The 108,249-nt window shown below is 33.5% G+C and overlaps 4 protein-coding genes and 1 pseudogene across 5 annotated transcripts; 1 reads left to right on the top strand and 4 right to left on the bottom strand.

The window, feature by feature from the left end:
• Positions 1-1,047: 1,047 nt before the first annotated feature.
• Positions 1,048-4,428, bottom strand: LOC130968179 (porphobilinogen deaminase, chloroplastic). 2 transcript variants are annotated; one of them, XM_057893330.1, is made up of 5 exons: positions 4,213-4,420; positions 3,327-3,737; positions 1,921-2,127; positions 1,549-1,726; positions 1,048-1,414 (listed from the first exon to the last, which is right to left on the bottom strand). In XM_057893330.1, exons 2-5 carry the CDS (start codon positions 3,687-3,689, stop codon positions 1,302-1,304), a joined length of 861 nt encoding a protein of 286 aa, XP_057749313.1. In that variant the 5' UTR covers positions 3,690-3,737; positions 4,213-4,420; the 3' UTR covers positions 1,048-1,301. The 2 variants fall into 2 exon arrangements, with proteins under 2 accessions (XP_057749313.1, XP_057749312.1); XM_057893329.1 differs by having other exon boundaries at positions 1,049-1,414; positions 3,327-3,732; positions 4,213-4,428.
• Positions 4,429-34,510: 30,082 nt separating this feature from the next.
• On the top strand, positions 34,511-39,866 carry LOC130967420 (zinc finger CCCH domain-containing protein 55-like). Its single transcript, XM_057892269.1, has 9 exons — positions 34,511-35,849; positions 36,219-36,404; positions 37,686-37,865; positions 37,945-38,042; positions 38,188-38,439; positions 38,519-38,669; positions 38,755-38,949; positions 39,039-39,083; positions 39,247-39,866. The coding sequence occupies exons 1-7, from the start codon at positions 34,903-34,905 to the stop codon at positions 38,930-38,932; spliced, it is 1,992 nt and encodes a 663-aa protein (XP_057748252.1). The 5' UTR covers positions 34,511-34,902; the 3' UTR covers positions 38,933-38,949; positions 39,039-39,083; positions 39,247-39,866.
• Positions 39,867-51,332: 11,466 nt separating this feature from the next.
• Positions 51,333-52,771, bottom strand: LOC130965445 (glucan endo-1,3-beta-glucosidase-like). Its single transcript, XM_057890206.1, has 2 exons — positions 52,717-52,771; positions 51,333-52,288 (listed from the first exon to the last, which is right to left on the bottom strand). The coding sequence occupies exons 1-2, from the start codon at positions 52,769-52,771 to the stop codon at positions 51,333-51,335; spliced, it is 1,011 nt and encodes a 336-aa protein (XP_057746189.1).
• Positions 52,772-73,475: 20,704 nt separating this feature from the next.
• On the bottom strand, positions 73,476-75,078 carry LOC130965444 (glucan endo-1,3-beta-glucosidase-like; annotated as a pseudogene).
• A 7,547-nt stretch (positions 75,079-82,625) lies between these two features.
• Positions 82,626-84,246, bottom strand: LOC130965443 (glucan endo-1,3-beta-glucosidase-like). The gene is made up of 2 exons (XM_057890205.1): positions 84,192-84,246; positions 82,626-83,569 (listed from the first exon to the last, which is right to left on the bottom strand). Exons 1-2 carry the CDS (start codon positions 84,244-84,246, stop codon positions 82,626-82,628), a joined length of 999 nt encoding a protein of 332 aa, XP_057746188.1.
• Between the last annotated feature and the right edge of the window lie 24,003 nt (positions 84,247-108,249).

Raw genomic sequence — 108,249 nt, 5'->3', positions numbered from 1 at the left:
AAGTGTCACTTCCAAATTTTACATATAAAGGGTTGTTTGGACGACTTTTTCAGAAAATATTTTTTTAATAAAAGTATTTATTTGAATAAAATAAGATAAAAGTATTTATTATATAAAAAATATTTTTTTTAAAAAAAAGATATAAAATGTAATTTTTTAAAAAAATATTTTTTTATATTTTTAATACTTTTATTTTTATTATTAAAAATTTGTCAAATATACTAAAAAATAAAAAATATCTTTTTTATAATAATTTTTTTTTAAAGATTTTTTACAAAAATAAAAGTCATTTTATGTTTGAAAATCTCAGATGAAAGAATCTTTTTATTTATTAATTATATTTAGATAAAATAAGATAAAAAATATTTTTTGTTTATTTATTATGTGAAAAATATCTTTTTTTGAAAATTTTTTTTAAAAAAGTATAAATTGTAACTTCTCAAAAAAAATATTTTTTAATTTTTCAAGTGTTTTTATTTTTATTATTAAAAATTTATCAAATATACTAAAAGATAAAAATATATTTTTATTAAAAAATATTTTTTTATCAATTTAATAACACCCTAATAAATATTTAATGACATCCAAACAAGCAAAAAACCTCAAAATTTGTTAAGTCGAAAATTTAATCAAATTTGTTAAATTAAATATTCTCGGTCTCGGCTATTAACTTGAATTTTTATCATATTTTAATGTGTATTTAATTACTTTGATCTTATAAATGCGAGTGAAAATTATTTTGGTTTTGACAACTTAAATAAATAAAAAGTTGATTTTTTTTTTAAGGATTAGACATTGATATTAGTAAAGACATTTGTTAATCGTATATCATTTTTTCCTTTATTTAATATAATAATTAAGATGTTTAAGAATATCTACAAAAATATCATTTCTCATCAACTTTTATTTATCTTGGAATAGAAATTAAAAAAATGATCATGTCATTCTTATCTTTTATAATGTTATTTTTCACATGATTTTATTATATTATATTTTGTATAAATTTATAGCAAAAAAAAATAATATTATCAAGATAAAAATGACAATATGAATTATTGTAATATTTGATATTCTTGCTTCCACACAATCCTCATTACAAAATTTGGCTTTTTCCAATCTCGTGAAAATACACGAGACACAAGTCACAACACGACCCTCGTTAGAGGCTCACTTCTCAAATCTTTACAACTAAACGGGTCAAATAAATAACCTTAAACCTTGGATGAAGCCACCTTAGAGAAAAGGCTGGCCAATGCAACCTATCTTACCTACACACCCTATAACCCTGTTAATATAGATACCTAACTACTGAAAAAGCCAGGTCCAGCTCTAGAAAGAAGCTCCTCCCCAGCATCCTTACCCATCTTCATCATATCTTCAACAGCATATGCACCAATCCTTGATGTTTCAAGCACTGCCAAAAAAACAGAAGAAAAGATTCAGAATTATGAGCAACCTTCATGAATGGTAATTGGCATTTGACAACTTTCCAAGGTTATAGTAACTAGATGAAGTCAAATTATGTAAATCTTATAGTGATGTTCATACCACGGGTTCCATCTGGTGAAGCAACTAGTCCTCTAAACAAGCAATTTCCATCTTCGTTTCTGCAAGCATAACCTGCTATAGGAGTGCGGCAAGATCCATCTAGAGTCTCAAGGAAGGCTCTTTCACATGAAACTGCTAGCCTTGTTTCTTCATGATTCAGCGAAGCAAGGTATTCGGCCTACATCAGCCAGAAAATTGAAAATATAGGGAGACTTAAAATTAGTAAATCTGCAATTGCATCAAGTACAAAACTTCCATGATCTTACGGCTTAATGTTTCTTGATAGATGATAACATGTATTTATAAAAGAACAAGACATTTTTTGACAAGTTTGATGAGTGGACAGAGCATTCGATATAATGAAACACTCACCATTTTGTCATCGTCACTTCTACAGGCTATTCCGATTGCGCCTTGGGCAACTGCTGGAAGCATGTCATCAATTGATAGGGTTGAAGTCACATTTTCTGTCATATTTAATCGTTTGAGTCCAGCAACTGCCAATAGTGTAGCTTGGACAACACCCTCACTGAGTTTTCTCAGCCTTGTTTGGACATTGCCGCGGAAGTTATCCTGAACCTGAGACAAAAAATTACATGTAAATTAGAAACAAGAAGAATCAATCAGTGGTCTAGAGAACTGACAACAAATGAACCAACAAATAAAAACAATTATATGATATGAAACAGAAAAAGGAATGCCATAAACACCACGGCATCCATACATGTGGAAGACATAGGAAATTGCCAGATACTTAAGAAGAGACAATGAATGCCCATTGAGACTCTCAACCATGACATCGTACACTACTAAACCAGTAGCCATTTAAGGTTAAAAACCAATATATGCTTAGTTGAAACATTATGATTCCGTTACATGTTTCGATCAGAAAATTGATGCCGTCCATATAAGAAAATAACTACAGTATGTTCCAACAGTCCCCAATTTTATATTCGTCCCATAGCACAGTGTTTGGGACAGAAAAGCAAAAGGGGACAAAGAGGCTGGCCATGCATCATTAGAAAAGGAGTTAGTTACACAATATGGACAGCTGGCGTGTGATCCGCAAATTGTGGGGCCAAAGAGAAGTGCAACGGAGAGAGCTACTAATAGGAGACTGGAAGGCTACGTTAGCTAGCAGATTCTGGTACATACCTTTTCCCTGACATTCTTCTTCTCTGAGATTCTCATTCCTTTCTCTCATTTCCTTTTCTCATTCTTCTCTATTTTCATAATTCTCCAGGTATATGTGCTGGCAGCAGAGTACTTGAAGCCTCATTCTTCCTCTACCTTGCATAGCTTCCTTCTTTTGCTGTTTCCTTGTTTAATTGCTTTGTTCACTATATTGCTTAGTCTATACTTGTAATTGAGACTGATTTTGGTTCATTTACGTGAAATACACATCACACTTCTCTCTCTTAATTTCCCTTGATAGTTTCACCCTTACACACAGTATGATTTTTAAGCTCGATATCATCTAAACCCCAGATTCATTGCAGTTCAACAAAATCTACCCTTTGGCTATAATCAAAATATCAATTCTTATAAAAAAAATTGAATGCCTCCTATATATGCTTCTCAGTTTAATGCCACCACATCACAAGAAAACAGCAGTGATGATGAATTGGTGATACTAATGCCCAGTCTCTCTCTAAGGAAATGCATGAGAAATCATAATTTTCTGGTTAGAATTATGAGAAAATAAAAGAATGCCCACCCGTGCAGGGGGACGCCAATGCCAATGAGAAATACTTGAGGATATGATCATGACGACTTACACTAAGAGATGGATACCTATGGAGTATCTGCGACTTTCGTCTGAGTGAAGCAGTACCAACAACACTTCCAGCAGGTAGATCGGCTAGTGAACTTGCACTCAATGATATAAATGCATCTCTTACATCCTCACGTGGAAGGTTGCAAGGCAAAATTGTTTTATCAGGTAAATAAGTAGGAACATCTTTCATTGAGTGGACAGCAATGTCAATGTCGCCGCTTATCAGTGCCTCATCTATTTCTTTGGTAAACAGGCCCTTCCCACCTATGTCTGCAAGCGGTTGTGATAGTATTTTGTCACCAGTTGTCTTAATTACTACAATCTGAATGGCTCCTTCTTCCGCTAGCTCCGGATGTGATGACATGAGTTTGTCTCTGGTCTCATATGCCTGAGCTAGAGCCAGTGGACTGCTCTAAACATAACATAATTATAAACAAAACCCAAATAAACATAAATTCAAGAACATTTGTAAAAGCATAGTCATTTAGCAAGCCTATGATCCTAATCAGATAAAGAGTACACACAAGTATTTCATAACAAAAGAAAAAGCATGGTGAGACAGATTTACCTTCAAGCCTGAAATTCCCCAAAAGTCTAAACTTGAAAGCATAAAGTCAACTTAATTAAAAGCTACAATGTCCACTATCTCATTTTTTACTTTCTATTAATTTTCTTTCAATGGATGGTGGTGTTGAGTGAAGTGTGGTTTCCGTAGAATCAAAAAGGAAAAAAGAAGCGCAGAATGTAAAGACTTGGTTAAAGCATGAAAGCAGCACAGGGACATTATGGTATCCTTTGTGACATAATCACAAACACCTAATGCTCAATGAGTCTTCATAATGATAACAGATATATAGCAATAGTTGGAAGGAGATCGAAGTGCGTACCTTCCTCTGGTTCCAATTCTGAGGAGTGCGAGGTTGGAGGTGGTCTGGTGAGTGTGTTGGTCAATGGCTACAGAGGCCCTAACGCGAAGCATGGCGGTGCGGCGGCATTTAGAGGTTTTGAGACATGGAAGCGCCAACGCTGATGATGAAAGAAGTGTCTCCATGTCACACAGAGAGAGAGAGAGAGAGAGTGAAGTGATGCAGTGCATGAAAGCAATGATATGATATGAAAGCAGATAGAAAAAAAAGTTATTGGTGCTTAGAAGTAGCTGGTCCCACATTTCATCCCAATTGGATATCATCTTAGCTCTTCTTTCTCTCACTATTGTGATTTCTGAAAAATTAGAAATGCCACTAAATTTGTAAATAGTCCCTAACATTCATCATTTTTATTATTTTAGTTTATTAAATTTAGTTTTAGATATCATATTAATTTTTAGATTTTTTTAGAATTAAACTTATGAATAAAATACTGAATTAGTTCTAAATTATCACTTTAGATACAAAATTAAATGACGTTATTTAGTTTTGGCATTTAAATAAAGTAAAACGAAAAATAAAAAAAAATTATATAATGTACAAATTATTTTGTCTTCTCTTATAGTTTTATTGTCTAACACAGTAAAATTATGTTATTTTTATCTTGTTTAAGTATCAAAATAAATAAATATCATTTTACCTTATATCTAGCGTGACAAATTAAAACTAACTCGACATTGTATCTGATAATTCAACACTAAAAAGATTTAGGCTAAATTTTGGAGATTGTTATAATGAATTTAAAAGACTAAAATAATAAAGATTGTAAATCTCATCAGCTACTATAAGAATTTAATTTAAAAATATTAAATTATCAAAGTCTGCTTTTTTTCCTATATTTAAATTAATATTAGTTAAATTTCTATTTTTATTACTAACATTTTTTTTAGCAATTTTTATAATTTTCCGTCGTATATTTTTTAATTAGGAATAAAAGAATTATGTGAAAAAAAATGTTAAGTGATAAAACATTATATTTATAATAGTAATTGAGGAATAAATAAGAAAAATTATTTTCCTCTCATATCATGGAGGAGTTTGTATTTTATTTTTTAATTCTTATAAAATAGATATAAATTTTACTATTTTTATTATGTTTCTTAAATCGCATGGCAGTGGTTGGCTTAAGAGCAAATCCAGGTTAATAAAAGCTTCAATCGCAGAGAGCTAGAGACTCCAAAACATTTCCATTTATTTTCAAACCATTTTCAGTCGCTACGATTTGTTTTTTTTTTTTTTTTTTAAGAACAAGTTAATCAATTTGTCCTATTGGAATTTAAGTGCATTTCAATTAAAAAAAAAAAGTAGTAATGCGTTACTGCCATTTACTTGTATATAAATTGGAAAGACACCAAAAAAAAATAAATATAGAAATTGGGATATATAGATGAATAATATGCAATAAGAATATAACAACTAATTAACTGTTATCATTTCATAAAAATGATTTACCTCCAATACTTAAAGTTTATTTAAAAAATTTTAAAATTTATTTTTTTAAGTTTTTAACTTATAAAAAGTAATAATATTAATATTTAATGTAATTTTTAAAAATTGTAACTTTTTAAAAAGTTATTTAAGTACTTATGAACAAATTTAAAAAAAATGACTTTTTTATAATGAAAAATTTTTTATTATATTTTTTAAAATAAATACTTTTAAAATTAAAAAATATCAAATAATTTATTTATAAATTATTTTTAATATAAATATTTATTATTTAAATTATTTTTTTAATTAATTAAATTATTTACCAAAACTGAACCTTAGTCTTTATAACCTATACAACGTTTTTGTCACACAATGAGTATTCAATATTTATTGTCCATTTATTTATCATATCGCTGTTCAATTTTTCGATCAAGCTAACTCTCTTCAAGTTCCTGAATCAATTGGACAAAACATGAATTACCTAACTCACCTTACAACTCTTACAACCCACACAGAAAAAAAAAAAAAAAAAAAAACCCCCACGGACCAGCCCCCACAACACTACGATTTGGGCTGATTTTATCATTTCATTAACAAATAATTAACATGCTTAATCCGCTGCTACAATCTTCTGTAAACGCTGGCCCACTCTGCAGGGAACAGTAAGACTGACGCAGACATAACATGCTTCCTAGACACGTGTCGCTGGTAAGAAGTGGCAAATTTGGTGTCACCAAAGTAGAACTTTCCTTAAATTTAATAAAATCAGGGGTAAATTACCTACATAAATTAATGGCATCAAAATATTACCTGTACCACCTAAAATAAAAATTAAATGCGCATCACTCAAAGCATATTTGTATGTAAATTAAATTAGGGAAATTCAAATTACAATTTTTAACACTAATTTGAATTAGAATGATTAGATTTATTAAAGTGATATTGAGATTGGCATAAATTGAATTAGGTAAATTCGATTTATATATATATGAGGTAAATTGAATTAGGTGAATTAAATTTTATTAGCATATGGTTTTACAAACTTATAGTAATTCGAATTAGTCTTTATTGAATTAGTCAATAGTTTTTGTGCTCAATAAATCGAATGAGGTAGTTTCGATTTATCCTATACTAAATCTAACCAACCTAATTTGATTTATATGTGACCCTGGGCTCTATATAAATTTAATTGGCCTATTTAGATTTATATGTGCATTGTCTATATAATTTGAATTTACCTCATTCGAATTACATTTCACTACCCATACCCCACAAATCCAGAGAAAACGACGCAACCTATCATCATAGAAGACGACCCGAATCGAATCTACCGTTTGGATGGAGTCGCACATAGGGGTGAGAAACGAATCTAAATTTGCCGGGCCGACCCGCGTAACCCGTCAAACAAGGCGGGTCGAGCTGAAAAATTGGGACCGTCAAAGAGCAAAATTTCGCCTAAGCCGCACCGCTTAAATCGCAGGCCTTGGCGGGGCGGGGAGGGTTTTCCGCCGGAATTAGTATTTTTTGGCAAGGAGGTATTTTTGTAATTTTTTGGCCAAAATATAACTTCTCCCAACCCAACTTACAAGAGTATGAAGATAAAAATTGAGTGATTTGGATTATGTTTATATTACTTTGGAGACAATATTTATAATTATGTTTTAGATGAAAACTTGGTTTATAATTATGTTTATTAGATATTTATAATTACAAAGAGTTTAATGTTTGTGAATATAAAAAATATAATTTTTTTATGTATTTAAAAATTATAAATTTATTTATATGGTTGTGAAATTATATATATTATATAATGGTGAATTTAGTTTAAATCAGCGTATTTTTTCTACTTAAATCCCTTGAAAATTTTAAGACTGATTTATTTTTGATAATTTAAAAAGTTAAAGTCTCTTAAAAATTGTGCATATTTCTTTGGCTAGTTGCTAATGAAACTCTTTTGACAAATGAGATTTGAGCTTACGGCAGACACATGATCTAAGAGAATACTTGTTCGATTTGTGGTTCTTCTTCAGAGTCTTTACTCCACGTCCTTTGTAGCTGTAGAGTCACAAATATACGTGAAAGAGCATGGATACTTCATTGAGTTTCAGTACGTTCTTTAATCAATTTTTTTTTTGTTAAAGAACTTATCATCTCAATCACATTACCAAGGTATTTTTTGGCCCTTGTTGTTTACCTGTACCCTATGCTTTTTGTGGTATCGTCGTAATAAGCCTATTTTTGAGAGGAACAATGCAGTAGATAAAGATAAGATTCATAATTTGGTAGTGCAATTAGCAAAAGAGTATAACTCAACACATGACTACATGAGGAGATAGCTCGAATAAGAAAAAGAATTTAGTATTTTGCTGAAAAAAATTCTGTTGGATCTCCTAAACCCTCCTTTCATTAAAATAAATTCCGATGGCTCTATTACAAAGAAAGATCAGGCGTTTTGCGATGGTATATTAAGAGATCATGAAAATAAGTTCTTGGCTTGTTACAATTAGAGTTGGATATACGAATCATGATCCGTAGGTCAACTCTTTTAATTCGCAATTCGCACCACTTGAATCAGCATTTTTTTTATTCGCATTTTTAATAGTTTTTTAATCTGCACCATTTAATTCATTAGGTAAACAGGTTGGACCCGTGGTTTAATGGACCAACTCATTAGTCTACTTTAAGTGTATATAATATTAATAAAAATATATTTATATGGACTAAAAGCTAACAACTCATTTAAAATTTATTTTTTCCACCTCAATATTTATTCTTTAATTTTTTAGTAGACCTAAAATTGACATAAATATCAATTGATTGTTGTGTAGAATTTGTGCCTTTTTCTATTTTCTTGTCAGGTTTTAGTCCTAACTCATAAATTGGATAATAGCAATGCAAAAAAAAAAAAGAGACAAAAAAATTTTGTTGGCCCGCAAATTCGCAGACCAACGCAGTGCAGATACATACCTCTCTTAAAACAGCCCATACATATTACGAGTTAGTTCGACTCGGTCTGTTAATATATAATCCATTGTGGTTTGGGCTAAATGGACCGAGTTGGTCCGTACACTCACCTCTAATTACAGTGCGAATCTAAGTAGCTGTACAGTGACTCTAGCATAGTTCTGAAATATTTTGTTGGGTTTGAACTTGATCCTAAATCTTAAATATATGAATATTTTGTATGGAAGTGAATTCTAAAGTAACAATAAATTTCTGTCTTTAGAAATCATCAAATTGCACTCTATAAGAAATTTAGTGTTATCTATTAGAAAACGTTGTAATAGACTAAATAATTGAAATATCCGTCATTTCAAAAAACGAATATTTATACAAATAGATTGATATTAACATAAATTTCATTTGAGATGTTTTTTTTTGTGTGTATTTTTTTTATGTTTTCATGTAAGTTTTATTGGAATGATATTTTTTAAAATAATTTTTGTCTGAACTTTATGTTCGGTTGTCTATAAAATAAACATGGAGGTTATATATGAATATGCTAAAATTTAATAAAAAGCAAAAAATAAAGGTTTTCACCTCTATAAATTAAAAGATTGGTGCAATAGGATAGGTAGGTCTTTGTAAAATTTTGTAATAATATACAGGTCCTTAAGGAAGATAAAGGCTAAGTAACATCCTTGAAAAAATGCTAAGTAGATTACTGAATAATTAAAATACTAGACTAGACTTATAGGTTATAGGATAATTGAAATGTTGGATATGATTTATCATTTTGTCGGACCTAAAAATTTACCATTGCAATTGTTTAGCGATTTATCTAATATTTTTTTCCTTCAAGAAACTAGGCGAGTCAAACTAAACTACAAACTAACAAAATAAGTACTTTGTAATGTTGTTAATTTGATTCGGTGACATTATACGTATATGTCTAGAAAAAAATATGTGCATGTTTTTTTTTTTTTTCTGTTCGACACATAAATTTTTGTTAAAGAGTACAAAAATTTATTAGTAATTTTTATACATAATATAAATTTATTGATATAATATAAAATTATTTTTATATAATATAAAAATTTGTATACAAATTTTATTGTGAACGTATTTTTGTTAATTGTCTGAATCAATATTTTAGACATATAATCTTTAAAAAATTTATGTTTTATACATTAAAATTTTTGTGTTATATAACTGATGGTATTGATTGAACTTGAGAAGGGAGGTTGAATCAAGTTTGCACTAATTTAGCTTTTCAAATTCTGTTTTCGCAGAAATATAAATTGCAGGAGATTTTTTCGTTTTGTCTCATGTGCAGAACAGAAAAAGAGAAGGGAAGAAGAGAAAAAAATCAGCATGTATCCTAGTTCGGATTCTTAGTGCAATGAATCCTACGTCCAGTCTCCACCACAACTATGGTAATTACATTCACCAATACTATTGAATTACTCCCTAATTCAACTAGCATCTACCTTTAAGTTTTCTTCACCAAAGCTTAGCAACCCAAAGTGCTGTCCCAACTTGGAAGGGAAATCTAGATAGATTCAAACTCACCAAGTGCTAACCCAACTTGGCAAGGAAAACTAATCCTAGTTCAACAACTCAATTACACATGAATTCAGTGGCTCTTTTTGCATCACTTTTTCCTTTTCTCTCTTGGCTTTTACAACTCACATGTTTAGCCTTTTTCTCAACACAGAAAATGACACAAGACAGCCATAACAATGAAAATAAAAAATTTAGCTTGAGTAGAAGAAAAAGATTTCAGCTCAATAGTTGAGATGATGCTCTGAATTTTTGCTCTTCTTTTTCTTCCCTTCAAATGTTGGAATGAGGCTTCTTATATGTCTTCAGCTTCCCTTCAATTTTGCCTCTTCCATTTCTTGTACCAGCTTGTCCGTTGGAGCTGTCTCAGCTGACATGCAGTCCTTTTTTATTTTACTCCACTACCTCTACTGGTTGAGGAACCCGTCCACCACCTCCGTTGTCCTTTGCTTTTCTTTCTTTCTTGGCATGCACTCCTTTTTCATTTTGCTCCATTTCCCTTGCTGCTTCTGCTCTTTGCAAGTTTATATTTTGCTCACCCATGATCCGAATGTTGCTCTGTTGATGTTCTTGGGATAGTGGAGATGTCCTTGTGTCCTTCTTGCTTTTCCAGAGTCACACTTGTCTTTCCATTGTTGTTGTTCCCTTTTTATTCCAGCTGTTCTCACTTTTCATTTAGCAGACATATAGCCTTGTATTTACTGAACGGTGTTATGATGAGGAGCTTTGGGCTTGTTTAATTTTCTTGAAACACTAAGGAATAAATGAGATGCGTTCTTTTGGCTGTGATGGAAATAATGGGTCTGAATGTAGGAGCTGTGGTAAGCTAAGATGCTAAAGCAACACAAGCATGGGCTTAAGTAGCATTTGGTTGGGCCTGCATCACTTAACACACATATTAAACTAACTTTGGACTTTTACCCAAATAATGTTTGTCATCGTATATTAGCCCAAATTTAAACTAGACTCAACAATAACAAAATTTATGTATTGTATACTAAAATTTATGTACTGTATGTATTTTATTGATTGAATGTTAATATTTTGGACACATAATCCTTCAAAAATTATGTGTTGTGCACTAAAATTTTTGTATTGTATATAAAAAATTCTATGCTGTACCAAAATTTTTATATTGTATGTATTTTATTAATTGAATGTCAATGTTCTAAAAATGTGATCTTTTAAAATTTTTGAACTGTGTACTAAAATTTTTGTATAGTGTACCAAAATTTTTATGCTATGAATCAACTAAGAAAATGAAAAAAAAATGATGATAATAGTAATAATAAAGATGAGGAGAAAAAAAATAATAAATCAAATAAAAAAAATGACGACAATAATGTTAAAAAAGTGTACATATAACTAGGGCTGGAAGTGAGCCGAGTTGAGTCGAGCTAGAGCAAGCTCAATCTCGACTCACAAAAACACTATAAGAAAGTACCAGAATAGCGACCGATTTCAGCGACCGAAAAAATTGGTTGCTAACAGCGACGGATTTAGCGACCGATATGGAATTTCCAGGACCAAAAAAATGTTGGTCACTAAATCGGTCGCTAAATTACATTCAGCGACCGATTTTAACGACTAACAAAATCGGTCACTAATAGCAACCTAATTAGCGACCAATAAGGCTTTAATAGAACTAGAATAAAGCTGGTCACTAAAATTGGCCGCTATTTTTTTATTTAGCGACCGATTTAGCAACCAAAACGAAAAGAAATGTCTTTGGAACTATTGGTCACAAAAGTGGTCGCTATTTTTTATTTTAGCGACCGATTTTGCAACTGATAGTGAAATAGGGTGAACATTTGTTTGGTCGCTAATTCAGTCGCTAAATTACTGGTTGCTAAATCGGTTGCTAATTGTTAAGTTAGTGACTGATTTCAGTGACTAACATAATCAGTCACTAATAGCCACTGAATTAGCGACTGATTAGTTTTGTACAACTAGAATATAAACGGTCGCTAAAATTGGTATTATTTTTTAATTTAGCGACCGATTCAGCAACCAAAATAAAGGAAGAAATGTCCTTGGGACTCTTGGTCACAAATTCGGTCGCTATTTTTTAAGTTAGCGACTGATTTTACAACCGATCTATAGGTAAATAAAATAACGTGGTTGGTTGCTAATTCGGTTGCTAAAATTATGGTCAATAAATCGGTTACTAATTTTTAAATTAGCGATCGATTTTATAAACTAATCAGTCACAAAAGCGGTAGCTAACTTAAAAAAAAATATTATTTGAATTACCTTACTATCCCTACCTCACCCCACCATTCTCATCTTCTCCAATCAGATATCATTGTCGTCTCCAAGTGCCATTGTCATCTTCTTTGCTGCCGTCTCCTGAGGTCTCGTCAGCGTCTTTACCTTAGACGACACGGTTTCGCATGCCACGAAAGTGAGAAACCTCTCTCTATTAACGCTTTGTTTGAAGATAAAAACAAAGAAACGAACCGCTCTGACTCTCTTTGAAGAAAGAAAAAAAGAGACATGTACTTATTCTCTTTACTTTCTCTCCAGCGAACTTTTTCAGAAAAAAAACAGCGTCGTTTATGCTTACACTACCCGTGCACGACTCAAACCAGAAACACACAAGACTTTTCCTTTGATTTTCTCAAGAAAATCCTCCGTAAAGAAAATCTAGCTCCCTACTCTACTATACATAGCTTCAACTAATGGATCGGAGGAGAACCGCTAGTCTGATATACGGCCAGCAGTGGAGCGGCGGTTCCAGTAGCACTGGCTCATCGTCGTCGGCAATGTCTCCGGTGCATCCTCAGTCGCGATTAGTTTTTTATATGATGCAGGAACTGTTGCCAAAGTAAATCACTTCATACGTCTCGTAGGCTTCTAGCGTTTTCAAGTAGGTAGTTTTTGATGTTATAGACTGTTCTATGTCCCTAATAAAAATGAATTGGGTGAGCACAACTCTAAACTTGGATCTAACACCTTTTTATACTTGAGATCTTGTTTTGATTGGGGGTAAGTGATGGAATAGAACATTATAGAATAAGATGGAATGCATGAATAGAGAGTGGAGTGAGTAATATAATTATTCTACTTCATTATTTAGATATTCTAGTAATGTACTGGAGTAATGTTTCATTTCACTATTTAGACATTCAATGAATGGCGATAATAAGTTTTTTAATCCAATAATATTGTTGCATTAAATACATTAAGATGGAATATTTATTTAATTATTTTTTAGTTAACAAACTAGATTTAGGCCCCATGTCCCTTGAATTGGAGGGAAACAATCTGAAGGAGAAAAAAGAGATAAACCACGGGAGGAGGGAAAAGAAGGGGGGAGGTTGTAATAGGATAGAGACTAACAAATTTCTTGCCTAACAAAGTTGGTTTTAAGCTCAAATTATGTGATATTTATGAAGAGGAAGCTGAGAGTAGTGCACACCCTAATAGGACGAAAGAGCTGATTTATAAAATTTTTACTGGATTTGAGTTTGAAGGTCACGATGATTCTGAGGATGAGGAGTCTCCAAACACTGATGCTAAGATATTCTATGACTTGCTGCATGCATCAAAAAAGTCTTTATGGTCTGGATGTGAAAACTACACTAAACTTTTATTTGTTGTTAGATTAATGATAATTAAATCTGAAGAAAATATTTCTCAGTGATGAAATTAAGAATGTTATAGAACAGGCTACGTAAAAATGAAGACGGTGAACGAACGTCTGAAGAGTGATTATTTCATTGTAGTTGTAATGCTAGTTAGTTAATAGATTTTAAATGATGTAATTAGTAATTTGAGAGTGTTTTTTACTTATTATTGTTGTGTATGATATTGAATTGATGAGTTATTTTGGTTATTATTTAAGTGTTATGTTATTTTGGTTGTTGTTTAAGTGTTGTTTACTTTTATATGTTAAGGTGTAGGTTTTGTGTTGATAGTTTTTCAATATTTGATGGCCTAAATGTAAAAATTTAGTAAAAATGAAATTTGGTCACTAAAATACTTGGTTGCTAATTAGCGACTGATTTAGTGACTGAAATGTTGGTTGCTAAAATACAGGTCCACACGTAGCGACTTAATTAGAGATGGAAACGTTGGCCACAAATTAGCGACTGATTTAGAAATAACGGTCACGAATTGGAGACCGAAACACTGGTCGCAAATTAGTAACCGATTTAGCGACTGAAAAGTTAGTCGCTATTTAGGGACCGATTTACTCAGAGACCGATTTAATGACAAAAAAGTTGGTCATAATTTAGCGACAGATTTTGTTAGCGACCGATTTAGGACCGATACTCTTTGGTGAGGGTTTGGTGGCCTTGTTAACAAATCGGTCACTAAAATCGGTCGCTAATGTTAGCGACCAAAGTTAGTTGCTATTTTCTGATTAGCGACTATGGTTTTAACGACTACCCAAATCGGTCGCTAAATCAATTGCTATTCCGGTAATTTCTTATAGTGTATGTTTATGATTACTAGTTTAAATTTTTTATAAATAAATTCTTAATATATTTATTATAATAAAATTTTAAAAAATTTATAATAATAGTAATTTCAATATGTGTCTTACATTATACTTTTTTTATTATTAAACTATTTTTTGTCCCATGCTTTATAAATTATACTTTTATTAATTAATTTAAAATGATACATTTATGATATTAAATAGTAGTTCTCCTTTTTAAAACAAAATACAAAATATAGTAAAAAATAAGAAAAAACAAAAAAAGAGAGAAAACAAAAATTAAACGAAAACAAAAACAAAACAGACACCAAAATTATTAAAAAAAAGTCTTTTTTATAATAAATACAATAATGTTATTTATACATTAAAATTAATTATTATATATTAATATATAAATATATATATAATTAATTTATTTTAATATATATTTTATATTAATAATTAATTTTAATAATTAATATTAGTATACACCTAATATAATTATAATAAATATAAATGTATACATATAAAAGTATAATTAATGATACAAAAATAACTATAACTCCGTTGTTAGAGAGAATAGGTAAAATTTATAATTTAAAAATTCTGAAATTCAGTTTCTCATAATAACCACTTTAACATTATTTCTATGACATTCACACACATAAACCCTCTCAATTGATCCAAAGTTAACCAAATCTTTTATTTGTAGATATATAACACATTAGAATTGGCGACTATAAAATTTTCTTTATATATATATATATATATATATATATATATATATATATATATATAAGTATAGACAGATAAATAAACATTAAATAACTTCTCACATATTGTATAGATAGATAACTAAACATTAAATCATTGTAGGGTAATTTAATTTGACATATTTATAGATTCTTTTTCATCGTTATATTCTTTGATGATATATTCTTAGACGTAATTATCATGATCTATTGTTGATCACTACATAAAATGTTTGGCTCTCATTAGTCCTTACATGTCAATACTATAAAATAATAATATATAGCTTATTCGCTTGAAATCTTTACAAAATTAAAAGTTTCTTGTCCTTTATAAAACAAGCTGTTTTTAGGAGAACTAGAAGACATATTTTCACTTTTTTATTTTTATATTAGACATAATGTGTTTTGCAGTATTATTGAAATATTGGTTTTTAACAATTCATAAATTTCATAAATCGGACCAACAAATTTATCATTTTAATTTAAAAAAATTAATAGACAAATTTTATCCAAAAGGTTGTATATTTAAATTTTTTAAAATTTTATAATACACAAATATGGTCCATTGATATGTATAAAACCTTTTTCCTTATGAAATCGATTCCTCGGATTTCATTCTCTTTTTTCCTTTAAACAAATTTGACCATCTAATTTGCTCGATAACAATTTAAAAAAAAATATTGTCTGAGTCATTCCTCTCTTTTTTTTTCTTCTTTTTAGTTTCTCTTAAAGTTTTTGCTGGTGTTTTTGGTTGGCATTTAGAATTTAATATGATCATATCAATAAAATTTTCAGTAGGTTATTTAAAAAAAAATATTGTTGTTTTCATCCCTCCCCTTCTGTTGATAGTGTGGTCGGTTGCAAATTTGACAGATTTTGAAAAGTTTCAAATATACATTATGAGAAGGCTCTCGTCTATAAAAAAAAATCAAGTTAAAAATATATTCATATTTGTTTTAAATTCCCATCCTATAGTTCAATAATATTTAATTTTATTATTTAAATCTAAATGTAACATATCTATGTGTTATTTATAAACGTGGTTTTATCTCATCTATGAATGATTTTTTTTTGTCCTGAAAACAAAAAAAAAGACAGGACAAATCTCATAAATATTATATGATAGTTAGATTAAATCTTTTTATGAGTTAAATTAATCCGAATTTGACTCTTTTATTACTTATGATATTATTTTGAAACATCAAAATTTATAGGCACTAAAATAATTATGTTATTTATATGTACCAACATAAACATTAACTACCAAAAATATTTAACTCTATGGGTCTAGAGTAATAAATAATACTTTTAGAATATTTTGGATATAGTATCTTAAAGTACATTATTTGTATATGCAACAAGAGAATATGAGAGAAATAATATGTGGTAACGGCTATGCTAAATCGACAACGAAGAATTTGAACAATATAAATAATAAATTGAAAGTTTGGTCCAATAAAAGTAAAAGAAAAACTCTATCCAAATTATCCAACAAAAAATTTCATTCAGTCATTCAAAAAGTTTAACCATTAACTATATCATAATTTACTAAAGCACCAGCTTTTTCCCCAAATTTTCTACTGTCGTCATCATCGCTTGGTCGCCAACCAGTTTCCATCGTCGCAGTCAGAATCGTCTTTATCACCGCTGGTTCGTTAACAAGGACTCTCATCAGCGTTGCTCTCTTCCATACCGGAAATGAACGGCGCCGTCGGACTCCTCCTTGTTGTCGCTGCTTGGCTTGCCACATACTTGAAGGATTATCATGTGTTCATAACATGCAGCTGAAGAAAAGAAAGTAATCCTAAATATCTATTTTGTGCTTAAATTTTATTCCAATAAACAATATATAATATAGATCAGATCTAAATACCTTTAGATGCTTTAGTAAAAACTTTATTCTTCGATTGTACGAAGACTCTATGCGTATCCACACCGAGACCAACCTTTGCTGTCAACTCTTTGACCAATGGATATTTGATCTAAATTGAGAACCTCTTTACAACTTTTTGCACACCATAAAATTATTCTCTAAGAATCAGGCTTACATACGTTTATGTGTATAGAGGTAAAGGAATAAAACTCTTGTTATTCTCTTGTATTTCCTGTACTCTTGACGTACATATATATAGTATGAGATTTGTTATTGATTTTAAATTTGAATCTCAATTCAAATCATATCTTGAAATTCTATTTATGAATCATATCAAAACTCAATTTGAAACAGAATCAGTTAGGATCTCATCCAAATTTAGAATTCAAATTCAGAAATAGAATAACTAATTATTTTCAAATCTCATTTAATATTTTCAATTATCATATTATTATTATATTCTTGGTGCTAGCAAAAAATATAATAAAATTCTATTTGAATTAATATAATTATTTATTTGATCAAATCAAAATAATAATTAAATAATTCTACAGCAAAAATTAGAACACTCGTTAGTGTGTGACCCATAGGTTCAATACTAAGCGGGTAGTAAATTAGTCATACTAAATTTACTAATCAAGGTTGGCGTCTAGCAACACTCCTCAACGACCCGATAGTACGAAGTAATATATTTTTACTAAGAACCTTAGAAGAACAAAATATAATTCCTTCCATCTTTCTAGCTCTTGGTTAACCCTTAAAGTATGGTTTAATTGTCAAACTCTAACTTGTTACCATTATTATAATGAACTGCAATGTTCTGAAAACCGGTTCGAACCTGCCGGTCGAACCGTGAACCGACAAAAAAAACAGTTCGGACAAATAGTATAACCGCTCATTTTAAAAACCGGAATTTAACCGTCGGACCGGCTGGGAACCGGTCGATCGGACCGAACCGGGACCCGACCGGTTTTCACATTTCAACTCACCCTTTTGAATTTTAAATTAAAAAAAAAAGAAAAAGAGCCTCACTATTCACCAACTCAACGTCTCCCTCTCTGTCTCCCACTCATCTTCCTTCTGCATCCCTCTCTCAAAAGAAAAAACCCTAGCCTCCATCGCTACTCTCTTCTTCAAGCTATCACTGCCGCCGTCCTACCGTCGCCGTCGAATCTGGTCCAGTCGTCGCCCCACTGCTTTAGCGTCGTCTCCGCTCGTCTCAGCTGTCGCGTCGCATCGCATCGCATATGCTTGAAGCCGTCGTCCCTCTGCAACTCGTCTCGTGTCGTTTCTCCGTGGAGCAACCGCTGTTCCGCCGCGTCGGTTCTGGTCCACCGCGCTCCATCCCTCCTATGCTCCAGATCTGCCGCGCTCCATCCTTCCTTTGCTCCAGATCTGCCGCGCTCATCCCTCCTCTGCTTCAGATCTACCGCGCTCCACCCTTCTCTGCTCCTGTTCTGCCGCGCTCCACCCTCCTCTGTTCCAGTTCCGCCGCGTTCCACCCTCCACGGTTCCAGTTATGCGACGGTCCAGCCACCCCTTCTCCAGTTCCGCGACGGTCCAACCACTCCTTCTCCAGCTCCGCAACGGTCCCGCCACCTCTTCTCCAGGAACCCTATGTCTATACCTTCATCATATAACTGTTTCAGTTTAGAAGATTCATATGCTTCACCCTTTTACTTCTGTTATGTTGTTGCTCTGTTTACTTTAATATTTTTGGTTTTATTGTGATTTTTTGTTATTGAAGTTATTAAGTTGATAATTTGCTAAATTATTGGGCTGCTGTTGTCTTAATTTGCTAAATTGTTGGGTTGCTGTGATTGAATTTGTTGGATTTTTCTATTCAAGTTTTGTTGTTGTTTTTTGTTTCATATACCTTTTATTGTTCTTCAGATTATTGGGTGGCTGTGTTTTTTTTTAAATTGTTAATTTGTTGATTTTTTAAATTGTTATTGTGATTCTTGGGATATAGATTGCTTTTGTTTTTTGTTATTAGGTTGTTGGTTTTTTTATTCTAATCTTGCTCTTGTTAATTCATTAAATTATTGTTATTGTGATTCTTGCTGTTGAGATTGTTCTTGCTAGTGAGTATATTAATTTGGATTTGTTGAAATTTGTTAGACTATAACTATATTTGGTGTGTTTATAATAGAGAAATAGAGAAAGGGGCAGCTAGCATTGTTTGATTTGTTTCATTATTGTTGTTTCAATTCTCCCTCTTTTCTGCTGCAAGAAGCTCACCCTCTCACTAATTCAATCTTCCTTCTTAATGATTGTGAATTTGCTTGTTTTATTGATGGTTGTATTATTCACACTATACCATATACTTTTCCTAATTCAATATAATTGGTATACTTTTCCTAATTCAATATAATTGTTGAGTTTGCCTACATGGTTATATGATATGAGTTTATTTATATTTATTATTTTATTATAAAACGGTTTTTTCGGTTCAACCACGGTCGAACCGGTTGAACCTATAAACCAGTGAACCAATAGCTAGAACGGTTCAATGACCGGTTCGGTTTTCAGAACCTTGATGAACTGTGAATGACTTAAGAAACTCATTTCTTCATTCATTCAATACTGTCACCGGCGTCGTTCATCCCTAGTGAAAATAACCATTCACTTAATGATAAAAATAATCATCTGCATACCTAATGAATTGAACATCCAGCATATTTTAATTCTATATAACTAAATCCAATCCAATCAAAATAATCATCTACATAAGAATTAAAATAATCATCCTTATACTTATTAAATGACCATCTCGAACTGGCCATCACTGAAAGGTTGTGTTGAAAACGATGCAACGATTAATACTGCTTTTTCTCCTTCAATAGTTCGACAACTACCGGTGGTGGCCACCGATGAGAATGACAGTAGGCGGTTCCCTTCCGTGGCGGTGAAAGATCAGTGCACCCCCAGCGGTCACGTGCTTTCCAGCACAGCATTGAGGAAGGTTCAAGTTGATTAAACCATCCAAACAGCTTCTACAATCTTCCAGCGACAAATCCAGCGTTCACTAAGCAAGACAATAAAGATTTTGGAATATGGATATTGCATCTTCCTTTATAGCGAACTTCTTTGCACCCATGGGCGTGTTTGCCTCTTCGTCCGCAGTTTGATTCAAGGTTCAATACAATAAACTGTTGAAGCTTTGTTGGTCCGTCATGTTAGTGGGGCTGGGCAACGCATAGCCAGGCAGTGGGATATGCCTTTGTTACAGAGGGACAATGGTGCCAGATGAGGCTTCGGCGGTGTCGACGGAGCCTACGACGGCGTCAGTATGGCCGGCAGGAATGCAACGGCGCAAGGTGAGGACTGGAGAATGATGACGGCGAATTTTGGACGTGTAATGGAGCTTATGGTGAGATTAGGAATAACTGTACGTAGTGTGAATCCGTTTAAATGTCGTCAATCCTAATTTTTCAAATTTTAAAATATGATATTAAATAATTAATTAATGATCTGATTTTTTTATTTTACCTTTTTTTTTTAATTTATTATTCACATTATTCACAATTATCATTATTTTCTATACTTTTTTTATGTGCTAATTTTGATTTCAATTTTTTTATCAGTCAAATTTAATAAGCAATATGAGAATTCTTTCTAATGAAAATTTTTTGAATTTTTTAAATTTATTTAAACTAAACAAAATACTCCAATAAAAATTATTATAATTGTTAAAATTTTTTCTACTAATATCCAAACAAAACATTTTAAGTTAAAGGATTTAAAATACTCGTAAAAAATACATTCCCTTCTCCAAATAATTTATCTAAACACACTTTTAAAAAATTTTCGGACATTCAAAAACTTCTATCTGTGATTTGAACAACTTTCTTTCACATTATAAAATAATGATGGTATAATCTTATAATTTGAATAGTTTGTAGAAATGAAAAGTTTGAAATTATATATTTTTTGAGAAGCAAATACTATTCATTATGTCTTTTTTTATGGTGAATATTCTTTTTAACATCTCAATTATCAAAAACTGAAAAGTTACATTTTCAGTATTTTGATTAATTTTAGCATTTGATATGAATATGTCAAAAATGTTTTTGGTCAAAAAGTTTAAGAAGTTAAAGCAGTGTTAGAATTTAAGAATTTAATACGTGTTAGCCTTTTTTTTTTCTTTTCTATCTTTCCTAAAATGTATGTTTGTGGTGATAAATCAATCTTCTTTTATGATGCATATTAGATTTTTTTTTACCCTTGAATGTTTTAGTTTATAAGATTTTGAAAACAATAATTTTTTAGGTTAAATATTAGGGCAATTTACATAAATAAATTGTTACACCTTTAAAATTACGCAAATGTATTGTTTCCAAAATGAAGATACCAATACATTGTTTCATATATTTATAGAAACCGCTACTGCCAGTAGCGGTTTACATAAACACAGAATCCGCTACTGTCAGTCGCGGATTACATTCAAATGTAGCAGCATAGAAACCGTTAGAGCCTATCGCGATTTTTGTTTATTTGGTGTTGGTCATAAACCGCTATTGCCAGTAGCGGTTTATGTGAATTGGAACATGTGTGTAAACCGCTGGAAGCAGTAGCAGTTTACGTTGAGAGAGAAAGAAATGAGTATATATTTTGCAATCATATAATTTATATATGGCTCATCCTTAAATGCTCCTTGCTAAGTATGGAGTGCTGCACACCTTGTGAATTTGTTAAATCTAAACTCTTCATTTATTATATTTTATTTGAATGGTCTGGATTTAAAAAGGTAACCTGTTAATCAGGTTAATTATTTTTTTTTACAAATTTTAAATTTTTTTGGCAAATCTCAGATATTGGGATGAAGTTCAAAATAAAAAATTAGTATATAAATATTAAAAACAATATGTCTGTACAAAAAAAGTTATTGGACTTTAGAATTAAAATAAATAATACATAAAAAATAAGTTAAAAATTCATGTACTAAATCCAAAAAAAGATATATTAGAATCTTAAAAAAAATAATATTAAATATATATTATGTATATAATATTAAAATTTAAATAAATTTTGTTTTGTATGAAATAAAATATAATATTAAATATAAATACAATGATAAAAAAATTGTGTTATATATATATAATATTAAAATTTAAATAAATTTTATTTTATGTGAAATAAAATTATAATATTAAATATAAATACAATGATAAAAAATTTTGTATTATATATATATATATATATATATATATATATATATAATTTTATTTTGTGTGAAACAAAATTAAAACATTAAACATGAACAGAATGATAAAAAATTTAGTACTATATAAATTTAATTAAAAAATATTTATACAATGTAAAAAGCAAACAAACATATAATAATTTTATTTTGTGCAAAACAAAAATTCATGTAAAAAAATATTTATATAATTTTTTATTAACAATTTTTTATTGAAATATGTTATTTTACTATATTTATAATATATTATTTGGGATAATAATATTATTTTAGTTAATATATATTACTTAAAAAAATATTTAAAATTTATTATTTTGTATTAAGAATATTATTAAAAATATATTATTATTTTTTCTTAAAATAACATTTTCTTTTCTTTCGTTCAAATACTGTGACAACAAAATTTTTTGTGTAATTACTTCTATTCAATAAATATTATATTCATTTATTTTTATATTGTATGTAAAATAAATAATTAATGTTTAAAAAAGTTAATAAAGAAAAGAAGTATTTTTTTTACCAATTCTTAGGTGAATATAAAGAGATTATGTCATTTGAACTATAATTCTTTGGCAAAGAAAGAAATACTCTTAATTATATATTAAATAGAATAATTATTTATTAGGCTCATTTTTATACAAATAACAATTTTTCTTAGTTTTATATCTGTAATATTTTATACCAATTAGCTTCAGAATTTAATTATTTTTTGAATAAATTAATAAAAAATAATACAAATAATTGTTTAAATATAATTGTATTTTAATTTTTCATTCTATTGCGTACACGTTGAGGTTAATTTGAAATAAAAGATAATGGACTTGTTGTAACTGCCATGCATATTGTGCCTTGACTGCGTCGTCATCTGAGAATCATGCGCCTTCATGGAAACCGGGATTCTTCTACAGAATCCGTTTTGCGTTTGGAGTTAGCTAACCAGCAGTGGCGACAGACATGCATCTTCCTTTTCTATGGCAGCAATTTTTCAGACTTTGATGGTCATTTATGGTAGAAGTGGAATAGGGTGGGTTCAAGAGCGTCAAAATCTATAGCTAGCTAAAACGATAGTGGAAGCACCTGCCATCAAACAAAACAGTGAAAATATTTGAAGACATCACATCGACAATAACAGAGTAACAGAGGAATTAGTCTTTTTGTTAGTGCTGGTTTGTTTGTTCAGCCCATGACAAAAAAAAATAATAACAATAATAAATAAATTAAATTTACCTGATAACTTTTGATAGTAGGTTAACTTTTAAGGAGTGCTGCACTCCCTACTTTATCTGGAGTGCACTAGCTTTCGCCAATTTATATAGATAAAAAATGAAGTAATTTTTAAAGAAAAAATGTATGCTTTAGTAAATTTTTTACTAAAAATAAATTATTTTATCATTCATGAGTTTTAGAAATAATGAAAATAAAAAAAAAAAGAAAATTAGTCTTAGTTTATATATTTTAGTACTATGTGAGTACTCACTCTTTGATTTGCTATTTAGTCTCATTTTAAATAGTATATACCATTAATTATTTATGATATTATTTAAATAGTATATACCATTAATTTTTTGTTTTATAATTTTTTTTATATAAAAAAATTTAATTTATCATTTCACAATATAATTTAAAAATATAAATATGTATGTAATAAATTTTTTATTTGTATTTATTATTAGAAGTGAGACCAAATTACAAATAAAAAAATACAGTACTCAAAGTATTAAATTATATAAACTAAGACTAATTTTTTTTATTCTCATCTCTTTTAAAATTTGTAAATAATAAAATAATTTATTTTTAGCCAAAAGTTCACTAAAGCATATATTTTTTTCTTAAAAAATCACTTCATTCTCTTTTATTTATATCAACCATTCAAAGGAGATTCGGAAAGTTTGGAACATGGGGTTGTGTTCTTTGGTACTAATTTGCATTTGAGGTTCTAGCTAAATAAATTTTTTTTTATTTGTGCAAAAACTATTTGTATTTTATAGTTGATTGATTAGATAAATAATAGTGATAACATCCTAATTTTGATGAATAAAATAAAAAATATAAATATGCATGTAATAATTTTTTATTTGTATTTATTATTAAAATAAGACTAAATAGCAAATCAAAGAATAAGTACTTACAGAATACTAAAATATATAAACTAAGACTAATTTTTTTTTATCTTCATTCCTTCTAAAACTCATGAATGATAAAATAATTTATTTTTAGTTAAAAATTCACTAAAGCATACATTTTTTTATAAATTACTTCATTTTGTATCTGTATAAATTATAAATTATATGATTGCAAAAAATGTATACTCATTTCTTTTTCTCTCAACAACGTAAACCACTGCTGCTTTCAGCGATTTACACACGTGTCCCAATTCACATAAACCACTATTGGCAGTAGCGGTTTATGACCAACCCCAAACAAACAGAAATCGCGACAGGCAGCAGCGGATTCTGTGTTTATGTAAACCGCTACTGCCAGTAGCGATTTCTATAAATATATGAAATAATGTATTTGCGTCTTTATTTTGAAAACAATGCATTTACATAATTTTAAAGGTGTAACAATTTATTTATGTAAATTGCCCTAAATATTACTATAATGAATTGAAAATAATGTTTTCTTTTAACAAAAACAAATTTGCTACTCAACGATATGGAGTATTTATCGAGATTAAGATGCACAAATATGAAGCACGCTCATGGTCATGGAGAATGAAAAATGTTGCTTATTGTTAGTTTGTGTATCCCTTGCTTTAAATACTAGTGGTCAAGCCAATTTTATTTATATATTAAACACATATTTTAAGGATACAATCATATATTTTTTTATTTTTGTATGCATTTGATATATTAAAAAAAACAAAAGAATCATATTTCTAATTGTATTAGAAGTCTCTGGTACGGGTTGTGAGGTGGATCGGGGACTTGCGACTTACGAGTTGAGGCGGTTGTTGGATCGTCTTTTTGCAGGGAGTGGTACCTGCAAAGACACTTCGATACCCAAGTCAGCATGGATCTGAGAGGTACAAGGTGTGTAGAACAAATAACGTACCTGAGGGGACCTCTGACTCCCCTTTATATAGCTAGTGGTAGTTATCTCATCTTATCTTACCTGGCTAAGATAAGGGAGGTATTCGAATTCGAATGTCGGGTCAAGATATTGAAAGTTATTGATCCGTCTTTGGGTCGTGAGGATGGCCCAATCTTAGAATTGGCGAGTTCGGTGACCGTTTCGAGGATGAACCCAAAGATTGGGTCCAGAACAGTTGCCCTCAGAGCATGAAAGTATGCTTGCTTGGTCTCAATGCTGAGTTGTTGGAAATCCCAGTTCTATGTAGTTCGGGAGGCTGTGAAGGGTCTGGAAAGGACGTGACGTCATCCTGCGCCAATTGGCGAGATGTTGGTGAGTTTTGCTTTCCGCGAGTTGGAAAGTCATTAGCTTAGATTTTAACGTCGCTTTTGTTGACGAGTTTGGCTTTCTATTATCGGGATGCTGTGATGGGCCAGGAAAGGGAGTGACATCATTCTGCGTTGATTGCCAGGATGTTAGTGAGTTTGACTTTCCGCGAGTTGGAAAATCGTTAGCTCATGCTTGTTTTGTGTGGCCTTCTTGGGCCGTAGGCCACTTGGTAGGCTGATTTCAATACTTTGCTTATTTAATTTATTTGGATATCCGTTTTGTTGGCCTTGGAGATTATCGATTTCTAGGGGTAGCCGTTTAACTTATTTGGATATCTGCTTTGTAGGCTTCATGAATGATTGATCACCGGGTCATTGTTTTTTGTTATTAGGATATCCGTTTTGTTGGTCTCGGGGTGATCGATCCCCGGGCCGCCGTTTTTTACTATTTGGATATCTATTTTGTTATTTGAATATCAGTTTTGTTAGCCTCCAGGTGATCGATCTCCGGGTATCCGTTTACTTATTTGGATATCCTTTTTGTTATTTGGATATTCGTTTTGTTAGCCTCGGAGTGATTGATCCCGGGTAGCCATTTATTTATCTGGATATCCATTTTTTATTTGGATATCCGTTTTTTTGGCCTCAGGATGATCGATCCCTGGGTAGCCGTTTACTTATTTGGATATCCGTTTTATTAATTGGATATCCGTTATGTTGGGCTCGGGGTGATGAATCCCCGGGTCACTACTTTTTATATTTGGATATCCGTTTTGTTATTTGGATATCTGTTTCATTGGCCTTGGGGTGATCCCCGGCTAGCCGTTTACTTATTTTGATATCCATTTTGTTATTTGGATATCCGTTTTGTTGGCCTCAGGGTGATCAATCCCTGGGTTGCCGCTTTTTGTTATTTGGATATCCGTTTTATTAGCCTCGAAGTGATCGATTCCTGGGTAGCCGTTTACTTATTTGGATATCTGTTTTGTTGGCTTCAGGGTGATCGATCCCCGGATAGCCGTTTATTGTTTTGTTATTTGTATATCTATTTTGTTGGTCTCAGGGTGATTGATCCCCGGGGATAACCACGTTTAGTTCGTGCCGTCGGACGGGACAATGCTTTTGAAAAAATAAATTTCATTTGAGGTTTAAACCTCGTAAAAACCTCCCGATGTGCGTAGGAAAGAGTGCCCGGTAAGAAAATATACATTTAAACAACTTAAGCAATAAATGAAAGTGAAAAAGAAAAAAAATAAAGGGTAAAGAGATAGTCTTAAACGACCTCGATATTGTTGCTTTGGAAGGATGTTTCTACGTATAGTAGCAGCAAAAGTTGGTGGCAATTCAAGATCTCGGGAGCTTGGTCCCGTCTAGTCTTTCGAGCCTGTGGGCTCTTTTTTCGGTTACTGTCTTGATTCGGTAAAGACCTTCTGGTGCACGAAATTGTGATCTCAATGGCGCCAATAACTTGGTACGTACAATTGTAATCTCAACTCTTTTTCACAACTTCGCACAACTAACCAGCAAGTGTACTGGGTCGTCCAAGTAATAAACCTTATGTGAGTAAGGGTTGATCCCACAGAGATTGTCGGCTTGAAGCAAGCTATGGTCACCTTGTAAATCTCAGTCAGGCGGATTCAAATGGTTATAGAGTTTTGATAATTAAAAGATAAATAAACATAAAATGAAGATAGAGATACTTATGTAATTCATTGGTGGGAATTTCAGATAAGCGTATGGAGATGCTTCATTCCTTTTGAATCTCTGCTTTCTTACTGCCTTCATCCAATCCTTCATACTCCTTTCTATGGCAAGCTGTATGTTGGGTGTCACCGTTGTCAATGGCTACTTCTTGTCCTCTCAGTGAAAATGGTCCTCTACGGTTTCTGTACGGCTAATCAACCGTCGGATTTCTCGTCTCGGATGAAAAATACCATTCACAGATATCGTATGGCTAATCAGCTGTTGGTTCTCGATCGTGTAGGAATAGGATTTACTATCCTTTTGCGTCTGTTAGCACGCCCTACAGTCGCGAGTTTGAAGATCGTCACAGTCATCCCATCCCAGATCCTACTTGGAATACCACATACAAGGTTTAGACTTTCCGGATCTCAAGAATGCTGCCAATTAATTCTAGCCTATACCACGAAAGTTCTGATCTCGAATTCAGATGCCCCATTGTCAGAGGAAAGTCGATGTAAATCGTTGATTGGAAACCCAAGAGATATACATTCAAGCTTATTTTCATGTAGAACGGAAGTGGTTGTCAATCACGCGTTCATAAGTGAGAATGGTGATGAGTTTCACATAATCATCACATTCATCATGTTCTTGTATGCGGATGAATATCTTAGAATAAGAATAAGCATGAATTGAATAGAAGAACAATAGTACTTTGCATTAATACTCGGGGAACAGCAGAGCTCCACACCTTAATCTATGGTATGTAGAAACTCCACCGTTGAAAATATATAAGTAAAAATAAGGTAGGCATGTCCGTGAGGCCAGCCCCCATGTCTAAGGACTAACATAAAACTGATCAAAGATCTGGTCAAAGACCCTGAATACAATAGTAAAAAGTTCTATTTATACTAAACTAGTTACTATGGTTACAGAAATAGGTAAATGATGCATAAATCTACTTCCGGACCCACTTGATGTGTGCTTGGGCTGAGTATTGAAACTTTCACGTGTAGAGGTCTTCCTTGGAGTTAAGCGTCAGTTTGTAACTTGTTTCTGGCGTTTAACTCTGCTTTGCAACTTGTTTCTGGCGTTTAACGCCAGAATAGGGCAGAAAGCTAGCGTTAAACGCCAGTTTGCGTCATCTAAACTCGGGCAAAGTATGTACTATTATATATTTCTGGAAAGCCCTGGATGTCTACTTTCCAACGCAATTAAGAGCGTACCATTTGGACTTCTTTAGCTCCAAAAAATTCATTTCGAGTGCAGGGAGGTCAGAATCCAACAACATCAGCAGTCCTTTGTCAGCCTCTGAATCAGATTTATGCTCAGGTCCTTTAATTTTAGCCAGAAAATACATGAAATCACAGAAAAACACACAAACTCATAGTAAAGTCCAGAAATGTGAATTTTGCTTAAAATGAATAAAAATAGACTAAAAATTAATTAAAACATACTAAAAACTATGTAAAAACAATGCCAAAAAGCGTATAAATTATCCGCTCATCACCTTCTCAATTGAGCATGAGCTTTCCTTCTCCGAAAATGGGGGGACCGATGTCATTTCATCGTAAGATGAGGTCTCCTAGTTCGAAGTCTCATCGTACCATGCTGCGATTGTACCTTAGGCTTATTCTCTATTTTAGAGCTCGCTCCAATATGTGTGCTATGCACCTGACCTCGTCTGCGAGGTCCCGCTATGCTTTTTTATCGTTTTCTCCCATGGTTCTACATTGGCTGGGGTCTTGGCGTGCATCAAGGTTGGCGAGGAAGATGCCTTCTGCGTCTCGGACTCTCTTGTGGAGGTTCATGCTGGTGTTGTCGCACTCTACCGCGTTCTCGATCCTCATGTATCGCTCCGATGGTGCTGTTATCTGCCTGGAATTTCATGATTAGGAACTTGATGAAGATGATAGTGGATAGGTCATTGATCATCTTTCTTCCGAGGATGATGTTGTAGGTAGTAGAGTCCTTGAGAACCACGAACTCAGAGAGGATGGTCTTCCTCTGGTTTCCAGTTCCGATGGTTAGTGGTAACACTATGGAACCATCCGATTTGAGGAAGTTATCGGGTTTCCAGATTTTCATTTCGGAGATCCAATTTGTCGAAGCTCCTCTAAAGAGGATGTTGGAATCAGCTCTGGTGTCGACTAGTATTATTTTCACAAGTTCAGTCCCAACTTTTGCCAATATGATGAATGAGGCATCTTTTGCTGAGGTGTCGTGTTGGCGGTCATTGGGGAAAAATGTGATCACTGCTGGAACCGAAGAGATTAGTGGTTGGTTTCTTGCGGCTAGGACTTTGAGATCCTTTATTAGTGCTGATTTTGACTTTTTCGGTGCATCCTTTCTGGTGATGACGTTTACAATTATGATGGGGTCGATTTCTGAACTTTCTTGGGGTGCCTGTTATATCGTCCTCGGGTTGCGTCCTCTGTGTTCTCGTGAGTTTGGCAAACTTGGGGAGTTTGTCATCTCGGATGGCTTGTTCGAGGGCATCTTTTAAGTCGAAATAATCTTGGGTTTTATGCCCGTATCCTCGGTGGTAGTCACAGTACAGGCTCTTGTTACCGCCTGTTCATTCCTTTAGTTGTCGTGCCTTTGGGAGAATGCCTCGTTCCGCTATTTGGTGGTAGATCTCCATGATAGGAACGGGTAGGGGTGTTGTTTGAGAACTTTCCTGCCTTGGGTGGTCGGTTGGTGTTTACAGATTTGAGGTGTTATTTCTGGTCTCTTTCGGATGCCGAGCTCCCATTTGTTGGCGGCCACGACTTGGCTTACCTCTTCATCGTTTATGTATTCCCTCACAACAATTTGGATTTCGTGCATGGTCTAGACTGGTTTGATGGTGAGGTACTTTTGGAAGTCTTCATTCATGGGTCCATTGGTTAGACAGAGACTAGTTATTGAGTCTGTGAATCCATCGACTGTTAGGAACTCATCGTTGAACCCGTCGAGGTAATTCCTTGAAGATTTGTCTTGTCTTGGGGTAATTCTAAGTAGGCTGATTGGGTGCTTTGCTTCAGTGATCCTAGTGGTGAACTAGGCCATAAACTTTCTGGAGACATTGTCGAAGCTGGCTATGGAACTGTTCGGGAGGCCGTTGAACCATTTGATCGCATGGCCAGCTATGGTTATCAGAAAGGCCCTGCATTGGACCGCATCGGCGGCTCCTTCCAGGTTCATCTTGGCCTCGAATGCCATTAGGTGTTCCTAGAGATCCTTGGTGCCGTCATACTTCATGTCGATGGGTTTGTCAAAACCTTTAGGGAGTTTGGCCTTCAGGATTTTCTCAGTGAATGAGGTAGCTCCCATTATCATGTACTCGTTTCTTATTCGCTTGGCCTCCTGACTGTGCCTTCGATCATCCTCGTTGCGTCGGCGCTCCGGATCTCTAGATTTGCTCCAGTCGCGTCGTTTTCTATGTCGTTCTTCAGGGAACCATTCGTGTCTGGCCTCTCGGTGCGACCGGATTCTAGAGGTTGCTTGGCTTGCGTGTTTGGAATGGTATCGTTCCTTAGAAGTAACTCGGCCCTCAAGGTTTTGCACTCTAAGGCATAGCTCTTCGATTATCTCGACTGGTTTCTCTCCTAGGCCGTCGGGCGCTCAGACTTCAGTAGGCGGCATGTTTGTCCTTCTTTTGTTGCTGCTGGATTGGGGTCGGTTGGCGATGCACGGTGCTTGTTATCCTCCCATGGATGGAAGGAATGCTATCCCTGAGTTCGGGTGTTAGGCTTCATAGGTTTGAGGAAGAGCTTGAAGAGTTCAGGAGAATAGGCGACCACGATGGGCATGGAACCGAAGTAGAGGGAGAACATGGGGTCATGGCGCTTTGAGAGACGGATGAGGGAGTGGTGGATGAGAGGGTCCAAGAAGTGGAGGTGTCCCACTAAAGGGAGGCGGGGCTTTGGATTTCGCCGTTGGAGTAGGGCAAAGGTATATAAAGAGTGTTATCACTAAGAAGGTGATTGCAAGTTGAAAAACATTGTTCCTTTTTCCTCTCAAGTACAAGCAAGAAATCAAGTGAGTGAGTTTAATGGTTACTCCTCGAGGTTCTCCGTCATGTCGCTATGACTTTGCTGTCCCCACAGACGGCACCAATGTACTAGAAGTCTCTGGTACAGGTTGTGAGGTGGATCAGAGACTTGTGAGTCGAGGCGGTTGTCGGATTGTCTTCTTGCAGCGGTGGGGGGTGGTACCTGTAAAGACACTCTGATGCCTAAGTCAGAATGGATATGAGAAGTATAAGGTGTGTGGAATGAGTAATGTACCTAATGGGGGCCTCTGGCTCCCCTTTATATAGCTAGTGGTAGTTATCTCATCTTGTCTTATCTGGTTAAGATAAGGGAGGTATTCAAATTCGAATGTTGGGTCAGGATATTGGAAGATATTGATCCGTCGTTGGGCCGTGAGGATGGCCCAATCTTGAAATTGTCGAGTTAGATGACCGTTCCGAGAAATCATTCTTGTAAAATATTTTTATTTGCGATACTTTTAAAATATAATTTTACGTCACGTATGTATTAGCAAAATATTTTTATTTATAATTTAATTATTGTGATGGTCCTATAATTTTATTAAATTTATAATTAAATTTTTATAAATTTTTTTCTTTTCAATTGGATCTCTATACTGATTTTAATTTTGTAAGTAAGTATTTCTTAGTGTAAAAAATATTAGAGTTAACTAAATATTTCTTTACAAATTAAAGATATTCACAATTAAGAACCTAATTAGATCTTTAACCACATATTTTTTTCTAGGAATATTTCGTTAATTTTAATATTTTTGACATAAAATTGTCCTAATTATAAAATTAAAAGTAGTGTAAGAACCTGATTGAAAAGAAAAAAATATAGAGATTTAATTATAAATTAGTAAAACTATAAAGACCAAGAGAATAATTAAACCTTTATTTATCATATATCATATTTGAATTCGAATTATTTTTAAAATTAAATGAGCATAAGTTAAAATTTAATTCATTGATCAGGCCCAGTTTGGGTAAATAATTTAATTAAGTTTCTTTTAAAAAAAGTCTAAACAATAATAAATACTTATATTAAAAGTAGTTTATAAATAAGTTATCATTATAAAATAAATAAATAAGGAAGAGAAAATAGATATAAAATAAATAAGTGTAAATAGAAGATTTTAATATTAATATTCACCAATACTATTATCTCACTATAATACTATAATAGAAGTGATTCATATATTTATTAATATTATATGTTGTAGTATACATATATATATAAAGAGGAAGAGAGCGAAGTATTTAGTAAAGTTATAACGTAAAGAAAGAGAGAGAATTATTTTTTATTTTTTTGTGTTATTCACTGAGACTTAACTTCCTATTTATATATGTATAGAATATTATGTTTTCAACGTTATTAAATTCATTTTTTCTTAAAAATGGACATCTATATATAAGCAACCTTATTACAACATTTATTTTTTATTTTATTTTTTAATTTTAAAAGTAGTTATTTTAAGAGAAGAATGATAAAAAAAATTTTATTATAAAAAAAGTTATTTTTTAACTTTTTTATAAACACTAAAATAATTTTTTAAAAAATTATAATTTAATTTTAAAAATTATATTAAATATTAATGCTATAATTTTTTATAAATTAAAAATTTAAAAAAATTACTTGTGGACCTATTCAAGTTGGTTCTAATTATGATAATATGCTTTTTAGCGTTAATAAAGTGACTAGAACAAAAAAAAAAATGTTCTTGATCACATAAATAATTCTCGGGAAAAATTTATTTTCAATTAAAATTTTTAAATTCAAACGAAAAATTCTCAATTGAAAAATAATGACCTAAAATCAAACCATTGAATTTAAATCACACTTTATACTCACAATTATAATTAAACTGCGAACAAGAACGATATTTATGATCAAATTTAACAAATTTCAAGAAAATTATAATATGTTCAATTTTTTGCATTTCCAAATCCGAGAATTAAAAAAAGGGTAGTGCTAGGGAGCCAATGGTTTAAATGTACAATGTGTACAATGGGCTAAATTTTTGGTTCATGAATAAAATGAACATCACCATACTAGCTAGAATAACCATCCGGATACCAAGGATAATAAACATCTCAATAAAAAATTAAACTGATTGACCTTTCGAATCTAGAACTCTAATACCATATCTGAAACCACTCATCCCAAAAGCATAACCTGACAGGACAATGTAACAGTAATGATCATATCTCTAATACTTCTTAAACCTCCATTATACACATTGTACGCTTAGGCCATTGGCTCCCTAGACTTTTTCTTAAAAAAAACCTAGTAATCCAGCACTAGAATCAAAATGATGTTAAATTACCTTGTTAAATAGAGAAATGAAAATCTTGTATACCTTAGAAAAGAAGAATGAAATCTAATCAAATTTGGAAAACCATAAATTGGTTACGAAAGGTCATAGAAATAGAAGAAAAATGTGAAGGAGAAAAGGGGAAAAAAGTGAAAAATCAAACAAGTAAAAAAGAAATAAGTTTACTTTACATAATGAATTAATGAGAGTATCATGGAAGAAGAAGGAGAAATGAAAAAATAATAATAATAAAAAAGGACAAGAAGGTGAATTGCACAAACAAAAAGAGAGGAGGAATAATAAAAAGAGACAAAAAAATTAAATTTATTTTATTTGATATTTATTAATTTTTATAATAATTAATAAATATTAAATAAGTTAAGCATATAATAAAAGGAAACATTTTATAAAAATGATTACAAAAATTAATTTTTTTTATGTTTTCGTTTTCAATACATTAAATACATTAAAAATATTAAAAATTTTCTATTATTATATTTTTAAAAGTTAAATTCGTATTTTTAAAATATATGTTTAGAAAAGCCGTATTAGCAAAACTCAAAATTAGAATTAGTTACCACTTACCATGCCAAGAATGATATATTTTTCCTTTTTTATTGGTTTGGTTGTTCTCTCTCTGGCACCAAAAATAGGCTCATGGATCAAGAATCTATGGGAATTGGGGTGTGTGTTGTGTTGACGCTTATCCTTCTAACTTCAAAGCTGGATCTCAATTCTGAACTCAAAACACTTAAAATAGGAGAGAGAAGAGAACAACCCAACACAGTGAAATGACATAGTTGCATAGATGGAGAGAGAGAGAAAGTGTGTTGTGTACTGTGTCAAGTGGCAGCAACAACAAAACATCGCATAACGACACACACTCTTGTTTCTTGTTCTTCGCTCACCAACATCAACACACTCCCACACTCACCACTCACCACCGCTTCTTCTACCGTCTCTCTTCTTTCTTTTTTAGTCTCTCTTCAACAACAAAAGTACAAACCCAAAACCAAAAGATATCTTTTTTAATCTTCGATTATACGATTATGGGTAGTTTTGAAGCCACGAATGTTGTGGTGGCCAGAATCAACAAGCTTGACCCTGAGAATGCATCAAAGATCATTGGCCACATTCTCTTCAACCTTCAAGAACCTGACCTTCTTCGTTTGGCTTCAACCCCTGACTATGTCCTTCATAACCTTGTTCTCAGAATCAAAACCCACTTGGGACTCTCTTCTTCTTCACCTTCTTCACCTTCTAACACCATTCTCAACAACCATTTACCACCAAGACACCCCACTACTTCTCCTGCTACCACCCCAAATAACAACAGCAGCAGCAGCAACAACCCCTTTTCACGCTTCAGTACTGGTAACAACCTACTTCCTGGGTTACCAAACAACCCCATTAGCCCAAATTCAAGTTTTTCAGTCTCTCGTGACAGTATCTATGGTGGGTCTGTGTCAAAATCTAAACTTTCACTTTCACCTCGTGTGAGGAGTGATGGTGCTGGTGACTCTTTTGTTGATGAGCAAGAAATGGGTGATTACCTTTCTTTTCTCAACGAGTCACTGAATAATAATAAGGATAATGAGGATGCTGTGGATCCAATTAGGCTTGATTTGGGTCATGGTGCTGTCAACAACAATGGCGATGGCCATTTCTTCCATAGGAGGAGTTACTCTGCTAGTGACGCGTTCTTTGGGGTGCCTGATGAAGAAGTGGGAATTGGGTACAAACCATGTCTTTACTTTGCAAGAGGGTTCTGCAAAAATGGAACCAACTGCAACTTTGTTCATCATCATGATGCTGTGGACAACGCTGCCATTGTTGATTCTCCAACTATGGAAGAGCATGAGGCTCTTATGAGTTTGAAGGCTGCACACCATCAAAGATTAATGGCTGCTTCTCAGCTCATGTCTGCTGGTGCTGCACCAACCCCAATGGACAAATACATTAACTTTTCCATGCTGCGAAGGAATGATCCCCAAAGGTTTTTCTAGAACTATTAAGCTAAAAAATACAATACATTTTTCTTAGTGTGTAGTAATAGAAACTACATCTTTAGTTGTAATTATTAACTTGTTCAATTGAAAAGACTATAATTTGAGTTGATTTTGTGTGAAGTTGATTTGTTGAGAACTCTTAGATGATTGACATGTTGGACTAAATTGTCGTCTAATGGTTTTTAACTATCAACAACTTCACAAGAATATATCTGCATGTGAGTTTCCACCTTTTTTTTTTCTTAAGTGTGTAGTAAGAAAGACTACATCTGTAGTTGTAATTATTAACTTGTTCAATTGAAAAGTCTATAGTACTAATACAGTGATACTTTGTTTGATCTTGTGATATATTTCAGGGCAGCTGCTGCTGCAGCAGTCATGACGGCAGAAGAATTTAACAGGTTTGCCAGGTACAGGCAGGAGAGCATTGACATTCTAGGTATTGCATCGGCTGAAAGGCCTAATTCTCCTTCGAGGCAGATTTATTTAACGTTTCCGGCGGAAAGCACATTTAAAGATGAAGATGTTTCAGAATACTTCAGGTAAAACATGCCGCCGCGGCGCTCCCATTTCATAATTTGCATTAGTTGAACTGTAGTTAGGAAGATTGTTTAGGATATTATTCAAAAATGAATGGTTTCGCCACATGATGCATTCATTGTTGCATTGGTGTTGATTAGATTGCATTCTTATGATCAGATTTTCAGATTGGCGCAATTTAAGTATGTTCTCGGATACTGCATTGATTATCCAGGTTTACTGTTCTCAGTTAGCACACCACTATTTAATGGTTTTAACACAGCTTTGATTATGTTTGTCTCTTTTGCTATCCTTGATACTTGCTCACTGATTTCGGGTTTCTTGGTTTGCCGTTCATCAATCTACAGTCAGCTACTTAAACCCAATTGTTGTGGTTTTGTCATTACTGCTAAATCTAAGAATTATGTGATACTCAGCTGAAAACTTTATGTATGGTATGAGTTTAATGCCCTTGTTTACGTTAGTCATGGCTATCATAATTGGTTGACCCCTCTTTTCGGGCTGATTTCATTGTAATTGCAATATGAAAATGATAACAGCTGAAAACAATTATGTGTTGTTTCATTAATTGTTTGTTGACTCTATTCCTTGCAATGTAGTGGACTCTGTGTCATTTTACCGGAAGCATTATATATGTGTCAACAAATGAGAATTAACTTTGAACCCTTAGAGGAAGAGAAGTGCTATATAAGCTAGGAAAAGTATAACTGTAATCTTTGTCAAAAATCATGTTATTGATATATAATTATATAATAAATTGTGCGACCACGTTTTTTTTTAAAGGAAAATTAACTTTATTTGTATGTTGACTTTGTTATTGTAGTGTTAGAGAGCTCGCTTTGTTTCATTGGAACAATAATATATGTGTTAATACTTGATAGGCGATAACTAATTTTTGAGCCATTATCAAAAGTGCTGCATAGCCAAAATAAATGTAACAATAATCTTTGCCCGAAATCATGGTGATGGTTGTATAATAAGAAGTGGTGGGATCTACTTTTTCATCAAAAGGTTAAGGACAATGCCACCTCATTCTAGTATACATTCTGTTTGTTGACTATTTTCCTTAGCGGCTTTGGAACCGTGATCTCAATTGACCGTATGTTTCTCTAAATTGATAATTACTTGTAATATTATTTAGTCTATCTGCATGCAAGCATTTATTGTGTCTTCAAATATTCATATAGATGTAAATGCATGCATGCATGGATACATATGTATGTATCTACATTCATGTTTGAAGTTAGGAATTTTATTGCAATATCTACTTTTTCCTTTTGCAGCAAATTTGGACCCGTGCATGATGTGAGGATTCCTTACCAGCAAAAGCGAATGTTTGGGTTTGTTACATTTGTCTATTCAGAGACAGTGAGACTCATATTATCCAAAGGGAATCCCCATTTCATCTGCGATTCCCGTGTACTTGTCAAGCCCTACAAGGAGAAGGGAAAAATTGTTGAGAAGTATGTCAGCTTGCAGTCTTTTGTTAAGTTCATATCTTCCTTCTGCCACAATGTATCTTATTGTGATTGGTGCATGCAGGAGACAACATCAACCACCACATATAGAGAGGGTAGAGCTCTCGCCATGTTTGAGCCCCTCTGAACTTGAATTTAAAGCACCTCATGATTTCCGTCTTGGTAATGCAATCTGTTGTTTCAACTGTTTTAATCTACTTTGGCTTTAGAAGTAGCATACTTAAAGGAAGTTACAATGTTTTTGGAAGCTGTAAATGTGCGACGGATGGTTTCCATTTTGAATTGTATTGGATCTGTTTCTCTGCAGGAGCACGAATGTTGTATAATCCGCAGGAGATCTTGCTGAGAAGAAAATTGGAGGAGCAGGTTGACTTTCAGCAAGCCATTGAACTCCAGGAAAGAAGGCTGATGAATCTACACCTTCCGGACTTTAAGAATAATCACCTTTGCCATCACCAGCGAAGTCTCTCTTTCGGCGCCACTTTGCCATCATCTCAACTTCAAGGTCATATTAGCAGTCCAAGGCTTTATTCCGATAGCATCAGAGAAGATATGACAGGTTGGTCAATTGACACTGGCTCCATATAAACTTCCATTGAAGCAGGTTAAATATTTCTTAATTTTGCTACATGTTGCAGGATTCACCGGCAGCCTTGTTTCTACGGCCATGGCTTCAGCTGCTGCTGTTGCGCCGCAACAGCAAGAAGTTGATTTGGCTAGAATCCATGATAACTGCAGCAGGAACGGAAAGGACGGCTCTCAGGATGAAATCATAGATGTTCAAAATAGGTATAAATTTTGACATCTAATCTTATTCTTGTTGACATTGTTATATTGTGTCATTGCGCTTATCATGGTCAGAACTATGGTGCAGCATCGAGCATGCCCTTCCGGATAACCTCTTTACTTCGCCAACAAAAGCAACCAGGGATGATCCGGCAGACTTCTCTTCATTGGCCGAGGTCAACGAGAGTGCCGTGTTCTCCACATGCTCATCATCTCAGATCAAGTTAGAACCAAAAAGCGCTTTAAGCGACATGGCTTCTCATTAATATTCACCAAATCTAAGGTACTTCTGGTTATAGTTTTATGATGGCAAGTTAACTCATACTCTCTTTTTAGGATCTTAGTTCTGCATATCTTGGTTTTGAATTGTAGGTAATAAATAAATATAGAAGTGGCATTGTGATAACTTTATTAGAGGTAAGCAAGAGATTCTAACTTCCTCTTCATTTTTTTTAAAAATTTCTTTGCAAATGAAAGAATCATATCAAAAAACATGCTTTTAATGTAGTATAGTAATGAATTAAAAATCCCTCTAATAAATTTCATTTTTTTTTTTCTTTGCTGGTATGTTTCCATGCAGATTTGTAGAAGCATACAGAAGGATGAATACTCTAGATGTATATGCAAATACACCTAGGTTAAAAAAGATTAGATCCTAACAGCAAGAAATACAATATTTGATACTACTAGGACAGACATATATCACTTTATAAAAGTAATTATCTTTTTTCTCTATTTTTTTCTTTTTGCACTAAACTGAGGCACAACAAAGTACTATAGATTTTTACCTTAATGTATAATAAATATACAACTCTTTTGATACTTTCATATCTCATTTTGTTCCAATTATGCAAATGTTTCGGTAGATTAAAAGTTGCCTAGCAGGGGAATCACAACAAAATCTTGATACACCACTGATTATACTCAAAGACACTAAGTTGAAATCTGAGTAGAAAATATGCTGTTACAATTCCAGTCCTCTTGTGTCATTATTATGTCCTCTTTTTAAGGGTTGCTAGTGGTGTACCTGTGCCTACTGACCCAACTTTGATTCCATTACTATTATTATTTTTTGATATGAACATGCAATCAATATAGGTCACAGAGGCAAGTCAGGATATCAATAATGGTATAGCTTTTATCATGTCCAATATTTTTTGTGTACATTTATTTATACATCCCCTATGTCAAACATGTAATTTTGCAAAAATGATATTTTTCTCATTAGTTGCTTAAAGAAGTTAATACATACTATATCAATCCCCAAGTTAACTTGATGGTATATGCCACAATATTATTTTTTCCCAAAATTTTAAGTTTATAGAAGGTACATAAATTATTATATCTATATCATGTCTATTCAAGTAAGTTGTCTTTTGAGTTTGTTTGAATTTTTCTATATTTTTTTAATTTATTTTATGCTATTTTTTTATCTAACAAGCACTGAATTTTAATTTTTTTTGTGATAAAAGTTTTGAAACACTATTCTTCTCAAAAAATTAATTTTATAGAGATACATAAATAATTATATCTTTGTCAATATAAATTAATTTTTGGTAAAATTTTACGTGTTGTTGTATTTATATAAAATTAATAATTAAAGATTATAAAATAAATTTTCACGGTTAATTTTATATAAAATTAAAAACTAAAAGTTGTTAAATAATTTAATATATAAATTTAATCATTTTTAACAATCTAACTTGGCATAAAATGTACAGCCGGTGAGTTGTTACCTTAATTTGATGAGATACAGAGTTGGATTATTCTAGAGCATATGCATGAAGGTGTGGGAAAAAATCTTGTGGCTAATTTGTTGTTAGTACATTAAAAAGTTATCTTTTTTTCTGGTGAAGGTTGAAAGGGAATCCAATTCAATCCAAATATATTGTTGTTTGTATTATTGTATAAGTACTAGTTTGTCTTATAGTGTGAGGTCACATGTGGGGGATAGTAGTAAACTGCGGTCACATGGTGCTGACATAACAAGAACAATTAGTACCATGGGCCTCATCACACTCCTTTCACTTTCAATTATCAACTCTTTCAATTGAAATGTTTGTTTCTGAATCTTTCTATTTTATGGATCATACAACACCCTTGTGTGTGTCCTGCCATTTACTTTATTAAATTTTTATGCATCATTGCAGCCTTATAAAAAAGTGTCCTTTCACATGTTGCTGCCATCATTGCTTCTATTTTTATTTTACTTCACTTTTTCTGATAACTTCAATTTGGATTATTACATATTATATTACATTATATTAAGATCAAAGAATGTCTTTAGGCTATTTGAATGTTTATAATTACTTATCACTTGATAAGTGTTTTTCTTATGTCACTATTAATTATGCTTATTTAAATTTTAGGGTTGTGAAAATGTTGGGGGAAAATTGTACTGTTTTGGTGGCGAATGATAAAGTACAAAGTACAAAGTACAGTATTTTTTAGAAAACAACTAAAGTAGTAGTTAAGTTTTATGTAACCTATTTTAACAATTTGAAAAAGAAATATGATTAACCTGATTAGCAAGTTATCGTTTTAAATTTTAGTAAGAAATGTTTAAAGATGAGTTTATTTCACTAGAATTGAATATATATAAAAATTTACACTTGCAAAGTCGCTGAATTTTGGTACTTGATTAGACCAAATAATACAAAATCCCCTCTAATTTTAGCCCAGTTAATTCTTAACGCTTTATTCATCTTTATATATATATATATATATATATATATATAAAAGACGCTAGTTTAATGATAAATTTTTGGGGTTTTGGTACTAAATGATCACTTGTACAAATTATGATAATGCAAACCAGAAAACTATAATAAATATATTAAAAAACGACACTGGCTCTTTTTTGTCAGAAACACTGGCACTTTGGGCTCCGATTTATTGAGAGGATTTAAGTTAGCCCAAGTTGAGGTAATGGGCTTACGGCCCATAAGGAAGCCTGCGTTTTTTTTTTAATTTTTATGATGGTTTCCACCATTTTCACTTCCACTAATCCATCATTAATGGATTTGGAGTGGGTTCGGCTTGATTAATGGCCAGTGCTACTGTTTCTTTAATTTTGAAATGAGGTAACAATGATCATTAAAGGAAAAAAAATGCTTAAACCACAGTAGACTAGGGTCAAACGTTTTAGTTTTAAAAAATAGTAGCATCGTAACTTAGACTAGTTAATGTAAATGTTTTAGTCAAAGGAAGCAAAATATTTGAGATGTGTTGGAAATAGGATAGTCTATTTTCTTTTTTCCCCAAATATTTTGAAAGTTGAACTAATGTTAATATGTATTGAATGCTTATAAGTCACCACATGAATATGCTCACATTTAACAAGAAAAATGACTTTCCAAAATAAAACACACCCTAATACTCAAGTTGAGCTTTAAAAAAAGGGCTCATACTTCAGGTTTCATTTTTTCTTTTTCTTTTCTTTTTTTTTTCCTTTTAAAATCCTTTCAATTTCAGGGAAGGAAAAAATAAATAAATTGTCCACAAGTCTCAAGATTTCCTTAATAAAGTTGTGCGTTCCTAACTTGTTAAGTTATATACTAAGGGGCAGTTTGGCTAAACTTTTTAAATAAGTCTTTTAAAAAAGGAGTTTAAAATATAAAGATTTTTATTAATAACAACTTTTAAATAAATTATTTTATATTTGAAAAGTTATTATAGAAGTCTTTGTTTTAAAGTTATGCATTAAATAAGAGTGATAAAATAGCTTTTGAAAATAGAAGAAATTACATTTTTTAATTTTTTCAAAAATTTTTAAATAATTTTTTAAAAAATTAAAAATTTATCTAAAAAATTGTACCAAATACTATTAATGTAACTTTTTATAAGTGAAAAAAAAAACTTTTTTGTGTTTCCTAAACTGACCTTAATTTTCAAAGTTAAATTACTCCGAATCAGCTGCGTTGCAGTCAGAATTACCAATTTTAATTTATGTTACCAAAAACTGAAATATTCTTCTATTGTATGCTTCTTCACACCAAGGTCAGTCAAATAAGAGGACATTTTCTTTTTCAAAAAAAGAAATTAGAATTTGATATCTGACCAATTAGTTTTATGCATAGTATTAAAAGGGCAAATGACATAATTAAACAGAATGATGTTGAAAATTACCCGAATACAATAAATAGGAATTGGTTACATTTAGATGCTGGATTAACTCTAACTATATAAATCACTATGAGTCGGTGTGGTTTATTAATTTCTATATAAACTGCTACTAGCCGTTGACAATCATAGTAAAAAATACCATAAAACTCTTTAACCTATCTTGGGTTCCGAAAAAAAAAAAACTATGGGTAGTGAACCATTTTAACCAACCATGATTAATACAAAAATTAGGGAAGTGAATTTGCCATAAGCAATCACAGTTTATGAGGAAAAAAATGTGTAAAGAGATGGCTATGGATAGCCGCGTGTCATGAAGAGGTTGCAATAGCTGGCTACGGAATCTTCATTTGGATGGTTTTCAAAATTTAATTTTAAAGATTTTTCTAGAGCGCGCCGCAAGGATCATGCAAGGATGAGATCATGAATGAAGAAGAAATTTATGTATACCGACTTAACAATGTTGTCCATGCTGTTGGAAATATCAAAGTTAGTACTATTATTGTTTAAAAGTAGATTTATAGTGATATTCACAAAGTTCATTAAATATTGTTAGATATGCTAGTTTTGTTGGCTACTAGTTTTCGTTCACACCATTTTAAGCAGAATGGAAAGATTATTAATATTATATTAGGAGCGAAAAATAAGCGGCATTTACCAACTTAAATTTATAAAAATTGGAAATCGTTAGTTATTTAATTTATTATTGTTAAAATTTTGATTAAAATATGATCCGTGTCTAACATTTTATTTTGTAATGCAGTTAACTAGTTGTATATTTAATATTAAGAGATAATAGAACATACTTTTTTACGATCAAATCATCCTATATTTGGAGATCGTCGGATAATATTGAACTATTATTGATTTAAATCGGATGAGCCTTTGACCAGTGTATTCATCAAAAAGTGACGTATTGAGACGTCACTTTCTATATATTATTCGGAGAGTGTATAATTACTTTATAGGACGCAATATACCACCTGGGGTTACCAATTGATGGCAAAGTAATCAACGAGTGCCTCCTGGACTTCCTATAATTCATGCCTGGTGAAAAGCTAACATGGAAATGGTTTAAGGAGCTAATGGGTAAGCTTTCATCACTGAATAAGTTAAAGCAGAAGATAGTCTACTTTATGTGGTTCTATGAAAGGTTCAAGGTGCTTTCAACCGATGCTATTGAAGACAATGCATATATATTCTCGGACTTACATTATGATATTATTTTTAACTTAGTTGTTCGGTGACAAGAATGAAAATCGGGTTCATCTTCGATAGTTGCCATTTGTGGCAAAGTTAGATTGAAATGGACAAGTAGAGTTAAGATTCAGCCGCTTGATATCGACGTGGCAAAACAAGCGTGAAGTCTGTTATATTTCCTAATCTCCTACTACCATTTTTTTGCCGAATTGAGATCCGAGTCAACAAATTGTAGCCTTTTTTCAAATTTTGTGCACTTTTCATGATATTTAAGATGGCTGGCTCCAACACTTCACTGCATTACGAATGTTATAACTCTTGATAATAAGCACAACTCACAACTTTCTCTTTATTTTAGAATGATTGCCCAATCTGAAATGCCATTGGCTCCAAAACCATACTCAAAGTCCAGTTGTTGTGCAATCACATCCAAATTTAGAGCGAAAAAGTGTGGCAGGTATTGCTATGTGCCGAAACTTAATGAACCATATTGTATACATGGATTGCTCCTTTTATCCTTATCACTGTACCTAACTATCTCGACAGACTTTTCGTTCGAATAATCTTAACGCATTGCATTTTTAACCCAATCTAATTCTCCATTCTCTGCATTATCAGAAATCATGTAAAGAGAATCATCGCAATCGCTAGCTTGTCAAAAGAATGATTATCTCTTATAACACATGCATCCTATTGTTGCAATTTAAATCAATTGCAAAGATTGGAAATACAACCAACGCTATAGTTGGTGCAACCATAGGCATTAAACTTGAGGTTTTCCAAGCTAATCGATTAAGCATTTAGAATTGATCTTTGATGATAGCATCCTCCAACTTTGAATACAAATCATGATTCTCATTCTTAAAAAACTTCTCCCACAATGAAAAGAATTTGTAGATCTTTATCAACTCTATCACAAACATATGCCGACGACATAATAAAAGTCAAGGTCTTGTAAAATAATTTTTTTACCCGTTTGATTCTATTATTTCCATATATCCCAAACTTATGTTATATAATGATTTGAAAATCCATGAATGTATTTGATGAATGAATAAAAATGTTCAAAGGCTATTTATTGTAAACTTTATACTTTTTATTTTTTTGAATTTTGTCTTTACTAGATATTATATTTGGCTATTCTACATTAAAATATGTCTAAAATTAGTTTTTATAGAACAATTTTTATTCGTAAAGTGCTACACCTAAGAGAATTAGGTTTTTCTCATTAAACTTTATTTTCTATCGCAGTTTACTAGTTTATTCTTCTTATTCATCAATTGCTATTTTTTATAGTAATTTATATTTTGTTTATATCTTTATTTATATAAACCGCGAATCAGGATGCAAGTTTTTTATATAATAAATAAAAAGAACCTGAATATAATTTTTTTCATTTGTTATATTTTTATAATATTATCATATTAGTTTTATGTATAGTTATTAAACTCGAAATATAGTCTTTCCAGTCAATGTATTATATCTTGGATTCAACCAATAAGTGTCGCGTGTTTTGGATATAGTCCGTGGCAGCAAAGAGTGTCTCAATTCCAAGAAATCAGGTTCAATCTCCAACAATAGCATGTAGTTTATTTCTCTGCTATTTATTACGTTTCGGACGTTGACGCGTGGAGAATTCCCAGAGTACATCCGGAGTACATTGTAAGTCGAGAAACGGGTATTAAACATCTGACATCAGTTCAAAAACTGATTTGTTCAGAACAGAAATGAGAGTCATAGTACCCAAATTTAAAAATAATTTTAAATTAATAAATAAATACTAAATAAATACTATTTAAATAATAATAAACTATACTAATTTTAAAATATTAAAATTAATAAACAATTAGTAGACCATTTTTGTTTTATAAATGGATCTAAATCATTTATAAATATTTTTATATTTTAGGATTAAATGTTTTTATATGAATATATTTACGGACATATACCATTATATCGATGTGAATTATGTCTCTATTAATTTAAAATTAGTAATTTAAAATCGTACACGTATTAATAATAGTAACAAAATATATTATTTTTTATTTTTTAAATCGATCTAAATAAAATAATTATTTTTTAAATTATATTTTAATATTAACCAATTATATTTTTAAATTTAGTATTTAATTAATCATATAAGTAGGAATTTTTTTATTTAAATAAATTAAATATATTATTTATCAAAATCCTTAATATGAATATTTATTTTGTCTGATTAACTAACGTCCCCGACATGGATTAAAGGTTGGAAGTAGTAGATGATTAGAATTAGAAGTGATTATTAAAAGTGGTTATTAATTTTGACTTAATTCTAAGTATTAATGGTTTGGAGAAGAATTGAATTAACACTTAATAATTTCAAATTTTAATTGTCTATTAATTTTAATATTTTAAAATTAGTATAATTTATTATGATTTTAATAATATTTATTTAATTTTTATTTATCAATTTAATTAATTTTTATTCAAAATTATAAATTTAAAATTATTTTTAAATTTAATCTAATTTAAAATTTACCTAAAATTATATGTGCACGTATTTCAGTGTTGCAACTCTCATTCGTCTTTTAACTGAATCTTTCAAATAAACTTTTGAATGTATCTCAAATGTTTTGTATCCGTTTATTGACCTGTATCGTATATTCTTCACGCGTCATAGCTCGTATTTAAAATACGTTTATATTCATGTTGAATTTACAGTATTCGAGATGTAATATGTTATTTATTTAAATAATTATTCTAGAGTTTATATGTATCAATAAATTATATAATTATTTAATTTAAATAAAAAATCTCACATATTGACATGGTCTGAGAATTGGGAAGGAGTTCAATTCAAATTGGCCATTTTGGCCTAAATTTGATCAAAGGGGACCAAATTGATCGTGGTGACTGAACTTGTTAGAGAGGACAAATAAAATTTATTAAATTATTTAATATATTTAATTAAATTATTATAAAATAATTTTTATTTATTATTTTTATATAAAAATAAATTCATATAAAAAATTATTAGGGGTGACAAAGAGGGTCATTTTGTTTTGTTAATGTCCGATTCATAAATGGGGTGGGCCGACCCGTCTCGCCAACTAAGATGGATTTAAAATGCTAATCCATTCTATTTTATGGCAGATTGGTGAGTTGATGGGTTGGCCCGCTTGACTTTTTTTAAAAAATAAAATTCACTAAAATTAACTAAAAAATAATAATTAAAAAATCAAATACAAAAAAAGTTAAATTATAATATATTTTTTTCATTATCTTTTTTTTTAATTTTTTATTTCAATAAAATTGTTTAAAATAATATTTGTCAATAAAACCATCTTTATTTTAAAAAATAAGCCACATAATTTGAGAAAATATATGAAATTTTAAAATAAAATAAATAAAGTTAATAATTAAAAAAATAAAAACAAAAATAAAAAAGTGTTTGCAAAATTTATAATTATTAATTTTATAATAGTAATCACTCTTTTATTTAATAAAAAAATAAAAATAAAAATCTTTGGCCCGGCAGATTGGCACGCTCTACCCCATCAAAACCCGCCAATTTGACGGATTTGACAGTTTTTTTTTTATTTTGACAAACTCCAAAATCTTAGTCCGACCTATTTTTTAACGAATTTAGTAGGTGAACCTGACGAATTCAATCCGTTTTGTCACCCCTAAAAATTACTATTAATTATTTGTTTGATTTAAATCAAGAGGTGATGTGGTGGATTTTATTGGGTTTTTGGTTGAACTAGCAGCTCTAATTCAACTGGATCCCGTATAATGTTAATAACTATGCTTTTATGCACAAAGGCCTATTATTAGTGTATTTTATGTACGGTATTAAAAGACACATTCGCATATTAAGTGTGATTGCTTGTTTGATACCATTTTACCGTCAATATATAGTATGAAAAAAAATTTTAAGTGTATCAGATATATAAATATTTTAATAATTTTAATAGTTAATTTTAATTATAAAAAATATATATAATATAATATTAATTAAAATTAATAATTAAAATTATTAAAATATCGATATTTTAGATATATTTAAAATTTTTTTCATAATATATTACATTATTGTTCAACAGTTTCGATATTTGATATTTTGTTGAAATAATAATGATTAACTAACAATTCATTGATTGAAGGTTTAAATTATCTACAAAATATGATTTTAAAATTAAGACAAATAAGATTTAGTTAACATGTAAGTACATGTTAAAATTATTATTAATAATTTTTTTAAAATATTTTATTTTAATAAATATAAAATAAAATATTAAAAACTAAATTTTATATCCTTTTTAGAAAATAGATAATATCACTTTTATTTTAGTAATATAATTCTTCAAAAATTATATAAATATATAATATAAAAAATTATATGTGGAGTGTGAATTAATTTCTTAAATATATAAAATTTAAATTTTTAATATATTTATTAAAAAAATTTAAAATTTTATTAATAATATTTTTTTGAAAAATATTTGTGCTAAATCCAAGAAGCATAATAATTATAATCTCAACAACCAAATCCTTTTCCTCTGTGCCTTCAAATGTGGGGTTATGAAGATAGGTCCCCTCATGCTATTGAGTCAAAGTTTACAAAGATGGCATGCTAGAAAATAAAAAACTAGGCCTGTGTAAGGAACCACATTACACAGATTTATATAAAAAATAACCTGATTCCAATGTCATAGTACAGTGAGTTTGTGATGTGCATTGATGTGACAAGAAAAGCACAGAGAAAGTTATCACATCAACAATCTCCAATAAATCTCTGTACTGAACTCTACCTTAGGAATTTAGTTTCCCTGAAATAGCAAAGATTATTGGTCCTCAGAGAAAACATAATTGTTACTTATTTCTATGTTACACTCATAGTGTGTGTATGTGTGAGTGACGTAGAGTCTATTCATAGATTCATGTGCCACCACAACCACAACCATCATTCCCAAAGCTTTTCATAAAGATTGAATTTTTGCAAGCTAGCTACTATATCTATCTATGGCACTAGACAAGTGGCATCAATCACATTTTTTATTTGGTATGCAGAATAAAATTACACAAAAAGTTATAAACTTTTATTATTTATTTTTTTGGTAATTGTTATTATGCAAATTCAAGATAAGGGTCCAAGGCTTATGTCATTTCATTTGGCTTATAGTTATATATAGTTTACAAAACCTCGAGTCACTAGCAGATAGATGAAGAGGGGCCACCATAACCATAACCATTACTGATGCGTTTTGCGAAGTGTGAATTGAAGACAAAGTGCAGGGTTTGGGGTAAGAAAAGAAAACTCCTTGTTTATGTTACTTATTATTTGTTTCTTTGGTCAGAATTTACTGCTTTATTCATTCATTCATCATAGAAGAAAAAATGGGTTGTCCAAGTTTCTTTGCTTTTTGATGGATTTCATTAGTTTCCTCTTTTTAACATTTAGAATGGAAAAAAAGAAAAATTGGACACAAATGTTCACTGGAACTGTCTTTCTTTCCATATTTTTTCTTTTTTCTTTTTAATTTTTTTCATGGTTTTGTTGTATCCTTGTATGATCTCCTTTTTCTGTGAATATCTTTGTTTAAAACTGAGTTGTGTATTCTTGAAAACTCAGTTTCTGTGGTGTTGTCTCTCCAAGTGAAGACAAAATGAAGTCTATGGGAAGTTACACGTCTCACTCCACCCTTGAAGTCTTGACACATCACTTCTTTATGCACATTTCTAGAATTTTTATTATTTTTTCACTAAACTTTTGAGTTCTTATAATATTTTTATATTCTCATGAGTAATAAAGAAATCAAAGCTTAATCCCCTTTGATAATAAGTTGACTATCAATAATTATCAAGTATTAATCATGTCTTAGCATTGCTCTTTGACTAAGGAGCAAGAACTACTATTTCTTTTTTTTTTTAAATATTTTAAACAACAGCAGATGAATTATGTTACATGAGATAGGAATGTTGTGTTTTGCAGCAGCTGGGAAGGCAGAAAGCTATGGAAGGTAGTAGTAGTTCAAATAGTTTGGCCACAGGTATTTAATTAATTAATTAATGATTATCTATTTTTTCTTTTCCTTTTTTTTTACAAATATTCTATTATTAGTTGGTCTAATGAATGGTTTTATTTGATGTATATTTTCATTGTGATACGTAATATTATAAAATAGGAAGAAAGACATCAGAGTTGGAAGCATTGCAGAAAGAGCATGAAGAGAAAAACATGAAAATCCAAGAACTGAAGAGACAAATTGAAATGACAAAGAGTCGATTGGAAAAGAAGAGGAGGGAGCTAACAGAGGAGAAAATGGGAAGTTTCAATGCATTAAGCAAGAAATATAATACTCTCAGAGATGAGTACAATGCAATTTTAGCTCAGAAATCATCAAAGGAATCAAATTAACTATAATATTATATGCCACCCTTGAAAATCAGTTAGTAATATATTAACATGAACCAACTACTTTACAGTATTATAAATAAAGTTATGAATATATATATATATGTCTAATTGAAGTTTAACATATGCTGCTTCTTACAGTTTCTTGTATGATAAAAGAGGGGTGTCAATGTTACCCCCTTTAATTTGGAAGCATTATTCTAATTGAAATATGGAATATATTTATATAGATGAGTAAAAACTAAAAAGACACACGGTGGTAATTATTTATTTAAATTTGAGATAAATATGACCAATATCATACACAAGAAAATAATTTAGGTTTAGAAAAAGACAAGAAAAAAAAAGGAAAACAGACTAAATTCTTTATAGACAGAGGAAGAACAGAGTGAGATGTGAAAAGGAACTCGTATGCCCGAAAATGTTTTTCACTTTTTTGGGTCTCAAGCTATTTGGGCTGCTCATAAAGCCAGCTGTATTTATTGGGCCTAATTGGAGGCCCAAAACGCATAAATGGCTCCTCATCTATTTAATGATAAAACCGGATCCTAATTAAGTAATTAGTAATTATGCAACTATACAAAATACAATGATAATAAATGCTTGTTGTCTTCAAAAGAATATTATAAATAAAAATGAAGCAGTTTTTGAGAAAATACGTAGGTGGTATCGTATTATTAGTGTCAAATTTTAAGTGATGGATGTGGAAGATAGCAAACTAAATATTAAGAAAAAAAAAGCATCCATAAAAATAACATAATAAATTATTACAAACATAAACACTATCTTTTATTGAATTATTCATTCAGATTGAAACTGATACATATTTGTATATTACATAGAGACAACTCATAATATTCTCCCTTTTTGCTTAGATTGCTAGGATCATCTAAACATTTATTTCCTAATATATATACATATGATGAAGACCTGATATATAATAATTAGTTCCCGTGAAAATGAAGTTCGTATTTGCGTGATTTATCAGCATGTAAAAGCCCAAAATGCCTCTCAGTTTCTGCACCTGGCTTCAAATTCTCATCCCACATAGCAAACAAATAAGTCTCTATAGGTTGATTGGGTCTCTTTGGGGTCCCAGTCCCACTCTTAACATGATTAATCAAATTTTGATAGTAAGCACCTCCATTTTGAATTGAAGCCCCAACTCCACCAGAACTTGGCCAGCCACTCTCAGACACAACAATTTGTAAATTATTTGCACCTATTTTCTCCAAAGCAGCATACGTTGAATCCAGCATAGCATCAAACAAATTCTGGTACCCAACAGCATTGTTACCTTGTTGAGTAAAAAGAGCATAATCTAATGGTATATTTACTTGATCACTAGCATAAGCAAAATAGGGATATATATTAGCAAGAAGTGGTGACCCATTTGGGACTAAGAAATTAACAATTTGTTGCATGTAAGCAGTAGCAGCTTCACTGAAAGCTCCATCACTAGGTGGGTATGAATTTCCAAGTAGGCTTAGATCAATTGCAGTAGAGACTTTAATTTGACCTAAATTGGATGATGCAAGTGCATCATGAATGTTTTGCATGCCAGATAAAATGTATTGTGCTTCAACGTCACCAGGGTGAATTTCATTACCAACTGTGATGTATTTGAATCTGACGTCTTGTGAATAGGGTACAATATTTGTGTTGACCCAACCCTTTGCTGCATTAGGATCTGAAGAAATAGCTTGAAGAGATTCCTTTGCAACATCTACTGTTAACTCTATGTTTGAACCTCTTAGGGCTTCCAAGGCTTCAGCATCAGGAAAGTATATACGTATCCTAGTGATTCCATTTGATTTGAATATATCAATGGTTTCTTTCTTTGATGGTAGATTGTTACCGTTCACTCCATAGCATATTCCTGGTTCTGGGGATTGTGCAGCTATCATATCAAATTAAATTAGGATTTATTAGCGATTCCAAAAGAATGAATAGTATAACATAAATATAAGATAATTTACATTCAAACTTTACTTGAGAGTACACTTATTAATTGGAGTACTAATTTTATCAAAACTATTTAAAATAAAAAATTTGTGCAAATTGAGTTATTGAATAAGCTGAATACTAATTGTATCAAAATTATTTTGTATCAATGGATCTAATTAAAAGAATTAAAACAAACAATAGTGATATAATTAATATATATAGTACATATATATATACATTAATAATATTGATAAAATTAATTTAAGCTTTATATTATTATAAATTACTCCATCAAGACATTGATGAAAAGCATTTAAACACATAAATAACATAAAAAAAATTATGAAATAGATAAACATAAATATCAATTCAATTATAAACCTATAAATTCCAGTCCAATGGACAATAAAAGTCCAAGGAAAAACATGAAAAGCATATTTACGTTGCTCTTTAAGAACATGTTATGAAAAGATTAGAGAGAATGATTTGTATCTTTGTTGGGTGAAAAATGTAATATAAAGCATAAGTTATTTATAGGTGTTCTGAATCTGGTTCCCAACTGAGTAGTTACGACCCGGTTACCCGGCTCCAGGGCGATCCAAATTGGTCTACTAATCATAAATCCCTAACAAATACAACATTTTTCTTATTTTAACTAATAAGATAAGATAAGATAAAATGAGATAAGATAACAAATTCGAACTATATAAAGAAAGCCAAAGTTTTCTTAGATATGTTTTACATTCCTAATATGACTTGAATGTTGAAATGGTACCACCCCACCACTCTAAAAACATCTGATTTAAGTTATCACCCAAGGCCAGCGAGTCAAGTGTAATATATATAACTAATACTAATATCTTACTAATAAATATACGAATCTTCTAATGATTCTAATAATAATAATACCATATCAAAATGTAAAATAATCGTAAACATTCACTAAATTTCTATATGTTTCAATGACTAAACTCCATATGAAACAATAATTAATTACAATATTAATACCAATATGGTATGCTTTATGGTGTGGATAAGATATTATTTAATTGCTAGTTATTACGTTGAGGCCATTTTGCATGTTTGTCCGTCTAAAATAAACAAAACATTATGATCAACATAACCTATTTTATCGACAACTTCTTATGCCCAATTTGTTCCAAACAGGGAGTTTGCAATCCATTAGCTCCACTTGTTTAGACTTTCCTATGAAACTATCGTGAGAATAGTTCAAAGAGTAAACTGAGCAGAGGCACCTTGCATAGAGATGCAAAGAGAGATAATGTAAAAAACAGAATCTATTATTAGATTTTTTCTATTTGGATTCTTTACAATTGAGTTGAAACCTAGCTATTTATACACCTAAGTGATTTCTAATACATTTATATTTTCTTCACCCCTTCAAACTAAAGGGATTTTTTGAAAACACCCTTAGCTTGGACATAAATTCATTGAACAAGGCAGCTGGTAGAGCTTTTGTAGAAATGTCAGCAGCTTGTGCATGAGAGAGAATATAAACAACATGAAATTGGCCTTTAGAAACATGATCACGAAAAAAGTGGAGGTCCACTTCAAAATGCTTATTCATACTGTAAGAGATAGGATTCTCGGCTAGAAGTACAACTCTAAAATTGTCGTAGAATTGTAGATCATCGATCATCAATATCTGTGGCTCAGCCAGCATCTGCAAAGGCAAAGAGCCAAAAATTAGAACACTTTGTCAATTGTATTTGATCCCGAGGCATTTTAGACTAGTTTCACAAGGCTTATTCTTTTGTTTTCATTAGGTTTATGCACTTTCTTGAGTTATAAGTAAGTATTTGGATAAAAATTGCATGCATCCCTTGATTCAATCAAACTTGGTTGTTTATGTGCTTTTCATAAGATTTTATACAAATTTTACTTGATGATTGAATGATGCAAATATCTTGTGAATTATAGTAAACTTTGATGCAAATGTTTGATTGATGATAGGTGGAAAAGAAGCTAAGGAAGGAAAAGCAAACAACCAACAAAAAAAGGCCATGGAAAGAAGCAAAAGGAAGCAACGTTGGTGGCCAAAGTTGGCTCACCAACGTTGCCTCAAACGTTGGTGAAGAGAAGGAGAAACCAATGTTGAAGCCAAAATTGATGCTAAACAAGCGTTGGTTAGACAAGAGAGACGAGTTCACCCTTTTTTTTTCATTCAAGTACCAAACAAGAATAAAGGAAAAGCTAATCAAGGAAGTTAATGTCAAATCAAGCTAAGTAAAGACATGATAAGCAGAGTTAAAAAAAAGTTAAAAATGATTAGTTTCTTTTAACATGCAAGTCAATTGTTCCACATTTTCTCCTTCCCTCTAATTAAAGAGATAGTAATAGTAATATAAATGATATAAATAAAAAGATTGTGTAATATCACATTTTTAAGAAATATAATAAAAGTGGGACATATTAAATAATTGAACCGAATGATAACATGTGTGTGTTGTGCTGTAAGGCCGTAAAGTCTGCGTTTCATTTGTTTATTGGGTGTGAGGTCACTTGACAGGTGTGGAGTGCTTGGCTGTTTGCTCTTAGGAGGCTCTGGACAATGCCAGGTTCACTAAAGGAGCACTTTCAAAGCTGGACGACTGGTTCAGTGAGGAAGGAGGACACCAGGCGGTGGTTCATGGATTTTTATGCTGTTATATGGACAATTTGGGTTGAAAGGAATGCAAGGATCTTCAGGAATCAAGATACTAATGTGGAGGGAATTGTCAGCAGGTCATTCGAGTTCTCTGATGAATGGTTTGGTGGTGAACCCTATGGTTGTTGATGGCAATGCCGTAGATGACTAGGGGCTATCATGTACTTGGTGTTGTTGGTTTATACTGTTTAGTCTTTTAATGCTCCACCTTGTGTGTTGAGCTCCTTATTTCAAAAAAAATTAAATAATTGAATGGATTTCATAAAAGCGCACATACTCTTGACTTAAATGGCTTGTAAAATAGTGGTAACAATTATAAGAATAATATCAATAAAGAAAACGCAAAGATATCCAAGTACTCTCGGTAAAAGACCTTAAAAAAATGAATTTGCCTATGAAAATTTGGATGATGAACATATTGTATGTATGTAAAAGAAGGAAAGAAATGAATAATAATGCCATAAAGATAACATAGCATCATACAACAACAACATAGATGATAAATAATAAAATAGAACATGACGCATGTCAAACATATATAAAAAGCTAATAAAACATAATTTTCTACTATTTTTTAAATATATATATTTTTTGAGAATGTCTCATGTGCATTTTGCTATGTCTTTAAGTATGAGTAGAGTGTTCTTAGACAATCTATGTTTTGACCTTTAACATATGCACATTTTGATCAAATAGTTATGGCAATAAGTCTCAAACAAAAATATTTAGGGGCACATCAACCTTGACTATTAGATGATCACATATCACATGGAAAAGATTTCATTGTATAACACTAATTATAACTAAATTATAATAATTTAATCTGGCAAATATAGAATATGGCTCTATGGGATCAAATGACTCTATACCAAAATGTAACACCCTAATGCTTTTAAATTGAGTTAAGCTTTATCTGGGTTATATTTAGTAGCTGATATTTAAAAACCTTGCGAAATTTTTCTTTTAAAACAAATATAAAATAATTTATATATAAAAATATTAAATAACTAATTTTTATTAGAATAGTTACTAGTTGAAATATATAAGTAGCTCCCACTAGTGCATTTGTCCGTTCACCTCAATTGAGTAGTGTATTACTTTGTACTGCATTGTTCTTAAAGATGATACGGAGAGAGGGGTGAGAAACAAAAGTTTCTCAGTAGTTTATCTATATGGGGTCATCGTATTGACAAACCCCAATTTGACGGTTTGTTTTGTATTGAATTTAGAGCATCTTGATAGCCTTTTGTCACATTTAGCCTAGGAATTAGCATGATTTCGTTATCTCTCCCTTATTTGTGCTTAAGTGTAAAAACATGCTTTTTAAGCCTTATTTTGATAAATTCTATTTCCTCTTTAATTCCATAAGATGCCTTGATATGTTTGTTAGTAATCTCAGGATGAAATAGGCTAGGCATGGATCAAAGGAAGCAAGGAAGGAAGCATACAAGTGGAGAGAAGCATAAAAAGCCAAAGAAGCAAAGTCAGCCATGCACGCGCACGCGCACAAGGCGCTCGCGCGCACATTGCGAGACAGGCCAAGGACGCGCACGCGTACCATGCGCGCACGCGCCGATGATGGCACATGACCTCACTAAGGCAACACGTGCCTGGCGATTTTGGGAAGGTTTCAGCAACCAACTTTGGTGCCAAAATGCATATAAGGGCCAAGGATTGAAGGGGATTGACAACACATCAACACATTAACACATTCACATCCATAGACTAATTCTAGATCATTAGATAGTTTAGTTTTAGTTAGTTACATTTGTAGAGAGAGAAGCTCTCACTTCTCTCTAGGATTAGGAATTAGGGTTAGATTAGGATCTCATAGTTCTAGGTTTAATTCAAGTCTCCTTCTACTTCTACCTTCAATTGGTGATTGATACACTTTGGTTCTTCTCTCTATCCCTCTTCTCTTGTTGTAATTTCTCTTATCTTGTTTGTAGGTTTTATAATTGAGATATTTTTGTTCTTTTGTTTTCTTCCAATAATGCAATTTGAGGTAATTCATGATAATTGTGATTTCCTTGATTGTTGTTGTTAATTCTTTGTATTCAATTGTTGTTAGAATTCTTTCTTGTTGTGATTTACTATACTTTCCTTTTGTGCCTTCCAAGTGTTTGATGAAATGCTTGGAAGAATGTTAGACTAGAATTTTATGTTCTTGGCTTGAGAAGGTAACTTAGGATTTCTTGAGTCACTAGTGTCCAATTGATTGCTAGTTGATAGCCATTAACTCTAGCCTTCATTAATCCAATTAGTGGAAAGCTAGGACTTATGGACTAGGATTGATATAACTCACTTGACTTTCCTTGTTAATTGATTTAAGGATGACTAAGTGGGATTAATCCTTGCAACTACCATACTTGTGGCTAGTGATAATGATGAAGACCCTTGACAACCAAATCTTGCCAAGACCATTTTGTTAATAAAGTTTTCTTACCATTTACTATTCATGTTTCTCATCTAAAACCCCAAAATCAACAAGTCCGTAACCAATAACAAGAACACTACCCTGCAAGTCCTTTGAGAGACGACCCGAGGTTTAAATACTTCGGTTTATAGATTTTAGGGGTTTGTACTTGTGACAAACAAATTTTTGTATGAGAGGATTATTGTTGGTTTAGAGACTATACTTCGACGAGATTTCATTTGTAAAATTCTAAACCGTCAAAAATCCAATCGTCACGTATCCATCCCTAGCCACTCCGAGTTTTAAAATAAAAACAGTGATTGATGCAATGTTGTTCAATTATCATTTTCAAAAGTTTTGGTTAGTCGGAGTGGTGTGACTTTTAGATACTTCTCATCTACTTATATTATGACATGTGTGATGCATACAAAATGCCTATAGCGTTAAAGCATGTAAACTCATAAACCTTAGTTTGATGTTCTCATCGGCCATAAAGTAAGGCAAAATAAATAATAAATAAGAGAAGAATAGTAACATTACTATAGATAAGTCAAACAGAATAGATCTAAATAAAATAAAGATCTTAAACAATATCATACATCATACAAAAAAGAACTTTGGATAAAAGAAGAATCTTTAAATGCAATAATAAACATAATCATAAATTAAAAAAAGGATAAAAGAACAAAATGATCACACTTTTCATTGTACTTTTCATTACTTTTTCTCGTAACTTTTATGGAAGGTATTGAGCTCAAACCGGTATAAAAAGTGGGAGTCCCCTTCCCTTACCGGGTTCTTATCCCAAAAGTTTTGTCGATCACCTTTCCTAACCGAAGGATCATATTAATATCTTGTCTTTGAGGGTCATCTTCCCTTACCAAAGGATCATTCCCTCAATTCAATTTACAATCAAAGTTATTTAGACATACACAAGAAAAGAGTTATATCAACAAATATATCTTATTATATAAAATTAATGAGAGTTTCCTTCCCTTACCGAAGGTTCCCAAAAGTTTGTCGATCACCTTCCCTTACCGAACGATCATCTTGATTCGATCACCTTCCCTTATCGAAGGATCATCTCGATTATCTTGTCTTTGGGGGGACACCTTCCCTTACCGAAGGATCATCTCGATTATCTTGTCTTTGGGGGGACACCTTCCCTTACCGAAGGATCATCTCGATTATCTTGTCTTTGGGGGGACACCTTCCCTTACCGAAGGATCATTCCCTCAGTTCTTTAATGCACATAAGATTGTTATTATAATGCATAATGCATAATGCATATGAAGGAAAGAGATATTATCTCATATAATGCTAACATCTATATCCAAAAACATTTAACATATGACATATAAAATTAGCATAAAATCTCCTACCTCGAGTAAAGTTCCGATAGGTATTTCGATGCAAATAGATGAGGTTTGTTAGTAAAGAGAGACTTGTTCCATAGCTAGACTTTGTGTATACTAGAATGTTTTGTATAAAAAAAGGGGATAGAATGAGAAAGGACGGATCAAATAGCTCTTAGGTATGTGAAGATTATGTTAGGAGGCATTTAGGTGAAATCTTAAATCTGAATTGTCACTTTGTGACCCTATAACATTTTCTATGTTTGGAATTTGGAAATAGCTATTAGATACAAATTTATAGAGAATTGAATTATCTTTAAAAATAATGTTAAACCAAGTCAATCGGATAACCACAGCTTGAGATATTTTTGAAATACTGTTAGTATATCAGGCTGGCTGATAAGAGCGCGATTTTCTACTATGAACTTGTAACCGATTTATCTACCTAATTTAATTTGAATTTGATTTTATACTGAACTTAATGAATAGAGCTAGAATTCTTATCTTTTTATATAACTAAATATCATTCAAATCTAATAAGTGTAGAATTAATTATGGCTATATTTTAAAAGGTTGTTTATTGTCGGTTAGAGATTTACTACAACTAGTGTTTTCATATGTTTAAATTTTAAAGTCAAATCTTAAATCATTACCATTTTAATTAATTAATTAATTAATTAGTTATTAAAAAATGACTTGATTCAAAAAGTTGGGATGTTACACCTTTTCATTGGGTTAGGGAGCTTTGTTATAATTCAATGGATCAATAATAGTTTTCATTCTTCTTCTTCTTCCTTTTCTTTTGATTTTGCTAGAAAGCTTTCGATCTTCATCCAATTGGGTAGTTGTCTTGGAAGAGAAGATATTCATAATTGGATCTTCTCTGAACTTTGGAAGAGGAATGAGGAGATCATGCTAAAAATGCTTTCTCATGTTGGACCGATTTGGATGGATATAGTGATATATAATCCTACCAATACTTTGATTTGGAAATACATGTGGTATAATCAGTGACCACATTTCATCTCTTCCCATGAGCAATTATATCAAGGAATTGGACAATTGTTCATGTTTAAAGAGATTGAATTGCCAAGGAATTGGGATTCAATCACCTAAAATTGCCAAGAAGATCAATGAATGCATTAATTGAGGAAGAGGTGAGAATGAACTTGATCCGGAAAATGCAACATCTCCTAAGCCCAATGAACTCCCCATATATGATCTTCCCATTCTCTTTACATTCTGTTATTTACTTTTATGCTTAATCACTCCACTCCCATTTATTTTACTGCAATTTACTTCTTGCCATTTATATTCAGCCATTTACTTTCCATCATTTATATTCCTTGCAATTTACTTTTTTCGCCATTTAATTTTCTGCAATTCTAAATCCAAATATGCTTAGTTCAACTAGAACACTTCTCTAATTAAAGTTGCTCAACCAATCAATTCATGTGGGATTCGACCTGACTCTATTGTGAGTTTTTACTTGACGACAATTCGGTATACTTGCCGAAGAAAATTTGTTGAGAGACAAGTTTTCGTGCATCAGTATTCCATGATGTTTCATACCTGTTGTTAGATACCAAAGAATTCTCTTGACAGTTTCCAGTGGTGTTCATGTGGTTGGTGCATGAATTGACTAACCCGATTCTAACATACTGAAGACCACCTACAATTAATCTGTACAATGTAAGATCTTCAAACAAATCAGTGCCTTGTAGAGTCAATTTTGAAGAAGGCATCATAGGAGTAGGCCTAGTATTAGAATTAGACATAACAGCTTTATTTAGCAAGTCATTAATGTACTTAATTTGTGATATATGGAGATCACCATTAGATAAAAAATTAAATTCTGATCCCAGAAAATAACGTAAAGTTTCCAGATCCTTTAAAGAGAATAAGGAATGCAATTGATGGATAAGAGTTTGTATTTCATCATTATTGTCTCCTGTAATTACTATATCATCTACATAAGCTAATAAAAATATAGTAGAATGAGCAGTAAATCTAACAAATAATGATGAATCTAATTTAGTGTTATGAAAACCAAAATTGTGAAAAGTAGTGCGTAATTTATTAAACCAAGTACGAGGTGCTTGTTTTAAGCCATAGATGGCATTGTCTAATTTACTTACAAGAGAAGAATCTGTAGAGGTGGAAAGATGAGAATTCTGATTAGAGGTTTGAAAAATAGAAGTAGAGTTAGTTGGATTTAAACCAAGTGAGGTATTAGTAGTAGGAGGAAGGGAGGCATCTAATTCTGGAATATGAGGTATTAAATTGAGGGTATCTAATTCCGAGTTACATGAAATAGAAGAGTTAGTATAATTAACGCAATTATCAAACATAGTAGAATATGGAAACAAATTTTCATCAAAAACAACATTTCTGGCAACTATGATCTTTCCCTGTTTATTTTGACATTTAAAACCTCTTGATTGTGGAGCATAGCCTAAAAATAAGCATAATTCAAATCGATAATCCATTTTGTGTTTATCGAGAGGTCTGATGTAAGGATAGCAAGCACATCCAAAAATCTTTAACATAGAGTAATCAGGTATATTTCAAAAGGTGATTTCAATTTTAACAATTTTGCAGAAAGTCTGTTAATTAAGAATGCAGCAATAAAAAACAACATCTTCTCAATAACTAAATGGCATTTTTGTAGTAGCAAGGAGTGTCAGGCCCATCTCAGTGATGTGCTTATGCTTCCTCTCAATGACTTCTTGCTGAGGACAAGCTAGTCTATGAGATATACCATGTGATTGTAACAAAGTTCTAAGTTTAGAGGATAAAAATTCTCTAGCATTGTCAGTTTGAATAGATTTAATAAATTGACCAGTTTGTTTTTCCTTGACGCACTTGTATTGCTTAAAATTTTCAAAAACTTGTGTCTTGGAGGTTAACAAATATAGACAGCAATATCTTGTATGAGCATCATCAAACAAACTCGTATAATTCCTAAAGTCTGATCTTAATTGAGTTGGGGCAGGGCCTCAAACATCAATAATTCAATATACACTAATTGGAGAGGCAATTCCTACACTGTTTCAGAATTATAGAAAGGCAAAGTATGCATTTTTCTCTTGCAACAAGCTTCATACACAAAAGAATCATTATCATTTTTATTTGCATTGAAGGGAATTTTACAGTGAATAAGGACAGTTTAAACTAGAGTAGATGAAGGATGTCCAAGCCTCTCATGTCATAGATCAAGATTTGTCTTACATATAGCTAAAAAAGAATGAAAATCAGAATCATTGTATAAAGGCCTATGAATCCTAGGACTGTCAAAATCATATGGACCATTCTTAAGCATTCCTTGAAGGAGAATTTGCTTGGATTTCTGAGATTTGATAAGACAGTGAAATGCGTGAAATTCAAAATAAACTCCATTATCTAGATAAAATTAAGAGACACTTATCAAGTTTTTAACAATTTTTTGTATATTAAATTCTTCAACACAAAAATATTTTTATTACCAGAATTAGATAGAAAAGATTTACCAACCTGATTTATACCAATACTTGAACCATTTGCAAGAAAGAGTTGATCAGGACCAGTGTATTATGATGTAGAAATCAAGCTCGAGCTAACATGAGTCAAATGGTGACTAGCTCTGGAATCTGCATATCAGGAAGCATCAAAAGCTGTAGAAGGAGTTACAAGGTAGGATTGTGGTTGATGGAAAGCAGCAAAAGGTGGAAGAGGTTTATTAGGTTGAAAATTAGAAGATGATGAAGGATTACTAGACTGATTGAAACCTTGATAGTTGGGATCAAACCGAAAATAAAGCAATTAAGAGCAACATGAGCTGGTCTGCCATAAACCTGGCAGAATTGTTGGTGCAAAATTCAAAGTCTACAAACTAACTGACAATTGCATCGGCTTGTACCAAATAATACCTCAGGTGAATGAGGGTCGATTTCATGAGGATTGATGTACCAAGAAACAATAGTCAAACGACCCACTTAGTCGGGCAAGCAAAAAATCATGTTTTATGGTTCAAAAGCATTAAACAGTGATTCAAGAGTTCAGAAAGCAAACAATAAACGGGTTGTGAAAAATATGTGAGAGAACAGTTAAGGTTTCAGAGATATTTATTTTTCTGGATTTATATTTCTTACCAATTATTTTAATCATGCATGATTTATTTCATAGCAAACTGTAATAGACTAAACCCTAATTCCTCAATGAATTAGTTTCCTCTAAACTAATCAACCGCCAATTTCTTGGTTACTTAATATAGATTAGAGGGTTAGGTTCAATTTTAGTTTATTAGCCACAAAAATCCTAATTACCCACATATAAGAGGATTATATGTCACGTATTCCGTTAAGTCCAAACAATTAGTGGTTTAGGAGAAATTTACTTTCAAGCTAGTATTCAAGTAAGATAACTTTTTCAAGAATCAATAAGAATTCATGTAGAATGAGAGTTATTTTCCAATATACTCAAATTCATGAGATGAAGAACGAAAGAAATTCTTGAAATTAAATCAATACATTAATTAAAATAGAGTGGCAATAGTATCAATCCATAGAATAAACATAGCTCCTAACCTTAACCAAGGAGATTTAATTGCTCATGACTCAGAAAAAACTAGGGTTTGAAAGTATGTAAAGTGCGAAATGAAGTCAAAGAGAAGAGATCGAGAGAGTCCAAAGGGCTAAATCTTTTTCATTTTATATCTAACCTAATTTTAATTTGAAAATAAAATAAACTAATAATTACTAAAGCCCAAAATATTGTGTTTGGGAATAGAAATACTTAGAACAAAATAAAATATAATAATTAAAAGAAAAATCCAACTAAAAATGCTCATTTGGGTGAGGTTGATCCGCATGATTGGCGCTAAACGCTAGAATCGACGTTTAGCTCCCCAGGTGGCAGTGGCTCCTAATTTGTTTCTGACTTCCTGGCGCTAAACGTCAGGTTCGGTGTTTAGCGCCCTATGAGCCGGGGTTTAGCACCTATGATGTAGAGGCTTAGCACGAATCACAAGGCTCCTGGAGCTAAACACTCATGTCCGCGTTTAGCGTCAACTTGGCAGAATAGTTGCACATGTTCCAAAGCCCTTAGGCGCTAAATGCTAGATGCAATGTTTAGCGCCAACTTAGCAGATTCAAAATTTTTCTCTTTTCTTGAACACGAATTCTGAAAAAATCGATCCAAGCTTCACCTGAAATAATTAAAACACTAAAGCAACTCAAAGTAGCATCCAAATAGGCTTCAAACATTAAAATCAAATTAAAACTCAATAAATTCATATCTAAAATAAATAGAAAATAAAGAAAAGATGCTCACGCATCACAACACCAAACTTGAACTATTGCTTGTCCTCAAACAACTAAAAACAATATAGAACTGAAAAGTGAAGTTGCCTACGAATTGAGTTTTCACTTAAGCTCTTGTCCATTTACTGAGTGGGGTTAATGACACTGTGATTCTGAGTAGTTTTGGCATCTCACTATCATTTGAAACTCAAAAATGTCAATGTCCTTTAGAACTTGTACTCGGATGATATTATGGCTTCTCTTCTTCTTTAACCTTTGGTTAATCCTTGAATACAACTCTTTCTTATCTTTTCTTTGGTATTTTACACCTTGAGCCTAGCCGTGACTCTAAATATTTTGTCTCAAGCTTTATTTGACACAAAAATACCACAAGCACTTGACTGGGGAACTCTTTGAGTTTTAATCTTTCTTTTTATTTCTCCCAGTCAGTGGTGCTCAGAGCCTTTGGCATACTCTGTATTTGCACTTGGTTTCGACTCTTAATGCTCTGTCTCAAGGATTACTTGACACATTCACACCACAAGCATATGGCTAGGAAAACAACTTTTTGAGTTTTTAATCATATTTGACCTTCCTAGCCATTGATGCTCAGAGCCTTGGACCTTGCTTTTTATTCTCTTTTTGCTGTTTGTTTTGCTTCAAGGATCAATTTCTTGTACCTCAGGAATCAACATTCTTAACTTCAATGTCGATTATGCACTATTAAATTCATACATTCAGAATCACATATGATACCACCACATCAAAGTAAATAAGACAACTCAGAATATATGACTCAAGTCTCATACATTGTACTACTTCTTTTATTTTTCTTTTGATTTTTCAAGTTCAGTGAGTAATACATGAGACAATTTTTTAAAATAAGCATAAATTACTAAATTAATTAACTAAACTAGAAAAACTAAAGATACTACTAATCATGCAAAGGATTTAAACAGCTAGCAGAAAATAAGACATAATAATTAAAAAATAGAAAATAGAAAAAATAGTAGATAAAGAAACTCAACCACATTCGTCATGGTGGCCGCTCCCTCTTGGAAAACCTCTCCAAGATCCAAAATGATGCCTCAGCTCATTCATATCCCACCTTTAACTCTGTTTCTCCTCCACTAGCTGCTGGAGGAGAGCAGAGTGGCCCTCATGGTCCAACTTCAGCTGATCAATGGAGGATGTCAGATGCCCAATAGATGCTATCAGCTGATCCAAGTGGAGGGAAGTAATATCTCTGAGGCATCTCTGGTTGCTCTGGCCAAGGAGGGAAATGGCTCCTGAGGCAGTGCTCGGGCTTACTCCTTCGCATACTCCATACCCTTCCTAGTGATCGGCCTGTCGACGTCAATAAGGGTGTCTCGATCAATGCAGACTCGAGCGGCCTCACATAGGCAGAAGATAAGATAGAAAAAAGCCAATCTAGCAGAAGTAGAGACTTTTGCGGCTATGCTGTACAACTCTTGAGGGATCACACGATACACCTCCACTTGTTTGGACTTTCCTATGAAATTATTGTGAGAATAGTTCAAAGAGTATAACTTAGTAGAGGCACTTCATAGAGAACAAAGATGCAAAGAGAGATAATTTAGAAAACATCCTAGCTATTTATATACCTTAAGTGACTTCTAATACATTTGTATTTTCTACACCCCCTCAACTAAAGGAATATGAACATGAGAAGGAATATGAACAACATAAAACTGGCCTTTAGAAACACGATCACGAATAAAGTGGAGGTCCACGTCAAAATACTTACTCCTACTGTGAAGGACAGGATTCTCGGCTAGAAGTACAACTCCAATCCAAGATTGTCGTAGAAGATGGTGGATTCAATGGGTGAGTGAAGTCAAATTTCTTCAAGAAGCTTCTGAATGTTATCGTGCACTAAAATCGTCTTTGAGATTCCATTTGCACCAATTACTTTTCTAAGATTGACAAAAGTGCACCATGTTAGTCCTTGACCCTTTTTCTTTAACGGCGTGATGACTTGGCTTGATTATTTGAACTGTTAGCGACACGTGTCACTCCATGGTTTATCCTCGTGTAATGGTATAATAATGTGTTGACCAGTGATACGTGGCTTGTTGATGTGGATGGTTGTACCATGTGTCACAATACTATTTGGCCGCATGTCAGTTTATGTCATATATCACAACAGTATTCGTTCACGTGTCATCCACTATGTCATAATTGTAGATGTACCAAATTAGCATGATTAATCAAATTCTTATAATAAGTTCCTACATTTTGATCACTAGCTCCAACACCTTGTGATGGCCAACCACTCTCAGACACAAACAATCTTCAAATTAGGTGCATTCACTTTCCTGAAAAATTTTTCATTGAATTTGCTTGAATTATATATTGTGGAACCTATTTTTGAGCTAAGAACACATAAACTTGTGAGTTTTTGAGTCTAATTATGTGATTACATCATATAACTACTATTTTCCTTCTTGTGTGTATTATTCTCTTTCTATAATTGTAGTATTTGATTTGTTTGATTTTTTATGTCTATTATTTGGTATATGAATGCATTTATATGATTCAGGCCTTTATTTCATTGAAGCTCACTTACCCAAATGGCCTTACCATTTTATCTACTATTACTAACCAATTTTGACCTTATTTTAATTCTCTTTTATTCTTAATTTTAGCACATCACCACCCCTAAGTGAAAAATAATAAATGTCCCTTATTTGGATCTTTGATTAGCTTAGACTAGTGAGCATGTGTATCATTCAAGTGTGAGAAAGCTTGGGAACATTGGTTGAAATAAAAGTGTATTTTTTGTAATTTTATTGAAAATTTTGAGAATTGGGTATATACTCATGCATTAAATGTTTAAACCATATGCGTTGATACTTTTGTATATATTTTATTGTGAAAAAAATAAAAAAAGAATAAAAAAAGCAATAAAAAGGGGACAAAATACCCCAAAGTAGAGTAATAATAACAATGCATATGTGTTATGGTTGAAAAGAATGCATGAGTGTATGAAAAAGTGAAGAATGGGTAGTTAGGTTGTATTAGAATTGTATAGGTTGTTATATGTGTTTGGTAAGAGCTTAGGTTAATCAAAGATTCAAAATTCAAGCTCACTTAATAACCATATATATCCTTACCTTGACCCTATCCCCATTACAACCTATGGATGAGTCCTCGTGATATTTGTATGTATACATTGAATAATTGTTGATTGTTAGATGAAAAACAAATATTAGAAAGCATGATTAGAGGAGAATTGAGTGAATCAACCCCATACACTTGAGTGACTAGAACGTATACACATCCGATGAGGGGTTCGATTGCTCAATTACATGCTTTCACCCATGATCATCACTTATCTTGAAAGTTTGTAAACTCCTTTCAATAATTCAATTCAATTGTGGATTTGATTGATTGTGATTGCTTTAGCCCTTATGTTTATACATGCTTTCTTGGGAATTCTCTTATTTTGACCAAGTACTTGCATGCATGTAAATAGGTTCCATATAGATAGTTTACTTGCATTGAATAAATGTTGATACCCCTTCTTGTATATTTCTTGGTTTAGTATGAGGACATGCTTGGTTTAAGTGTGGGGAGGTTGACAAACCCCATCTTTAGGGTTTATCTTGTGTTGAATTTAGAGGGTTTTATCAACTTTTCTCACATTTATTCAATGAAATAGTATGGTTTTGTGAATTTTTTCTAATTTGTGCTTAAGAGTGAAACATGCTTTTTAGGCACATAATTTGCTTATTTTAATTCTCTTCAATTCTATTCGATGCCTTGATATATTTGATAGTAATTTCAGGCTTAGGAGGCAAGGATTGGATTCAAGAAGTGAAAAAAAGCATGCAAAGTGGAGAATTCATGAAGAAATGAGGATTTGGTGAATTCATGACGATGCGTACGCGTGACCCACGCGTACGCGCGTGTGAGAGAGGAACTTGCCAGGCCACGCATACGCGTGATCCATGCGTATGCATGACGTTTGTCACGTGACCTCATTAAACGAAATACGCTGGGGGCGATTTCTGAGCTCTTCCAGCCCAAATCCAACTCATTTCTGAAGTATTAGAGGCCAAATTCAAGAAGGATGAAGGGAGAGCAATTAGATTAGGTTAGAAACATATTTTAGGGTAGTTTTCTAGAGAGAGAATATAATTAAGGTAGATTTAGGTTAATCTCTCTTAGATTTAGGGTTTAATTCTTGTTTTCAATTAGTTTTCCTTGCATTCTCTTGTTCTTACATATTTATTCTCTTAGTTTACATTGTTAATTTCCCTTTTGTCACTTTTATGTTATGAACTCTTATTGATTTCAATTTCTTTTAATGCAATTTGATATTTTGTGTTTCCTTGTTGCTTAATTGAGTAGTTACTATTATTTTCTTGCATTTGGTAGTTCTAGATTTTATTATTTCTTGCAATTTAATATGCTTTTCTTTTTATGCACACCAAGTGTTTGATAAAATATTTGGGTTAGTTTTAGAGTAGATTTTGAGCATTTTTGGCTTGGAAAGAGGAGCTTGGTAATCTTGAGTCATTAATACCCAATTTGAATTGGTGATCTAGGGTTGTTAGTTAATCTTGTTTCCATTGAAATTACTTATGGATTGGGGTTAACTAGGCATATTTGACTTTCTTCCGATGTGAAGATAATGTAATAGGTTTATCTCTTGTTAATTATTGTGTTATAATTAATGATTAGGATAGAAAACATTGATTCTCAATCCTTGCCATGAATACCTCTTTAGCATTTATTATCTTTAGTTGTTTGATTTACTTTGTTGTCATTTAAATTCTTGTCTTCTTACTTGTAAACCATCCCCCTTAACCCATAGTTATCAAACCTGGCTCGACCCAGACGGTTCAACCGGAAACCCGGTCACCTGGTCGAACCGAGCCACTCGTTAAACCATTCACGCAATAGACCCGGTCGAACCCGGTTTGACCCGACGGATTTCATGCGAACTCGGTGACCAACCCGGTCCAGGTCATGTTTATTATTTTTTTATTTTTTCTTCCCTGAAACGGCATCGTTTCAGACCCACCCCACCTCCTCTTTGAATGAACCCTAACTCCCTGGCATCTCAGAGTGGAACTACCCCCTCTGAAGCCCTCGTCTCTCTGTCTCTACTCTCTCGAGCTCAGCGCCGGCAGCGGGCAGCCCCTCACCCTCACCTGGTCACTCTCTTGAGCTCTGTGCCAGCATCCCCTCACCCTCACCTCATCACTCTCTCGATCTCAACGCCGACAACTAGGGGTGTTCAAAACTGATCCGGACCGAACTAAACCGATGAACCGAACCGAAAAAATCGAGAACCGAACAAATCGAAAACCAAAAAAACCGAAAAAAATTTGTTTTGCTATTTTCTCTACGGTTCGATTTGGTTTTTGGTTCTTAACATGAAAACCCTAACCCACCCCATGACCCCAGACCCCCCCCCAAACGAGTCCTAGTGTGCTAAATGCTACTGCTGCGCGACTGCGTCCCTAACCCACCCCAAATCCCCATTCGAAACCTAACCCCCAAATTCCCAATGGAAACCAAACCAGTAACCACGCAACGCACCATATCTCGCCCTCTGCACAGTGCCCACCCAGCCACAGAGCCAGCCAACAGCCACCCACGTCCTTGAGTTTTAGGCCGGCAGCACCGACGTTCCTCCCAAGTCCAACCACCTCGAAGCCTTCCTCCAAATCCCACCGCCGAACAGAGCAGAGATCCCCCACCACCGGTGCACCACAAACACGGAATGCTGGAATGCTTGTTAATGGTTTATTGTTCAGTTTTTGTTGGTAATTTGGTCTTCCTTGTTATTGATTTCTTGTTCAGTATAGGGTTATCAGTTTATTGTTCAGGTTTTGTTCACTTTATTCTTGATAATTTGGTATTGCTGGAATGCTGGTTATTGATTTATTGTTCAGTTTATGTTGGTAATTTGGTCTTGCTTGTTATTGATTTCTTTTTCAGTTTAGGGTTATCAGTTTACTGTTTAGTTTTTGTTCACTTTATTCTTGATAATTTGGTATTGCTGGAATGCTGGTTAATGGTTTATTGTTCAGTTTATGTTGGTAATTTGGTCTTCCTTGTTATTGATTTCTTATTCAATTTAGGGCTATCAGTTTATTGTTCAGATTTTGTTCACTTTATTCTTGATCATTGCTGTTTATTGATTTATTGTTGACTTGGTAATTTGGTATTGTTGCTGTCTTGTTGGTTATTGATTCATTGCTGGTTATTGATTCATTGTTGTGACTTGGTTAATTTGGTTAAGAGAACTTCTAGGCAGTGGTGAACACTGTTGTTATATGCAATTTTTGGTAGTGATACATTGTTGCGCTATCTATAATGATGAACATTATGACTTGTTTAACTTTCATTTATTTTTTCTGCCTTTATTTTGCATGTGCAGGTTTGGGGCTGATGTGATGAAAGTAGTTGCATCTTGGACAAAAGTCTTGTGCGTTGACATCTCTCAAGGCTGCATACCAAATCATGTTGATGAAGTCAAAGCTGAAGCTAGTGAATTAGGAAATAAAATTTTGTCTAGTTGGAGTGTAATTGACATTGGGACAGGCAATGGTTTGTTTCTCCAAGAATTAGCTAAACAAGGGTATGGTATTCCTTGCGATGTTTTGCACTTTTAGTAATATATGCTGTATAATTCTTTTATATAAAAAAAGAGAAAAGAAAGACTTTGTAAAAGTTAGCAAATTTCTGAATTACTATTTATTATAACAAAATGTGTATTGTTGGAAATCGGAAGGCATGTGAATATTGTGCCATATAAATTTGTTCATACACAAATATATTTAATTGCTAATTAAATGAGAGTTCTATAGCATCAAAAGCAAGGTGTGAATATGTGAAAATCATGAAAAACAAAGATATATTCAAGTAAACAAAGAAAGTTGCTACATAAAGGTGGCATGGAAATGTATATACTATTATATGCTCTTTTTTGGAGGGAAGGTACACTTATAAGTACTTGGAAGTTCTGCCTATTAGTTTCTGAGAGATATCTGGTTTTTTTTTTTTGTGTTGCATTGCATGTGTTATTAATCTTACTCTTGCTACCTTTCCAGGTTCTCTGATTTGACTGGTACGGATTATAGTGAAGGGGCCATCACTCATCAGCCTTGCTCAAAGCGTTGCTAATCGTGATGTATTTTTTTTAGTTGATTGAAAAAATCGAAAAAACCGAACCAAACCAAACCGATTTTAATTGGTTTGGTTTGGTTCGGATGGCCTCGATAAAAAAATCGAACCAAACCGAACCGCAGTTTAATTACACGATTGGATCAGATGACTTTTTCCTCAAAAATGGAACCAAACCGCACTGCGAACACCCCTACCGGCAACCCCTCACCCTCACCTCGTCTCTCCCTTCGTCGTCAGTTCGTCACTCCCTCGGCGTTGTCAGCTCGTCACTTTCAGTCTCTGGGTCTCTCACCTCATCGCTCTCTCGGTCTCTCACCGTGAGTCCGTGACCCTGCATTCGCTTCGTTGAAACCAGTGAAGCAGTATCTGCTCCCTCGAGTGGTGGTGGTCGTCGTCTTCTCTACCAGGCGAGCTCCAGTTTTCGACCCTATTCTTTCTCTAGTTCAATGTTGATTTCGGTGAATCTGGTGGTTCTTGAAAATGAATTTTTGCGTTTTATTTAGTTTTTAGAGTTGTTGTTGCTGTTATTTCTCTAGTTTGATGCTAATTTTGGTGAACCTGAGCAAATTTTAGAGTTGTTGTTGTTTTTTCTGTTTGTTGAATGTTGGTTTTTTTTAGAGTTGTTGTTGCTGTTCTTTCTCTTATTCGATGTTAATTTTGGTGAACCTGAGCAAATTTTAGAGTTGTTGTTGTTCTTTCGGTTTGTTAAATGTTGCTTTTTTAGAGTTGTTGCTACTATTCTTTCGCTGATTCGATGTTAATTTTGGTGAACCTGAGCAAATTTTAGAGTTTTTGCTGTTCTTTCTGTTTGTTGAATGTTGATTTTTTAGAGTTGTTGTTGCTGTTCTTTTTGTTCTTTCTCTGGTTTGATATAAATTTTGGTTAGAATTATTGTTGAATATGGCAATTGTTGCTGTTGTATGATTTTTTAGAGTTTTTGTTGAACCTGAGAAAATTTTAGTGAACTTTGATTGAATAGTTAAATTCATTGTTGATTATCATTAGTGAACTTTGGTGGTTGTTGATTATCATTAGTTGTTGTGTGTTGCTGTGTTTCTTTTGCTTGAATGGAAATGCTTTCTAATTAGCCATTGTACCTAAGATTGCGAGAAGTCCTTCCTCTTCTTTGGAGCTTGTTCTTGGTCCCCAGGGATAAGTTCTACTGGTTTACCGGGGAAGCTCTTGTTTTTCTTTCAGGAGTTGGTTGGTGGCATGGACACCTAGCCCTTTCTTATTTTTAGTATTTGTGACAATCATAGAGTTTATAATAATAGAGAGAAGATTGATCCTACTTGGGATCATTGTAAACAAATTGTGGATTTACCGATTATGTTATCTTTCACTCGTCTTTGTTAATTTAAATTAAAACAGTATTGTGTATTAAAGACTAATATGTTATCTTCTTTTACATCATTAGTTATGTTTAAAAATTGATATTGAATTATTAATGTTTGTAAAGATTTATATTTTAATTTTTAAGATATTATTTTAATTTTATTCATAAAATTTTAATATTTTTTAGTTATGAACGGGTTAACCGGATGAATCAGTGATCTATCGGTTGAACCAGTAACTCGGTGACCCGGTCGTATGACCGGGTTGATTACCGGTTCAGTTCTGATAACTATGCTTGAACCTCGTAACTGATAACATGCATACCTCACTGTAATTTCTTTGAGAGACGATCCGAAATCTAATACTCTCGGTTATTATTATTGGTTTGCACTTATGACAAACAAATTAAACTTTGATTGAGAGTTAATTGTTGATTTGGATCTATACTTCAACAAAATTATTTTGTGAAAATTCCTAACCTACGATTTCTCTCTCGTCATGGGTCTTATGGTTATTAACATTTTTATGCAAGTGTTCGAAAATTCGAATCACGCCTTATATATGCAGTAACTAATTGACTAGCTTAAAAAAATTTATGCAACTTTACAAAATACAATCATAATAAGTTATGAAAAGAGTTTGTTGTTTTCAAAAAAATAAAAATGAAGCACTTTATTTGAGAAAATACATAGGTGGTACCATATTATAAGTGTCAAATTTTAAGTGATGGATATGGAAGATAGCAAACTAAATATTAAAAAAAAATAACATCCATAAAAATAGCATCATAAATTATTACAAACATAAACATTATCCTTTATTGAATTATTCATTCAGATTGAAACTGAGGATCACCTAAACATTTATTAAAGGGATGAAAGTGGAACTATTATTAGGTATTAGTAGTACTAATAATTAGTTCACTTGAAATTAAGGTTGAATTTGCCTGATTTATCGGCATGATAAAGACCAAAATGCCTCTCAGTTTCTGCACCTGGGCTTCTGATTCTCATCGTACATAGCAAACAAATAAGTCTCTATAGGTCCATTGGGTCTCTTTGGGGTCCCAGTCCCACCCTTAACATGATTAATCAAATTTTGATAGTAAGTACCTGCATTTTGAATTGAAGCTCCAACTCCACCAAAACTTGGCCAGCCACTCTCAGACACAACAATTTGCAAATTATTTGCACCTATTTTCTCCAAAGCAGCATACGTTGAATCCAGCATAGCATCAAACAAATTCTGGTACCCAACATCATTCTTACCTTGTTGAGTAAAAAGAGCATATTCTAATGGTATGTCTTTTTTATTATTAGCATAAGCAAAATAGGGATATATATTAGCAAGAAGTGGTGACCCATTTGGCACCAAGAAATTAATAATTTTTTGCATGTAAGCATTAGCAGCATCACTGAAAGCTCCATCACTAGGTGGGTATGATTTTCTAAGTAGGCTTGAATCAATTGCAGTGGAAGCTTTAATTTGGCCTAAATTGGATGATGCAAGTGCATCATGAATGTTTTGCATGCCGGAAAAAACGTATTGTGCTTCAACATCACCAGGGTGAATTTCATTGCCAACCGTGATGTATCTGAATTTGATATCTTTTGAATAGGGTACAATATTTGTGTTGACCCAATCCTTTGCTGTATTAGGATTAGAAGAAATAACTTGAAGAGATTCTTTTGCAACATCTACTGTTAACTCTATGAACCTTTTAAGGCTTCAAAGACTTGGCTTCTGGAAAGTATATACGCATTCTAGTAATTCCATTTGATTTGTATAAATCAATGGTTTGATGGTTTCTTTCTTTGATGGTAAGCTGCCAGCAATCATTCCATAACATACTGCAGGGGATTGTGCAGCTACACCATATCAAATTGAATTAGAAATTACTAGTGATTCCAAAAGAAGGAATAATATAACATAAATATAGGATAATTTACATTAAAACCTTACTTGATAGTACACTAATTAACTGGAGTAGTAATTGTATCAAAATCATTTAAATAAAAAACCTTGTGAACATTGAGTTATTGAATAAGTGGAATACTAATTATATCAACATTATTTTGCATCTATGGATCTAGTTAGAAAAAAAAATAAAACAAACAATAGTGATATAATTAATATATAGTACATCTATAGGGGCAGAGCCTCTCATATGATAAAGGGGACAATGACCCTGAATTTTAGATTTTTTTTTTCATAAATTATATATAAATTTTGGTTTAGTTTTTTCTTTAATTTTTTTTAATCTCTTTGTATTGAAAAATTAAACTTTGGTCCCTCCCAAATTTCATTCTAGCTCCGCCCTACATATATATACATTAATAATATTGATAAAATTAGTTTAAGCTTCGTATTATTATAAATCACTCCATCAAGACAATCGATGAAAAATATTTAAATACATAAATAACATAAAAAATATAATTAAATAGATAAATGTAAATATCAATTTAATTATAAACCTGTAAATTCCAATTCAATGAACAATAAAAATTCAAGGAAAATCATGAAAAGCATTGTTACGTTACTCTTGAAGAACATATGAATTATGAAAAGACTAGAGAGAATGGTTTGTATTTTGTTGCGTGAATAATAATAATAATAACATATCAAAATATAAAATATTCATAAACATTCACTAAATTTCTATTTTATTTTAAATGACTAAACTTCATATAAAACAATAATTAATTACAATATTAATACCAGGATGGCAGGATTGTATGTTTTTGTTTTATTATTTAATGGCTAGTTATTAAGTTGAGGCCATTTTTGGCATGTTAGTAAGCCTAAAGTAAACAAAACATTATTGATAATCAAAACTGTTGTGATAAGTACTGAGGTGGATGCCCATTTCTTATGAAACTCTATTTACTAAGGATGACTCTATTAAATATAGTTTGAAAATGTTTCATTATAAATAGAGGCTTAAGCCTCTGAATGAAAGTACATTATACATCAATAAATAATTCTTTCTTTTTATGTTACAATACTCTTTTTTCTCTCTTTATATTTCTTTATTTATATTTGTTACTTCTTTTTTATTTATTTATTTAGTTATTTTATAACACGTTATCAGCACGAAACTCTAACGAAATTTTAGGAAGACTCCAAGTAACAAATTTTCATTATGTTGAAGCTCTTTCATCTTGAATTCAATGCTCTTAATATATCTGGAAATAATTATTTATCATGGATACTAGATGTTAAAATCCATCTTGATTCAATGGATCTTGGAGATACCATTAAGGCTGAAAATAATCCCAGAAGGATAAAGCCAAAGCTATGATTTTTCTTCGTCATCATCTTGAAGTATGATTGAAAAATGAATATCATACATTAAAAGATCCTGCAGATCTGTGGAAAGACCTTGAAGAAAGGTACAATCATCGAAAGACGGTGATACTTCCTCAAACCCGATATGTTAGAGAAAATTTTCTCGACCTTCCATGTCTCGAATGTGCTCCTGCAGCAGCAGTATCGAGAAACAGAATTTAAAAATATTTTGAGTTAATTTCTTGCTTTCTTGTTGTTAGAACGCAACAATGAGTGACTCTTAAGAAATCATGAAGCGTGCCCAACTGGCGCGGCCCCATTTCCTGAAGCAAATGTGACAAATCATAACCCCAGAAGAGGTAAATGACAAGGATTTGGTAGCAAGAAAAATTATGGAAGAAAAATAAATTATGGTCACAAGAAAGGATCTCACCAGAAGTGGGATAAAGAAAGGAACAATGGGCAAAATAGATTAATTGAGAATAAATGCTTCCGTTGTGGTGGAAAGGGCCATTGGTCACGTACCTGTTGTATCCCAAGGCACCTAGTTGATCTTTATCAAGCATCCTTAAAAAAAGGATGACAAAGAAAAGGAAACAAATTTTGTTTCAAATGATGAAAATTTCACCACTCATTATGATGTATATAATTTCTTTAAGAATTCTGAAGGAAATATTGGCTATTTGATCAATGATGGAATAGTTTGATATATGTATGTGTTTGTTAAGTATTCATGTGAATAATTTTACTGTGTATGTACTTCTACTCATTTTATTATTATTATTTGTTTTGAAGAAAAATGGCAAGGACATATCTTGAAGATATTTGTCTTGCGGATAGTGCAAGTTCGCACACTATTCTTAAAAGTACTATATATTTTACCCATCTTGTGCCAAAAGAAAAATATGTTAATACTATTATTGGCTCGGGCAATGTGATAGAAGGCTCCGGAAGAGCTATAATTTTGTTTCCCGAAGGAACAAAATTTGTAATAAATAATGCACTATTATCTACCAAGTTCCGAAGAAACTTGTTGAGTTTTAAAGATATTTGCCGAAATGGATATCATATTGAGACTATGAATGAGGGAAATCATGAGTACTTATGTATCACAACTCATGATTCAAATAAGAAAGTTATATTAGAAAAGTTGCCCTCACTTTCATCTGGGTTGTATTATACCAAGATTAGTGCAATTGAATCACATGCCATTGTAAACCAGAAGTTTACTAGCCCAAATGAATTCATAACTTGGCACGACCGATTGGGTCATCCGGGAACAACCATGATGAGAAAAATTATTGAAAACTCCCATGGACATTCACTAAAGAATTAAAAAATTTTTAAAACTAGTGAATTTTGTTGTGCTGCATGTTCTCAAGGGAAGTTAATTTTAAGGCCATCACCAGTAAAGATTGGATTTGAGTCCCCTGAATTCCTAGAAAGGATTCAAGGTGATATATGTGGACCTATTCATCCACCATGTGGATCTTTCAGATATTTTATGGTCCTGATAGACGCATCTTCGAGATGGTCACATGTGTGCTTATTGTCTTCTCGCAACCTGGCGTTTGCGAGATTACTGGCTCAAATTATTCGATTAAAAACACAATTTCCAGAAAATCCAATCAAAGTAATTCTCCTTGATAATGCTGGTGAATTTACTTCCCTAGCTTTTGATGCTTATTGTATGGCTAATGGAATAAGTGTTGAACATCCAGTAGCTTATCTTCACACACAAAATGGGTTAGTAGAATCACTTATTAAACCCCTCCAATTGATTGCTAGACCCTTACTTATGAGAACAAATCTCCCAACCTCGGTTTGGGGGCATGCTATTTTACATGCCGCAGCACTTATTTGTTTGAGGCCAACGAGTTACCAGCAGTTCTCTCCTATGTAATTAGCTTTTGGCCAGCAGCCAAATGTCTCCCATTTAAGAATATTTGGGTGTGCGATATATGTTCTCATTGCACCACCTAATCGCACCAAAATGGGACCCCAAAGAAAATTGGGGATATATGTTGGATATTATTCTCTCTATAGTGAGGTATCTTGAGATACAAACGGGAGATGTATTTAAAGTCCGGTTTGCGGATTGTCATTTTAATGAATCAAAATTTCCAACATTAGGGGGAGAGAATAAGCTTCCTGAAAATTGGAATGCATCATCGTTGATGCATTTAGATCCTCGATCAGGGCAATGTGAACTAGAAGTTCAAAAGATTATACATTTGTAAAGAATAGCAAATGAATTGCCTGATGCATTTTTCGATACAAAGAGGATAAACAAATCTTATATACCAGCGGAAAATTTCCCAATTCAAATTGATGTCCAAATAGGACAAGTAGCCACTGAAGCAAATTCACGCCAGAAGCGTGGCAGGACGGAAAATGCCTTAATTCGAATTGATGTCCCAGTAGGACAAATAGCCACTGAAGCAAATACATGCCAGAAGCGTGGTAGGCCTGTCGGTTCCAAAGATAAAAATCTTCGAAAGAGAAAAGAGGTAAATACTATTCCTGTTGAAAAAGACATAGTAGAGACACCTGCAGTTGTCCAAAATTCTGATATAATTTTAACTCCAGAAGATGTTCAGGTACCTGAAAATTGTGAAAATGATGAGATTTCGATAAATTATGTCTTTACAGGAGAGAAATAGAACCAAAATAAGACAATTGTCAATAAAATATTTGCATATAATGTGACATTGAATATCATGCATGAAAGTAAGGATCTTGAGCTAAGATCAGTCGAAGAATGTCGACAAAGGAATGATTGGCCAAAATGGAAAGAAGCCATGAAGGTTGAATTAAACTCACTTGCAAAACGTGAAGTCTTTGGACCTATAGTCCGTACACCAGAAGATGTAAAACCTGTTGGATACCGGTGGGTATTTGTGAGAAAATGAAATGAGAAAAATGAAGTTGTGCGCTACAAAGCCCAACTTGTGGCACAAGGTTTTTCACAAAGGTACGGTATAGATTATGAAGAAACATATTCCCCTGTAGTGGATGCGATAACATTGCGTTATTTGGTCAGTTTATCTGCATATCATAAACTGCATATGCATTTAATGGATGTGGTAACAGCCTATTTGTACGGCTCATTAGATCGTGATATCTATTTGAAAGTCCCTGAAGGATTAAAGATATCTAAACCATCCAATGAATATTCGCAAGGGTTATACTCAGTCAAATTGCAAAGATCTTTATATGGTCTGAAGCAATATGGACGAATGTGGTATAATCGTCTTACTGAGTATCTGGCCAAAAACGGATTCAAGAATGATGATATATGCCCCTGTGTTTTTGATAAACCCCATTTGTAGAGTTTATCTTGTATTGATTTTTGAGGATTTTATCACCTTTCACCCATATTTATTCAATGAAATAGCATGGTTTTATAACTTCTCCTTTAATTGTGCTTAAGAGTGAAAACATGCTTTTTAGGTCTTAAAATAGATAAATGTAATTCACCTTGATTCCATTAGATGCCTTGATATGTTTGTTAAGTAATTTAAGGTTTAGGAGGCAAAGATTGGATCAAGGGAATGAAGAAAGAAAGCATGAAAAGTTGGAGAACTCATGAAGAAATGGAAGAACCGGAAAGCTGTCAAGCCGACCTCTTTGCACTTAAACGACCATAACTTGAGCTACAGAGGTCCAAATGATGCGGTTCTAGTTGGGTTGGAAAGCTAACATCTGGGGCTTCAAAACGATATAAGATTTGCCATATTTGCATCGCGCATAGGGGCGCGCACGCGCATGGTACGCGGACGCGCCGATGGTGGCACATGACCCACTTAATGCAACACGTGGCCAGCAATTTTAGAAGTCTTGTGGGCCCAATCCAACTCATTTCTGATGCTATTTAAGTCAAGGATTGAAGGGAGAATGAACATACTTTAACATACTTTTCATACTTTTAATCATTAGCTTAGTTTAGTAGTTTTAGAAGTAGTTTCTAGAGAGAGAAGCTCTCACTTCTCTCTAGGATTAGGATTAGGATTAGGTTTCGTTATTAGATCTAGGTTTTAATCTTTGCTTTTTTCTACTTCTACCTTTCAATTCTTTGTTGTTACATTCATCTTTCTCTATTCTTTTGTTGCAATTTCCTTTATGTTGTTCTTATGTTTTGTTGTAGATCTACTATTGTTCCTTCCATTTTCTTTCAATTCAATAAGAGGTAATTCATGTAGATCTTGTTTCCTTTAATTGTTGTTGTTAATTCTTTACATTTGATTGTTGTTAGATTTCATTCTTGTTGTTGATTTACTAAGCTTTCCTTTTGTGCCTTCCAAGTGTTTGATGAAATGCTTGGTTGGATTTTAGAGTAGAATTTTATGTTCTTGGCTTGAAAAGGTAACTTAGGAACTCTTGAGTTACTAATGTCCAAGTAATTGATGATTGGGATCCATTGACTCTAGTTCTCACTAATTGAATTAGTGGAGAGTTAAGACTTATGGACTAGGATTGATATAGCTCATTTGACTTTCCTTTACTACTAGTTAGAGGATGATTTAATGAGATTAATCATTGCCAATTCTCATATTGTGGTTAGTGATTAGGATAGAGATCCTTGACCACCAACCTTTGCCAAGACCTTTTTAGGCCTTAGTTTACTTTCTTGCCATTTATCTTTCATGCTTCTTATCAAAACCCCAAAAATGACTCACAACCAATAACAAGACACTTTATTGTAAATCCTAGGGAGAACGACCCGAGGTTTAAATACTTCGGTTTATAAATTTAGGGGTTTGTTACTTGTGACAAACAACTTTTTGTATGAAAGGATTATTGTTGGTTTAGAAACTATACTTGCAACGAGAATTCATTTGTGAAATTCTAAACCGTCAAAAATCCAATTCATCAGTTTTCATAAAGAAAACTGCATCTGGATTCATTATTATTGCTGTGTACGTTGATGATTTAAATATCATTGGAACTCCTGAAAAGATTCCAACAATTATAAAAACTCTAAAAGAAGAGTTTGAGATGAAAGATCTTGGAAGAACTAAATTTTGTCTCGGCCTGCAGATCGAGCATATAAAAAATGGGATCTTTATTCATCAAATAGCATACACAGACAAGATCTTGAAAAGATTTTATATGGATAAATCACATCCATTAAGTACACCAATGATCGTAAGATCTTTGGATGTGAAAAAGGATCAATTCCGTCCTAAAGAAAAAAAATGAAGATATCCTTGGTCCTGAAGTACCATATCTTAGTGCCATTGGAGCACTAATGTATATTGCTAATAATACAAGACCCGATATATCATTTGCTGTGAATTTACTAGCAAGATATAGTTCCTCTCCAACCAGAAGACATTGGAATGGAATCAAACAAATCTTTCGATATCTTCATGGGACAGTTGATATGGGATTGTTTTATCCCTATGGATCCAAGTAACTATTAGTTGGCTATGCAGATGTTGGATATTTGTCTGATCCATATAAAGGGAGATCTCAAACAAGATACCTGTTCACATATGGTGGTACAGCTATATCATGGAGGTCCACGAAACAGACAATTGCTGCAACATCCTCTAATCATGCTGAAATACTAGCGATACATGAAACTAGTCGCGAGTGTTTTTGGCTGAGGAGTGTGATCCAATATATTCTATCATCATGTGGACTGATTGATCAGAAGATAGCTCCAACTATCCTGTTTGAAGATAATACATCATGTATTGCTCAACTTAAAGGCGGATATATCAAAGGTGATAGAACAAAGCATATTTCTCCCAAATTCTTCTTCACTCGTGATCTTCAAAATCAAGGGACAATTGATGTCCAACAGATTCGCTCAAGTGACAATTTGGCAGATTTATTTACAAAGTCACTCCCAAAATCCTCTTTTGAAAGATTGGTACATGAGATTGGGATGCGCCGATTTCGAGACATTAAATGATGTCGACAAGAGGGAGAGACTGTACTCTTTTTTCCTTGGTCAGGTTTTTTTTCCCATTGGATTTTTCTTGACAAGGTTTTTAATGAGGCAGTCCCCATCACCAAAGGATATTATACTCTTTTTCCTTCACTAAGGTTTTTTTCCACTGGATTTTTCTTTAGTAAGGTTTTAATGAGGCAATAATCTTAAATGGTCATCCAAGAGGGAGTGTTATGATAAGTACTGATGTGGATGCCCATTTTCTATGAAACTCTATTTACTAATGATGACTCTATTAAATGTAGTTTGAAAATATTTCATTATAAATAGAAGGTTAAGCCTCTGAATGAAAGTACACTACACATCAATAAATAATTCTCTCCCTCTTTACGTTGCAATACTCTTTTCTCTCTCTTTATATTTCTTTATTTATATTTATTACTTCTTCTTTATTTATTTAGTTATTTTATAACAAAAATCTGTTTTATCGGCAACTTCTTATGCCCAATTTGTTCTAAGCAGGGAATTTGCAACCCATTAGCTCCACTTGTTTGGACTTTTCTATAAAATTATTTGTGAGAATAGTTCAAATAGTATAACTGAGCACAGACACCTGACAAAAATCAGAGACGCAAAGAGAGATGATTTGAAAAACTTAGTGTCTGTTTAAATTATAGTTTATAACATAATAAATTATTACAAGCATAAACATGATCCTTTATTGAATTATTCATTCAGATTGAAACTGATACATATTAGTATATTACATAGAGACAGCTCACAATATTCTCCTTTTTGCTTAGATTGCTAGGATCACCTAAACATTTATTTCATAATATATATACATATGATGAAGACCTGATGTATAATAATTAGTTCACTTGAAATTAAGTGGGAATTTGCCTGATTTATCAGCATGTAAAAGCCCAAAATGCCTCTCAGTTTCTGCACCTGGCTTCTGATTCTCGTCATACATAGCAAACAAATAAACCTCTATAGGTTGATTGGGTCTCTTTGGGGTTCCAGTCCCACCCTTAACATGATTAATCAAATTTTGATAGTAAGCACCTGCATTTTGAATTGAAGTTCCAACTCCACCAAAACTTGGCCAGCCACTCTCAGACACAACAATTTGCAAATTATTTGCACCTATTTTCTCCAAAGCAGCATACGTTGAATCCAGCATAGCATCAAACAAATTCTGGTACCCAACATCATTCTTACCTTGTTGAGTAAAAAGAGCATATTCTAATGGTATATCTTTTTGATTATTAGCATAAGCAAAATAGGGATATATATTAGCAAGAAGTGGTGACCCATTTGGCACCAAGAAATTAATAATTTTTTGCATGTAAGCATTAGCAGCGTCACTGAAAGCTCCATCACTAGGTGGATATGATTTTCCAAGTAGGCTTGAATCAATTGCAGTGGAAGCTTTAATTTGGCCTAAATTGAACGATGCAAGTGCATCATGAATGTTTTGCATGCCGGAAAAAACGTATTGTGCTTCAACATCACCAGGGTGAATTTCATTGCCAACCGTGACGTATCTGAATTTGATGTCTTTTGAATAGGGTACAATATTTGTGTTGACCCAATCCTTTGCTGCATTAGGATTAGAAGAAATAGCTTGAAGAGATTCTTTTGCAACATCTACTATTAACTCTATGTTTGAACCTTTTAGGGCTTCAAAGACTTCGGCTTCTGGAAAGTATATACGCATTCTAGTAATTCCAAATGATTTGTATAAATCAATGGTTTCTTTCTTTGATGGTAAGTTGCCAGCAATCATTCCATAACATACTCCAGGGGATTGTGCAGCTACACCATATCAAATTGAATTAGAAATTATTAGTGATTCCAAAAGAATGAATATATAACATAGATATAGGATCATTTACATTAAAACTTTACTTGATAGTACACTAATTAACTGGAGTATTAATTGTATCAAAATCATTTAAATAAAAAACCTTGTGAACATTGAGTTATTGAATAAGTGGAATATTATAATTATATCAAAATTATTTTGTATCTATGGATCTAGTTAGAAAAAATAAAACAAACAATAGTGATATAATTAATATATAGTACATATATAGGGGCATGCAGAGCCTCTCATATATCTCATATGATATAGGGGACAATGACCTTGAATTTTAGATTTTTTTTTTATAAATTATGTATAAATTTTGGTTTAGTTTTTTTTTTTCAATTTTTTTAAATCTCTTTGTATTGAAAAATTAAACTTTGGTCCTTCCCAAATTTCATTCTAACTCCGCCCTACATATGTATACATTAATAATATTGATAATAAAATTAGTTTAAGCTTTATATTATTATAAATCACTCCATTAAGACATCGATGAAAAATATTTAAACACATAAATAACACACAAAAATTATCAAATAGATAAATGTAAATATCAATTTAATTATAAACCTGTAAATTCCAATCCAATAGACAATAAAACTCCAAGGAAAAACATGAAAAGCATTGTTACGTTACTCTTGAAGAACATATGAATTATGAAAAAATAGAGAAAATGGTTTGTATCTTTGTTGTGTGAAAATATAATATAAAACAACTTAGTTATAGGCAATGAAAAAATAAAAAACAAAGAAAAAAAATAAATACGTAATATATAATTAATAAGAATATCATACTAATAAATATACGAATATTCTAACGATTCTAATAATAATAACAATAACATATCAAAATATGAAGTATTCCTAAACATTCACTAAATTTCTATTTTATTTTAAATGACTAAACTTCATATGAAACAATAATTAATTACAATATTAATACGAGGATGGTATGCTTTATGGTATGACTAAGATATTATTTAATGGCTAGTTATTACGTTGAGGCCATTTTCGGCATGTTAGTAAGCCTAAAGTAAACAAAACATTATAATCAACAAAACCTGTTTTATCGGCAACTTCTTATGCCCAATTTGTTCCAACCAGATAATTTGCAATCCGTTAGCTCCATTTGTTTGGACTTTTCTATAAAACTATTGAGAATAGTTTAGAGTATAACTGAGCAGAAACACCTTGCAAAAATCAGAGACACAAAGAGAGATGATCTGAAAAATTTAGTGTCTGTTTAGATTATAGTTTATAAAAGAAAGCTTGTATAAAATTAATTTTATAAATTTAATTTTAATAAAAAATAAATTTATGTTAAAGTAATTTATATTTGGTATTCTTTATATCAAAATAGATTATAGTAAAATAAATATTGTTTGGATTATATTACTCAAAATTACTTTTAGATAAAAAATTACTAAAATAAACATCAACTTAAATAAATTTTTTATATTATCCTATCTTTTTAATTTAGATATTTAAATAGATCTTATTAATTAATTTTATAATAAAATTAATATTTACTTACTAAAATACAAAAAATATATAAAAATTGACAATATATTTTTATATCAAAAACAAAAATAATATATGAAAAATATATCAAAATATATTTTATTAAATTATATTACTTATATTTTTTTTAGTATTTTTTTATTTAATACTATTTTAAACTATAAATTTTAATTATTTATGACTTTATTATTAGTTATAATTAGTTTTTTATTTACTTTGTTCTTTTTATGAAATCAATAATTTATATTATAACAAAATTATAATAATAAATTAATATACAAAGAATTACATTTATAAATTTTAATAGAAGCAAATAAAATTTTTTTATACAAAGCCAAAAATAAAAATTTTATAAAAAAATATAATTATATATTTAAAATATTTGAGTACTAAAAGAGACTTTAAACAAAGAAATAAAGGATAGAATTAATAAGAAAAAAATAAATTCAATTCTAACGTGATTTTCTAAATACAGAAGTTACAATTTCTTGCTTCTTGTAAATCCACGTTAAGAACGTAAAATTAATTTAGCGTTTAAAACAAAAAAAATCCAAACATAAAGAGGAGACATTCAATACATTTAAACACATTTCTTTTTTTTCGAACGCTAAATCAAACACAGCCTTTATATATTATTAGATTTTTTATTTGAGTTTTTAATACACTTGTATTTTTTACACCTCCCTCAAACTAAAGAGGAACTTTTGAAAACACCCTTAGTTTGGACATAAATTCATTGAATTAAGGTAGTTGGTAGAACTTTTGTAAAAATGTCAGCACTTTGTGCATGAAAAAAAATATGAACAACATGAAGGTGGCCTTTAGAAACATGATCAAGAATAAAGTGGAGATCTACTTCAAAATGCTTATTCCTACCGTGAAGGACAGAATTCTCGGCTAAAAGTACAGCTCCAAGATTATCGCAGAAGATGGTGGATGCAATGGCTGAGTGAACTCGAATTTCTTCCAGAAGCTTCTGAATCCACACAAGTTTTGTTGTCGTGTCAGTCAAATAGCGATATTTTGCTTCTGTTCTTATAGTTTGTTGCTTGAGACTATTCTGGAAAATTGAATTACTACCCAAAAAAATATAGTAATTACTTGTAGATCGTTGATCATCAATATTGGTGGTCTAGTCAACATCTACAAAGGTCAAGAGCCAAAAATCAAAACACTTTGTGTATTCCATGATGTTTTATACCTGTTAGATACCGAAAAATTCTCTTGACAATTTTCTAGTGGTGTTCATGTGGTTGGTGCATGAATTGACTAACCGGATTCATTGAATATGAGATTTCAGGGTGAGTGAGAGTAACATACTAAAGACCACCTACAATTAATTTGTACAATGTAGGATCTTCAAACAGATCAATGCCTTGTAGAGTCAATTTTGAAGAAGGCATCATAGGAGTAGGCATAGTATTAGAATTAGACATAGTAGTTTTATTTAGCATGTAATACTCTAACTTTTAGCACCTTATAATTGGACTAAAAGTTCGAGTGCTACTTACCTCTAAACCTTTTTATTATATACTATCTTTATTTAATATTGAACCTTTACGAATACGAACCAAAACTTTAATCAAGAAAACGAAAGGTTTTTACTTTAAACTTCTTAATCACAAATATATATATATTCACATAGCATTAAATACATAGATTTATTCAAAAATTCTCAAATACAAATCCTACCCCTCTAAAACTAAAATAATAAATGACGAGAGAAAAAAATAAAATCTAACAACTCAACTTGTAAACGTAATCTTCTATGCTCCTATAGTTCCGCACTAAACCTTCGCATCTGTAGCTGAAAGGGGTGGAAATAGGGGATAAGAACTGAAGAGTTCTTAGTAGGGTCGGGGTGTATAGTTATATTCATTGCATATATACTTGGTCAGCAATAATAGTCAACAAAGTACAATTCAATTCAACATAGAATCCAATCACAAGCACACACAATCATAGAAAACATACTAACAAACAAATATGCGCAAACAAGTATGACGCATGTCTATTTCTATCGCAGGCCATGAGCTCATGTGTCGGTTGCCTACCCTCTCCTGACATTACCCGAGCACAAGTCCCACATATGATTTTTCAGATACATACAGTGTGCATATAAGTCTTACAGCCAAGTCGCATACAGTGTGACTTTTAAATGTATTTTAATATGCTTACATTTCGAAAACAATTCTCAATGTGTGGGTGTCCCACTATATATTTGGCACTAAGGCCCAAACAAGGTTGCATCTGCTCTCCTGTGGCTGACAGTCTTTTAAAACTTTTTCTTTATCTTTGCCCTGTGCTCTCTTGTGGCAGAGATCCTTTCAATTAATACATTCTTTTTTTTCTGTACTCTGCTTTCCTGTAGCAGAGATTCGTTGAATTCTTTTAATCTTTGTTCTCTGTCCTCCTGTGGCAGAGATTCCTTTAGTTTCTTTTAATTTGTTCTTTTAATTCTTTTATTCTCTGTTATCTATTAAATTATATTCCTACTTAACCCAGCAACCTTTGTCTGAGTTTGGCTTCCAATGCCATAACCTCTATAAGCAACTTCTGTCTTATAGGTGCGACTCTCTTGAGCCGATGTATGCAAACATAATCTTTGTAAGCAACTTTTATCTTACAGGTGCGACCATCCCCTGAATTGACCGATGTATCTCTAGAAAGCAAATTTCGATAGACTTACCACCATATCTCTGCTTATCTCATTTTCTTTTCGTTCTTTCTTTCTTTCTTTTCTTTCTTATCATTCCATAATATAAATTATCTTCACATTATTCTCTCGCCTTTCTCTACGTGTCTTATGAAAAGAGAATAAAAAATTCTTAATTTAGATTTGTCTTTCTAAAACTTTTAGCACAGTTCTCTGCTTACCCTTTTTGTATATCATAAATAAAATAATAATTTTCAAATAAAATACTAATATATTATATTGATACAAGTAATACTGGTATTAATAATAAAGAAGTATTAACATTATTATTTTTATATCAAAACTTTCTTATTAACGTTCTATTCTTTAAACTTTTAGGAATTATATTCCAACTTCAAACTTTTAAATATTTTACTTTTTAACCTAATATTTTATAAAATTACTAATTTTAATTTCATATTTAAAAGAGTTACTAATTAATTTCATATCTCTAAAAATAATTCTGAACTCTTACAAAATATTCGATTTACTCCAAAATTTTTACTTTGTACTCTGAATATCCCCTAAAGTCTATATAATTACTATCTTTTAACTCCGATCTTTTATCAAACTACATTTTCATATTCAAAAATAATGTGTTGGTAAAAAATACTCTTTCCAAAATAAAATCTTTTCTTGTGATCTTTCAAAATATATACTTGATTTTAAATCTATTTTTCAAACTCTTCGGTTACTGATTTTTCACATCTTTTAATTTAATCTCTCGGTCATCAAATCTCGCCAATTTCTTCAAAATACCACATCACAATAGTCCCAAAATTATTAAAACAACCACAGCTGAACTGTTCCTCATATCCAAACCAACAAATCACAAGCAATAACAATAATTCAAAATAAACACATTCAAACCCAAATAATAATCAACCAAATCAACATTCACATTTAATTATTATAAAATTACTAAAATTCTACCTCCGTACAAAATCAAAATCAATGAAAAGTCCGGAAAAACTTTCTGACCGAGGTGCAAAAAAAAAGTCAAAAATCATTTGTACCTCCTAAAACTTCAATTGGTCAAATTTAAAGAGAAAAGGAGCTATGTTACTGTTAATTTCTACTGGACAAAAGTAATACCAACGTATAGAGGAGAATGATACGAATACTTTTACTAAATTAGATCTTTTATTAGAGTTACGAATCACAAGAAATCGAAATCAGAAACTCCAGAGACAGAGCTACATACATAAAAAAGAGGACAATAACTTTCTTAATTTTAATTTTTTACATGTAAATTATATGTAAATTTCAGTTTAACTCTATCTTAAAATTTTATTTTAATCTTATTTTATTATGTAAATATTTTTGATCCCTTCTAATATTTTATCTAACTCCACCCTAGAAAGCTCAGGGATTTTAACGGTTTCTCTCTTCTTTCTCTCAGTTCTTTCTTTCTTGCCTTAGCCAAGATGAAGCATGCAAGGCTGAGGTACTAATCATCATGATTTAGAGAAAAAAGTTACACTTAGGAGGTTTTAGATGTCTTTGGTTATTAATTAAAATTAAACGCGTGTCATGCTCAAGTGATATATATATATATATATATATATAAAATCCACCTTGCTTCGTTCTTTTCTTTCGTTTGTTTATGGCCTTCGCCAAATACGGATTAAACTAAGGAAATAATAATAATAATAATAATAATAATAATAATAATAATAGTAATAATAATAATAGTAATAATAATAATAACAATAGTAATGATAATAGTATAATATTATTAATAATAATAATAATAATAATAATAATAATAATAATAATAATAATTTAAATTTTATCTATCAAACTAGTTTTTAATAAGTAATTTAAATTAATAAAATAAGTTATAATTAAATTATACTTCAAAAATTTTAAAATTTTATTTAATGGTTTTTATTAAAAATAATTTTTTTAAAAAATAAAATTTTAATATAATATAATGATCACTCATACATAACAAGTTATTAATGTACTTAGCTTGTGATCTACCATCCATTAGATAGAAAATTAAATTCTAATCTCAGAAAATTATGCAAAGTTTCCAAATCCTCTAAACAGAATAAGAAATTCAATTGATGGATAAAAGTTTGTTGTATTTCATCATTATTGTCTCCTGTAATTACTATATCATCTATAGGCTAATAAAGATATAGCAGAATGAGCAGTAAATCTAACAAATATAATAAGGATGAATCTGATTTAGTGTTATGAAAACCAAAATTGTGAAAAGTAATGTGTAATTTATTAAACTAAGCACGAGGTGCTTGTTTTAAGCCATAGATGGCCTTGTCTAATTTACATATACAAGAGAAAAATCTGAAGAGATAAAACCTGTGGTTGACATATAAACATTCTCAAGCAAGTCTCCACTAAAAAATGCGTTATTGAAATCTAATAGTAGTAGAGTGAATGTTCGGGCTAACAATCTTGGATTAGTTCACTCCCTCAATTTGGTGGCATCGCTTTGCTACTAAACGAACTTTATACTTCTTGACAGGGGTATTAATGCGCACGATGAAATCGGATTTATGTTGACAATAATTTGATTCTAAATATATCTGGTTTATTTTTTAGATCTTAATCTAATTTTAAATTCAATAAAATTTAAATATTTTTAAGTCACAACAATATCAAATTAAAATTGGGTGAAAATTGGATCTTTAAAATTTTAACAATAATTTATAAAAAATTTTATTTATAAAAAAATTTATTTATGATACACTTATTTATAAAGAAGAAATTTGTTACCGAAAAGTTGATATCCATATTTGAATTTGAATTTGTCCATGAATTCTAATTTTTTTGGTTTCTCACAATATTCCCCAACTCGACAGGTTAAGGACTAATCCGTCACGGATCTGAGCTCCACTTAAGGGTCTGCCACTGGCCAATAGATTGCTGTATGCACAAGGCGGGATTCGAACTCCCGACACTTGTTTAAGCGGACGAGTGAGCTGACCACTCGACCAATCCAAGTTGTTCCATAAATTCTAATTTGATACTTCTTTGATCTATTTTCTAATTTTGATTAAAAATAAAACAATAAACTTATAATTAATATAACATAATGTTAAAATTAATTTAAAACATATATACCTTTTTTAGTTCCCTTAGGTGCACATGAATCGGGTGAAGACAGGTTCACCTTTACCCGGACCCGATCCGAAATAATAACCGGATCTAATTTTGAAATCTTTACCCAACCCTAAACCCAGTGAAATTATACCAAATTAGCTCCTAAAAATATTCGGAGCCGGACTGAATCTTCGAATTGGGTCGAACCATGTGCACCCCTACTTCTTGATAGTATTATGAGGAACTCGTTTAATGGCAAAGACCCACTAACACTCCACAATAGTTGCATTAGATGGGGGGATGAACTAAATGCCATGTCTGATTTTTTATTAATGCATTACTCCTCCTACATGGCCTTATACCAGTGTAAACAGTTAATAGCTTGAGGTATATATATTTCTTGGAACATTGTTAAGTAAGTCTATTTTGGAAAGAGTAGTAGCTAAAATTCTTGGTTTGAGTTTGCCAATTTTGGATCTAGTATGCATAGGGTGGGTGTTCTGAGATTTTCGAATCTGAGTTATTGCTGGTAATTGGGTTTCATGACCAGGTACGTATGGGAATGGTGGAAGCTAAGGAGGTAAAGATGTGGAAGTAGTATGAGTTGGTGAAGTTTGTGAAACAATTGAATTTGGATCAGGAGAAGTATTTGTAGAGGTAGAAAGATGAGAATTCTGATTAGAGGTTTGAAAAATAGTAGAATTGGTTGGATTTAAACCAAGTAGGAGGAAGGGAGGCATCTAATTTTGGAATATGCGCTATGTAATTCAGGATATATAATTCTGAGTTACATGAAACAGAGGAGTTAGTAGAATTAATGCAATTATCAAACATAGTAGAATATGGTGGAAACAAATTTTCATCAAAAATAACATTTCTAACACTATGATCTTTTCTTGTTTATTTTGATATTCAAAACCTCTTGACTGTGGAGTATAGCCTAAAAATAAGCATAATTCAAATCGATAATTCATTTTGTGTTTATTGAGAGGTTAGATGTGAAGATAGCAAGCACATCTAAAGATCTTTAACATAGAGTAGTAATCAGGTTTAGAGCCATGTAGCATTTCAAGCACATCCAGCAACTTCGTCATTGCTAACTCGTCACGATATCCTTCCTCAGTCGTCACCTTCTATACTAAGTTTCTTTCTTTGATTAGTTTTTTTTTTAATTATTTTTTTCAACATTTGATAATTTAGAGTTTGTTCAATTGTTTAAAATCTTTTTAAAATCGTTAATTTTCTGAATTTGTATCTCTATTTGTTCAATTATTTATGTAATTATTGTTGAATTTTTTTGTCTGAAATTTAAAATTTGTTTAATTTTTTGTTTAATTGTCATATTTATATATACTGCTACTTGCTTTCTTTGTTTAATAAATTGAATAAGACAAGGATATATTTGTAATTATTTTTGTTTTGGTTGATCTATTATATATATATATATATTGCTTGTCTCCTTTGTTTAATGAATTGAATAGGATAAGAATACATTTATGATTATTTTTGTTTTGGTTGATCTGTTTTATATGGTATTTGTTGCTTTTGATGTAAGTGTTTAAATTGTTTGGGTGTTCAGTGTTCTTAGAGTATTCAATTATAAAAAAAAAAAAAAAAAAGAGAATGGAGTTAATCTCGTATTCTAGTATTAATCTTATATTATTATGGATTGTTTTTATATTATGACGAATGATTATGTTTTACTTTTTTGTATTACGATGGAGGATATTATTATTTTTGAATTATGATGGACTTAATTTGGTATTAATTTAAAAAAAATCTAAAAAAATTAAAATTTAAGTTTAGTATGAATTTATAGAGAGAAAATTCGATGATCACAAGTTTTAGAATTTTGCCAATTCAAAATTTATATTCGCTGGTAATTAGTGATGAACAAAAAAAAAATTTGTCGACAAACAACTACTAATAAAATTTATACCATCAAATTTAATTTATTTTGCTGTTAAATTCGATAATAAATAAATTATCAATAGATTTTTTAGTAAATTTACCGGTATCCGTAATTTTCTTGTAGTGTTTAATTTTGAACATTATATTTATTAAAAAATGTATTTGATAAATTAGTTAATAATTACTATGAGATTCATTAATAATTTATGCAAAATATATCATTGACATAAATTTTAAGATTCACAACATTTTTTTTCTTTTATTGCCAAAGGGACAAACAGGAAACTAAAATAGATCTAATAACTCTAGACATCTTCCACATAATTTTTAACATACCACGTGGTATATATACACTACTAGAAAATTAGTTATTACAGACGGATATTTTCGACGGATTTTATCCCACTGAAATACAGACAAAATTTTAGAGGAATTTTTTTGTCGGAAAACAAAAAAAATAGATTAGCATAAATTACAGACGGAAAAGAGAATCCGTCTATAATTCTGTCGGAAAAATTAATTTTTTCAGTGAGAAATGGTTACAGACGGAAAATCCGTCTGTAATTAAATAGACAAAACGCTGCGTTTTTACTAAATTATTACAGACGGAAAATCCGTCTGTAATTTAAATTTTCCGTCGGAAACATTGAGAACCCTAATCCCTTAAACACTCCATTCACACTCTGCATAACCATTTTTCCTTAAACTCTTCCTTAAACTCTCGGAACCCTAATCCCTTAAACTCTCGGAACCCTAATCCCCCTTAAACTCTTCGCCGCTGCAGCCACCGCAGTCTCTGCCACCGCCGCTGCAGCCACGCAGCCCCCGCATCAGCCATCGCAGCTCTCCGCAACCCCACAGCCTCGCAACCCCACAGCCTTCTCCTCTGTTCGAGCGCTCTCCTTCTCTCTCTGTGTCGCCGTTGTGTTTCTGCCACTGCCCTTCCTCCTCGCTTTCATTCACGAGTCATGACCGTTCCTTCACTCCTCCATTGGAAGTAGATCTGAAGAGCCACGAACCATCATTGAGTTCCATCATTGAGCCAAATAGATTGCGGTGGTTCTGCAGCCAAATAGCAACGGACCATACGAACCATCATTGAGTTCCATCATTGAGCCACGAACCGAGGTCGTTGACAATCACATTGTGCCCCTCCTTCCACACCTCCTCCATACGCCATTTTTCCTTTATTTCTGAGGTAAGATTTGAGATTTTTTTCCTATTTCTTAGTTTTTATTTTTTGTTTTTGTTCTTGGTGTTTCTTCTGATGAGTTTTCTTATTGTGTTGTTATTGTTATGTTCAACACTTTTTTTGAGGGATTTTGCTCAATGTTAAGGTTCTTAGTGTTGTAACATTTATGATTAGTGGAAAAATAGATTAAAAAACTGAATAAAGTGTTGGTGAGACATCTCCAGACAAGAAATTAAAAGAATTAAAGCTTACTGAAGATCAATCATATGTTTAACTGTTAGTTGTTTATGAAACTACCATAAGCTATTGAGTTTTTTGGGCCAATTGAGATGCTATAATATCTTTTATCATGCATCTGTTATAAATAAAGTGGAATTCTTCTGTTGAAAAACTGCATGCTTTGGATTTTAGAGACTCTTTTTTCTTCAATTGATTTATATTTCTTTCCTTTACTGATTCGTTTTGCTGTATACAAGAAAGAACTTCCATGTTATAGTATGGCAAATAATTACTTGAAGAACATATTAGAAAATGAAGGACTCATTTAGGATCATTTTTTATTGTTTGGATTTCTAGTTTTCTTCTAAACCAAAAAGGAAAAAGAATTTACATCCAAGGTTTATCATAGAAGTATTTAGTTTTCTAAACTAAAACAGATATATAAAAACTTGCCTAAATTAACAAAAATAAGGGAATAATCAAAATTAGATAACTTAATTGCCATGACTTTTACTCGATACACAATATTATTTATCAGTTAATTATTGCTCTACAGTCACACTGAATTGTCCAAAGAAAGAACATCTTGGTTGTTGGTTCTATAGTAATTGGTTTAATGTATGTAGTTGTGAAGGTTTCTTATATTTTTAAATTATGCGTAATAATCATATTTTCAGTTTAGTACATGAAGTTGTGAAGTTAGTTTAGAGTTATCATGAGAGTATATGTTTTATGTTCACAGCTTTAGTTTAGTTTAGTTTTGTTTTGCTCTGGATTAGTATTTTTTTCTTTAAGACAATCAATAAGACAAGACTTCGTTGTTAACTAAAAACACAATTTTTTTCTTCTTTTCACAAAGGAATATCTTTACCTGAGACAGTTATTTGCCAAACATGCTTTTGGTTTACATTCTACATATCAGAATTCTTGCTGTGAACTTAGTCTTAAGGTCAAATGCTCACTGTGGCAGGGATGAGGATAAAATTCTGAGAGTTGGAGAAGAGCTTGAGAGAGAAACGTTGCTATTACAAGGTGGCTCCCGCTTTTATCATATCCAGCTTCTGTATGTATACATAGCATACCTTCATTAAGTTCTTTGCATGGAAATCTATACTCTAGAAACTGACATATACAAAATTAAAAACACCAGGTACCAGCTATTTTTTCCATACAACTACTTAAATCGAAATTGTTGGTGAACAGTAACAGGAGATTACTCAACACTGAGAAGCTCATTTTCAAATCCTATGGTGATGAGGTCCGATATTTAATGTGAAATATGGTAGTTGAAATTTCTTAAACTTAAATGTATGCATGTGCTTAATTTTATTGTGTTCTGCCCTTGCAACATTGACATAATTCAGGATAAACACAACATATTATTTGTAACTGTGGAGCCAGAGGGGTTTCCAGCAATACCACATGTACAAGAGAGGCAGTTTATTAGATACACGCTTGGCTCCTTTGGAAAAGACTCAAAAGAAGTTAGAAAAGTTGGAACGGGCAATTGGAAAGGCCAAGAAGGAAAAGCTGAAACAGAAGAGATGGAATGAGGCTTATGTTAGCTATTATGAGAAGGTTAGAGCATCAAGTAGTTCTAGTGCAGTTCCACTACCACCGCCACCGCCGCCACCCTCAATGTCTTCGGATGAGGGCTATGATGATGATGAGGATGAAGATGACACTGAAGACTATAGCTGATAGTTTTAGTATGGTTGAACAATATACTAGGAATTATAGTTGATGATCAATACATTTTGTTTATGTTTTGAATTATATTAACTTACTTGTTTATAATACTTTTCTTTTAGTTTGATAATACGATGAATTTGTTTATATTTTGAAATATTATAAATATTCAAATATAAATTAGATAAAAATTTGTAATAAATTTATATTTATTTTGTATGAAAATAAGTTTATTTTGTAATTAGAAAAAAGTAAAAAAAAAATTCTATTTTACTTTACAGACGGATTTACAGACGGATTTTCTGTCTGTAATCATGATTTTCCAAAGCTTAAATTACAGACGGAAAATCTGTCTGAAAATCCGTCTGTAATTACAGACGGAAAATCCGTCGAAAAATCCGTCTGTAATTACAGACGAAAAATCCGTCTGAAAATCCGTCTGTAATTACAGACGGAAAATCCGTCTGTAAGTTTGTCGCCTTCAAGAAATGGAGAGAGAATTTACAGAGGGAAAATCCGTCGGTAAATCGTAAAAATCCGTCGGTAATTTTCCGACGGAAAAAAAATCCGTCGGTAAATAATTTCCGACGGGACTTTTACAGAGGGACAAAATCCGTCGATAATTTCGTCGGTAACCAAAAATCCGTCTGTAATAAAGACTAAATCTATCTGTAAATCTGTTTGTATTAATTCATTTTCTAGTTGTGATATATTGAATATTAACTATATTAAGATATTTGTGAATATAGATATTTGTAAATATAGATATTTGTGAATCTTAATATAGTTAATATTCAATATATAATCCACATAATCTTTATGGCAATATATTTGTTATCTAATATATTAAATATTAACTATATTAAGATTCACAAATATCTATATTAATATATGTCGCGTTGATTTTATATATAAAATAAAAGTAATTATGAAAAATATGTGATATAAAATATATATTTTATAAAAATAGCATCAACATACATATCAAGTCAATATTTTGGTTTTAAAATTTACGTTCATAAATAGAAAAATAAAATATTATATATAATATTTACATAATATAAAAAAATTGTGATACTTTTTTAAAAAATATAAAATAAAATATTGTAATTATTGATTTACAAAAATAAAATATAAAATAAAATATTGAAATTATTAATAAATTTCAACATAATTATTCATTAAAAGTTAATTTACATATTGATTACATATTACTTTTTTTTAAAATAGTTAAAAAGAGAGAGATATCCACACTGACACTAAATTAATAAGTTTGAAGTCATAATGTAATTTATTATAGAATTAAAATTATTGATGATTGATTCATTGAAATATATAAAATAATAATAATAATAATAATTTCTAAAAAAATATGAAATAAAATATTAAAATTATTGATAAATTTTAACTAAAAAAATATTAAATATTAATTTATGCATGATTGTTTACGTAATATTTTTCATAAAAAATAATTGAGAAGAAAAGCATAATAAAAGATGTGAACAATTTATTGAGATAGACTCTATTTTCTCTATATCGAATATCGATAGAGTATTGTTATGAAATTTTTTGTTAAATCAAAATTGTTACGGCCTGGCCCAAAATCCGCACGGGTCGACCCGACCCAAGCAATACCCGACCCGGACACGTGCCCTCCATCCGACCCGGGCACGCGTCCTGTACGGCTCACACACGGCTACAGGACAGCGTCCTTGGGAATATGGGCCTGTCCTCCCGTGGGGCCCACCACTGACATGTATATAAGGGGAAGATTGGCTCTTCCCCCCAGGTACGTCACATCCTTTCACCCTATTATTCTACCCGCCTGCACATTGCTGACTTGAGCGTCGGAGTGTCTTTGCAGGTGGCACCCCCCCTTCATCATCTCTCCACGACCAAGTACCCCAGTGCTCGGCTGCTCAGCTTACCCGCAACCAGTGCGACCCAGGCCAAGGCGTCCTCGCACCCTCACTTGCACACCCGACCTGTCTGGAACCCGTCCACAGAACATTGGCGCCGTCTGTGGGGACGTCTAAATGGAAGTCGTACCGGGTCCCGGCGACCACGCTCGGGCAGCCGGAGCGGAGGGGGCAGCCTCCGTCGCCTCGCAAGGGGGGCGGCGGAGGTCCCCCCGTCGACACACGAGGACACGACCATTCGGAGGAACGGGCGGCGATAGCGCCATAATAATGCAAGAGCTACGCCACAGAGTTCAGAACCTAGAACGGCAGCTTGCCGACCGGGAGCGGGATGGACGGTCTACCGACCCGAGCTACACCCCGTCTCCCGGGAGCGAGGAGGAAGACTCTCACCGAAGCCGCCCGCGGACGGAAGCGGAGAGCTCGCGGGAGGAGTCACCCATAATGAGGAGACGAAATGACACGATCATCTACTCCCGCGGCAGACCGACCCATCGAGCGACAAGAGGTCGCGAAGACGGAAGAACACGACAACCTGTGATAATGGGCGTCACCCCGTTCCACCGATCTATCCTCGAGGTCCGGCTGCCGAAACACTTTGACAAGCCAACGGACATGAGGTACGACGGAACTCAAGACCCTCTAGAACACCTCACGGCCTTTGAGGCCAGGATGAATCTAGAAGGAGTAGGAGACGAAGTAAGATGCCGCGCCTTCCCGGTAACCCTAGCAGGACCAGCGATCAGATGGTTTAACGGCCTCCCTCAAGGTTCCATCTACAACTTCTCGGACATCAGCCGTGCATTCCTGGCCCAATTTACAACGCGAATAGCAAAGGCCAAGCATCCTATCAACCTTCTAGGGGTAACCCAAAGACAAGGAGAGCCGACCAGGAGATACCTAGATCGGTTCAACGATGAATGCTTGGAAATCGACGGCTTAACCGACTCGGTGGCCAGTCTCTGCCTGACAAACGGCCTCCTCAACGAGAACTTCCGAAAACACCTCACCACGAAGCCGGTTTGGACAATGCACGAAATCCAGACGGTGGCCAAGGAATACATAAACGACGAGGAAGTCAGCCGAGTCGTGGCTGCCAATAAGCGGCAGTCCGGTTACGGCCAGGCTCGGCAGTCCGGTGGCGACGGTGAGAGAGCAAAAGAAAAGGTCAGGGAGGAGGCATCAAACAAAGCACCTAGGTCGTTCCCTCGAGTCGGAAAATTTACTAACTACACTCCACTCACCCTCCCCATCGTGGAAGTTTATCAACAAATAGCTGAGAAAGGAATTCTTCCGAAGCCTCGACCACTTAAGGACTGTACGGGAGGAAACAAGAACCTTTATTGTGATTACCATAAGGGATACGGCCATCAAACACAAGACTGTTTCGACCTGAAGGATGCACTAGAACAGGCGATAAGGGAAGGAAAGCTAGCGGCGTTCTCCCATCTCATCAGGGAGCCGAGAAGGCGTTATCGCGACCAAGACGAGGAAGGCAAGACACGTTCGGCCAAGCGGCGACAGGAACCCGAAGACAGAGACCATGGCCTCACTGTGATAAACGTGGTAACGGCAAAAAACGCTGCGCCAAAATCCCGGTCGGCACACAAGAAAGACGCCAAGGTTCTGGCGATCTCATCCCCGCCAGTGCAAAGCTCCAAAAAACCTCCATCCATTTCTTTCGGCCCGGAAGACCAATGGTTCAGCGACGCCCCGGAAAACCCCCCCATGGTCATAACGGCCAGAGTGGGAACCGGCCTCGTCAAACGGATCCTTGTCGATACAGGAGCTGATTCAAATATCATGTTCCGCAATGTTTTCGACGCACTAGGGCTAAAGGATGCCGACCTGACGACTCACCAGCACGGGGTTATCGGGCTAGGCGACCACTTCATCAAACCAGACGGAGTCATTTCCCTACCAATCTCGGTGGGGCAGATCCAAGGTCGAAGATCGGCGATGGCCGAGTTCGTAATTCTCCGAAATTCCACAGCCTACAACATCATCTTGGGAAGAAAAACGATCAATGATTTTGAAGCCATAATCAACACCAAGCTACTAGTTATGAAGTTCGTCACCGATGATGGGTCCATAGGGACCGTAAGAGGAGACCTCGAGACGGCGGTCGCTTGTGACAACGCCAGCCTTTCCCTCAGGAAGAAGTCCAAGGAAGCATCCGGCGTGTTCCTAGCCGACCTTGATGCCAGAGTAGAGGACAAGCCGAGGCCAGAACCAGAAGGGGACCTCGAGAAGTTTAGAATCGGTGACGAAGAGGAAAAGTTTACATTCGTTAACAAGAACCTCCCGCGTGAGCTGAAGGAGCCTTTGATTGAAATGATAAGGGCCAACAGGGACTTGTTCGCCTGGACACCAGCTGACATGCCAGGCATAGATCCAAAAATCATCTCACATCACTTAGCCGTCAAAGCGGAAGCGCGCCCAGTGGCTCAACGAAGAAGAAAGATGTCGGCAGAAAGAGCAGAGGAGGTAGCCAAGCAAACGGCCGGCCTCCTAGAAGCAGGCTTCATACGTGAAGTGGACTACTCGACATGGCTCTCGAATGTGGTATTGGTGAGAAAGCACAACGGCAGGTGGAGAATGTGCGTGGACTACTCAGACCTTAACAAAGCATGCCCCAAAGATTGCTTCCCCCTTCCCAACATAGATGCACTCGTCGACGCCGCGGCGGGATACCAGTATCTGAGTTTCATGGACGCCTACTCCGGTTACAATCAGATACCGATGCACCGTCCCGACGAAGACAAGACGGCGTTTATAACGCCAGGAGGGACTTTTTGCTATAAGGTGATGCCGTTCGGCTTGAAAAATGCGGGGGCAACATATCAAAGGCTGATGAACAGAATATTCCACGACCTCATAGGGAAAACGGTTGAAGTTTACGTGGACGACATCCTAGCAAAAACAACACGACCTGACGGCCTCCTGAACGACCTGGCAAGTGTATTTGCGTCTCTCCGTCAACACGGTATGAGGCTGAACCCCCTCAAGTGCGCCTTTGCCATGGAGGCCGGTAAGTTCCTGGGATTCATGATAACTCAGAGAGGGGTAGAAGCTAACCCGGAGAAATGCCAGGCAATACTCCAGATGAAGAGCCCTGGTTGCATCAAGGACGTCCAGAGGTTGGCAGGACGGTTAACCTCACTATCTCGATTTCTCGGGGCTTCAGCGACAAAGGCCCTGCCGTTTTTCAACCTCATGAAGAAAGGGATGGCGTTTGAGTGGACACCCGCATGTGAAGAAGCCTTTCAACACTTCAAGGAAATCCTGGCGGCACCTCCCGTTCTCGGGAAGCCAAAGGACGGAGAACCACTATACCTATATCTCGCTATAACAAGCGAAGCCCTGGCCGCAGTTCTGGTACGGGAGGACGGGAAAGCTCAACAGCCAGTCTATTTCATAAGCAGGGCCCTGCAAGGGGCAGAATTAAGATATAGCAAGCTGGAGAAGCTAGCCTTAGCACTCCTAACTTCCTCGAGAAGGTTAAAACAGTACTTCCAAAGTCACCAAGTTGTCGTCAGAACGGACCAAGGGATCCGGCAAGTTCTCCAAAAACCCGATCTGGCGGGAAGAATGATGACTTGGTCCATCGAACTCTCCCAATATGACATACGGTACGAGCCCCGGCAAGCCATCAAGGCGCAGGCCATGGCGGATTTTTTAGTTGAAGTAACGGGAGACCCAGGCGAAGACATGGGAACACGGTGGAAGCTCCATGTGGACGGAGCCTCCAACCAGACCTTCGGAGGTGCCGGGATCATCCTAGAAAGCCCGATTGGGGTCGTATATGAACAGTCGGTTAGATTCGAGTTTCCCATCTCGAACAACCAAGCAGAATACGAAGCCCTCATAGGAGGCTTAACCCTAGCGGCAGAGGTCGGCGCGAGAAGGCTGGATATATGCAGCGATTCCCAAGTCGTCACTTCCCAAGTAAACGGTAGCTACCAGGCCAAAGACCCCTTGCTACAGAAGTACTTGGAAAAGGTTAAAAGCTTGAGTCAAAAGTTCGAAGAGATCACGGTCCATCACGTACCCAGAGAAAGAAACACACGGGCAGACCTCCTATCAAAGTTGGCCAGCACAAAGCCAGGGGAGGGGAACCGGTCTCTCATCCAAGGCATGACTAAAGAACCAGCAATCGCACTACACGTAACAAGCCTAGGTCCTTCATGGCTAGACCCCATCATCAACTTCCTAGAACACGGCCAAGTCCCTGGTGATGAAAAGGATGCGGCGAAGTTAAGAAGAGAAGCGGCCAAATACGCCGTCATCCAAGGACAGCTATTCAAGAAAGGGCTCAGCCAACCCCTACTGAAGTGCCTACACCCCGACCAGACGGACTACGTCCTCAGGGAAGTCGATGAGGGTTGCTGTGGGCACCACATCGGAGGCAAAGCCCTAGCAAGGAAATTAATCCGAGCTGGATACTACTGGCCGTCGATGATGGCAGATTCCAAAGAGTTTGTCAAAAAGTGCGTAAAGTGCCAACAGAACGCCAACTTTGCCAGGGCGCCGGCCTCCGAGTTAAGCTTGCTAACGACCTCTCGGCCATTCGCTCAGTGGGGAGTCGACCTCTTAGGACCCTTCCCGGTCGGCCCCGGGCAGGTCAAATATCTCATAGTGGCAATTGATTACTATACCAAATGGATAGAAGCCGAGCCACTGGCTAGCATATCCTCGGCCAATTGCAGGAAATTCATGTGGAGGCAGGTGATAACACGATTCGGGATACCGGAAGCCGTCATCTCGGACAATGGTACACAGTTTACCGACAAAAAGTTCACAGAATTTCTCAGCGGCCTGGGTATAAGGCAAAGGTTCTCCTCGGTAGAACACCCTCAGACGAACGGACAAGTAGAGTCCGCCAACAAAGTTATCCTTTCAGGGTTGAAAAAGAGGTTGGACAATAAAAAGGGCGCGTGGGCCGATGAACTAGCAGCGGTTCTCTGGTCCTACCGAACGACCGAACAGTCGTCCACTAAGGAAACTCCTTTCCGACTAACGTACGGTCTGGACGCGGTAATACCCGTGGAGATCGGGGAACCTAGCCCGCGGTTGCTCCTGAAAGGAGTGGAAGAAACCGTAGAAAAGGACCTCATAGATGAAGCTAGGGAAATGGCCCATTTGACAGAAACGGCGCTAAAACAAAGGGTGGCTCTGCGCTACAACAACAAAGTACTCAAGAGGGAATTCGAACCAAACGATCTCGTCCTAAGGCGAAATGATATCGGCCCGCCGACCCCCGGAGAAGGCAAGCTAGCGGCTAACTGGGAAGGCCCCTATAGAATCAGGAAAGTGATGGGAAAAGGAGCATTCAAGCTAGAGAGACTTGACGGCAAAGAAGTCCCGAGAACATGGAATGCGGATAACCTAAGAAGGTTCTACTCCTAGAAGAAGGCCCGACAAACCGACCAGGCTAGCTAAGTAGTCAATTTGCAAATTCAACTTTTGAACTTATCATAGCGACTTACGAGTCCTTTATACAACTATCAAATAAGATATACTTGTGCAAATTTTCTCTCCTATTTTGTCACTTAATTTTTCAGATAAACCACCGCGTCCAACGACGACGCGCGTCCCCGGGACTGATCACCCTGGGAACCCGTCAATCCCAATCGTAACGACTACGCAAAAGGCCATGGGCCATTGATATAAGTGACGACAATAAACCAAAAACGGTTAAAAGAAATGGAAATACAACCAAACGAATGAGGAGAAATTCATCACGACAAGATGAGCAAACGATTAAAACGGTCGTTGTTCACAAGCCAAAAACGGCTAAAACTAAAATAGTTTACAAGTCAAAACAAAGCGGCTAAAACTATAAAAAGAGAACTCATTTCCTGGGGACATCGACAACCTTGCCATCCTGAATAACCTTGCGGACACCGATCGCCGACGTGTCGAATTCGGGGGCGACAATTTTAATTTGAGCTTTGAGGGCGTCCTCGGTAGCCAGGATCGCACCCTTGCCCTGTTTGACGACGTCCTTATACTTCGCCTTCCATGTCGACAGTTCGGCCTCCACGGCCTGCTTCTCTTTCTCAACTTCAGCCACACGCTTTTGCGCCGCACCGACCTGACCCTCCAGAGCCATTTCACGCTCGACCAAACGTTCAACCGTCGCGTCCGACTCTTTCTGTTTCTTCTCGGCAGCTATTGCCTTTTGTTCGGCGGCGGTAGCTTTCTGCTCGGCAGTGGTGGCTTTCTTCTCAGCAGCATCCAGCTTTTCCGAAGTTTGAGTCAATTGCTCCCGAAGGGTCTCAACTTCACTTTTTAGCTCGTTATTGGCCTTCCCGGCAGAATCCAACCTCCGGCGGAGAGACTCCATACCGGACAGTTCGAACTCGGCCTTCCGAGCTATGACTGCGCCGCGCAGGAGAGTGCGATACATCCACCTCGCCTGCCCGGCAAGGGATGACTCGTGGAAATACTCCTCGGTACCGGGGATCAGCTGGGAGTCTATGAAGTGCCCGGCGTCAAAATTCCTTTCCATGACGGTGAGGACGCCCTCAGGGCTAGACGACGCCGTGGAGGCCTTCTTTCTTTTCTTCGGGTTAGGGACCTCTTCCACCTCAACATCCGCTTTAGGCAAGGAACCCCCAGTTCCAATCACCTCGCGGATAGGGGAGGCATGGACGGCCTTACCACCGTCAACCGCGGTACCTTGAGCCGAGGAGCCGATCTCGTCAGTCTCGGCCCTTTGCTCGGGAGCATCCTTGTCCTCCGGAGGGGCATCAGGCCCCTCGGGGGTGGGTTGCTCGTCACCCTCCTCGTCGTCACCATTGCCCAAAAAGGTCTGAAACAAGTCGGGAAGACCCGTCACCGACGCAGACATATCCACTGCAGGAAAACAAGGAAGGTCGGTTAATCGCCACATAATATCAACAGAAGGAAAAAAGACAAAGGGTAAAGTAAAAAGCTTCTCACAAATATAATTACGACCGGACTCTCGGTCACCCATGAGGAGGTGGGGATTTACTTGGTTCTTCCCAAAAACTGCCATCAATACCTCGGCAATTTGCTTATCCACCTTCGACATACTCCTGTAAGTTACCTTAATAAAAGTATTTGACCCTGCCCCGAAACTCCAGTAAGTCCGGATGAGCCGTACCCCCTCCAAAGACAACCAAAAGGGATGACAACCCTTGACAGGGCGGACCTTAAAATACTTGTCCTTAAACCCATGATAAGAATCTTCAAACAAACCGAAGATCTTCCGACCCTGGGCAGACCGGAAGGACATGAACCCTTTTTTATGTTTCCCCTCCTTGGAAGGGTTTGTGAGGGTGAAGAAGAAAAGGTAAACATCCACGGACACCGGCAGTTCGAGATATTCACAGACCATCTCGAAACAGCGGATCGAGGCCCAACTGTTCGGATGCAACTGCGACGGTGACACGGAAATCCGATTTAAAAGCGCCATTTGAAAGGCTGAAAACGGAATACGAACTCCGACTTGAGTGAACATGGCTTTGTAGAACCAAATCCAGTCGGCGACCTGGCGGGGTTGGAAGTTGATTTCGTACAATCGCTCGTGAGGAGCCGGGACGAAAACGTCATAATTAGCCTCCTCGTCAGTCCCTCCACACAAGTACCCGGCTTGTCGGAACTCGGTGAGCTCCTCCTCGCCCATTTGGTTGGGTGACTCCTTCACGTCGGAAACAACCCAGGCATACGGATCATACGCCGCGGGGTTAACGGAAGCCCGGGAGACCGTGCGAGCCATACCTACACGGGGGGATCATCCAGTTAGTCTAAGAGATCGGTAGATCGGTTGCTCAGTTCAAGCACACCACTACTCCCCAACTAAAGACAAAACACTAGAGGTGGACAGGGAAAAGCCTACCCTGGAATGGCTCCCCCCTAACACGTATAACCGCCATTGGAAGGCCACACAATCGTAACAAAACCAAGCAACAAGCATACGAAAATAATGCATAAAAGGGAGAATGATTCGAAAGTTACCTTAATTGGTGAGAAGAAGATGAAGTTGCGAAACTGTAAAAACGCAAGGCACCACAGCAATATACACAGAAATCTCGTAACGGAGGTGAAGAAGGAGAGGAATAGGAAGTGTGAAAAAGCGCAGAAGCACAAAACCAATCATTTAAAAACCACCCCAGGAAGCGCGAAACGGCTGGGGGCAAGATAGTCTTTTCAAACAGGGTTTTTCACCCCATTATGAGCATTCAATGCTCGACGCAAGAAACGAAGCGATGAAACGGTTGCTTGAGCAACCAAGGGACACGCGCGTCGGGGGCATGTCCCTCCCACGAGCGGCCGACCAGACGAGTTGCGAGACGACGCGCCATTGGTAGCCCCCACGACTACCATTGGCGCGTGGGGGCACTGTTACGGCCTGGCCCAAAATCCGCACGGGTCGACCCGACCCAAGCAATACCCGACCCGGACACGTGCCCTCCATCCGACCCGGGCACGCGTCCTGTACGGCTCACACGCGGCTACAGGACAGCGTCCTTGGGAATATGGGCCTGTCCTCCCGTGGGGCCCACCACTAACATGTATATAAGGGGAAGATTGGCTCTTCCCCCCAGGTACGTCACATCCTTTCACCCTATTATTCTGCCCGCCTGCACATTGCTGACTTGAGCGTCGGAGTGTCTTTGCAGGTGGCACCCCCCTTCATCATCTCTCCACGACCAAGTACCCCAGTGCTCGGCTGCTCAGCTTACCCGCAACCAGTGCGACCCAGGCCAAGGCGTCCTCGCACCCTCACTTGCACACCCGACCTGTCTGGAACCCGTCCACAGAACAAAAATGAATGTAAAAAGACCACCTTTAAAATTACTATAATAGATATATATTGACAGATAATTTTGATGGGGAATGAAATTTGATATTAATTAATAATTAATTAAAAATAAATATAAATATTTATTAATATATAAAATTATATTAAATTTTTTAATTTGATAAATATAAACTAACTTTAAAGTTTGAAGTATCTCTTCTTTATATGTTTTTAAAATACTTTTAACTTTTCAAAACTAAAAATATATGATTTTTTTATTTATAAATATAAAGTAAGATGTTTATACTTATATTTTTAAGAATAAATTACATAAATAAATCAAATTGGTTTTAAATTTACACAATTATAATTTTTTAAAGTAGGTTATATATTTGTCCTGTTTTAAATATATGTAATCCGCTATAGGATAGCGCGGATTACGTTAAAATTCTTGCAATGCAAAAATCGTTACAAAATGTTGCAGTTTCTGAACAAATTTAACAATGCATAAACCGCTATAAAGTCCAACAAACAGTTTATGAAGAAACAATGGTTACCCTAATTCGCTAGAGGGTATTGCGGTTTATGTGTAACTTGACTATAAAATCGCAATAACCAATAACAGATTCTTCATTTGGTAAAGAGATGAAACATTTGGTTTGAGAGAGAAAATTGTGGTTTGAGAGAGCAATGAGGAGACTGGGACCATGTCAGACGAAAATTGCTTGTACCGACTCAACGGTGTTGTTCACATTGTCGAATGCATCAATGAAGAGGTTAGTTTGTTTTCTTTTAAGTATTAGAATTTAGAATATAAAATCTAGTATTTAGGGTATAAGAATTAAAATATAGAATTTAAGATTTATAATTTACTATTTATAATTTAAGATTTAAAATTCAAAATTTAGACTTAAAAATTCAAAAATTGCATATTAACTTTATACCTTAGTAACCAAAATCGTATTTAACCCTTCTAAAATACATTAGCATTCGTTCTATATTTTTATTTAGACGGCCATATTTATTTTTCTACTTTATTAAAATTAAACTTATAAAATTTTTAGCATACAATTTTAAAAAAATTAAATTAAATATTTAATCAATGTATATTAATTAAAAATTAACAAGAATCAGATAAGTTTTAGTATCTTGAATTTAATTTCTGTTTCTAATCAAATATGATAGCGATTATTTTACTGTAAGAAAAACGTGCCTTTGTTATTCAAAATCAAACAAGATTAATATTTTTTATAGTAATTTATTGATTAGGTTTTAATATATTAAAATTTTTATATTTTTTATTCTCACTCCTAAAAAATTTGATAGATAACAACTATGTAGTTTTTTGCACTATATTAAGATATTTTTAGTAATAATTTATAGTTTAGGTTTGTAAGTGTTAGAATCGATTTAATTAGGATATGGTTATTTTTATCATTTGATGCCGTTAAGTAGGTGTATGTATAACTTTTGAAGGCAACAGAATATGCCTCTGCATGAGCAAATCATACCTTATTTGAAAAAGTCTGGTTTGTATCACTTGGTTAGGCTGGTTGGATAAACCTATGGTAAGCGCATTTATTAAGAGGTAGCGTCTTGAGATGTACACGTTTCACATGCCGTTAAGAGAGTACACCA

Source organism: Arachis stenosperma, chromosome 3 (assembly GCF_014773155.1).
Source record: "Arachis stenosperma cultivar V10309 chromosome 3, arast.V10309.gnm1.PFL2, whole genome shotgun sequence".
Taxonomy (NCBI): domain Eukaryota; kingdom Viridiplantae; phylum Streptophyta; class Magnoliopsida; order Fabales; family Fabaceae; genus Arachis; species Arachis stenosperma.
The sequence above is the reverse complement of the archived record's forward strand: the minus strand, read 5'-3'. Positions and strand labels throughout refer to the sequence as shown.

Excerpts from the sequence above, each read along its gene's own strand:
- LOC130967420 (XM_057892269.1), top strand. The coding sequence starts at position 34,903 with ATGGGTAGTTTTGAAGCCACGAATGTTGTGGTGGCCAGAATCAACAAG. Across the intron at positions 37,866-37,944 it reads AAGGGAAAAATTGTTGAGAA|GAGACAACATCAACCACCAC; the intron begins GTATGTCAGCTT and ends TGGTGCATGCAG. Across the intron at positions 38,043-38,187 it reads ACCTCATGATTTCCGTCTTG|GAGCACGAATGTTGTATAAT; the intron begins GTAATGCAATCT and ends GTTTCTCTGCAG.
- LOC130965443 (XM_057890205.1), bottom strand. The coding sequence starts at position 84,246 with ATGCTTTTCATGTTTTTCCTTGGAGTTTTATTGTCTATTGGATTGGAA. Across the intron at positions 83,570-84,191 it reads TATTGGATTGGAATTTACAG|CTGCACAATCCCCTGGAGTA; the intron begins GTTTATAATTAA and ends GATATGGTGTAG.
- LOC130968179 (XM_057893329.1), bottom strand. The coding sequence starts at position 4,421 with ATGCACTGCATCACTTCACTCTCTCTCTCTCTCTCTCTGTGTGACATG. Across the intron at positions 3,733-4,212 it reads AGAATTGGAACCAGAGGAAG|TCCACTGGCTCTAGCTCAGG; the intron begins GTACGCACTTCG and ends TGTTTAGAGCAG. Across the intron at positions 2,128-3,326 it reads ATAGGTATCCATCTCTTAGT|GTTCAGGATAACTTCCGCGG; the intron begins GTAAGTCGTCAT and ends TTTTTGTCTCAG.
- LOC130965445 (XM_057890206.1), bottom strand. The coding sequence starts at position 52,771 with ATGCTTTTCATGTTTTTCCTTGGACTTTTATTGTCCATTGGACTGGAA. Across the intron at positions 52,289-52,716 it reads CATTGGACTGGAATTTATAG|CTGCACAATCCCCAGAACCA; the intron begins GTTTATAATTGA and ends TTGATATGATAG.